This window comes from Ambystoma mexicanum, chromosome 4p, assembly GCF_040938575.1.
Source record: "Ambystoma mexicanum isolate Mex_15411 chromosome 4p, UKY_AmexF1_1, whole genome shotgun sequence".
NCBI classification, from domain to species: Eukaryota; Metazoa; Chordata; class Amphibia; order Caudata; family Ambystomatidae; genus Ambystoma; species Ambystoma mexicanum.
The window spans coordinates 249,932,994-250,077,172 of NC_090927.1; positions in this window are offsets into that span (position 1 = coordinate 249,932,994).

The following is a 144,179-nucleotide window of genomic DNA, read 5'->3' on the forward strand; positions in this document are numbered from 1 at the left end:
AGGAGACGGCCTTGTGAAGACATGAGGAAGGAACCTGCAAATTAGGATGAAGACATGGATGCACAAGCACATATCAATACACCATGAAGTGTACAATACAACAACAATACCCACTAGGGATGTCCACACAGTATTGACTACAGACTGCCCACACAGCTCATGGAAGCCCAATGTCACTGTGTAAGTCACTGTCACTTGGTCACACCCTTTGCAAGCCCATGGAAAAGGGAAGCAGGAGGGGTGTGTTTGTCACAAACCCAAACATCTAACCCAAACTCAGGACAAGCCTGCATGTGCCCAGCCGGAATACAGTGGATGCCCACGAGAGCCACACAAGGCAACACACTGTAAAAAAAAAAAAAGAAAAATCAAAAATGGCCATGTGGGGACAGGGGGGGAGGCCACCCAGGAAGTTCGAGGACAGGGTGCACACCAACACCCACCTGCGTGGATGTTGCGAAAAAAAAAAATACCTCCATGGGCTCATGGCCTGCACGGCTATGCCATTGTGGAAGAACTGCTGTCGCTCTCTTCACCCTCTGCTGCTGCATCAGGAGGTGGTGGCACTATAGGAGGCAGCCCACGCAAAGCCCTGGTATGGTCCTCCATGGCAGCAAGCAGGCAGGTCTGGAAGGTCTGATTCTGGAGGATTAAAGTGCGGAGATCCCCATGCAGCACCTCACGGGTTGCCTGCACTTCTGCACGCATGGCCTCGCGTGATGCCCGGATCTCCTCAGGTGTTGCCTGCAGCTCAGCTGAGAGCGATCGTGTGAGCTGCTCCAGCTGCTGTTCTCCCCTTAAATTTCGGGAAGCCTCAAGTTCAAGCAGACTCTGCCTGAGGTTATGGAGTTCTAACCTCAGGGCTTCCCTGTGGCCCTGTGACTCTATTAATATGGATTCGCGCAGAGTCTCCAGTGCCGCCCGTCGGCCCCTGTTGGATGCCAACATGTCTTCCCTGTGTGATTGGCAAATGGAGTCTGTTGCCTGCTGTTGTTGCTCTATCTGCCTTTCAGGGGGGATAATGGAAGTGGCCACCCTCTCCATTGCCTGAGCCATCATTTCTACTGATGCTGCCTGTTGGGTTGCCAGACCGTACGTGGAGTTTTCCCATACAGTATTGCCTTGTGGCGCACGGCCACCGCGTCGGCGGGCACCACACCTGTTTGGGGCAAGGCGATCTGCACCTTGCTGTGCTGGCACTGCCTGAGGCTGCAGGACTGCATTTCCCCTCTGATCTGCTGGCCCAGGAACAGGATCAGATGGTGTGGAGTGTGACCCTGCATCCGTAACCGCCAAAGGCCGACCTACCAACACTGACATCCCCATAGAGGGTTCTACCCCTGGTGCAGGTGGGTTGGACAGAACAGAATCCCTGCCAGAAGCACTGACCTGCGACAGCACATAAGTCTCATCATCCAACTCAGCACCTGAATAGAGGTCTGGGGAGCTGCACCCAGAGACACCCCTCGACAGTATGGTCTGCAGTACCACATTGTTTTCACCCACCACCTCACCACGTCCCCCACTGGTGCTTGGTCGTGGCTGAGAATCCTCCTGGGTCTGCACCATCACCAGCATCAAGTGCGTCATCACCTGTAAAAACATGAAATACAAAAAATGGGAACAGGCATTAGCACCATAGCACACACATAGGCCTGACAAGCCAGAGATCCAGTACATGATTTACACATGTCCCACATGACTATAACCCTGGCATGCAGGCACTGTCACTGAGTTGGAAGGGGAGGCAAAAAGCAGACACTGATGACACCAAGATGGAAAAGCAACACATTTGCTGCATGCTGGGTAGCACTGGCATCACACATTAGCCTGTGAGTGGCATGTCCAATACACATACCTGACACATGCCAACACAGATGGCATGTAGCATAGCCATGGTACATTTGACAAGTGCAGCCATATGTCAGTGAATTAGTACTGTCAGCCATCCATGTGAGATGGACATGATGAGATGAAAAATGCTACATAGTGTGACAAAATACACATGTGCCACTCACTGAAACACATCCAGTGTACAAGAAAACAGTGATTGTAGGCAGATGTACACATCAATGGTTGGTCACTAAAACATAAACAACTATCAAGTACCACATACAAAAAGGCACCGAAAATCAATGTGAGCAGGCCAATACTCAATCAGCCTGAATGGTCTAATCATTCACATAACAAGGTAACAAATGTGGGCCAATGTGGGGTGTAATCAATGACAGAAGCATGTCACATATGTGACAATAGGGCTGAAAAATGCGTTGCAAAAGTGGGAGAATTGAAGCAATCAGCCTGAATGAACGCTGAAAAATTCTGAACAATGTTGTTGCAAGATGACAGTTCAAGGGCAACTTCAGTAATGTGGCGCTAAATGGCTACTGTGGGCAGAAGGGATACTGTCATACCCAAAACCAAGGCCAGTGAATGGTTTGGAGGAAGCACATGGGTGACCCATACCACTCAGGTGCACACACCCTCACCTGGCACTCAATCAGAACCCATCACCCACACAACATACACATGGATTAAACACACATGCATGGGCACTCACCGGACAATGCGTCATAATCTGGTAGGTCTCCCATGCCTTGGATCTGTTCCTCTGTGACAAAGGTTCAAGCAACAGACTCATGTTCAGTGAGTTGGTTGTCCTCTTGTGGAGACCCACCACCGGTCACCAGAGTAGAAGCATGATTTGAGGCCAGCTTGTTCTTTGCTCTGCATTTCAGGTCATTCCAGCGCTTGTAGCAATCATCAGCTGAGCGCTGGTGGACTGGGTACTAGGAGTGTGCGAATGCACCATGACCATAGGTCTTGGTGCAGGCATTGGCTGCAGGGTGATATTGGCAGGGGCAATGTCGGTTTGATGGACCGGGACCGACACTGTCCTGGCTGGGAGACTCAGAGCTGGGGTGGAATGAGCTGCAGCTGCCACTGCAGCCTCCCCACCCTGCCTACTTGGGGCAGCAGATGACATAGCTGCCCCAGATCCACGTGGCTTGGTGACACCAACTTGCACCGCCACACGTGGCGCAGACTTGGTTACCTGGAAGACAGCCTGGGAGTCATTCTGTGGCGGTTCAGGTGCCACAATGGACTGGTCCAACAAGGGCTGAGCTGGGATGGTGTCAGCTACGTTTCCCACAACCATGGGGGGGCATGGGCTTCCCTGATTGTTCCTCCACACATGGGGGTCTAGGGGCACCCTGCAAATCATGGCCACATCACCTACTGCGCCCACCACGCACACCTTTTGGAGGTCGGCCACCTTTGCCTCCCTTACCGCTTGGTCGCCTCCCAACCATGGCACTGATGTTGTTGTGCGTATGGGAGTAGCAGAAAACGATTGTCCTGGGCAATTGGGGATGAAAGGGGTAGAGTACTAGATGGAATTCATACCCTAGTGCTCTAACAAGGCTGTCTGTGACCCCTGGGGGAAGATGACGTGTCACGCAACGCACAGGCACCCCGAAAACAAAAAATAACGTGCACGCAACCCCTCGTAGACCACGTGCGTTGAAAAATGAACCCGCACTACGCTGTGGCACCCAGAAACACAAAAATAAGCATACGCGTGTTTCATGCAGCCTACAATGACCTCTGAAGGGGTATGCGACACACGGGGCAAGCACAGTTGGTAAATACGTGCGCGACTCACCATCTGCCTGGAAAAAGAACGTGAAAAAGACACGCACACCCCCGCCAAAAGAAGAATTGTACGCTGTCTAAGGAGACAGGACAAAAGAAGAAGTGAACACTGTTTGAGGGAACAGGCCCAACACAAAAAATGAACGCTGTCAAAGGTAACAGTGAGTACGAACTTGAAACGCTGTGAAGTAATCGCGGCTAAACCGACAAGAAGTACAGAATTCACTCACTCGCTCTCCACGAAAAGCACGTACAAGGAAATGGGATCCTACACGTACCTTTTTAACCGGCCCACATGTACAACATCACTTACGCATGTACGCGCTAAGGCACTTTCCGCCAATTACACGAGCTGACACTCGGACGTGCAGTTTTTGGACGTATATGATGAACATGCACACGTGCTGAGGGAAACGCCCAAGCATGCACGTCACAGACGTGTAGGCCCTTTCCTCAGATTACACGGGGGGTAGGGGTGCTGGGGGACATTAGTTGGACATGAGTGGGGGCCTGCTGGTAGGTGTCCATCACTGCTGGGAGGTGGGAGTGCTGGGGGACATGAGTGGGACATGAGTGGGGGCCTGCTGGCAGGTGCTCATCACTGCCTGGGGGTGGGTGTGCTGGGGGCCATGAGTGGGGGCTTGCTGGCAGGTGCCCATCACTGCTGGGGGTGGGGTGCAGGGGGTCATGAGTGGGGGCCTGCTGGCAGGTGCCCATCACTGCTGGGGGGTGGGGGTGCTGGGGGACATGAGTGGGACATGAGTGGGGGCCTGCTGGCAGGTACCCCTCACTCCTGGCAGGTACCCCTCACTCCTGGGGGGTGTGGGTGCAGGGAACATGAGTGGGACATGAGTGGGGGCCTGCTGGCAGGTGCCCCTCACTGCTGGGGGGTGGGGGTGCTGGGGGACATGAGCTGGTGATCACTAGTGCAAGGTGACATGTGGCCTGATTGGGGGCATGCCAATGGTGGATGGACTGCCTGCAGGACATGACCAGGGGTGCTGGGTAGTTCCCTGTGGTGTGGTTTTCCTGCAGGGTCCGTGGAGGGGGTAAAGGGCACACCTGTGAGAACCCACACTGCCAATTGACGTGTGGGATACACTACCCCGCTCTGACAGCGAAAGCACGTGTGGAACTTCCCCCGTACCGCGTTATACACGTTCCCCGCTCGCACAGGCCCAATCGCATGTGGAACTTCCCGCACACCCCCCAATTGCACGTACCCCGCATGCACAGGGCCAATCGCTTGTGAAGCTTCCTGCGCACCCCAGTAATCCACGTAACCGGCACGCAAAGGGCGAATCGCGTGTGAAATTTCCCACGCACCCCAGTAATCCACGTTGCATGCACGCACAGGGCTGCCTCGTGTGAAACTTCTGCGCACCCCCCAAATCCCCGTACCCTGCACGCACAGGCCCAATCAAGTGTGAAACTTCCTGCTCACCCCAGTAATCCACGTACCCCGCTCGCACAGGTCCAATCGCGTGTGAGAGTACCCACGTAGCGGGTACATCTATTCGGAGGGGTGCGCAGGGAGTTTTACAGGTGTTTTCGTGGTTGTGAGAGTGTGCGCCATGTACGGGATTTGTGCCCTGTACATGGCGCACAGGGAGGGTTTGGGGGCGTAATTGGCGCTGCTGCAGGGTCCCTGCACCACTCTGCGCCACAGCTGGTTTTGGATGTTAAACTCCATGAATACGCTGTGCGTGGAAATGGATTTTAGCGCACGCGGCTGGCGCAGAAAGTCGCACACGCACACTGTGCGCCAGCCGCGTGCGCCCCTTGTGCACTTAATTCTATGAATTACTTCTTGAAGAAAACATAGTATTTTTCTCTGCTCTGAGCAAAGGGGTTGATACATTATCATTAACATAACGAGAATAGGATGTTATAGTTTCCTAGTGTGAGTAATATCCTGCTTTCACAGTACCACAGCTGAGGGAGTTTACATTTAACAAAAAAGCTGTCCCCATGCTGCGTGAAACAGGGAGTACTTCCCAAAGCCGTAAGTGCAGCATTTTGTAAGTGATAGCTAAAATAAACTGAATGCTACAGTTTTCACAGGTATAGTAAAACACTGTAGTCTGTGAATTGGCCGCAACGCTTCATAGCCTCAATAGAGAATTAATAATCCCACACCTAAGAAAGCCATAGATATTCAAATAGTCAGATTGGAAGATGCATTTCCAAATAAACAATAATTTGCAGTCATAGGAGCCACATTTTATAAATAGCAAGGCTCCAGCAAGCAGGACCTGCTCATTTTCGAAGTGTGCCATTCTGAAACAGTGTCCGTGAGACAGTGTTTAACACATACTCTGTCTCAGCCTGGCACACTTGGGAAACGAGCAGGGCCTGCTCGCTGGTGCCCTGCCGTTAATAAATGTGGCTAGTGGTGCAACACCATTGTGAAGATCAGGCTCTATCACCCCTACCCCCCTGAAATGTTGGACTATGGTGACACGACCTGGATGACCTACTGAACCTTGGCCTTACAGAACAGAACATTAAATGGGGAAAATATTTAATTGTTAGCAGCTGCATGTGTTTGCATATATTTTTAGGCAATTGAAATCGTGATGCTGGATTAGTACTTGCATGCCAAGGGCATAGGTGCTGAGAGCATGGGGGCAAAGGGGGCATTGACCCTGTGCTGATTGAACCACTGGGGCAGGAGTGTCATCAATCATAACAACAAGCCAGATGTTTGTGACAATCACTATACATATCTGACTGTATTACAAAACTTCTTTCCATGTGCGTGGGTGTTTCTTTAAATCGTGAAGATGCAAGGGGATGATTCAGGCTTGCATGATTCTGCATTCTGGGACTAACAGGCTTTCCTTTCAGGCTGTACAAAATAAAGCTGCAATGATTTTCAATTAGCTTCACCTGTTTCTATAAGGGATTGCATGTCAGGTTGCTGCAATTTCTATATTTGGTCAGTAAACTCTACAATACCGTATTATTATAGGCCTTCAATTGCAAAATGTATAATTTGCAGTAAAGTTGGTTACAATCCCTGCATCACTTTTCAATTATTGTTCCCCTTCCACTATGAGATTAGTTTCAATCCATTAGTTTGACAATGGGACTTTTAAGGTGAGTCAACAAAGTAGGCTTGGTCCTTCCTTATCCTTGGCTGAATTCTGACTCAGTCTAGGTTCACGCCAAAATATTACTATTTGCAGCAATTGACGATGTGCTAAAAAGGCACTGTTTTTTATTTTTTACAAAGTTGACCTTTGTGTATGCTGAATTCCTTTTAAAACCATAATAACACATATCCTCTGATTACTTATGCACCTGGAGTTCCAAAATTAACGTACAAACTACACTTGTTGAAATCATGGATGCAGAAGTAGGTGGGTCATGTGACAAATGACAAAAGACATACTATTTTCATCAAAAGTGGGCGACCGATTTTTTTTGTTACAAGCGTAAAATGGAGTGTGTTTGTGTTTAATCAGCAGTGCCAAAGTTGCTGTTGAACAAAGTGTAATGTCGAGAGCAGTTTTGAAACAATGCAGTCACATTATGAAATTAATTTTCATAAACAAAGTCATCTGCCTTCCAAAAAGTAGCTGGACTAAAAGCTGGCCTGCAGATGCAACAATCTTTTTGGACCCAACAAAGAAAGCAAATGCTGCAACAGAGGCATCCTTCAATGTTTCAAAAAAGATAGCAAGCGCTCCTCTCCAGAAAGAACATGGCATGATAACCTGTTATGAGATGAGAGTTTGCAGCAAACGCTTTTTGCTCACTGTACCTTTCACAGATGGGAAATATCCATTTGCATATCAGTCTTTGCCCCAACACCATGGGCAGTCCAGCACCGAAATGCTATGGCAATTCCTCTCTGAGCAAGAGTACCAACAGCAACCCCATACACGTGGTTCAGCCTTGTTGGGCCTCATCAGTGAGGTGAAGCTGTGCCTCTGTGAGCACAGTGAGCAGGGAGTCCACCTCTGGTTGCTCCCAGGTAATTTAGGGGGACCAACCCCAAGTCCCTTGCAAATATTTCAAAAAAGGTAGCTGGCGCTCCTCTCCGGAAAGAACATGGCATGATAACCTGTTGCACATTGTCTGATGAAAAACAACATATTTGTTTATATTGTTTATGCTGCATTATATATCTTTACAATGTTACATCCAAGATAAAAGAGATCAGAAAATAAAGATAAATTCATCATTAAAGAGAGAAAAAAAACAAATAACATTGAAGAAAAGAATTAACCTCCAAGTAATACCCGACATCCCTGGGATTCATCACACAAAGATATTCAAAAACCATCTCCACTTATTTGGATATTATTCAGAAATTTTAAAATGTCCATTATCTGAGTGACCACACAATAAGAAAGACCATAAACCCTCACAACCTATAAAATCAGGATTATAAATATAATGGGCCTCATTACACGGAAGGCGGTAATCCAGGGTGCTATTAGCACCCTGGACCATGCCGGTAAATTACCGGCACCGCCTTGGCGGAAAGGGGATTTACCGCCCCATTCCAAGGTTGGAGGGGCGGTAAATCCCCTTTCCGCCATTGCCCTTCCCCATTCCCATTTCTGCCCCATAGGGCTCTATGGGAATGGGGAAGGCGCTAATTACGGCACCGCAATTTTGCGGTGCCGTAATTAGCTCCGAGGTCCCTTAGCGGGTTGGTACTTAACGCCTGCAAGAAGCAGGCGTTAATTCCTCCAACCCGCAAAGGGACCTCGTAGTACGGCGGTAAGGGTTAACGGTCACCGTTGCCATTAACGGTGACCGTTAACCCTTACCGCCGTCCGTGTAATGAGGCCCAATGTCTAAAATCTAACAGCCATTTAAAATTAAGCTTCGGACAGTACACCACAAGATACTTTAGTATTTCCACACTATTACATTCATTACAGAACATGTGTTTTAACAATTAATTTGATAATATGTTCCTTCTAACTAAGACACGCCTTGTTAAAATTATATTTAGTCAAACCTTAGAAATACGTCTCTCCCTTTTTTTCTTGGGGAACAGACTTAGATCTTTCAGCAGAATTCCCACCTTTTTGTTTACATATCTAAGTTTAGGGAGGATTAGTTATGTACAGGGTTCTTTTTTTAAATCAACATCAATTTAGTTGGGATGTTTTCCTATAAATAGCCCAATTTCTCAACCATATTAGTGCTTAGATTTCAGAATTGGATCATAGTTCTATTATAGCTTATTCTCAACAGAGAGCCCATGTAGTCATATAAAGAATGTTTTATCGGATCCAACAATGTCCACATTAATGTCATATATTTAAAGTCTAATCTTGCTCGGAGAGACATTAGGCCCAATTCAAAGCTTAAAAAATAGACCTGTACACAGTTTGGAATATTCAAAGCCTTCATCCAAACTATTGCTTCCAGGTGGTCCAAAACACATTATTGCAATTACGTCCACACCATATAGTAATTTAGGGACCACTTTTCCCAGATACAAAAGCACCAAAGATATGACTGAAAATTACTAATATTTCCTGTTAATCCAAAGCATCTGCGAACCAAGGTACTCTGCATTCTTTTTCAGATTGTCCAGGATCCTGCCCTTCAAGGGTTTATTAAAAACTTGGAACACTAGATAAGTAAAATTGTCAGATACTTGTAATTTTTGCTTATTTAAAAACCAAGAGTACTTTACAGGGTTCTTAAAATTAGTAAAATCAATCATTTTCATTTTACCAGCAATGATGGGCAAAGATTTTGTCTTACAATAGACGGCGAATGCAGTGATTAGTTTCTGCAGACCCAATTGGGTGCAGTCAAACAACATGATAGCATCTGCATACCCCATCCCAAACAATCTGACCAGGGGAATTTTTGGTGGGGCAGAAAACCTTAGGCGAGAGCTCTTCCTCTGAATCAGGTACAGGTTAAAAAGACAGGAATCCAAAATCCACCCCTGCCTCAAACCTGTACCTGTCTCAATTTTATTTGAAAGGAGTCCCTCATTATTTAATCCCACCTCAACATTAGTGTCCGACTGTAAAAGAACAATCCATTTAAACAAGCACCCGGCCGAGGATCCCCCAGGACGCTAATGTTTTCCACAACAAACTCCTTTTAACAGACTGAAATGCAGCTGAGAGATCAATAGATGACATAAAAATATGACTATAACTATTACCCCAGGCCATACCTTGTAAAAGCCTAACCATAAAACCATTGACTGAATTCCCTTGACATTAATTGGCATTTTCGAAATTCTACCTGAGGCTTTTTTAAATAACCCATCTTCATTGACCAGGCCTCTAAATGCTGCACGATTATGGATGAAAAAAGTGTTGGATTGCCATCCAGAATCATAATTGCTCGATAATTGATAGGACTATTATGATCCCCCTTTTAGAAAAGTGGAAATACAAATGTTAAGAAATGTACTTTTGCAGATGGTGCAGTTGTGAGTGAAAGATGCAATGGCTATTATGGCTGAGTCAGTTTTAAAAGATTTTTAAAACTGCCCTGAAATTATGTCTGCCATTTCAGATGTGCATTTAGGTGCATACACTATGACTAGGTGGGTATCTGCACTATCGAACAATGTGATGGGGCAGCTAGAACAAGATTGGAGCAAATGCACATTTCTTCCCATTCAATGTGATGAATTGGTTGATGCAACTGATACTGATCAGCTGGCAGTGGTGGTTCAAATGGTGTTTAAAAACCTCACCAATAAAGAGGAATTCTTGACAGTGCTGCCTCTGAAATCCACAATCAGAGGTGTTGATATCTACAACAAGGTTAAGATTGGGTAGCCTTAGAATTAGTGTCTTGAAAGGGTCCTCCTATGGTAGAGATATTCAAGTGACCAATGGGTGCCCAGTCCAGAAAGAAGATTTTAAAGTCAGTGTGCAAAGAGAGTCAAACTTCCACTACAGAGGAAAGATCAGAGGATTGCCCGTGGAAAGCAGTTAAACATTTTGGAAATAAGGGAAAATGAGGGGAGGAAATGAGATGTGCACTGTCAAACACAAAGTGAGGTGCTAGAAAGGGAGATGTCTAGGTATTCTAGGGACGTTAAGGATAGAGAGACGTTAAGGGATGCAATTAGCCCTGTTGGAATGAGGAATATGAGGAGCCCCTTGCGCATAAAGCAGTTTTAGTGAGTTCTAGATGTGCTGCACATTGTCAAACACAGATGTAGGATTTACATAATGAGGCAAGAGTGGATTCCAGTTGTGAGGGAAAATATAAAACTCAGAGGTTAGAGCTACACAATGAATTTAGGAAGAATTCTGTTCATACCACCTTATTGATGAATTCTTCTCAGGGGACAGGACACATACGGAATCAGGGAGTCGGTATTTACGTTTGGTGCTGGAGTATTTGATCAATAGAGGGGGACGGGGCACCTTGAATAAATCTGGGGTATTGGCCGTTTTCATTGATGTTCCAGCCCTGTGTCTGATTACAACTAGGGACATTGAATATGTGGAGTTAGTTAATCCATTAAGGTTAGGTTGCGTTAAATTACATATTCCATCTAGAATTGTGCACGAGAAATTGTTACAACAATCAATGAATCTTGATAAATAGGGATTTAATCTTCCTCCATATATAGAAGATAAGATGAATGGGACAGGAGGGGGCAAAGGACAAGGAGATGGATGCAGGCTTACTGGATGGAAGGATAACCCTTCATGGGGGTCGTTTAATAAAACAATGTAGAATTGGGGGGAAGAAAGCGAGAGGAGATGGTTGGCAATGGCTTTGCATGAGTCAATCATGCAGTTAAAAGAACATAAACAACAGCTTTAGTGAAGAACAAGATTTTACTTTGCTACCAACCAGGTAGGTGTGGTACATTCAGGGGGGTAGCAATCACTGCACTCCACTAAACTGACCCACACCACCACCCTTTGGCACCTCAGATAATTGTATTGTTTCCCATCACATTTCCTCTGAAATGTCACATTTGCACTGCTGCTGTATCTGTATCTAGGCATAGTCCTGCTTTTTAGGAAATTCGAATCTGGGTGGTTTTTGCATTGCTGCTGTGTTATAAATAGGCCTTTTTCCCTCTTTTTAGGAAAGTTGAATCCTTTGCATTGTGGTTACTGTTGTGCTGTGAACTCCCATTAGGCTCTCTACCACTCTAAAGATCCTCACCTCTGCTGCAGATACTGTTTTACTGTTGTGTGTCTCCTGTCTACTCCTCCTTTGTATTTTTAGTATTTTAGTATTTTTAGTATTTATATAGCACACCAGGCCCAAGGGCATCTGGGCGCATCACTTAGGTTACAAGCATAATACAGAATAGTGAGAGAATACAATCAGTGTGATAAAAAGGACAACTTGGGATAATATACAAGTTATATACATAATAACAAGTTGGCGCTGGTGTTGTGAATCAGGTGACAGTGCGGGTAAAAATCAGGGTCTGTCTTGGGCAGACAGCCAGGCTTTTGCTTTGTGCTTGAAGGCCACGAAGGAAGGTTCACCTCTGAGTGGATTAGGTAGCGAGTTCCATAGTTTCGCTGCCAAGACTGAAAAACTGCTCCCGCCTGAGCTCTGGAGGTTGAAGCGCGGGATGGCGAGACAGTTGATTTGGGCACTTCTGATTGGTCTTGAGGTAGGATGTAAAGAAAATCTGCTGGCCAAATAACTAGGTGCTTGGTTAGTGAAGCTTTTTTGTGTTAGCATTAGCGCTTTAAGTCAGACTCTTTGGGAGACTGAGAGCCAACGGAGACTCCATCTAGAGTCAGAGATGTGAAGGTTCCTAGTGATGTTTAGTGCCGCTCTAAAGCCATTATTTTGGATGACTTGTAGGTTGTTAATATTGCATTGGTTAGTGCCGAGATAGAGGGCATTGCAATAGCCGATCTTAGACAGGACCAAGGTCCTGGCTAATGTGGTGCAATTGGCTGGTGATAGGGATGGTCGACATGCAGTAATGAGCTTGCAGGTATATGATGCAGCAGAGGAAACTGCATTAGTTTGTCTAGATAATGAGAGGGTGGAGTTGTATAGATACCAAGCGTTTTTGTATCCTTGACCACTTTAATGGTATTACCATCAATTGTGAAAGATTTGAAAGATGGGTCTAGTTTACTGAGTCTTTTGTGAGAGCCTAGGATGAGAAGCTCAGTCTTTTCATCATTTAAGCACAATTCATGCTGCGCCATCCAAGCCTGGATGACTTGGTAAATAGAGTTGATGGCTAGAGTATCAGTTTTGTGGTCACCTGTGATAGGGATGAGTATCTGGGTGGCATCAGCGTAATTGGTGTATGTGACACCCAGATAGTCCTGGATGTCGAAGAGTGGTTTTGTAAACACATTGTAAAGTGTCGGGGAAACACATGATCCTTGTGGTATCGCACAGGTGACCGGCGAGGGTTCGGTGGTGGCAGAAGGGGAGAAGACTCTCAAGGATCTATTTTCCAGAAAGGATGTGATCCAAGCCGTGGCTTTGTCCGAGAAGTGGGCGGCGATTTTAAGGTGACGGCAAAGGATTTGGTGATTTACTAAATCAAAGACCGCAGAGAGATCTAAAAGGAGAAATAGGGCCACTTGCCCTTATCTTTTAAGTCTTCAATCTGAGTTTTAAGATCTAAAAGTGCAGTTTCCGTACCGTACGAGGGCAGAAACCTGATTGTTTCAGTCCCAAGAGATTATTAGTTTCCAGATAATCTTGGATCTGTAGGTATGCAGCACGATCAAGAATATTTAAAAGGAAAGGTACCATGGTGATAGGTCTGTAGTTGGTGGGTATGTTAGCATCCAATGTAGGTATTTTAAGGAGTGGAATGACCCAGGCATCCTTGAGGTTGTCAGGGACAGTCCCAGAGCTGAATGAGGAATTTATGAGCGTGGTAATGAATGCTGCTAGATTGTGCGAGGCCTCCTTAATAATGGTGGCAGGACATAGGTCACCATGACAGTTAGAAGGTTTGAGATTGTTGATAATATGCTCAACTTCAATGGTGGATAGGGGTGAGAAGCTGAACGCTTTCAGGGAATCAGATTTAGCATTAGTGCTGACCTGGAGGATTTTATGCTGCAGACTAGTTTGCAGGCTGTTTATTTTTGTAATTGATTTTAGTTTGGAGAGTTGCGATTTTGCCAAGGAGGGCCTCTTGAATGTTAGCACACCAGGTATTGTCTTTGGAGCAGGTGTCACGAGAGGTGGCATGAGACTCCAGTTCTTTTAATATTCTGAATAACTCCTTGGAGTTTGTTTGATTGAGCGAGTTCAATGCGTTTGTTATACGCATCTCTTTTGGCCTGGAGTATGGCCTCTTTGTAGTTTAGAGCAGCTAGAGCAATGCTTGCTTTGTTTGTTTCTGTTGGATTGCTTTTATAACGTGATTCAAGGTTCCTTTTTTCTTTACGAAGGCTTTTAAGCTGTGGCGTAAACCACAAGTTGAGGTGGGCCCGCGGTTTAGGTTTTCTGAGTTTGATAGGTGCAATGAGATCGAGGGCTTTCAGCATGGTCTGATTGTACGTGTCTACCATGACTGTAGGTTCAGAGCATGAGACAGAGAGATCATTGAGAGCGGGGAGGATGAGTGGGAGCAGTTTAGCGCAAGTTATGTTGCGCTTGTTTCTTGTGGCGATGGCAGGTGCGATATCAGGAGTAGAGTGGATGATATTGGTTGGGATGCTGAAGGTGATAAGGTGGTGGTCTGTCCATGCACATGGTTGGTTAGATTCAATGTTAGTGTCATAGTTTAAGTTGGCTATCCAGTCGAGAATCCTACCCTTAGAATGTGTTGGTGTGTTGTCTGTTGTGTGAAGCCTAAATTAAGTAACAAGTTGTTGATGTCATGGGCTGAGGCATCATTAGGGTCTTGGTAACCTAAGTTGAAGTGACCAAGTATGATGATTTGGGACTTAGTCTTGGTGTTATCAGCAAGGATGTGGGAGAAATCTTCAGCAAACGTGGATAATGGACCAGGGGGACTGTAGATAAGGTGGAATGTAATAGTCTGATTAGGGGTGATGGCTAGCTTCACAGTGAGTAGTTCAGCTGAGCTGATTTGGAGAGCAGAGGAGAGACAGAGATTGATGGCATTTTTGTGTATAAAAGCAATTATGCCTCCTTTGGATTGACCAGTGGTACGGTCACTTCTAATAATAGTATAACCTTCAGGGATCGCTAGAGATAGTAGTGGACCTGAAGCTGCATGGAGCCAGGTTTCAGTAACAGCTATGAAGTCAAGGTCATGAGTTGTTATGAGGTCAGCCATATCGACGGCGTGTGCCGTAAGTGATCTGGTGTTGATCAGTTGTGTTCCCTACTGTGTGACCTCCATCCCCTCTCTGCGCTTCCTGTGTTGTGCGGCGCTAGGCTGTGTCTCTCCTTTTCTCCTTCACTCTCTCCTCCTCCACTTTCCTCCTCACACTATCTATGCTACTTTCCCTCTTTCCCATCTTCTCTAACTGCTACTCTATCTCGTATCCTATCCCTCTCACTAAGCCTGGAAGGGTATGTTCAAGAAGGAAGACGGTCAAGAGGAACATCCTAGTCTCCAAACCAGGCCTCCCTGTTACTGATACTTACATCAGTGCTTCCTCCAGACAGACTCTCACCAACATCCTCTTTGTCGTTCCCTTACCAGACTTCTGGACCCCTCATATGGTCTTGGTTCTCTCTTCTATCTCTTCCTCTCTCATTAATGGTGGCATTTGGTGGGAGGTTCTCTTGGCCTCCTACCACTCCTCCAAGACCATCATTAATGTGTATCTAAAGGGCTCCTCCTCTTTGATAGGCATCTCCTGTGTGTTATCAACTGCCTTCCCTCTCGTGCTATTCTTACTGGCACCTCTCTGGCTCCTCTGCCAAATCCTGCCTCTGCCACCTCCCTTGCCCCTCCCTCCTCCTCTATGGCTACTATCCCACCTCCTGCTACCACATGTGCCCACTCTCGGGCTCCTCTACCACTCCCACTGGGCATACGTCAAGCCTGTACCCCACCCAGGAAGACTTTTAAATGCGGCAACCTGCTCCACACCGCTACTCTAAACTCTCGCTCTGCTGTCAAACTCTCCTCTCACGTCTGCCACCTCTATGAAGAACTTGACCTGGATGTCCTGGCTCTCAACGAGACATGGTTCACGGCCAGCTATGTCACAGGTTTTGACACTTTCCTCCCTGATGGCTAGAAGATCTTCTCCGAGCCCAGAACCAACCGACCAGGAGGTGGAGTAGCTCTGATCTTTCTGGAATGGGTCTCTGCTTCTGTCATTCCTACACAGGCTTATTTTTCCTTTGAGTGCCTGCTCTGCAGGCCCTCTATCTCTCCTGGCCTCTCACTTACTGTAGCAACCATCTACAGGCAGTGAGAGGCCAGGTTGCCCTGTTCCTCTCAGAGTGGGCTGACTTCTCCTGTCTCCTTGACTCTTCTTCTCAACACCCACCTGGATGTTACTATTGTAACACTCTTCAGCCAAACTCTTTAAAATCTGCAAGGATCTGGCCAATCCTTCTGCAGTCTCTACCCACACTGTTACCTCACAGGCCCTCTGTACAGCTCTGTCTTCTCACTTCACCTCTAAAACCCAGGACATCCTGTCCTCACTCTCTCTTCCTCTCCCTCTACCTCTCCTGGCCCCCCTCTGGCTGCTTCCCCCTCTCCTCTTCCGTTCTCCTCTTCCTCTCTGAAAACACCAGACAACGCTTCAAGACAAGTCCAATCTATGAAAGTGTTGAGCTAACAAGTGCTCCCCTGCTCCTCCAGAACCTTCCAGGACCACATTGAAACCTTCACACCAGCCTTGGATGATTTCTGAAATCACTCTTTCACCCCTATCTCCTCAAGCACTCCCTTGTGCACCCCCTCCTTAAAAAGCCTTCTGCCGACCATACCTGTCCAGCAAACTATTGCCTGATCTCTATCACTCCTTTTCTGGGCAAACTCCTGGGGAAGCTGGCCATCTCCCAGCTTACTCTCCAAACTGAATCTGTTGGTTCTCTCCATCACCATCAGTCTGGCTTTAGAGCAGCCAGAGGCAGGGAAATGCTCTCCTGAAGACCTGTGAAGATCTGCTCTCTAATCTTGATTACAGCGTTCTTTCTGTCCTCATCCTCCTTGAGCTTTCCTCTGCTTTTGACACGGTCAATCACGCCATCCTGATCAATCAACTCTGGCCATCACAGATCAGGCCCTGGAGTAGTTGACCTCCTTCATCCTGGACCTATCCCCCCTGTGTCCAACTTAGGTCTTTTCTCACCACCACATCTCTCTCCACATGTAGTGTTCCACATGGCTCTATATTCTCACCCTGGCATTTCAATGTCTACCTGGACTCTTTGGCCCACCTGATGCCTATTTTCTTCTCTAGCTTTCAGTGTTATACGAATGACACTCAGCTCTCTTTCAGTTCTCTTTCAGGCTCCCCTTAGCCTCCTCTGCTCTCCTCTCTCGCTCAATCCTGACTGTCTATCTGCAATTCAGGATTGGTGTGCCTCCGAAAATCTCTGACTTAGTGCCAGTAAGATGGCAATCCCTCTCATTTGGACATCTGCTCCCGCTTTGCCCCTCTCACTTTGGCCGCCTTCCTTGGCCCTCTTCCTTTGCCTTTCTATGAGGCAAAAAACGTTGGTGTCATCTTCGATTACACTTTCTCCTTCTCTCCACACATCACTGACCTTGCCAAGAAGGCCCACTACCAGCTGCACCTCCTCAGAGATAATCATCCTTTTCTTACTTTCCCCCAGATGCTCACTGTTTCCAGAGCCTTGGTTCTCTCTAGGCTGGACTACTGCAAAAGCCTCTTTCTCAATCTGCCTTCCTCTACTGTCAGCCCTATGCAAACTAATCCAGAACAGGACTGAAAGACTTATCCTTGAGACAAGGACCAGGGACTGTATCTCCCCAGCCCTGAAATCTCACCACTGGCTCCCGCCAGCTGCAGGGATCAAGTTTAAGACCTTCTGCATAGTCCACAAGTCTTTCTTGGACAGGGGCTCGCACTACATCAAACTCTCTCTTCCAAAATACCTTCATTCTTGAGCACTTCCCTCAGCTACATCCAACTCTGAGGGTCAGAAGCTTCTCCAAGCATAGAGTGGGGGGTAGATATCTCTCCTCTGCAGGTGCCTCCCTCTCATACTTGAGATGGACCACCTGAAGGTCCGATAGCTGCTCAAGACCTTCCTTTTCTCCTCTGCTTTCTCTCTCTCTCTCTCTCTCTCCCCTGCTGACCTATCTGCCTGCTGCGTGGACTGGTTGCTTGGCTACCCCCAGAATCTAACTGGGTACCAGGCTCCTCCGTGATCTTGTTGCACCTAGAAACACTTGTCTACAGGCGCGTTATAAATTACATATCATATATCATATCATGGAACACAAGGGGCCCTGCAGCCTTGATGTTGGACCCTACTATATGTGCCTACCTAAGATCTTTTTTCTATTTTTTAGTTCTACAAGAATTCTGACTAAAGACTGTTCCGATCCTAGATGGATATGTTATATCATGACACGCAGTCTCACAGAGTCAAAAAAGTCACCCTTAGGGTGAGTTCATTGTGGCTGTATGCTGTGGTTCAGGTTTTGAGATGTGTAAACACATTATTGATATAAAGGGGTTGGTAGTAGTGGGTGTAAAGAAGGTTGAGCGAGGTAGTATTACTCATTTGCTTTTGGTGAATACATATTGCTCACCTGAGAAGAGGGATATTTTCTATATGATAGATGCGATACATTCTATTCGGGGGGGCAGGTAATAGTAGCTGGATAATTTAATGCTGCTTGCTGAGAGGACCTATTACAAGAAAGTTTTGATAAACAGTGGAGTCAGGAAGGTTGAATGAATTTTTGGGAAGGAATTGGTATGAGTTTTCATGATGGCAGAGGGGTCCCTGTCACTCTGTAATTGACTATATCTGTGTAAGTGGTTTACTGTTGGCTCAGTGCAAAAAATGTGATGTCATTGGAAACAACACAAGTGATCACAATAAGTTTGTTGCAGAATATGAGATCAATTGCAGGTCATACCGTACAACTGGCATGAGTACTGTGCAGGTGGATGAGAAACGAAATGTAGTTGTTACAACCTAGATTATTTAGATAAATAGTCAGTAGGCGCAATGAATAATTTATCACAGTTGGCCATGAATTCTATCCATGAGAAGGGCCGTACAATATTGTGGGGGGCATCACATAAACATAGGTTTGATGTCCATGTACAAGGTCTTAAAGGGGAAAAACGGAAGGCCATGCGTGATAAAAAACGCTGAGTTGAATATCGATGAAAAGAATTTGAGGCTTAAAAAGAAAACAAAAATCAAAAAATTATATGATAGCTTATCGCCATATGCTGTATCAACAGGATGGGTAGTCTATTTTGGCTTTACTGATGTGGAGAAAGGAGTCACATTTGAATCAGATGAGGGTATTTAAACACATTTCGGAGGACTCATGAGTGCAGTACTTTGGTGAAATTGCGGGTGTGGGAAGCTGAAAGTTGTATGATATGTAAACCAAGTAATAATGTAAATTGGGCCCTAGACTTCTCAGTTGATGATTTTGAGTGAAAACATCAAAATGCTAGTTCTTCTATGGCCGGCGGACCAAATCAGCTTTCAAATTCATTTTTTAAACAAGTCCCAGAGATCTGGGCAAATATTTTATAGATCTTGTATTTTAGAGACTATATGATCTTCATTGAAATCAGCTTTTGTTATTCCTATTTATAAAAAAAGGTGATACAATGTCTCCAAAAAACTATCGGCCGGTGACCTTGTTAGATTCTGATTCTAAAATATTGGCAGCTATATATCCTTCCTAACCGACCACACCTCCAGAGTGTCCATAGGCAAAGAAGCAGCCAACCCCATCCCAGTCCCAATAGGAGTGCCACAAGGCTCTTGTCTCTCGCCTACGCTGTACAACGCGTACACCAAACTCTTGTTCTCAGCACTAGATGATATGGGTGTCATATACACACATTTTGCGGATGACACCCATATCCTCATACCTCTTACAGGCCACTATGACCAGGACACCGTAACAATCAATAAAATATATGTCATCGTACAAAATTGGATGGTACTAAATAGCCTCTGTCTTAATGATGAGAAGACTGAATTCCTCATCGTAGGATCTCCAGCCAAAATAGCCACCCTTCACCCAGAATACTCAACCATCAACATTAATGGCACCGATATCCCTGTGCTGAAGCAAGTCAAAACACTGGGCGTGTACATTGACACCAGCCTGACTATGACTAAATAGATTAACGCGCTCGCCTCCTCCACGGCTTACACCTCCAAACTAATTGCTCTCAGCCGACAATTTCTAACCCCAGCAAACTGCCTCACCTTAGTCAGAGCCCTGGTCCTATCGAAATTGGATTATTGCAATGTATTACTACTAGGCACATCTAATACCGATCTAGGCAAAATGTAACTACTGCAAAACAAAGTCCTGAGGGCAGCTCTAAGTATAAAAAAATCAGACCATATCTCCAAGACTAGGAAGTACGCCCATTGGCTCCCTATCAAAGCCAGAATAATATTTAAAACATTATGTATCACACATAGATACCTGACCAAAAAAGGACCTATCTATCTCAACGATACTCTGCACCTAAAGATGACAGGAGATCACTAAAATCTAACAACAAACTCCTCCTGGCTCCCTCCCGCATCAAAACCACTAGAGTGGGGGTTGCAGCTTCACCACTCTAGCCCCCAAACACTGGAACACATACCCATTAATATCAAAAAAGAATCCTCCTTCATGACTTTAAGAAACTGCTAAAAACCTGGCTATTCAAACAATATTAGCACCTAAAGATAGGTCTCTGCACCGCTGCATTTTTTGTTGTGAGTATTTGTAAACTGTATCTTTGCACCAACTTTCCAATAATGTTGTAATGTAACCAATGTAACAATGTACTGGTATTGTTAATTTCTAAGCTGTCTGGTAACCTCGCCGTGACACCTGAGGGTCTCGGCGTGTAACAAATAAATAAATAAATAAATAAATAAACAAATAAATATATTATTGGAGGATATTGATAAATGGTCTTTAGAGAATGGCATCTTAAGTACATTTCAAATTGGTTTCAAAGGAACAGGTTGTGGGGGCTTATGAATGATTTATATGGAGAATTTGGTTTGGGTAGTCAGTCGATGCATATTTATGCAGTCTCAATGGATTTATCCACCGCTATTTATTTGGTGAATAGAGACCTCCTAAGGGCCAAATTCAATGAATGCGGATTACCAAGGAACGTATTGAATATACTGATGCATATGCATGAGGACACTTCAATTCAAGTGAGACTCAGCAACAATTTTGTCCTGTCCAAATTAATTAAAAACATTATGCCCTTAGACAGGGGTGTATATTGGCCCCCTGTCTTTTTAATTTATATATGACTGATATAGGCCATCACCTTCCGGATGCTTCCTTCGTATCCCCCAAAATAGGAGTTATACACATTGCATGGGTGTCGTACCCAAAATGATTTTATTTTATGTGTTAGAACACCTATAGGCCTTCAAAGACTGATTAATGCATTTGGGGTTTTTATTGAGGCTCATAAATTGTGCATTAATCATACTAAAACCCTGGTTACAAAGATCTGTGGGTAAAATAAGAAAAACATTATTGTACTTGATTTATTATGGATAGAGCTTTGACTGTTAAATCTAGTAATTTGCACTTAGGTTACCCAATTTAAGCTCATCCATTGAAATCTTTTATTAGGATTATTTTTAAACAAAAAGCTTTGTTCCTTGCTATGCAAATGGCAAAGATAGATACCTAATGTGGTAAATTTTCTATGTAGCCCGTATTAGCACTGTATATGGGGAAAGTGGTCCCAAAATGCATATACTGGCTAGAGATCTTCCCATTATGGTTAGTCTCTGAACTGGATTACTATAAGTCAATTATGTGCAAAGGGTTTTTTTATTTTACTGCACAGCCTGTTCCAATAGCAATCCTTCAGCATGAATTAGGCTTACAATCTTTATGCAGCAGAGTCTGCTGGAGGTTAACTCTAGACTGCAAAATGGTCAGTTCCCCTGCACACCTGCTATATGAGGTCTTTATGAAATTAATGAAAAATGGAGGAGGGGAAATTAAAGGGTATGTTGATTACTGTATTAATGTTATATAAACAATTGGAGTGACAGAGGAAATGCTGGTGACCAATCCACTTAAGGTGAAAGTACAAATTTGCAGAATGGACTGGATTGAAACACATGATATGATATGATATAATATGATGATGTATTCATATCGAGCCCATACACAAGTGTTTTAGGGCGTGACGAGGCAATGGAGCGGGTACAAGGGAAGAGAAAACAGCGATCTTACTAGGCCCAATGACAATTAGAAGGAGCAAGTACAGGAGAGAGGAAAGTGGAAAGTGGGAGGGTGAGGGGATGGGTCAAAAGTACAAAATACAGGTTCAAACAACAATGGGTAGTGCGGCCATTGGGTGGCAAGTGCATTACTTAATCACTGATAACGGGTGTCAGATACGTGCAGGTGAGGAGGCTGTAGAGTTGCAGATACAGAGCCTAGTGCAGAGGTTGCCAGAGGCAGTGCAGGTAAGTTGCATGGTGGGCAAGGGATCTGGGCCTGAAGTCAGAGGGTAGTCAGAATGTCAAATGCAGGAACAGACAGAGATCAGCAAGGTAGAGGAAGAGAAAAGGCTGAAGTGACTGATCCTAAGCATGTGTATAAGGATCTGGGGGTCGTAAGGAGACAGTGCGCTTGTTAATAGTGCTAACAGTTAGGTGATGAGGTGGTTAGTGCAAATAGGATCTGCTGCGTTGGCACCCTTCCACGGGTGACCCCTAGCTAGTACCAGGCATTAGAACCAGAGTATAAAGAATCAAAGGTAGATCCAATGCGCAAACCCAAAAAGGTGCTCTACTTAACGTCAGATCCCTTGTTGCCCATCCCACTGAAATTGCTGACATCATCCACTCAGCAGATCTAGACTTCCTTGCCACCACAGAAACATGGCTACATGATGCCACAGGTCCCCATCTAACCCTTGCGGTTCCTGACAACTATTCCATCCTCAGGGCCGACAGACCTAATGCTCGCGGAGGAGGTGTAGCCATCATATTTAAATCATCGCTTGACATTAGATATGTTACCTCCACTCCTCTGAAATCATGTGAGCACCTCACCATTAAAATACAAACCACCCCTAAGAATACTATCACTTTGGAACTAATATACAGACCCTCAGGTCCCATAGGTACCTTCGAGGAAGACATGTCCTCTCTTATAACCGAAAACTCTAACCCTTTCTCACAAAATATCATTCTAGGTCACTTTAACCTTGGGCTCAACGACCCTAACGACATTCCTGTGTCATCCCTTGCTAACGCCCTCTCTGAACATGACAACATTCAACTCAACACCTTACCTACCCATCAAAAAGGTAGAACCATTGACTGGCTCGCTGCCCACAATTGCATGATCACCTGCAAAGCCCCCCAACCTCTCGTATGGACTGACCATCTCCTCATATCATTTGACATTAGCATTAACAACCAGAACCTCAAACAGTGTCCCCCCGCACCAGCCTGCCTGACCAGGAACAAACATAACATTACCGCGGAATCCCTTACACCACTGGTTCTCCCTATCCTAAACACGCTCCCTGCCACCGCAGACCTTAATCTACTACGACGCCATGACCAAAGCCATTGACACTGTTGCCTCTCTAAAACTACGTAAAGGCAAACCTAGAGCTCATCTGAACTCTTGGTATACACCAGAACTCAAATTACTTAATAAAAAGAAAGCCAAGATGGAAACCTTATGGAAAATGACACCATCAGCTGAAAACAAAACTAATCTCACGAATATCTCCTCCCTCTACGAAAAGGAGATAATCCGCACTAAGAAGGAAGCCTACAATGTCAGAATAAACAATGCAGGTTCTAGTGCTAAAGAACTCTTCACCATCCTGAAGGAGTTACAAAACCCTAACCCACCGACGGACACGTCTGTGAAAGACAAACCTTGGTGCACGAGCATCCAAGATGCCCTTGCTAATAAAATTACTGGCCTACAAACTAAAATTGAGGTTAAAAGACTGCAACTTTCCAACAGCAACTCTTCCACCCCTAGCACACCTACTACCACCAATACCACCTCTGGCTTCACATTCAAAAAGGTAACCATACTAGAAGTCCCAAAAATCAAAACATCCCTCAAACCGTCAAAATGCAAAGGAGACAGCTGCCCTGCTCAAATCATCAAGGATGCAGCAAGAGACCTATCCCCTTTCATCTTCAAGCTAATAAACCTTTCATTCTCCACCAACTCAGTACCCAACAATCTGAAACAATCATGGGTTCTCCCTCTTCTAAAAAAACAATCTCTAGACCCGGCCATTCCCACTAATTACAGGCCTATCACCACGGTTCCTTTCCTGCTAAAAATTCTTGATAGAGTTCCCTACCTGCAAATTCAGGACTACTTAGAGACTAACCATCTGCTAGGACTGCGTCAATCTGGCTTTCGACCTCAACATGGAACAGAAACCGCCCTTGTTGACCTCAAAAGTCAGATTGATGACATTAAAGACAAAGGTAATGCTGCCATCCTACTCCTTCTAGACTTCTCAGCAGCTTTCGACCTGGTCGACCATAAAATACTCTGTAGCCACCTCTCTTCCGCTGCCCATTTCTCATCCTCTGCTGTCACGTGGATACAATCCTTCCTGGCCAACAGAACCATGAGGGTCTTTTCTTCCACGGCAGCAGCAGACCCCATCCCCATCACCTGTAGTGTCCCACAAGGTTTCCCCCACTCTATATAACATCTTTACAAAGCCTCTCTTTGACAAACTGGACCGTCTGGGTGTCACCTACACCAATTACGCGGATGACACCCAGATACTCCTCACCACCTCGGGCAACTACAGCGCTGATGTCACCAGGATTAACAAAATATTTTCCATCATTCAGGCATGGATGGCCACACATGGCCTTTGCCTGAATGATGAGAAGACTATAATAATTTACAAAAACTGAGCCCTGACTATTCCAACATCATCATCGACGGTAACACCATCCCTGTTGCTAAAAATGTGAAAACCCTCGGCTTTCACCTCGACACCAACACTAACCTTACCAAACAAGTTAACACAACCGCCTCAGCTACCACCTACACAGGGAAACTAATTAGAGCCTGTAGACCTTTCTTATCTACCAATAGCTGCCTTACGCTGGTTAGGGCTCTCATACAATCTAAGCTAGACTATTGCAATAGCCTCTACTTAGGTGCCAACCACACTATAATTAACAAACTTCAGGTTCTCCAAAACAATGCGCTACATGCAGATCTAAACATTCCTAGACGTGAGCATATATCCGCCATTAGAATATCATGCAATTGGCTATCCATTCAACAAAAAATTGACTTAAAAACGCTTTGCCTCACCTACAAAACCATCAACCACCAAGCCCCTCCCTACCTCACCAACAAATTCACCATGAAACCAGCCACCAGAATTACTAGATCCTCCAACACTCTATGCCTCACCGTGCCCAGATTCACTGCTAAATGGGCTGGCGGCTCAAGTTTCACGGTCCTTGCCTCTCAACTTTGGAACACCCTGCCTTTGAACATTAAATCGACCAAATCTTTCCAATTATTCAGGAAACTTGTCATTGGTTGGTTACTGATCAAAATCCAACCTTAAGCTTGACCCAGCCTACCACAAAATTGTATATATTGTACATGCCTCACCTATGCCTCAACTGTAAATTTTACTACCTCTGTCTGTATATACTGTACATAACTTTACAAATGTTATACTGCAAATGCTATATATATTGTGCCTGTAACCTATCCTAAGCACCCTTTTACTCCAGGGTCTGGAGCCCTATATAAATATAATAAACAAACAAACAAACAAAGGTTAATAAAAAAGAAATATTCATTCAAATCAGTTCATATAGTATAATAAATGTGGTCTTTATGTTGATTGAAACATTAATTATTCAAAACAACAGCCGACACGTGTTTCGACCTTCCAGTTCGTTATCAAGGCTGTGCAGTAACAAAAAATAATAATATTCGTGACATGAAACTATAAACTAATTGCACATGAAGCAAGAGGCCATCATTTGAAACCAGCAAGAAAGTAGATCATTGTCATAATTACAAATTAAGCATTTAGTCATGAACATATCACATCCAAAATTAAAATGAAATAAGAATATCATACCATGAGCTCAGAAGTTGATTTCAAAGGTATGAGAGCAGCATTGGTAAACGAAACTATCCATAGTCAATATATTGGTCAGCAAGAAATGTCTACCTGTTAAATCAGTTGGTTGTCTCAAGTGAAGTGCAGGGGCCGAGTCCCCAGATTCAAACATATAGGTGCGCTGAGTCTGAAACAAGTGTGAATGAGCGGTAGCTTAAAGCAATGCGGATCGCGTTGTTATGTAGCATTAATGTTGCGCGCGTGACGTCATGCACACGTTTTGCGGATGACATCACGCGTGCCACGCCCAAAAAACGGATATGGGAGAAAGAGGATGAAACTATAAACAAGTGGTTTAGCAATGGTCAGAAATTAGAGTAAATGTATTACTCGTAAGGCAGAAAGAAGGTGCAAAATGAGTATATGCATATAGAGGTGTAACTTGTGAAATTGGAGTGACCACACAGTGATGGTCTGTTTATACAAATTATATTCTATTTAGCTCCCATGGCTATACCTTTTGATTGCACCACATTCGTCTCAAATGTCTCAAATATGCCACCCAGGCGGCTCTTACACTTCATCCATACACCAGCCTTTTTTATCGAAATTAATTTCAGGCTCACTGTAAGAATATAATGTTCATGACTCAATGCTTAATTTGCTATTATGACAATGATCTACTTTTTTACTGGTTTCAAATGATGGCCTCTTGTTTTTATATGCAATTTGTTTATATTTTCATGTCACAAATATTATTATTGTTTGTTACTGCGCAGCCTTGATAATGGCTTGGAAAGTCAAAACACGTGTCGGTTGTTGTTTTGAATAATTAATGTTTCAATCAACATAAAGACCACACTTATTATACTATATGAACTGATGTGAATGAATATTTCTTTTTTATTAACCTTTGGATTTGCGCATTGGATCTACCTTCAATTCTTTATACTCTGATCCTAAGAATGTGTTGAGGTGCTTCCGGAACCAGACATGGTTCTCAGGCTGTTCCAGAGGGAGACCCCAGCCAAAGAAAGAGATCTACCACCAACTCGTTGGTTGGAGAAGCGACTGACTCTAAGGGAGTTGGAGGTGGAGGAGCGAAGAGCTCACGTAGGAAGGTATTTGCGAAGAGAGAGTTGGAGGTATTGAGGACCCAGGCCCCAGAGGGACTTGTGGACAATACAGAGGGTCTTGAACTTAATCCTCGCTGCCACTAGGAGCCAAGGCAGAGATTTCAGTGCTGGAGAGATACAGTCCCAGGGCTTGAGACCAAGGATAAGTCTTGCAGTCCTGTTCTGGATGAGTTTCAGAGGGCGGAGGGTAGAAGCAGGCAGATTTAGAACAAGGTTGTGGCAATAGTCCTGCCTAGAGAGAACCAGAGCTCTGGAAACAGTGAGCTTCTGGGGGAAGGAGAAGAAAGGAAGAATACCTCTGAGCAGGCGTAGTTGTTAGTTTGATTTCTTAGAGATGTGAGGGGAAAAGGAGAGTGTGGAGTCAAATATGACTCCAAGATTATTAGCCTCGTAGGTGGGAGCAGGAAGAGGGCCAAGGGAGGCAGGCAAGGGAGTGACAGGAAAGGAGGGTGCAGGTGTGCCAATGAGGAGAATATCCATCTTACTGGCATTAAGGCAGAGACCATTGGCGGCAGAACACTCCTGGATGGCAGTCAGATAGAGAGAAGTGGAAGAGGTGGTAGAGGGGAGCCTGAAAATGAGCTGAGTGTCATCTGCATAGCACTGAAAGTTGGAGCAGAGAGTGGCAATGTGGTGGGTAAGAGGTGCCAGGTATTGGTTGAAAAGCCAGGGAGAGTGGTAAAACCCCTGGGGAACACCACAGGCAGAGAGTGAGATAGAGGAAAGGAAGGACCCAAGTTGGATCTGGGAGGGTCGGTCAGAGTGACAAGAAGTCAGCCAGGCCAGGGACTGATCGGTGATACCCAGGTTATCACGGAGATGATTGAGCAGGATAGCATGGTTAACCGTGTCAAAGGAAGAAGAGGGTTTGATAAGGATGAGGACAGAGGGGAGATTAGAATCGAGGTTAGAGAGCAGGTCTTCACGGATGTTCAGGATAGCAGTTTCTGTGCTTCTGGTTGTTCTGAAGCCAGACTGATGTTCATGGATACAACCAACAGATTCAGTGTGAAGATTGAGTTGGGAGATGGCCATCTTTTCCAGGAGTTCGCCCAGAAAAGGAGTGATGGAGATTGGGTGATAGTTTGCAGGGCAGGTGGGGTCAGCAGATGGTTTCTTGAGAAGAGGGTGGACAAGAGAGTGCTTGAAGGGAGAGGGGAAAGATCCAGTGATGAAGGAGTGGTTGCAGAAGTAAGCCAGGGCAGGAGCTAGGGTGTCAATGTGATTCTTGATGGTTTTGTAAGAACAGGGAAGGACCTGCTTTGACAATATTTTCATAGATCACATTTGTCTAGAAACCTTGTCAGTGGAGAACAGAGACAAGGTGGGGAAAGAGGGGGGATCGGTGGCAACCGGGGTGCTGTGTGTAGAGGGAGGAAGAGGAGAGGAGAAGATGTTGGACAGGATGTTTTGAGTTTTAGAAATGAACTGAAAGGTCATGGCCATGCAGAGTGCCTGGGAGGGGTCAGGAGAGGTAGGATTGGCCAGATCCTTGCAGATTTTAAAGAATTTGGCCGAGTTGTTACATGCCGCAGAGATGCAGGCTTGGATGTGGGATCTCTTCTTGAAGTGGAGGGGGAGCGGATATTGCCCTTGGAGCAGGTGACAGGCCAGTTTGTCAGAGGATGCACAAGAAGCTAGCCATTTCCTCTCAGCCGCCCTGCACTTGCAGTTAATGGTCACAAGATCAGAGTCGAACCAGGAGTTGTTCTTGGCTTTGGGATTCAAGCGGATCCTCAAGAGAGGAGCAAGAACATCAAGAGTGTCAGAGATAGATGAGTAGAATATGGAAAGGGCTGTGTCAGGATGTGAGTCAGCCAGAGGAGGAGGAGGGGGAGGGAAAGATGTGGCAAAAGCCTCAAATGACACACGCTTCATGGGTCGGATGACAGAGAAGGTAGGAGGCAGTGCTGGAGTTAGCTTGGCCTGGGGGTAGAGAGGGAGAAATGGGAGGAAAGGAAAAAGTGATCACTCCAGGAGAGAGGAGTGGTGAGAGTGATAGTGAGGGTGAAGTCTGAGGAGATCAGAACATCCAGAGTGTGCCCTGCAGAGTGAGTCAGGCCGGAGGGAAGAATAGAGAGAGGAAGGGCGTCACAGAGATTGCCAAAGAGTCCATAGGAGGGACAGGAAGCATCCAGGTGGATATTGAGGTCATCAAGGAGGACAAGTTGAGTGGCTGAGGCCAGGAGGGAAGAGGAGAGGTCCGCTAACTCTGGGAGGAAAGAGGTAATCTGACCATGTGGCCGATAGAGGGTCGCAATGGTGAGACAGTGACCAGGAGAGAGGGAGAACCTACAGACAAGGCATTCGAAAGAGGTGTAGGACAGGAATAACATAGGTAGGAATCAATTCAGGGAAGATGGGTGCAGAGAGGATCTTGTAACCATCAGGAAGGAGAGTGTCAAACCTCATGGCAGAGCCGGCCATGAACCATGTCTAGGTGAGACTGAGAACATCGAGGTCAAGTTCTTCCAGGAGGCGACAGATGTCAGAGGAGTGTTTGACAGCTGAGCGGAAGTTGAAAGTGGCAATATGGCGAAGGTTGCCGCCCTTGAAAGACTTCTGGTGAGGGGTACAAATCAGAGCTATGTCCTGTGTAGGTGTAGAGGGAGTCTGAGGGCAGGCAGGGAAAGGAGGAGAGGGCAAGGTAGCCAAGGAGGAGGCAGAGGTGGGGGGCAAGGAAGACAGAAATGAGAGAGGGGGCACAGCAGGAGCAGGAAGGAAGTTGATGAGGCACAAGAAGCATCTATCAAAGAGGAGAAGGTTGGCCTGAGGGCCTTGGACCAGGATGGTCCCATTACGGTAAACAGTAATGATTACCTTAGATGAGTGGAAGGGGTCCAGAGGGCCTCCCACCGGGTGCCCCCATTAATGGGTGATAACGAGAAGGGAGAGAGCACAGATGCCAAGGGGACACCTGCCCAGCTTCAATAATTAAAGAAGCAGTTAGGACCCTACTCTAATGAACTCCTCCTTTGATGCTTGTATGGTCCCAACCAATCTTAAAGACGCCTGGGTACTCCCCCTACTTAATAAACCTAAGGAATTGCAGCAGCTGGCACAAAGCATGGAGTACGCTAGGGAGTGCGCAAACGCCCTCTCACCTAGTGCCCTGATCAGGAGAGGATTAATCTTGACCCTTGCATTCCTACCAATTACAGACCGATAACAACGGTCCCATTTCTCTTAAAAATCCTAGACAAGGCAGTCTACCGTCAGATTCAAACACACCTAGAGGCCAACAACTTGCTAGGACTCTGTCAGTCAGGCTTTAGACTGAGACACGGTACAGAATCTGCTCGACTTGAAGTACCAAATGGATGAATTAAAGGACAAGGGTGAACTGGCCCTCCTCTTCCTATTGGACCTGTCTGCCACTTTTGATTTAGTGGATCATAAAGTGCTTTGTAATCATTTGACCACAGCTGCCCACTTTTCTGCGGAATCTACGGCTTGGATTCAATCCTTTCTGTATAATCAGTCCATGAGAGTATTCTCACCTAATGCATCAGTGGAGCCAGTACCTGTAACGTGTGGAGTACCCCGGGGTTCATGTGTCTCCCCCACGATGTACAACATTTTCACCAAGCCTTTGTTAGATGACCTTGACAATCCGGGTGTCACCTACACCAACTATGCAGATTCTTGCTCCCATCTCAGGTGATTATGACACTGACATGTTCCGGCTGAACAAAATTTAACTCAAAATTAACTGGATGGCCACCCATGGTGTTTGTCTCAATGACGAAAAGACAGAGCTCCTGCTCATTGGCTCGCCTGGCAAACTTAGTAACCAGTTTAAGTCATTCAACATTGACAGTATACATTTCAAAGTTCCCAAAGAAGTAAAAACATTAGGTTTTTACTGGGACTCAGCTCTGAACCAGAACAAACAAGTCAACATGGCTACTTCTGCGACAGGTTACACATGCACATTAATTAATGCATGTAAACCGTTTCTTTCCACTGATAGTTTCATTACCTTAGCAAGAGCTCCAATTCTGTCAAAATTAGACTATTGCAACACACTCTATCTAGGATCCAGCAAACGTAATGTCAACAAACTGCAAACACTACAAAACAATGCCTTAAGAACTGCGTTAAGTATCCCAAGAATGCAGCACATCTCAAATGCCAGACGCACCAGTAAATAGCTCGCAATCAAGGATGGAATCAATTTCAAATCCTTTACCCTTACCCACAAATGTCTCTCCAACCTGGCCCCTAAATACTTAGTGGATAAATTCTCCAAACATACATCTGAACGTCCCACCAGAACCTTGCACTCAAATTGCCTTAAGGTCCAAAGATACAAGCTCAAGAAAGCAATGGGAAGTAGCTTCCCAGTTATGGCAGCACAGCTGTGGAACTCCTTGTCTGTAGCTTTAAGGGCAGACCTGTCCTATCATAATTTTAGGAAAAAGACTAACACGTGGCTTTTTTCCCTCGATGTATACCAATATCCCCCGCCACCATCCCGTTCCTATGCTGAATACCTTGCCTGATTGTACATTTATGTACATTGAATTTTGAAAATATATGCCTGTATATGTATGTAAATAATTCACTGATAAATCATGTACCTATTTGTTCTATAATGTTTTGTAAATAATTCTAATATCTTCTTGATCATGTACCCTGTTTTAAGCAACCATGTAACCTGTAATGCACCCAGATACCTCAGGGTTCGGTGCGCTATATAAATACATAAATAAACAAACAAACAGAGACCATATGAAGAGTCCAAAAGTCTGGCGAAGGAACGACAAAAAGGATGTCAGTGAGGGTCTGTCTGGAGGAAGCACTGGTGTAGCGATAGGGAGACCAGTGTTAGAGACCAAGATATCCTTCTTGAACTTCTTCCTACCAGACGTAGTGAGATGGGTGGGATAGTCAATAGAGAAACAATTTGAGAAGATAGAAGAGACAGAGGGTGCCATAGGTGATGTGGAGAAGGGAGAAGAAGAGAGAGAGAATGGAGGGGATTAGACACGCACAGCAGGACAGGGTAGCACAATGTAGTCACTGTGCACAGACAGAGGCAAAATACAGTACAGGCACAGGGCACAGAATATTAGCACATGGTGAAAAACACAGCTAGATGCAGAATATTAGCACATGTTGAAAAACACAGCTAGAGGCAGAATATTAGCAAATGGTGAACAACACAGCTAGATGCAGGAAGTTAGCAAATGGTGAAAGACACAGCTAGATTCAGAACATTAGCAAATGGTGGAAAACACAGCTAGATGCAGAATATTAGCAAATGGCGAGAACACAGCTGGATTCAGGAAATTAGCAAATGGCAAAAAGCACAGCTAGATGTAGGATATTAGCAAATGTTGAAAATCACAGTCCAGCCACAGGCAATAAGAGTGGGACACCAGGAGAAGTGATAAAGAGGGTGCAAAAATCAGAGGGGTAGGAGTAAGTCAAGGTATAGCCGATTAAGCCATGGGCGATGAAATGAAAGTGTCACGAGAGTTTAAGTTTATACCTCACTGAACGCTGTGGGTGTGCCATCAGCAATGCGCTCATGAGGGGAGCAGGAAGACCTCGGACAACGAACTAGCAGTGGACAGGGAGCAGACAGGGGCCTTAGAAAGTGGGCCTTTAGGAGGGGGCCGGCTAAAGCCTGCCAGTCCCCGATAAGCTACTTTCAGGGAAGAAATAGCCAATAGGTGAACACTCAGGAAGGGCTCACTTTAGAGTACATCTGACAGTCATCTTGAAATTGCGGCAAAATTGCAATGGAGACAAACACCAGGTTGTATAATCTCAGGACCCCAAAGATGTATCAGGGCAGCAAATGGCACTGCAGGCCATGCAGTGAGCACACAACATGTTGAATAGGTGAACGTGAGTCAAATTTTAAGATACATTCTTTGTTGCATTTTCATTTATTATTATTTTTTTTCTTCTCAAAAATGAAAAAAGGTCAGATGTGGTGAATCTGCAGCAGGATTAGCTCCTAACTCTGAGCATCTGTGTTGATGCCAGCAGCACAGCCTCCAGGCATGCGGTCCCGTTGCTGAGGGAGCAGGTGATCATATGCTCCGATAATAGGGAAGACACGGCCGAGAGTGTGGACCCAGGAAGTGGACCTTTGGTGAGGTGGCCGGCTAAAGCCTGCTGGTCTCCGATAGGCTACTTTAAGGCTACTTTAGGGAGAGAAATAAGGAGAGAAATAGCCAACAGGTGATCACTCAGGAAGGGGCTTACTTCGTAGTACAGCTGGCAGGCCGCGCGGTGAAAGCACAACAAGTTGAATAGGTCAATGGGAGTCAAACCCCTAGATTCCTTCTCTGTTGCATCTTCATACCATTACTATTTTTTTTTTTAAATGTATGAAACATTGGTTAATACCACTTTTTACAAGCATTTATGATTAACTCATAAAAAGGTGGTGACCTTAGAGGGACATTTGTATAGGTTTCCTGGTTGATCTTTTTTCAAAATAAATGTGTACATTTTAGATTTAATGTACTTTTAACTAATGATTTCATTTGCATTAGGAATCATCTGCCTGCTGAGATGTCATTTTGTAGATTTTGTGATGACCGTGTTTCAGAAGAAAAACTTACATCACTTGCTGTTACACTGTCCTATGTTGCTCTCTTGGAAAATTGTGTATTTTAAGAAGTGTGTTCATGATTTTGCTAGTGTGGATTCCGATGATTTATTGAAGATTATTCTAAATGTAAATTCAATAGCAATGACATTAGCAGCTGTAAGATTTCTACAATTGTGGTTTTTATAAATAAGAACAAATGTAATATTGTATTGTTCTAAAGTTATTAGATTTTGATTTCTTCATTACCATTCTAGATTGATGAATTTTTATTTGATGTCTTAATGTGTTTTAAAATGGCACATTTTTTAAAAGTGTATTTTAAACCATACACAAAGAAAAAAATAAAATAAAATAAAATATTGCAAAAACAAAAAATGCCTTTGAACAAGTTGGTGGCAACAACAACTGATGGTGCACCGGTTGTCATTCTGGTTTTGGTGCATGTTGTAAAGCAGATCCAGATTTCCCTCCATTGTTGCACTACCACTGCATCATCCATCAACAGGCAATTGGTGCCAACGTGATGGGTTTCAATATGTAATGGCCCCTGTTGTGAACATTATTAATTCAAGTTGTGCAAAGGCCAAGCACCACAGAATTTCCAATATATTCCAGGAAGAACTATCTGCCACACATGTTGATCTATTTCTGCACACAGAAATGTGGTGGCTTAGCAGGGGAAAAAAAGAAGTCAGTTGATTTCTTTCACTTTTGCCAGAAATCAGAACTTTCATGGGGTTGAGAAATGAAGCTATCAGCCAGTTATTCAGCATTTTGTGACTTCTTGATTTGGCATCTGTGACAGATGTTACAGAGAAATTAAACACTGTGAACTGTGAGGCAAAGATAAAACCATAGCTGACATAATAAGCGCAGTAAAGACTTTAAATCCAAACTTAAACTTTCCAGTATTCGCCAAATGCTGACAGAGAATACAGCTTGTGCTCAACTCCTGAACATTGAGAAAAACAGTCTCCTGAGCAGACTTAAGGAAGATTTCAGTGACCAGATCAGCGATTTTGAGAAGCTGGAACCAGGTGTGATGTTCACCTCAAACTCCTTCATAGAAGTCAATGTTTGTGAACTTGAAGAACAAATGAGTGTGCTGTTTAATCTCAAAAGGTTTGCATGGGAAATGGAGATTGCCAGCCTGCAAGGTAACATTCATTTGAAAAGCAGACAATCCCACACCAATGTCTGGACCCTTGTTTATTACAAGGAGCACATTTACATGTGCACTGCAGTATTAAAAGTGACTTCACTTTTTAGTTCCCCTATCTCTGCAAATCTGCTTTTTCAGACTCAAAACATGGAACCTGTCTGACTGATGAACATCTAGTGGCTCCAATCGAGTGGCTGCATCAAGTTACAAACCAGATTATAGAGCACCGGTGGATAGAATGCATTGTCAGCCTTCACACTGAATGTCCTGATCAGTTTTCTACATTCTGATAGTCTTTTTTTTTTATGAGACGGCTACTAATAGAAAATAATGCAATAACAATGTTTTTGAAGTTATTAAACTGCCCCAAAAGACTTTGGAACACATTATGATGCTTATAAACTACCCCACCCTGATATCGCCCGCTAGTAGCTCTCCACTATTGGCTCTCAACTACTAGCATCACTAGCTAGCATAAAGGTTGGAGACCCCTATCCTAAGGCAACCTATTATAGTTTACATTGTTCTTTCATACATATGCTAGAAGCCCACACGCCCAAATTCACACGGGGGAGGGATGACAAATGCGGTTACATAAATGTCATTTTTCTATGCAACTTGTCTCTGATACCAATTCTTGTTTTTGATTCAGATAGAATTTTAAATTCACTATTTAATAATATAAATACAATTTATGTAAATGTTGACTGAAGAGTGTTGGAATATACTGACCGATCAGAAGCAAGGATTTAATACAATTAAGGATGCTTGCTACATTGTATTGTTTAGGATTGAAAATGTTAGAAATATATCAGTTTGATGTATTATGTGACAGGGTTTGTGTGCGGCCTCCAAACAAGTTTGTCACAATTCTAGTTCTGTAAATAAACTATCCAAGTTCATGTATTTTATTGTATCCTATTGTGGTGACTTCCCTAGCATAAAGTAAGGGGACCACCTTTGCTGTTCTTTAAATTACATACATGAGTTTTAACCATACACAGCCTGCCCATTGTCCTGTAATTTTGTGGTGGGATTGAATACCAGGGATCTTTATATCATGAATTCCCACACAGTGAATGTATGACATATCAACAATCATCTCAACAGTGCTTCCTTGACTCCCTTGCCCTGATGCCCTTACAATCCCATGCTTGCCTGGTACCAGAATGAACACAACTGCTGCACTCTTAAATTGTGTTGGGGTCCCTCTTGACTGTTGGAAGAAGGAAAGGCTCCCCAGTTTGCTGTGGTAGACATGTAGGTCACACTTGAACCACTGGCCAACATGTCTATATCGTAAACTGGACCTTTTGTCCTACTGACTGCTGTAGTCCGTGCCCACTAGACATTCTCCTCTTCCTCCTCCTCAGTGTTACTGCTTTCCAATAGAAATGCGTTTTATTTTTCTGTCTTTACACTGGAGTAGAATCTCAGTCTAGATCATCAATGACCTTAACCCCTTTACTCTATGACGAAGTGGATGTTGGCAACGTATATAGTGAACTGGGATTTCAATCTCTTCTCGCTGTTCACGTTTCTCTTCTATTGATCTTTGGTAGACAAGATTTGCACCTCAGCTCCTTCAGACCCTTAGATAGTGGACAGAACATAAATTACAGCCTCCTCTGATAGTCTTGGTGAATTACCCTTACATTTTCTTGTACTAGTACATGTACCCTAGAGTGACTTGTGACAGTGGTATGGAGCGTGAGTTGGTTGATACCTTCAATTGACCATGTGCACATCTGGCCTCCCCAGTGCACATTGCCAATCCAACTGCAAGAGAAAAAAAGCACAATTGTCACATCTCCTGTTGCACCAAATGTGCTCAAATACGTGTCACACCCCTCCCCTGAGGCCTGCTGTTCCCCAGCTTGTCTCTCTCCTCCTCCCAGGCACAGGTTAATTCATAACAAAATAAGTGCCAAGGCCCAGTTTCTAGTGCAGCTCTTGCCACCACCCACAGTCCCTCATCACAGTTTCACCATATTTGGGGTTAAAACTGCAACTTTGAGCAATGCATTGGGGTGCTGAATGTGGTAGTTGTGCAATTTACATATCATAAAATAGCATAACATACTATACTAATTGTGTCATGAAATAAGATAAGTAGGTGCTTCTTTAAACTATCATCATGTTCTCTGATACAATAGTTTGCAAGTGGCATATGATTAACATCTAGCCACAGAAAAAAAAGAGTAAACATGTTATCCTCCTATATTAAACTGATGGCTAAATGCATGAATAATGATCACTGAACTGATGAACAGTTGCTGCTGGCTGGTGAGTGTCATGTTATCAAACCACACTGCCGTAGTAGTGCTGTTGGTTGTTGCAATAGTGTATCTGCATCAGTGTCGTCCAGGCTGACTGGAGCAGTGTGTGTGAATGGTCAGCATGACCACCCATCATTGCCACATACCAACTCATTGATGTCGATGAACATGGATAACTAGCACTTCCCTGCTCTCCTGGGTTATCAGGTTCATAAATAGCAATGAGCTAGCCCAGGGTACAGAGATCTAGGCCTGTGTGCACTGTTGTTGCTGGATGTGTGGTTATGACAGACAGAGTCTGCACCCTACACGGGGATCCGTTGAGTGAGCTCTCTGGTTTACAAAGTTTACCAAGCTGGCAAACACCAGTTCTTGTAGAGACATAGGCCTGGAGCAAGAGACCGTATCCTCCTTAAGTGCGAGGAAGTACACGGCAAACAACGGTTGGTTCAGACGCACTAACTTTCCAATAAGGGACTTAAACATATTTCTTTAGCATTATAATTTAGGGAACAAAAACGGGTTACGGTTCAGTGTTATATAGACCAAAGCCCCCCCTAAATACAAAGGAGACAGCTACACTTGAACCCTATACCAAGACCAGTGTCTTCTTTCGACAAGATGAACTCAAAACCTATAGCCAAGTAGTTTCGACTTCTACTTCCATATCAATTACAATCATGTACACTTGAGATATCTCTGCTGCTGATCAGCAGCACCAACAATTACCCACAATTACCCAACTCACTGAATCAATCATTAGTGGATGTGAGTCTCAGTTTGGAAAAGGAGACTGCTAACCAGAACATACCAGCTATGAACTTCAGTGCTTCACTATGTTTATGTATGTCTTCACAAAAACCAAAGCTCACACAACTCGAGTCTTGTTTTGGGGATGGAGAAGCAGTCTGTGTCTTCTGATGAAAGCAGATACTCAGCTCATATTATACCCTTCAATTTGATGATGACATGTTTGGCTTTCCCTTAGTTACAGCGGTCCTAATACTTGGCTCATCATCACTCTCAGCCTTAAACTTAGTCTTGCAATCTAAAAGAGGAGTTTACTGCAACATAGGCTGCAAAGTGAGGTCTCATGCCACTAACTTATTGAGATTCTCAAAATACGTAAAATCTGGAGAAGTCAGCAAACAATGCAGCCCACAGATGATTAAAAACCATTTGTTCTCACTAGCTTGCACACCTGTAGGTAGAAGGGTTCAAGATAAAGTTTTAACTATAAGACCCTGTCCTCATATCTGCACAAGCTCTGCACACACGGAATGCAGAAACAAGCCTGCTTTTTTTTCACCATTACCTGAAATGATTACTGAAAAGGACAGAGTCCAATTTGGGCACATTTAAAAAACTCCTCGGGCTGCCCAACAAAATTCCAAAAATATAAAGAATGCTTCAAAAATTAAGAGAAAAGGATCCTTTAAATGTCTGCACGTCCTAGCAAACAATTGAATTCTAGCCTTAGTATGAACAGATTCCGATTTTAACCCTAGCAAGGCACTGACTAATAATAACCAAAAAAACCAAAAAAAGAAACAGATATCACAGAAGGACATCAGAACCTGTTTTTTGCCTTACATTTCATAGTAGACACAGAGAGGCCGAAGGAGTAGATGGCTGAAAGTGAGGATCTCAAGGGAATAACCAACATATATGAATCGAAAGATAGTTTGGATCCAAAGTCAGATTCACCAAAGAATTTTGGTTCCCCGTTATATAGTCCATGCTCAGATATACAATGTGTTGTAGCAATTGCACAGGGCAGTGGTGGGAAGCAACAGGGAAACCCAGTAAGCCACCGACAAGATTTAATGGAATTAGAAGAGTATTAATGTAGTGTCAATCTTTAAGGTCAAAGACAAATTACCTTTGAATAGAGCAAGAATAGTATCCATCTTCCAGGGAATTTCATCTTTACATTTAATAATTTCAGTAGACATTTAACTGGTGGAATTGTGCCATGCCCACGCTGTGAACAAGGTAATCTGGTATGGGGAGCACATGATTGTTGGTTCCAGAAGGTTTATGACATTTGTCTGCCGAGTTAAGATGCACTCACGGAGGCCCGGGTGCAGACATTACAAGGAAATGGTAGAACCCCAGGACAGACCATTATATGGACGATAAGATAAAGTATAATGACCAGAAAATCACATGCTTAATGGGCAAAGATGACTGGAGGCATGTTTCTAGGGACTAGGGATGATTCTAGGCAAGTTTCTAGGGACTGCCTCAAAAGACAAACAAGGCTGGACACTATTAAAGCGTAGCCCTGGTTACCCGCAGCTTTGCAGACAGGAATTCAGTCGACCGAGATGTTCATGGCGGGGTGGATTACACTTGTTGAGCTGGAATACAAGTGGATATAACAGCTTTCTAGGCACTAGGGTGCCAGATCAGCTCTCTAATTGTGATGTATTGTTGTTAAAGGAAGTGTGGTTATTTACATCCCCAATAGACTATGGATTTAATGTCTCTTTAAATAAGGCTGTGAAAGGAAAACAGGGGTAGACCATCGAGGGGCTTTTAGTTTCCACTAGTGTTACGTTGGGTGACACTGCTTGAACAATCTGTCAGTTCTAGGTACATTTGTGTTGCTGTTCTTTCTATCCATGAGGAAAGGACCTATAACCAATTATTATATTTTGTGAGCAGTGAGTGAAATTGGATGACCAACTGACATTGAAACTGGTGGATTGATTATAGAAGATCTGCAAATGTAATCTTTATAGGGGATTTTAACTGCACTTGCCCTGATATCACAGCAGATTGGATCACCAATGAATTACCAGCATCTCTTCCCACTTCTCATATCAACTACCACAATATCAAGTCAAAGTCTAGAGGGATGAGCTGGGCTGAGTCTATGGTAAAACTGGAACTTGGCCAAAATAAATGAAAATCTAAAGAGTGACAATCCAGATCACGCGACATGATCGAGGTTGTCATCATATTCCACAATCAACTACATTTGACAAATGTCAATCATTGGTCATAGAAAAAACAACAGTTAGTGACCTGTCAAAACGAGTTCTAAAGTTCGAATTCAACTTTCAGGAAAACAAACTGTGAAACTATAATGTAAGTGTAAGGTTGACATAAAACCCCATTAGTCAAACATCAATCCAGTAAGTCAATAAAAGTCCACGAGTAGCAAGGAAAACAAATGTTTATCACATACAGCCTTGGCCGGGAACAACTCAATAATCATTCAATGTTTTATTATTTAATGGCAGTTTTTATAGGAGTCAGTGACATCACAGCTCTAAAAATGTTGCAATGTATTTGCTGTCTCTTACATAAATCTATACAATACGTATCTCAATTAGCCTATCCTATTCCATGTGACCAATCTAATGACCTCCTTTTGATAATGAACAAACCCTCAGGTTATTCAGCTACTCCATTACTAATTGGTTCATTGAACCAGGTCGGATCCAGACCCGGTATGGGAGGTAGTCATGGCGCAAATAGCGCCATAACTACCTCCATACTCGGAATGAGGCCCCATGTGCCAATCTGGATTGTACATCTACACGTGGACATGTATGTGTGTTCTTTTTAGATGTTAAGAATATAGATGGTTAGGGTGCATTGAGGTCATTCATTTCCCCCACCTTTCCATGATAGTGTACTTTAATCCCTGCCTTTTAACAGGTATCCTTGTTCCTCTATTTGACAAAGTACCCTTGTTGTTTATTACTTGCAGCTTCAGTAGAAGTGCCCATTTTCCAACAGTGGGCAGTGCGCTCCTTCTGCCTAATTAACTTTGACTGGTGCACCTGTCAACATTGTTTGTTATATTTTTCACTCGTTAACGGCTTGGAAATCTGCTGCACCCTCTGCTTCTACTGAATCCCTGTGCAGCTTTTCACGTCTTCCCTCCAGTGTTCTGACCTTGGCCCTCATTAGGAACTTGGCGGAGGACCATGGTGCAATTAGCACCATGGTCCATGGCGCTAAGGGTGCAATTCCGCCATGGTGGTTGGCGGACTTACCGCCCCATTCCGACCTTGGCGGGGCGGTAAGTCCCCAATCCCCATTTTGCCCTTCCCCATTCCCATTCTTGCCCCATAGGGCATAATGGGAGTGGGGAAGGCGTTAATTACGCCACCGTAAATTACGGTGGCGTAATTAACATCAAGGTCCCTTAGCGCCATGGATTTTACCGCCTGCAAAAAGCAGGCGTAAAAATCACCATGGCGCTAAGGGAACTCGTAGTCAGGCGGAAAGGGTCGGGGACGTTTACGCTGGCGTAAACCCCTTTCCGCCAGGGTCGTAATGAGGGCCCTTGTCTCTTGCAGTGCCTGAGGCAAACAGAAATGACATGTATCTCTGCAACCTCATTTTCTAAATACTGTAAAATACTGCTTTTCGAAATGTGTTTTATTTTATAATGGTAAAACCTTCTGCTGCTTCAAGCTGGCTAGCCAATGTGGATTTCTTATTTTTGACAATTACATCATACTTCGCTTTAATAAAAAACAAGACAAAAAGGGAACATTGTTTACAGTCCTTACTACATGTAGTATTCAATTCATCATTCAGTAAAACATAACAATTTAGAAGGAGCTTATATGGATATAAGATACAGTCATGCTCCATCTTCAATCTTTTGCAATAGATACAACCATACTCAGGCTTCAATCTTTTAAAATAGATAAAAAACATGATTTTTTAAACATTGTCACAATATAATAAAACAGATAGAAATAGGGTAAAGACCACACCAGTTTACATTATTCTTTAGTAAATCCTAGAGTAGTCAACCTTTGAATTACTTCCATCGTTAACGATACTTCATGCCCTGCATTCAGTTTGTGCCACACTATATCATGTGAAATATCCTCTCTAAGGCAAAAAAAACGACCAAGATAAAAAGTTTGACCTTCTCTGAGCATTGGGCAGTGCACTAATATATGTTTTAATGTTTGAATTGCACCTGGATCCTTGCACTATGAGCACAATGCATTAGTTATATCATGATTTCTATCACGTGAATATCGAATTTCACCATTGGGAAGCAAATTCAAACAGAGTCGGAGGGACTGGTCTCGGGTTTTAGTGCAAGGAAACTGGGCTAGATATTTAGGCAATATTCCTAAAGATGCATCTACCATAGACAGAGTGGAGTGATAGTTATAAGAAGGGACCTTACTTATTGTATTTACCCAGTCCATTTATTTTAAAGTTCTCTTTACTCCCAAAGGATTTATGATCAGCTCCGCTTGCAACTTCCCACAGCCTTCCAAGGTCTTAGTAGTAAGTACATCAAAGGTCATTAGAACAGATGATGTCTGTGCCCCCAAGTCCAAAAGTAGACTATTATAGAGAGGCGGTTTTCATGATGCATTATCTGCCCCATCATAGCTAAGACTCTGAATTGAAACTATGCCTCCAAAGATAACAGTCCTAATTCATACTGAACACAGGCCATGTGAATAGAGCTGGGCAGATTTAAGACTCTTTTCCATAAGCGGCCCTGAAGACGTTCCCACGGCAACTCTATTGATAAATGATTGATCTCAAGAGCATACAGTATCTTAGGAATAACCTTTCCTATATAAAAGAACAACAATGGTTTGATCAAAAACTTGCCGTACTTATACCATATGTTCTTTCATTAAAAAAATGAGATGGTCTCTCCTGTTATGGGTAGATTTAATAACGTCCTCCCTCTTAGTAGTTGGCATAAGATTAAAGCCTAAGTACGTTGTATCAGATACTTTTTGAATTTCAAGTCCATCTATAGACCATTTCTGGATCTGATGTTTAAATTTAGGTTTGCCAAAACTGATGTCCTGGGATTGTTTATGATTTTTTCCTCAATGGTTTATTTTGGCATATTCACCCAGTTTGCAATCCTATGCAATTGTAATATAAGAGTGCTATGTTGTCAGCATATGCAAGCCAACTAACGAGCAATCCACCTATTTGAGGGCTTTAGGGCTCACTAATGCTGCAACAGTGATAGTGTCCTTCAAATCAGCTAAATAAAAGATAAAAAGGCAGGGCACAAATATGCAACCCCATCTCAGCCCTCTGGTAATAGGAATAGGTTCTGACAGCAAACCTTGGGCATTCAACCTTATTCTAATTGAATTCTTGGAATGTATATAAATCAATATGCAGAGAACAGTGCAGGGTATACCCCATCTGTTCAGTTTTGCCATAAGAGATTCCAATCTACCATATCAAACGCTTTTGAGAAGTCTATAATACCCACATATAGCACTTCAGTCACAACATTAGACAAGGCAATGAGTTTACCCTTTAGCGCAGATAGAGTTAGGCCATTCAAACACGTAGCTATTACTTTTCAGAATCCTGCTTGAAGATCTGATAGAATACCCATATTTTGTATCCAAAGCTCCAGATGTTCCAATACAAGAGACACAAACATCTTGCTGTCAATGTTTAGCAAAGCTATATGCCTGCAGTTTTGGGGGTCAGAGTGATCACCCTTTTTATAGATCATAACGATTACAGATTCTCTCCATGAGTTTAGCATTGTTTGATACTTTATAATATCCTTAAATACTAAGAATAAAGTATGCGACCACAGGCCTATATTTATCTTTAACATCACATTTGTTAAGTCGCTGGGGCTAGATGCTCTAGGATTTCTATATGTTCCTTACTATATTTTATGAACGTTTTCTATTATAGTTCTATGAGCAACCTTTCAACTATATGCATTGCCATGTGTCTCCTTCCTTTACTTAGGGGTTGTATCCTCTTTCTACTGTATTGGTTCATATTATTCTCCTCTACATTACTCTACATGCTATGCACTCACAATATGTTAAATATTTTAAGTTTCTAATCTGTATTATTTCATTGACCGCTCTCAGAAATTCATCTATCCCTTTGTCAGCTTCACATAAGGACTGCATGTCATGTGAATTGGCTAAATAGCTGGCCTTCTGTGTAGATCATGTCTCGTGCTACAGATATTTCCTTAGCTTGGAACATCTAACATTTAGTGACCTGTCAAAACTAGTGCCAAAGTTCCAATCCAACTTTCAGGAAAACAAAGGGTGTAAGAATAATGCAAGGGACATAGCAGTAAATACAGCAGAAAATATGCTAAAATTGAACCACAAAAAAAAGAGATTTTATCACCAAAAACATTAAGAATATATGGATGTCATGGGAAGATAGAGAGAAAGTGGATCATTGCAATGCACATAACTCCTACAACACCATTTTTGATTGGATTCAAAAGTGAACAAAACATTTGTTTTAAATCATGTTTAGTAAAACATCAGTATCTTTTGATAAATACATTAGAAACAAGAAAAGTGAGATGAGATGGGACCTAAGAACAATGAAAAGAAATTATGGAAGGATCATTGAAGAGGCTATAATATTTAGGAAACAAGTAAAACACAAATACAAACACTGTTTAATCATACACACAATAAGCACAAGGGTTAGGGAAGCCCAAGTAATGTTTCATGTTCTAGTGAAGAGAGATGGAGGTTTTATGGTGTTGTTAAATAATGGCCAAGAACAACAAGCATTCAAATAATTTAACAGTATCCTATAGAGACCAGTAGTACAGTATGAGTGGCTTTTCTTTTAAAGGACCTTACTGAATATGTTATTAATGTTTCTCAAATTGTCCACCCTTCAAATAAGACTTGACAGGGAGGGTTCTCTCTCCGGGTCGGTACCTACCTTCACAGGTCTGAGACAAGGTTTTGCCCTGGCCTCATGCCTATTTAATTTGTATATTGCTGATATTCAAGAAGTCTTTGCAAAGTATAATGTTTTCCCTCCAAAATGAGGCTCCCTACACATAGGATGATTGGCCTCTATGATGAACTTCTTTTATTGAATATAGCAACAATTGTCCTCCAAATGATTGCTCAGGGTTTTTTGAAACTTTGCAATAAAGAATAATTTTAAAATGAATATAGAAAAAAGTAAAATAATTAGTTTCAGAAGAAACATGAAAGTTCAATGCTTTTAACATGCTTCTTGAAGAGGTGAGTGAATTCACATGTTTTGGCTTTCTAATTGCCAATATAGAAAATCTTAATCTGTTCAAAAATAAATTGAGTTTGAAGGCAGGGTCTTACATTGTACAACCGAAAATCATTCTGGTGACACGGGCCAGATACAGCAACATTCCTTACAACCCATAATAGATTTTACACGGCTAAAGTCAACCCTTGCATTTTTAATGGTCTATAAGTATTGGTTATGATAAACTGGAATGGTTAAGAGTCCTAGGGCCTCATCACGACTTTGGCGGTAACCCTTAAATCTGGCGGTCGCGCTATAACCACCGGATTTAAGGGTCCGCCAAATCAGGACTTCGGCAGATTTGGCCCCAGCTCTTGGCTGGGGGGAAATCCGCCGAAAATGTGCGCTTTTGCCGCCGGCGGGAAATCCGCCGGCGGTAAGAGCGCGAATTTTCCCCATTGTGTCCAATGAGGAATGGGGCATTCCCGAATGGGCTCAATGGGGAATGGGGAATTACATTACCGCCGAACTCGCGATCAGGCCCCTAGTAGGCCGACTATGGAGGATGGTGCCTGCATTTCCACCTTCCATCCCTATTGCAACCATTAGATTTGAATTAGGCCCTCAATCTTGGGAGTGCATTGTGAAATTAAACTGAATCTTTATCTCAAAATCTGTTCAACCATAGAAGGGAACTCGCTGAGATCATGCAGACGGTGCAACAATGTAAAACTGAGGTAGTCAACTCTTTAATGGAGCAATGTGAAGAAAACCTACAAGAACTAGAGCTGGATAGGACTATTGCTTGTTGAAAATCCAAAGTTGCTAAAGCGGAAAAACCCAAGCAGATAGATATTATAGAAAAGGAGTCTAAATTAACAAAGTAAGGGTCACAATATGTTAAATATCCCCCTTGAAGGTCCACTCCAATGATGTAATTGAGAACATTCCCTTGGCCTGATCACAGAAAATGGTATTTGAGAATTCAACTTAACCAACTACACATATTAAAAGTGGAGGCCCAAGAAGAAATATAGATTTCACACATTGTAAATGCTGGCTATGTAAATTTTACCATGAGGAAACCTTGAAACGCTCAGCATGGTGCTTTAATTTATTTATTTATTGAACATGTGTATGGCACCTATACAGCAGAAAGTGTTTCCAGGCACCAAAAGACAAAAGAGGGGGATGGGGGTGTAGGAGAAAACAACAATAACGGTCCTACTAGGCCTCGTAACATTTGGTTCATGCAAGTACAGTATCAAGAAGGGCAGGGGGCGGGGAGGGCGAAGGTCAGGAAAAGGGATGTGTTAGGAGGGGAAGAGCTAGAAGGAGGGGCCCATGGGGTTGGGCAACTGCTAGGGGGAACCAGGGGAGGCCAGGGGCAGGGTAAGGTGTGGAAGGCTAATCAGGGAAGGGTGGCCGAGAGCAAGTGCTGGAGGAAGGGGTGCGAGGACAAAACACCTTGTCCTAGTGACTTTCTTAGTCATTAAGGAAAGTTATTTTGCATTTTTTTTCCATTCACCAGCCTCCCTAGTGGAAGATTCCTTTTGGGGTAGATTAATTTAGGATACACAATTATCTTTGACCGTAGCCCTGGTTGCATTTGTAAGGGATATTTTTGTTCTTTGGGGGAAACGATTTTAATCACATTATGAATTTTGCAGAACCCAGGTCTCTGTCTAACATTGCCTAACATTGATGTATGTATTTATTGTAGGCCCTATGCACTTTCCTAATTGGATTAATTGATGGTCCTTTTGTCGCACAGGAGTATTCAATGATTGAGTATTTTATGTGCATGCACTTTCCTGTATGGGATTTGGCGGCCATAATATCATTGAGTAACACCATACAAGTTTTCTTTCTTTTATCTAGTATCTTTTGTGGCTCATGACACAGCAGGGACTATGCTCTTTAGTCTATTATGTATTGATATTGTGGGCCTGATTTGCACACATGTTTTCAATGGGACTTTCCCATGTCAGGCCCTGTGTCTTTGGAATGAATCTTTCGTATGAGTATGTATAAAGGTTAATGTAGAAGATTCATTTTTATCATATGAGATGATATGTTTATTTATATAGTGCTTATACACAATGGGCCTCATTACGACTGAAGCGGAACGGGTTAACGGGCTCTGCTAAAGGAGGCAGACCCGTTAAACCTGTTCCGTCTCCTCATTACAAGCTCCCCTCGCAGGACCCGGTAAGTAACGCCTGGTCAAACCAGGCGTCCTTACCGGGTCCCGCGAGGGGAAGAGGGAGCAAACAACGGGCCGCTCGTAATCGCCCCGTTGTTTGCACCCTCTCCCATTCCCATTGAGCCCTAAGGGTGCTCAGATGGGAATGGGCAAGGCCCGGGCCCGGGTTCCTGGAGGGAGGAATTGCCGGGCCTTCCAAACTCGCAATGGCCCGGTAATTCCCCATTGTGGGAACCCGGACCCGATTTCGGCCAATAGCGGCATGGCTGCCGACAAAGTCGTAATGAGGCCCAATATGTTTCAAAGCGCTTCACAACAAGGGAGGGGACAAGGGAAAAATACAAAACATTCTTACAGGCCATGAACAACAAGAATGTGAAATTAACTATCGTACTCGGCCGGCGACATTTCAGATAGAGCAAGTGCAAAGACACAGATAGGAAGGAAATGGGAACAGACAGGCGACTACCATACTAGGCCTGACAACATTTCTGGTAGAGCCGGAGAATAACACGAGGTGAGGGAGAGGGGAGGAGAAAGGAGGGAGAAGAACAAAACAAGTGACTATTGTACTAGGCCTGACAACATTTCAAATAGTGCTGGAGGGGGAGGGGAAATAACAAGTAAGGGGGGTAGGAGACAAAACATTTGTTACTATCCTACTAGGTCCAGGGACAATTCTGATAGAGTAAGTGCATAGAAAAAAGTAAGGGGGTGAAGGAGAGAGTGAGAAGGGGGAGGAGAAGAGAACAGAGAATACAAACAGTGAAAAGAGCAGAGAAGCAGATGGGAGAGCGAATACAGTTGCAGAGTTGGAAAAAACACAGTTTTTCAAATGTTGCAAGGGAACAGAAAATGTAGGCAAGGATTCACGGTGACGATGGGCACTGCATGATTCAGGGCCAACCTGAGTGTGAGATCCAGGGGAGGTCCAGCATGAGAGTTGATGGGGTGAAGCACCAAGAGTCAGTGTCCAAAAGTCAAATCCAAGTGTTGGCGAAGTAATAGATTGTGAACCCTTCATGAATCAGACAACTCCTGCAATGGAATTATGTCAAATTGTTCTCTGCTGTTTGTAAAGGTTTTTTTCTTTTCTGCTTTTCGTTGACATATAATTGATGTAGAACTGTGATACTTCTAAAAGTTTAAATTATGAAACCAAATCACAATAAAACAACACAGGCATAGACAGTTGTCCATCAAGCTGAGAAGAGCCAGCACACTAAATATAGTGATCCCCAGTACATATGTCTATCAGCACTGTTTGGAGTTCGAAGCAATCGGGAAAATGTATCTTGGCAGACAAGCACTTCGGATCTCTCAAAACAAGTTATTTGACAGGGAGTGCACAACTCTTGACGACAATAATGTCTAATGGAAAAGAAAGTGAAGTTGTGTAAGTAGAGGAGTGAGGTGTGGAAGAGCAATTAATACACTACGCAGCTGGACGTAAAACTAATTTGATATGCGCTAGACATAATGGGTTACCCAATCAGACGTGTCTGTAAGACAGTTCTAAAATCTGAGCCAGATTCTGTATGGAAAGATTGCTTTCAAAAGAATGAGCTTTAACCATAGCAGAGCTGTGTGTTTTGAACTAAAGACGTGCCTCCAAAATAAGACTGGAAGAGTTATCAGCTTATCGGCGGTAACACCATGAGGCAGAAGTACAAAAACGTTGCACCAGTGCAAGTGCAATTAGCACTAGAGGTAAATTACCTTAGTGAATATATAATATACGTTTAATGCATTTTCACACCTAGGCAAAGGAGTAGGACTAGGTCGAACATTGACCTGGTGGCAAAATAGTTAATCGGAGACCAGGCTAAGCCCTACTAAGAGGATGAAGACACCAAGGAAATTCAGTTTTTTGCTGGATTAGATTTTAGACATTTACGGGACAGCTAATCTTTTATTTCGTAAACTATACTATTTAGTAGTTATAATCCTGTAACATATACATATCCACAAGATGGCAGCATTGTGCATGTTATCGCAAAGATCTGCATTTTAATATTTTAACTTTTTGAGAAAAGCTCATGTAAATTTACAAGAGAGCAAATCAGGTGGGTGATTTGATCAGAAGTTTCAAAAAATTGCTCTTAATTGTTTTTGTCACTTAAATCTAAGGCTAATCTATAGCTGGGTGCTGCCGATTTCTACATCTATTCAGTTTCCATGAAATGGAACCTGGGAAAATGCATAGACGTTTTCTTCTTGCCTTACCCATGTACCTAATTTGGCAATAAACTGATTTAGCCACATTCTAAATTGGTGAAGTTTCATGGGCATGTTCGTGTCCGAGAAGAATGTTGAGCAATAGGCGTTGTTTGCATTGCGTTTCCCATTCACCAAAAATAAACCAGCACATCTCACAACTTTGTCTGCATCAAGATTCGAGCTAATGTGCGCCCTTCTAGCCCTTATCTAGAAGTGGCACCGACATCGGAATAAAACAACTACATTTGAGATTTTCCCTTTTTGAAATCCAAATTATGCCTCTACAATTTGGATCTGTTCAGTAGATCTGAACTTCCAAGTAATGTATGCGTTTGTCGATGGTGCAGGTGCATGCAAACCCACTATGACCACCTGCAACAGGACGGGTACACATATATGCTTTAACAATATGCACGGAGTAGAAGTGACCCACAGAGGGTAGGCCCAGGCAGCATGCAAGGAATGTATATGATTGAAATCCAAATTATGCCTCTACAATTTGGATCTGTTCAGTAGGTCTGAACTTCCAAGTAATGTATGCGTTTGTCGATGGTGCAGGTGCATACAAACCCACTATGACCTCCTGCAACAGGACGGGCACACATATATGCTTTAACAATATGCACGGAGTAGAAGTGACCCACAGAGGGTAGGCCCAGGCAGCATGCAAGGAATGTATATGATTGGAATGTAGAATACAATGGAGCACAATTGGCACAAAAAGCTTGCAGGCACAATATGAAACGGCAACACAACGCATGGACAAATGAAACAAAATCACTATGCATGGAATGCCACTGCATACGCAGATTCACACACACACGCACACCACTTGTACATTCCGGACAAGTACATACACGCCACACAAACATACACTATCATACACCTGCACGCTCACACTCCAAAACGGTGCACACCCACATGCAGGCATTGCCTCTCCACACCTACATAATCCCCACACAGGTACCGCTCTGACTGATTCACATGTATCCTTAATCACATGACTCTAGCGTGCAATATTCATGTTAATATGCGCATACACTGGGCCGGATTTACAAAACATGTGTTAACATGGGGAAGTTCCATTGAAACCATGTGTGTAAATCAGGCCAATTATGAATGGATAACATGCTAAACATATACATGTGTACATGCATGCTAGGGACACGCAAAATATTCTTGTAAAACTCATACACAGACAATAAGCATACACATTTAAGTCTAAATGAATATCAACATGATGCAAAAATTCAAAGTATGCAATAAGCACGTCATATGCATTTGCAGATGCAGTGCACATATCCAACACTTTTCTGGATAGCCTAGGCATATATAACATGCCTGGAATGTGCATTGGGAGGCATGTAAGCATGGGTCTGATGCGTAGAATCTGCTCTGAATTTGTTTGACAACATGGTGAATATGCTCGCAATATGCAAACATGCACAAATACCATCACATGTGCACGCACACAAACATGCACATACATACATCACGGTTAAACTTAGGAGAGTAAAAGGAGTGCAGGAAATTGTGCTAAACAATGTGTCATGTGAAAGGGAGAATGCTAACAACTTTGGGAATGGCAACCTTATTATTCAAATGTCAATTGTTAACTAGTTGCCCAATACAAGGAATGTCCAACATACTATAAAAGAAACCTCAACTCACCCTATAACAATGTGGCCACTAAACATGGCAGCAGTTCATACACAGTGGAACATTGGGTGTCTATGAAGTCTATACATTGCCAGTGGCATAAAAAAAGAACATTCCTAAAGCTCTGTGGACAGTGGGTAAAGCTGTGTGCAGTAATACATGGACATAGTGGGCGCTTTGGGTGGCATGGGTAATTTATGATATCCATGCCCCAGGCAAAATGTCTACTGGACAAGGACCCAGAGATGCTCTGAGAGGAAGTTATTATACTCTGGACAGTGTTGTTGCTGGACATTACATTTATCCATGTTCAACGGGCACATGAGGTTACTGGGAGCTGGATGTGGCAAGGCTGAAGTTCATGCCCTAGGGTTAGTATTCACTGGACATGTTTGCAAACATTTATCCATGGGCACTATCCAAGCAAGGTGGCCACTCAGCATGACATTAGACCTTTCTCAGGGAGCATACTGCGTTTCCTGAAGGAGCAAGAGGCAGACTATATTTGCCCATGTTTTTGTTGCATTTATATGAAACATTTTCCTCCAAAAAAAGCTTTAATTGAACATTCTAACTTTAAAAATAGAGAAGTATAGAAAATGATTGTTAAAGTTAAAATGAAATCGATGATGCAAATAAACAAGTAAACCTACCTAAAAATGCACCTTTTTTCGAGTTTAAATAATATATATTTCCTTGGCAAAAACACATATGGCTATCAAGTTCATGGAAGGGTAATTTGGTACATTAAACCCTCCGCTTTTTATTTTGATCTATTTTATTGAGAAACTTTGCATTAACAAGTAACTGCAAGGCATATCTCCAAAAGTACCAAAAAAACTATAAGGCACATAACGTCTCTTTTCCCTGAACAAGATATGCACGAATCATTAATAGCCTCCTCATAGGAGTCAAAAGTAATTACTAGTACCACTCTAGATCATAAAAAATGTACCATGATATGTATTTATTGCATTATAGTTCAAATATAGCCTTTTGCAAAATGAACAATCATATAACACATCAAAAAAGAATTCAGTTCAATTCAGCAATACCAATACAATACATACATATATACAAGCGCCCTCTTACCTCCGGGTCTGGAGCGCTATATAAATAAATAAACAAACAAACAAACAAACATTTACACCATTTTAGTAACTCTTAAGAGTAACTTGCCCATATGGAACGTGAAGCATGACAGCCTGGAGTGATGTGCATTTTCTTCATAAATGGGGGCGTTTGTGAGAAGCTTCTGGAAAGGGGCAGTTGTCCACTGCATATGCAGCCATCTTAATTTACAGAGTGAGTGCCTAGCCCTTTAATCGTTTGCCAAATCCATACATACGCTGAAGGAGATGTTCGAGGGTACACCTAAAGGGCAGCGGCAAAGGAAGCATCCATGCTTGGTACCTCGCTGCAATGTAACGTTTAGATAGGGAGTATTTGCTACGATGGACAAACACAGTGGCCCTGGGATGTTGGTATAAAGTAAAAAAGTATAAAGTAAAAAGGAAGTATAAAGTAAAAAGGAAGGAAATTAATTTCCGGTGTTACCTATGCAACAGTAATGCCTTCAGCATGAATTCCCACTCCCTCCTGTCGAAAGACTTCTCCGCGTAGATTGGCCATCACCCATGGTCTGTCAGTTTTCCCTGCCAGATCTATGATCACACATAGTATTTGCAGAAGGCAATCTGCCCTTGATGAGACCAGTTTGGTCTTCATGGATAACTTCTCTAAGAGTGGTTTGAGTCTCATTCCCAAATTCTTGGCTTATATCTTTGTTTCAGCGCGAAACAGTGAAATTGGTCTGCAGTGTCCCTTCCTGGCTGAGGTGTGACCTGTATCATGCCTCCATTGATCCAATTGTGTAGATTTCATTAGTAGTCCTCTTCAGTTTGAAGCACTTGCCCCCTTAGGTTAATGTTACCTTTGTAAATTGCCTGTTTTCTTATACACATTTTGTTTCTGCTTGTTCTGTTTTTTTCCCTGGGTTATGTTCTATTTTGTTACACCCTCATAAACTGGCTCAGTACTTCTTCTCATCTTTATGGTATTGTTTAGGCACTCTTCGTGGGAATGCTTTTGATGTCTGTAAATATGTTATTTTAAGTTATTACTGATCTACATTGTCACCCAGCATCCTCAAATAAATTCAAATACAACACAAATGGTTTACAAAAAGATGCCCTGTTATTTTTATCATAATTGTAACATGCATATCTGGTTACCAAACTTGGGAGAATCTGAATCAACAAAGGTTTCAAAGAAATCCATAGGACGTCCATCTGTTTCCTCCAGTGCATTTTCCAGGTGTAATATCCTAATGGCCAGTTTAAATTCATCTTGTTTCATCTTGTCCTAGGTGAGAAACCTCTGTTGGGAGATAACATGGCATGAGAGGTGATAAGCATTTTGTAGGTAGGCCTCTATTTGATTACCAGATGTATACAATTTGTGGGCACATAATTATTGATAATATTTGGCAAAGGAGTTCATTGTTTACTATAGAGTTTGTCTCCTCTTTAAGGGTGTCAACTTTATTATTCTGATTCCAAGCTATTAACTAGGAAGCAAGTAGAGCAGTGGAGTGGCCAGCCTTAGAGAATACTAACCTGCAGTCTGTCATTCATTTCTATCAGGGGCAGCTCCATTTGCAAAGTGATTGTGCCTGCCTCTTCAAAAAGGCAGTCAGATAACTGGATCGCTGAAGTGGTCAGCAGTGGTCTACATGCAGTTGGCAGAAATGGGGAAGTAAGAATTTGTTTGATACCCCAGTAATGTCAGATGACCTTCTTTCCTTTATGCACTAGCTGCTGGTGCTTTTTTATATAATTGAAAGCAAGAAAGGGTATTTGCCACCTAAATTAGAGTGTCTAATTACTTTTTTGCACCAATGGTACCGTTGATCATGCCAACAAATTCTAAGGATTACCAGCTGCGTAGCGTCCTTTGTGCAGCCTCCTGAAATTGTGCTTTGGTGGCCAATAAGATGCTCAAGAAAAGCATAAAGTGCAATCCAAAGCAGCTGCAGTTGGAATCGTCCATAGTGTTGTTGTGGTTTATTACGCAGTCACACTCAACTCAGGGAGTTCCTTGCCCCAAATGAATATGGCACACAACAATCACTATTAGTTTGTTATAGTCCACTTTGGTAAGGCCTCCAACCCATCTCACACCCAACCCCAACCAGTACCCGGTGCCCAATGGACTAAGAACCAAGCCGGTGTGTGGGAAGAATATATTTATGAATTAATTTCTTTAAACTAAATTTGACAAACAGACTAACATCAGCCACCAATGCTGTGGCAACACAAGAACAAAAATGACTTCCGCAAAGGCACCAACACAGAGATAATACTGAGATATTCAGTCACAATGTAATTTAAAGTCATCCACCAATACAGAAAAAGAACAATTCAAGACACACCTTGATTGCTGATTTGGTTATGATACTTTTCTCCCAGCAACCCCCACCCTCCGAACATCAATTACACTTGACCCCTCTGAATGGAAGGCCAGTGACAGAGTGGGAACACAATGGGAATTCTGATCACAGATGCAATGGGGGGAAAGGAAAGCGAATGGGAAGATTTGTTTTGCCACAACCAAAAACCAACAGGCAGAGCGTTGTGGTTTTGTCAGAGCACAATGGGAACAAGGGGGCTATTTGGTTTTGCACCATGCACATGCAAAGGCACTACCAGGCTTCACACTTTTGATTTAAAATGAAGGGGATCATTGGGGAATTTCGTTTTTCACCCTGCACACTCACGTGAAACAGGGTGTTGGCATTAATTCTTTAGGCAAATCTTTATGTCTATACCGACTCAAAATGCACTGGGAAGAGCTTGTTGGTTTCAAATGCCTACAAACACACCCCTTGATTTCTATAGGGGGAATAATTGATTTACTTCAGTTAAATATGCTAAGGATCTACACAAACATGATATTTTGTTATGGGGAACAAACTAAAACAATGCTTAAAAAATGCAGGGCCTACACAATCTATGGCTTCGGGGATAGTTCTACATACAGGAGAGGCCTTGGAATGGGCATCAGGGAACAGCAGAGCACCGCTGGGGCAGCACTGGGATCATTCAAGGATCTCCTCTGAGTCCTCAAAGGGGTCCCAGTCTGTTAGGCAGAAACCTGTGCAGTTCCCTCTGGGACCACTGCAAAAGGCTTAAGACTACAGGTGTTGGCAGTAAACCCAATGGGTAGCAGTCTGTACCACCCAGATTTACCTGGTAGCTGTGGCTGAGCAGCCAGACTTCTCTCAAGAAGAGTTAGACAGTATGTAGAGTATACAAGATAGGTACCAAAATACAGTAGCACAAGCAAACATTGACCAGAGCTTTGGTATCAAGTATATAATTATTTATGTAAACACACACTTAGAAACACTCTAGCACTATTGTTATAAGTAAGTTCAAAAACACAATCACTATTATCATAGGTACACCCCTTATTCCTTATTAGACAAGTCTTAGTTAACACCACTTATTTCCAGACAGAGGTGAGTGCTTAAATAAAGATGGCACTCCAATAAGTGAAGCCCTATGGAGTAAAGGACTCCATAGCCCATAAAGCACATACAACGTCAAAGGAACACCTCAAATCATGTCTAAGATTGGGAGAAAAAGAGTCTCACTCTTAGCAGGAGAAAAAAATAAACCCCAAAAAATCCAGCAAAGCTGCTGGGGGACTCACTAGGTTTGGGAAATTAGCCTTAACAGAGAATTCGCCCTAACACAGTCAGATTCTATATCTCCTGGTTCCAATATCCAATGCAAGATTTGGGCCTCTCTGCTGAGATGTTTCTCACCAGATTTCAGCAACAGGTTGCCTTTCGGAATCAGTGGAAAAAGCCCAGTTCTAATGCACACTGGTTTCCTTGTAGGGCAAATGACAACGTGTCATGATTCCCCACACAAGGGATAGGTTGATTTTCTCTACCCACTTCCCACCTGTGTGCTAATAGGACAAGTGGATGGAGAGTGAGTCAGGACAGCTGGGGGAGAGGAAGCTTTGTTAGCCCAATTTGACATTGGGCTCGGCGTGTTTTAAAACTCGCAAAATCTCTCAACATAGCAAGTACCTTACATTTTCAAATCTTTACATGTATGAATATATTTTTGAGAACTACATTTTAAGGCAAATCAGATGAGGCTAGTCTCAAGTCGGCACACCCTTCCTATGCAGAGATACGTTTTTTCTTCATTTACTCAGGATTCGTATCAGATTGTTCATATAATTATTACCTGCAAGCTCACACCAACGTTCAAATCTCTCAGAAAAAAGGGAAGGGCCAAATCTGGAATGACCATTGTGGCATATGTGCTGCCTTTTTTATGCAATAATATGTATTTTCCTATTAATCGAACTGCAGCCTTCACAGGCCTCGCTCACTCTAGCCACAACCCTTGTTCCTCTAAGTTAAATTTCGCCTTACTCCTGTGAATAGCCAGAGCCTAGCTCATGTTTACGTCTGCTTCCCCGTTCAAGGTCTGTGAGGCCCTGATAGCAACTCTTAATGAACACTTTTATGGGAATTGTGACCTCAAGGTCACTTCTGATGTAATACCAGACATGTGCGTATCAGTCATTACCACGGTTTACATCTAGGCAGTGTATCTATTCTATATTTTTAAGTAATGGCCCTCATTGATGATGCGAACCATGGGCATGATTTACTAAGCCTTTCACAATAGGGTTTTCACATTCAAAAGTGTTTTTGTGAGTTTCACTACATTTCACATTATTTAGTATTAGAATTCACAAGTTAACCTTTTCATTTAAAATTGCATCATCACGTGAGTTTACCATGAAAAGAAAGGGAACTCATTTAAAAATGACAGACCTGTTTTCTCTACACAGAGCTTCTGAGTTATTTCCGGGAATGTAGTCATTTTTAAGCTTCAGTGCTATGAAACAAAGGGCCGCTTTGCAAAAACATTGTTGAATCAGAAAACCCCATGTGTAAATCAGATCCTCAGTGTTCTGGGATTCAGGCTCAGTTCCTTTTCTGATAACTACACTCCAGACACGTGGACCTTAGTATTTTTCTACATATGGCAAAAGTTCCAACTTCCATATACATTTTTCTGTGTGTTCTCACATATTGACCAGGCACTAATTGAATAGATACACACATTAAGATGTGTGTCTTTAAAGAATGAACTCAGGCATGTTTGCACCTTTACAAGTAGAAAGTGCCAATTTGGTTTGTGGCATGCCTTGGCATCCAAAAGATGGGATCTAGATTGAATTGAAAGGCCTTAGACATGGCAGGAGTGCATGTTCTAGTGTGTGCACACTGTTATGTGCACCTTCCATTTTATAGTAGCACCCTTTTCACCGTGGCAGCGAGCAATATGCACAATCCATCAGGAAGCATACTTTTGCAAATGCATTTTCTGTTGTCAATTCACTTGAATAAAACTGTCTGCTCTGCATGCTCTCCCACAATGCATCCATCCAACAATCCAATTACAGTGATTTGTCCATCCACCCATCCGTTCTTCTAAACAGACTTATCCATCAATCTATCTATTCATTTATCCATCCATACATTCACCCAATCAGACCAATCAATCCATCCATACATGTAGTTTCCACCATCTATCCTTCTCACTATCAACACAATAAAATGCATACCATTAAACACATTCGTCCCTGATCACACAATGAACCCCATGCATTCATCCAGATAACCATAATGATGCATCAATTCACCCACCCATCTATCATCATACTTCCATCAAATGCATTCATCCAGCCATTCATTCATGCCGACCCATCTACTCAGTAACATACATCAATCATCCAATCAGATCAACATCACATCCACCTGAACCCATCCACTGAAACATCCATAATTCCACTCAACAATGTTTCCATTCAATCAAACCCATTGAATTCAGATGCAGGAATTCACCCACACAATCAAATCCATCCACCCATAAACAATTTGACCTATTAAAATAGTCAGGCCTATGGGCTTTGTCACTGCCTCTTACCCTTTAATGTATAATCTCATATTGGAATTCACTTGGAATTCGTTAACTCCTCAGTGCACGCACATTCCCCGAAAGACTAAGGAAGAAAGTACCACAATTAAACCATATTTATATTCCCACAATGAGTCACAATGAGGACTGGAAAACACTTTGCATAGAAGGGGCAATCAAAGCTTGCGCCTGGGAGAGGTCTGCATGGTTATGGGAAAGATGGTTGTGATACATGTTACTTTCTGCAGACTGAACATACGTGTTGAAACAATGTATACCGGCACCAAAGGGCTTTGCAAAGGACGGCAGCATTTATATCGTGTGTTTTGATGTGCAGCGGGCACGTGCTCTGGGAATGTGCTAATGTGTAAGGCTCATCAGCCATCTGCTGCGGTTTTCTCGCCCAGATCACTGGATTGCTTTGTCTGCTGCCCCCAGACGCCAGGGACCTGCCACCAGTTCATCAAACACTAATGTGCAGGTGTGTGTACTGTGAACGCCTGACCCGAATCCGACCCGCATTCTCTGAAGCAAAGCACGGCTCAATGAGGCGTGCCCCCAAATCACCGCAGCGCAACGCCAATGTATTTGTGAATGTGTTTTAAACTTTCTTTTTTTTATTATGCAATTAGCATATTTACAAAACTTTAAGCACGTGTAAACAAACAATATTGAAAAATGATAATAATAAAAATAAAAAATCGCAGTGTGTCTATTTACATAATATAATTAATGATAAGAAACGAATACACTTCAAATTAATACCACCCAAGTCCTTAATATCCAATAAGTACATCAGTAATAAGGAAGAATTAAAATTCAATTTAAACTATATTTCTGAATACGATATGATAGGTTATTTATAACGCGCTTCATACCCAGAGGTTTCTAATCGCGAACCCGGGGATCGAACCTCCGTTGCTCCGTGTCGTCTTGCTTCCAAGGCGAGCACATTGTCCCGCAGATATCCTCCCTATACAGCTCCTAAAATCATGGTAGAGCTCCCGTGCAGTTCTGTCCAACCACAAAGGCAACTTTCGCACTGTGTGCTCTTGCAGCCCTTTAAAAGACAACACCAGTGGCTTGGTAGGTGGTGTCATACCATGCCAGCTCTAATTCCGGCCATATAGACGTGAAGGGCGTTCAGGCAGTTTGCCAGTTCCTGGCCTCATTCTGAGTTTGGCAGTGCAGTAAATACAGCAGTGATACATTTCTCTCAATAAATGGAGTATTTAACATTGTCAGAATTACAACCTGCAGTAAATGCTCCAAGTCCCCAATGGGACCCCAAAACGCACTTCTACCCTGCCACTCATACTTTGGTGACCTTTCTGCCAAAATGAGAGGTGGTAAAGACAAACATGCATGGCGGTATTTCTTCTCAAAATGCCGCCATACTTTTGACGAGGCAGATTGCATTACATCACTTACTCGAGGTTTGCAATTCTATTACATCATGATAGTGTTGTGAGGGATTCTTCCAGGGCATCTTTGGTCCTTTACTGCACTCCAAGTACAATGTACCATTTGTGGCAATACTACGTTTAAATGCAGTAATACCGCAGGCATATGGAATCAGATTAGAGAGCAACCATTTAGCTTTTAGGAAAGCCCTGAAGACAGCTACCTTTAGATAGCAGTTACAGTTTTCCAGGGGGATCAAATAGCCCCCAGCTGACTCGTGATTCTATTATGTGGTTCCTTGTCCATATGTATGCACCCTGATGCTTGCGGGCTTCAGCGCAACATAAATGCATAACTAAATAAATAAATTAGGCAGAGGTGGACTGGGAACCAGAAGAGGACCTGGAAATAATGTTCAAAGTGGCCCCATGTTACACATATTCAGCAAACCCAAGCCGTTTCCTGTGGGAAAATGTGGAAATATCCTACAAGAGAGGCCCAGGATGCAGATGCCTACCGGGAAATCTCCAGAGTTCCCTATAGGCCAGTCCACCAGTGGCATTAGGTGTATCGCATGTGCTCATGGAACTTTGGCAACAATTTGAGGCAATTGCGCACTTGTGCCAGGTAATTCTTCAACATTTGCAGCGACTGACCAGTGCAAACAAGATATGTGCAGAAACCAATGCTGCACATATCAGTGCAAACTAGCCAGGCATTGGTGTTCATTTTCCAGACAAAAGTGCCAGTAGTGGTGCAATGTATTGCATTCGGACCCTGATGCATTCAATGTGGCCATGGTGACACCTGCACAAGTGGCTTCTACGGGTTTATAAAAGAAGATCCAGTTGATGAAGTTTCTACACCTGCATTAAACTTAGATACTATATCAATATCTGTGATGACTTAGATTAAATGGCCTGAAAATGTCCTCCATCTTCTGCATGAGGTGTCACCCCGATTCAGCATCAGGAACAAGGATCCAGCATCGCCTTCGTGGCGCCGCAGTTTCCTGAACAAGAGATGGATTTCGAGCTACCTCTGAGTAATAGGGGGCTGTGTACCAGGGAGCCCCAGAATTGCACAGCAGTGTGCCCACGTGCCACTTCTTCCTAGCTTGGGCCAGCAGTAGGGAGAATTAGTTAGCATTGCTTAAACTCCTAGAAGAGCATTGTGACAAAATGCCATGTAGTGGGGGTGAAACATGCAAGCTCTTTTGATTTTTATTTCTTATACAATGATGAGGGTAAATCTGTTTCGGAAAAAGAGGACTACAAAACATGCCCCCTTTTGTAAATGCTTCATGCCAACAGTGTAGTGTGATTTTACGACAGCTTCTTTGTAATTGTGGAGCAAATTTGCAGTGGTTATCAAATTAACCTCGAAGAAAAATGGTACATAACGCCTGCCTTAATTGTGGACAATGCAGCTCTATCATCAAAGGACTGTTTATACACAACCCCTTAACCTAGAAAAGGGTACATTCATAAAGCTTTGCAACCTGTGATTGGTATTAGATGCCCTTGTGAGAAGGTCCGTATAGGTAAACTCGAAGAAAAGCCAAAGCGAGGTGGTATAAACATTGCTCATCTATAAGGCTCAAAAAGGTAACATCCCCACTGGCTTTACAACTTCAAGTTTGTATTCTGGAAGTAGTACCTATGCGCAGTAGTGGTGGTAATTGCAAAAAAGATTTCTTTCACAATTCGAAGCATTTTGGATCGGCTTTGCTTCCTAAACTCTAAAATTATGATAATTAATTCCAACAATGTTTATGAATAATATACACTGTTGGGAAGGGAAGGTCTTTCTGAGCCCCCTCGACATTCTCGCAAGAAATGGATCTTGTGCCTACCCAATGGTGAGAGAAGTCCTCATGTTTGTTTGCCTGTATATGTTATTTGGACCTCATATTAACAACAAACAAGATGGTAAACAGAGCCATTTGGTGAGACATACAGGCTCCATGTTTGTGCCACCCTGAATGCCATTTTTTGCTAGGCCACACAATGATCTCTAAATACCATCTCTCCCTCTGTCCAGCGCCACGCACAACGAGCCCAGCTTTCCCCCTCCACTTCCTGGCAGCTCCGCACAGGCCCATTTCTCACATAAACTCAGCCATGTATTGTTGTACATATTCAGTATCCTTCTTCTTCCTATGAGCTCAATGCCCTGTGTGTGACCAGAGCAAACTATGACTTGTGTGCCCATCCATCTCCACAAACCTGCTTGTGCTCCCTCGACCCCCGCCTTTAGATCTTGCAGTTTACAGAGCCCCTGCCCGCATTCCCCACAACTTTGATGCAGATACACATCTAACCCCTTTGTTGTGACCAAACCAGGCGCCCACCACAGTACTAATGCCTTCACACCATATATCCACTGTAGAAACAACACTTATTTACATCATGAGGCTTCAGGCAGTTCAAATAAACTGCAAGATGGGCACCGGGCTAAGGGCACTAAGGTTGATGGGTCCATGGGGGTAAAGGGTAGGTTAACCAGATACTTGTCAAAATGAACTTTGCAGCACCCCAGTAAAATGGCAAATTTTATGGTAGTCATTTGTCTTGTGTCTTCAGTTCCTGTTGTGCTAACATAGATTAGCTAGAGAAATTGCATCCTGTGCACCTGACAATCACCATATTGAAACGAGCCCAGCCGACCCACGTGCTGCCCCCCCCGAACCTCCGACCTAACAGCCAATCCCATGGGAAAAACCTTTAAGCTCCTATAATATATCTATGTATTTCACCAATACTGTTGTACTATTATGCAAATATAAGGAAATATCAATAGTGACGGTTCCAGAACATATAGGGGGTAATTCATGGAATAAATGTGTGCCGAAATTAGCGGCGCAAGCTGGCGCAAGCGTGAAAAAGCCGGCGTATGCGTGCAAATCGCACGTGTGCAATTTATGGAAGGCCCTGCGCATGTTTTTCCCAGGATGTGCGCCAAATCTGCCCGTGGCACACACGGGCGCACACGGGCCACACGTCACTTCCACATCCCGAGCGCCGTGCGCGACACGCACAGCGAAAGTGCACAAAATTAGTGCACACATCAAAAAGGGGACGGAACATGGGGTGGAACACGCGGAATAGGGAACAACACGTGAAAATAAGGGCGTAACTGGGGAAGTACTGCTGAGAATTACACAGAATGTCCACACGCACACGAAATACACGTATTCATGGAATCAAATAGGGAAAACCCGCACACGTCAAAACACATGCACACACACAATTACGTCCGCCACACGAAAGTAGATAAAGCGCCCCTGCGTAGCATAAAAGTGTGTGCAAACAACAAAAAAGCATATACAGCTATGATGAATGTCCCGTTCCTCGCAGCAGTGATCATGGGACACCGCAGGAGGAAGAGAATAGCCAGGCCCTGCATTTTTTTGCGTAGGACCAGCCTTTTTGGGATGCCTGATGACCAGGTCTATGGCATGTATAGGTTTCCACCTCATATCATCCAAGAGCTGGTCAGGGAGTGGGAGGATGAACTCACATCAACCACCCTGTGCTCCCAAGCATTGAGCCCCTTGGAGGAGGTACTCAATGTACTGCATTGTTTGGCCACTGGGTCATTTCAGTGGACAAATGCCATTGTGGGGGGTGTCTCACAGCCCACACAGTCATGCTGCCTACACCAGGTGTTGGCAATCATCACTGCGCGCCCCTCAGTCCGCAGGCACATATACATGCCCAGAACACCTGCAAAAAGGCAGGCCATGGTCCTGGACTTCTACAGGGTGGCACACTTCCCCAAAGTGCATGGTGCCATAAATTGCACCCATGTGGCCCTACGTCCACCTAGGGCCACTGAGCACATCTATCGAAACCGCAAGCACTGGCATTCCATCAACGTGCAGGTGGTATACGATACCAAGGGAATCATCGCCTCTGTCTATGCAAACTATCCTGGGTCCGCCCAAGATAGTTTCATATTCAGAATGTCCACCCTGAGCCGGGCCCTGGAAGCTGGCAAGCATGGCGACACATGGCTCCTAGGTGAGTATAAATGCCTGTGCACATGCATGCATGTTACACACAGACAAATACACAAGCCCGACTAATGACAACCATTATCACCTTACCAGGGGACAGTGCCTACCCTCTGAGCACCTACATGATGACGCCAATCCGGAACCCCACCACACCACCCCAGGTAAGGTACAACGCAGCCCATATTGCAACCAGGGCCATAGTGGAGCGCACATTCGGAGTGCTCAAGTCACGCTTCAGCTCTCTTGACCGCTCTGTTGGACAGCTACCATATGCACCCCCAGTAGTGTGCAGGATCATTGTGGCAGCATGTGTCCTGCACAAGGTTGCAACATGGAATGGCGTACCGGTGGACATGGAGGTGCCCCCACATCCCCAACCACACGCACGGCCGCTGCACATGGGAGGGGAAAGGGCATGTGGCGAGGCAGCCCGTACCCAGCTTGTGGCCACATTTTTCACCTAAACTCCAACCCCTGCAGAGTGCACACAGGCCTGGCACATACCAGGTCACAATCAATGATGAGAAAGGGACAGTTAACTGTCACTACCTTACCACCCTGAGATTGTGTCGTCGGAAGTTCCACATTGTGTGCATCCCTAGCTAATTAAACACAACCAATCCCCTGTGACCAAAGGGAACACATGCAAGGTGCTTTCCCCCTCCCCCTTGCTAAATAGGGCATGAAAGTACTGGTATGCCACCAAAACCCTCCCAACACCCCCTGAACCCCATCTGCCACACCATGCCATGTTATGCAACGGTAAAACATCAAACCATATGCACAGCACATGACACAATAGTTTTGAAGTGCCACGTGATAAATGTAAATAGGCACCAGACAATTACTCCTGATATGGAATAAGAAGAAATGACTGACCAAAACCTCACACCATGAAAACAGTGGTGCAAGCAACAAAAGTCAGAATACCTGTTGCCATGCACATTGGACAATTGAAAATTGGTATTTCAAACACCGCTCACTGGACAGCACAGTGAGTGTGCATTGAATTGGGGAAACCCCTTCAGCATCATTTTAAAAAAGGGCATTCAAACAAATAGTATCCTTTCCTGCATGTACATGATCAATGACTCAGAAGGGAACATGGATTTTCATGACACAGCATGCCTGAGAAGGCAATATGGGTGCACGTGTGTGCTTGGTGTCAATGTAGTTGGGAGGGTATTGCCTAAGTGTATTTGTCAGTAGGGACATGCATCGAATACATGCATGTGAAATGAAGTGAGTCCCAGTGTCCTGTACACAGCACATGTGAACATTGCACTCAAGGACCACCCTGTGTGTTAAACCACCCCTCCCCTGACACCTCCAAATAAAGCACACCATTGCATCAGCCATTGACCAGCAGAACATATCAGGTACAGAGTACCCCACGTCGACAATGGCAGACAGTGACCCATCACTGAATCATAGAAATTCATAATACGACCTACACACAAAGTTCATCAAAGCGCATCAATGAGGGAGGTAGCAAGGGAGAAGGACTGTACATTCATACATGTCCTTCAAACAGTCCACAATGTGAAAATGAACTATCAAATCGAAGTGGATATGACAAATGCATGGAACAATAAGGGAGGGTCTAGAGAAGGAATGTTGGATAACAAAACTAGCATCAACATTGCTATGCCTGACGGCAATAGTTGCAGTGCAGTAGTCACATAAGTAGGTGAGTGAGGGAAGAGGAGGGAAGAGGTGAGGAGAGTAACAAAATAAGTGACAAACTGTGGTAAGTCGCCAATCTAGATAGTGTTGGGGAGGGGGAGAAGAAACACAGAAAGGAATGTGGGAACAGCCGACCTGTAATCAGTGGTGGAGGGACTAATGATAAAAGTAAGTGGCAAAATAATACTAAAAAAGGTGAAGGTGAGGGGCGGAAGGATGGAGGCAGAAGGGCAAATGTCTGCAAAGAACAAGCTCTACTTATCACCATGGCTGATGGCAATTGGGGAAGTGGTGGAAAATGACAGACAGAGGACAAGGAGGAGGGTAAATGGTGGTGTAGAGGGAGAGGGAGGAGAGTAGGGAGGAGGGGGCCAAGGGCAAAATGCATAAAGGGGGAGATGGGGAAAGAAAGCACACACAGGGGGCAGAGGCAAACCAGACGGTACAGAAGTGTAGGGGATGTGGTGATGAAGGGGGGTCAGGGGGGCAATCAAGCAACCCAGAAGGCTGGTGGACAGGGCTAGACAGGGCCTCCATTGTGGGCTTTTGGTAGTGGTGGCAGGCTCCAGCATCCTGGTTGGCCGGATTGTCACAAGGGCCAAGTGCAACCAATGGGAGGGGAGAGCAGGTCCAGGATACAAATATGACAATCAAATCAAGAGCAATGCAGTCATACCTCAAATGTCACATCAAAACACCAGCCAGGGCTGCAAGATGGCCAAAGTGGTGCAAGCAAGAAATGGGTGGTTGTTGAAATGCGTGGTGACATGGGTACCTCAGTGTGCAGCCTTCATGTGGCTGCACACTGAGGTATCAAAATCACTGTGGGGAAAGTGTCCCAATTCAACATTGTCAGCACATGGACCCCTCCCACCATCAGTGTATTGTACACAGCCAAAGGGTGCATGGTACCGCCTACAGCAGGAAGTGCATGAACATAGACAGTCAATACATAACAACTGTCATAAGCAACATGACGAAATGCACAGTCAACATAATACTCACCAAAGTGAAGTGCAGACATGCATTTGAGAAACCATCCGGAATACCCACTAGGGGTGTACACACAAGTAGGACTGCAGGCTGGCCACAGATATGACAGAAGCCCAATGCCCATGTGTGATATGCTGTTACACCGAGCCATCCTTGCGAGCCCATGGAAAGGGGAAGCAGGAGTAGCATATGTGTCAGGACCCCAAGCAAAACACATACACAAGACAAGCCTGAATGGACCCAGCTGGAACACACAGCGGATGCCTTCCAATGCCACAAAGCACCACACTGTCACATGTATGCACAATAGACAAAAGAAAATGCAATAAATAAAAATCTGCAGATAAGAAAAATCTAAATAAATAATAATTTAAAAATAAAAAATTAAATGAATAATTAAAAAAACAAATGAAAAAAAGACATAATTTATAGTAAAAAAAATATTTGGAAAAAAAAGTTTTGCAGAAAAAAAACTGCTGAAAAAAAGAATTGCAGGAAGAAAAAAAATCAAAAATGGCCATATATGACCCAGGGGGTGGTGGGGCACCCAGGAAGGGTGAGGTACAGGGTGTACCTCAACACCCACATGTGTAGATGTTGAGATTAAAAAAAATAGCTCACTGGGCTCAGCGCCTGCACGGCCCGACCTATGTGGGAGATAGGTTGTCATCGTCACCCTCTGGATGGAAATCAGAAGGTGGACGTGGCTCAGTTGACTCACCACACCTAGCCGCGCCTTGCCCCTCCATGGCAGCAAGCATGTAGGTCTGATAAACCAGGTCTGGCTGGCAATGAGACTGAGGTCAGCATGCATTACCTCACATGTCACACGTGCTTCCTCCTGCAAGGACTGACGTGTGGCCTCACATTACAAACGGAGCAACTGCCGGCTTGCTTGGAGTTCAGCTGAGATGGTTCTCACAAGCTGCACATTCTGACTTCTGCCCGCCTACTCTCGTCCATCATGAGCACAGCCAGAGTAGATCTGAGGGATTGGTGTTCCACCCTTAGGGCCTTACAGTGTGCCTCTGCTTGAGCATTAAGTGCTTGATGCAGAGCCACCATTTCAGCTTGGCGCGCCCTGTTAGATGCCGCCATGCCCAGACTGAGTGAGTGGCAAGTGGACTGTGTAGCACGCTGCTGGAGCACCATTTGCCTTACGGAGGGGAGGATGGAATGGGTCACACTTTCTATACCTTGAGCAATCATCTCAACTGCTCCCCCCTGTTGCTGTGCTATGGAAATCATGGAATGCTCCCACTCAATTCACCTTGGTGGCACACGGCCACCGCATTGCTGGACACCACACCTGCTGGGCCCAAGGATCCGTGGTCCTTGCTGGGTTGGTGCCGCCCGCGGCTGCAGGTCTGTATCCCTCTGTCGACCTGATGCCCCAGGAATATGGCCAACTGGTGTTGAGTGTGACCGTGCACTGTAACCACCACAGGCAGACATTCCAACCCTGCCTGGACACCTGCTGCATTTGTCGTGGACAGAAGACCATCCAACTCAGGATCACTTACCGGCGACGACACGTCATGATGCAGATCTGGCTCAACATAGTGGTCAGAGGATACATCAGAGCCTGACTCAGAGTCAGCTCTGGATACGATGGCTGGAGCACCTGTGGGTTCTCGTGGGCTGCCACCCCACGACCACCACTGGTGCTTGGTTGGTCATGTGAACTAACCACCATGTCGGGGATGGCATCTTCATCCTCTGCTGCGAGTGTGTCGTCACCTGCAACATAAAGAAAACAAACACAGACATGCACGTCAGTAGCACACACATACAGTTCACAACATTGACAGCCAAATAATGAAACAGCCATGTCAAAGGCAACTCAAACCCAAACGTGCATCCAGTGGCATTGCAATGCAAGGGTAACCCAAAAGTAGAAAATGATGTGTGCAAAAGGTGAAGGCAACACATGTATTGCATGTTGCACATCGCCTGCATCACACACAACCTCTAGAAGGAACATATCCAATGCCTAAATGAGAGATGGCAACAAAGAGATGGCACCTAGCATAAGCATGTGTGAACACACAAATAGCCACAGCTAGAAATCCAACCAAACACACCATGATACATGTAACATGCATGTTCATGTGCAGCACTCAACTAACATCAACTATGCACAGTATATGTGTCACAGGAGGAACCTACGCTAGTGCTGCACATGGGTACATACATGTCAGGTCAACATCACACAGCAGCATTGTGTTTGCATGTTGAAGGGCTTAACTTGGCACATGAGTGGATGTATGCGGTGCAGTGCATGTGTAGCGCCTCAACTTACAACATCAAAACGTACGTAGTGATGACAATCTCCAAACCTGATGCAGTATAACAGCAGTTGCAGCCATCATGTGCAAATGGCATGCACCATGTGGCATGGTTTCTGTGAAACACCCACCCTCTGGGCAATAGCAGGGAGGCACTGCATGTCAATGATATGTTCCACACATAAGTGTGCATTGCCAGACAGTGTAGGTATGCGTCTATTGCATTTTGTCATTCAAATGTCACTACAGCCGCTATGAAGTGGACATGATGGAGGGCAGATGAGGAACCATCAATAGTACACCCATGCATGTAGAAGACAACACCAGTTGAAAAGAGGCAGTGGACCTGTAACAGGGGGAGCCATGTGCATGATACAGATGTGGTCAGCCTGAAGTCGTGCGTGATGACACACAGACCTACAGTGAGCATGACATGGCTGTCCAAATGGGATGACAACTGGTTCATTCTGGAAACATACTGCAATGAGCAGGTGGTCAAGGACACTTAGGGGCATGCATGGAATGCAAATGGAATATGATTGTGCACACATGTGCATGGGGAGCCACTGCTATCAACACAGAGTGAGACACACTGCACCAAGGACAAAGGATGTAAATGACATGATATGACATCTCATCAAGATTGCACTCGTACACAAGTGGCTCAGAGCGCAAACAATTTAACGGAGTGGGACGGAGGAGAAAAGGAATTCAAAACAACTATCATACTGGGCACAGTGACATTGAGAACATGCAACTGCATGGAGAAGGGATAAAGGGCTAAACACCCTGCAATGCGGAGAAGGGGAAAGTGCCAAACAGAGGAGACCAAAGAAGGAAAATAAAGTACAATTATAGAATAGGCATTCAAAAGGTGGCAGTGCAGCCAGCAAATGGCAAGTTCAAGACAATTTGTATAGGGCAAATTTGATGAGTGGAGAAAAAGAGTGGGGGACTGTATGGGTACACGCACAGGACCCATTGCAATTGGAGGCATGGAGGCAGTGCAGCAGGGAGGCAGGGTAAGCAGGTACCTGGGCCCAAAGGACAGTGTGTGTGCAGGGGCACAGTGTAGACAGAGGAAACTGTTCAGCTGGGGAGAAGATGGGCTAATGCAGGAGCAAATAGGAAGGTCTTGGGTTGCTACCGAAAGAAGAAATGTTTATCCTCAAGTTTCTTCATGCCCACTTGGCTGTTCCAAAGGGAGTACCCAGCCGTACACACAGATCTGCCCCAGCTGATCTATTCAATTAACAAGTGACCTGGAGGGAGTGTGAGGTGGAGGAGCAAAGGACTCAAGAGTGGAGGAATTTGTGTGGGGATTGTTGCAGCAATTTCACACCCAGTCCCAAAAATCATTGTGCTCAATGCAGAGGGTCTGAACTACCATCCTTGCATCCACTGATAGGCAATGAAGGGATTACAGAGCTAGAAAGGTAGGATCCAAAGGCATGAGGCCAAGGACAAGTCTTGCAGCCCTGTACTGGATTAGTGGTAGATGGTGGATTGTGGAGGCAGGTGGAATACGTACATTCACAGTACTCCAACCTTGAGTAAAACCTAGCATAAGAGACATTGAGCATGTAGATGAACGATAGGAAAGGCACTGTACCCCTGAAGATGAGAAGAAGTTAATCAATCTCAAGATATGTTAGAAACGTGTGTGGACTTGGAATGTGTTGAGTCAAAGGTGACCCCGAGGTTGTTGGCCTTGCAGGTGGAGGTAGAGGAGGGCCAAATGCGGCTGGCCAGAGAGTGAGAGGAAAGGATGGTGAAGGTGTACCGATGAGGAGGATGTCAGTCTTGCTGGCATTTAGACAGAGATCGTTTGCAGTACACCAATTGCAAATGGCAATGAGGATGTTAGAAATAAGGGGGGGAGAAGAGTTGCCCAAGAGCAGCCTGGAAATGAGATGGTTGTCATAAGCATAGCACTAGAAATGGTAGCAGAAAATGAAAATGCAGTAGGCGAGAGCTGCCAGGTGCTGTTCGTATAGTCAGGCCGAGAGGTCAGACCCCTGGTGCACACCACAGGTGGAGAGGGAGATTGAAGAAAGGAAGGAGCCAAGTTGTAGCTGGGAAGGACACACATGCCAAACACACATGTCATTGAGTCACATGCATCAATACTCACCAGATGATGCATCATAATCCATCCTCTCTTCCACTCCATGAATTTGTTCTTCCAGGATGAACTCTGAAGCAATCGCCTCATGCTGAGTTAGTTCATCCTCCTCTGGCGGCCCACCACCAGTCACCAGAGACATGGAATAATTGGAGGCATGCTTTTGTTTTGCACTGTGTCGGAGGTCTTTCCCACGCTTGTAGCAGTCCTGAGCTGTGCGCACCTCGAATCCCATGGCTGTCACACCATCTGCAACATGCTGCCAGTGGACCCAACGCTGGTGATGCGTTGTATGGCACTGTGGGCCCACAAGCATATTGTGTTGGTGTTCTGACACGTAGTCCACAAGGAAGTCCAGTTCCTGCTTGCAGAAAGGCTTCGTCCTTGACCTGCCGGAGGCCGGAGCCGTGTCTGGGGTCCCAGCGTCTTGTGCAGGAGCATGCTTCTGCCTTTTGACCGGTGGTACTGACCCTGAGTGGGCAATGTGGACCTGATCAGTGGGGGCAGTGGTGCTGGTGGACCCGACCAAGGCAGTTGGTGTTGGTATGAGGACAGAAGGTCTGGCTTGGGTCTGACTCAGTGCCAGGGTTGTGTTGGCAGCATCTGCACATGCAGTTACCACCACCCAGCTGCTTGAGGCAGCAGATGTCATAACTGGCCCAGATACGTGTGCCACAGTCACAGCTACAGTGGGCATATGTGACCCCAACCTCCGGACAAGATGGAAATCATCCTGCGCTACCAGACCCAGAGCCCGGGTGGAGGAGCCCACAGCTGCACCTGCAGCTACCACCACCAGTTGGCCCATGACAGCAGATGTAAATTGCTGTTGGGTGATATGGGCACCAGGTTGTGATCCAACAGCTGCATCACCAGGAGCCACAGGGGGTGGTGGCATGTCTGCACCAGTACGTGGCTGGACATCCAACCCCAGAGGGGCACCCCTGCCTCTTCCCCCCCTGTAGCACCCTGGCCACCCTGGACTCCCCGTCCTCCCTGGTCTCTGTGCCCATGCGCAGACCACACCCAGCCCTGGGAGGATGCCCAGCTTTTCCACCCTTAGCCTTTGGTGGCCTCCCAACCATGGCACTGGTGGAAAATAGGCTATGGGAGGTTCACTGAACAATTGTCCTGGGCAATTGGATAGAAGGGGGCAGGGTAATTGATGGAATAGGTACCCCAGTGCTCCTGAAAGGCTGTCTGTGACCCTTGGGGAGAAAAATGACAGGTCACGCAACGCTCAGACACTTCCTCAAAAAAATAAAAATAAAATAAAATCCCAAAATTGACAAAATATAAGAACAAGAAATTGAAAATTAAAAAAAATAAATGTGCACGTTTTCCCAGTAGCCCACGTGCGTGGATTTTACCTCCAGCAGTACGGTGTGGCACCCAGGAACACAAAAAACACATACGTGGGGAACACGCAGGCTACTATGACCTCAAAAATGGTACACGATGCACAGGGGGAACGACAGTGGGAAAAATAGCGTACGCAACTCACCACCTGCCTTGCGTGGAAAAAAATATCAAAAACACATGCGCTTGTGCGTGTAGGCAACACCCCACCAAAAGAAGAGGTACAGACTTCAGAGCTGTGAAGTAATCGCATGTGATTCGAGCAGAGAAAACACACATGTCGATCTCCACGAACTGCACATACAGTGGTCTGATGGCCCGCGCTCACCTTTAACCCGTGATGAAGGCAACACCCGCGTGCGTAACATCACTTACGTGCTAAGGCCCTTTCCTCGAATTACACTCTTTCACATGCGGACGTGATTTCTTTGCACGTCGGATGCACCCATGCTGAGGGAAACTCCCTGAGGGAAACTCCTGCGCGTGTTATGCCACATACGTGCCTATGTGCTAAGGATTACACTGTGACGTGTTGTTTTTTCACGTGCCAAATCACTCCGTACCAAGCTGGCCAAGCGACAACACATGGAAGACCACGCTCCTGCCCAGAAGGCCATTTTCCTGCCCCCAGAGACCCGAGCAGACTCCCACGAGCCATATGCTGCTGCCTGCCTGCTGGCCACATGCCCTGCCATTTGATGCCTGCACGTCAGCCATCTGCAGGGATCCAGTTGCTGCTGGAACAGAAGACTCCCGACTGAAGTTCCATTGCTCCACAGCCCAGCACCAGGACCCAGTTGCCCACCCACACCTGCCTCAGGGATTTCCGTGTCGGGGGCAACACCATCAGACACCACTGGCAACCCCCAGCCAGAGAGTCAGAAGGCTGCCAGCTTCACAGCAGGAGAGGTTGGCATCCTGGTCGAGCAATTCCTGGTGCATTATGATGCCCTCTATGGAAGAAGACGCGCCAACAAGGATGGACGGGAGAGGATCTGGCTGGACATCGTGGTTGCCATCAATGCGGAGGGGGTGGAAACCACGACATACAACACGTCCGTAAGCGCTGGTAGGACCTCAGGTCCAGGACCCTCAGGAAAACCCGGCGCCTCTTGGAAGCAGCGGATGCAATGAGGTGCCGGGTCCACCTTACCACCGATGACATGAGGGTCCTGGAACGCATTAACCCAGCGCTTTACCTCCAGGTCCTCGAGATGGAGACAGGTCCGGAGTCGAGCAGTAAGTGTCCAGGTGTACTTACTGGACGCATTGCATGTTGAGGTGTGCCAGGAGTGTGCAGCTTGGACATATGTCTGAAAAGGTCCATGTATGGAGGTGTATGTGCAGGGACATGACCATGCTGCATGTGAGTCCTGTCCTGTGTGATGCACATCAATGGTGTATGTGTTCCAAAGCATGATGCACAACTGCATGTGGAGATGCACACATGTTAGTATTTCTGAGTATGTACTATGGCATGGTTGGAGTGTGACACATGGATGCTGGTTCCATCTTCATGCATGTGCACGGCATACATGTGTGTGTGTGTGTGTTTCACATGTGTGCGACAGTGATACACCATGGATGCATGTGACACAGACATGTAGGAACCCAATTGGCAGATGTGACATAGTTGCCGATGATTGCACTGTGACAGGTGGTGGAGATGTACAGATGCATGTCTGTCTGTTGGCTTGTGTGCAGGTGTTCGGCACTCCCTTGTTGCTTATGACGTCATGCCATTGTATGGATGCTGCTGCCTGCTGCACGATTCCTGTCCTTTTGTGCATCTGTGTGGGTTCAAATGATATGAGTGTTGGGGAGTGTGATGCCATCTGTGAAGTTTGACACTGACACTCATGTGCAACTGTCACGTGTGTATCCGACCATTGTACAGTGCCCTGATGTCTGTATTCTGTCTCTCAATGTCTGCAGCATCGACTGATGAAGTGGGCGAAGACGGTGCTGTGGAGTGCAGAGGCAGGGTTCTCACCGCCAGACAGAGATGCAAGGCCCAGCTCTCCTCCCACGTTGTCATCTCTTCCGGGAGTGAGGAGTCTGCTGCCGCATCCATGGCCGCAGCTGCCGAGGGAAGGTCAAAGAGGCAGAGGTTGGAGGTGGACTCCTCGGCAGCAGTAGGGGCAGCTGAGCCCCCACAGGGGCCTATGGAGGAAGATAGCATGGAGTCATCCAGGTTGGTGGGTGGTTGGTTGAGGAGGAGGCCGTGGAAGGCCCATGCATGGGACATGGAGGGGGGGATTCCACTGGTGCTAGTGGTGCAGTCCAGGGGCAGGGACAGGAGGCAGCACAGGCTGCCGCGGAGGTGCCTGTGTGTAATCCTGTCACTGATCCTGTGACTGCATCATCCCGCACCAGCAGGGATGCCTCCGTCTAGACCCATTTTCAGGGAGGGGATGCACGAACAACAACTGGCCTTCCTCTCCCTGCGGACGTGGCAATCCGTGACCGGATTGAGTCTGTCCTAGCTGGGGTGGCGATGCATCAACGTGGTATTCGGGATGACGTGCAGAGTTCTTGTGTGGACAACACACATCATTTCAAATACCATGTCAGCCTACTAGGACAGGTCACCGGTGCTGGGTTCCTCTGTGTGCTGGATCTTCTAGCGACCCCCTCCTCAACTGAACCCCCTATGCGCCAGTCGTCCTTGGTGCCATCTTCCTGCCCAAGTATCACCTGGGCACCTGGTGGAGCTGCTCTTGACCCAGCGGCCAGGCTAGTGGAGGACACATCCCTGCCACAGTCGGGAGTCGGAGGTCCAGCAGGGGTCCTTGGATTGGGAGTGTCTGCCATGTGGCAGCGGTTGGGCCAGCAAATAGATGGGGAGCGGCAGCTGGCGGAGGAGGCACGGATCACAATGGTCAGGGTGGAGAACTCCATGCGCAGGGCATTGAGGCGTTCTGAGTGCCGCGAGGCAACTCGCAGGGAGTTGGAGGAGACCATGGCTGGATCCCTCCGAGACCTTTGATTCATATTGACATTGGCGATGGACCACTTTTCTTTTTTCATGCCAGGGATTTTTGTATTTTATTGGATTTTCTTTTTTTTTGGTAATAGCTTTCATTATTTATTAATTTGCAAGTTTTATTTTCAATATTTTATTTCATTTTGTTTTCAATACATTTATTTTAACTTCATGATTGGTGTTGTGTACTATCCTTGGTTTTGTGCATGTCTCAATGTACATTGTCTCAGTCATGTGTTGCCACTGTGTGGCTCTGTTGTGCATTTATGCATGCGCATGGTGCTTCTTTTAAGATTGTCATGGCATTGGTAATTTCAGAGTGGGTGCAGTGGATGGTTGCATGCTTGTGCTGGGGGGCCAGGGGGATTTGGGTTGGCATTAGGGCCATGGGTTTGTTTTGTTAGGACATGTTGTTTGGTGGGCCATGTGTCGGGGCCTGCTGGCAGGTGCCCGTCAATAGGGGTGGGTGGGGCGACATGAGTCGGGGGCTGCTGGCAGGCTGCTCCTCAATGGAGGTTAGGGGGATTGTGCACTTGAGTTGGGGCCTGCTGCCAGGTGCCCGTCAATGGGGGGGTGGGCGATGTGGGAGTACATGAGTCTGGGCCTGCTGGCAGGTGCCCATCAATGGGGGGGTCGGGAGTGGGGGCATATGAGTCAGGGCCTGCTGGCAGGTGCCCGTCAATGGGGGGGCATGAGTCAGGGGCCTGCTGGCAGGTGCCTGTCAATGGGGGTGGTTGGGGGGGTGAGGGGGACGTGAGTCGGGGCCTGCTGGCAGATGCCCGTCAACGGGGGTGGTTTGGGTGTGGGGATACATGAGTCAGGTCCTGCTGACAGGTGCCCGTCAATGGGGGTAGGGGGTGGGGGGACATGAGTCGGGGCCTGCTGGCAGGTGCCCTTCAATGGGGGTGGGGAGGAAATGTGTTGGTGCTTCCGAGTACATGGTGCCATGTTCCACGCGCACCCCCAGAATACGTGCAGGCAGCCCATCCACCCTCCCCATGGCCCGCAGGAAGCTCATCACCCTTGGGCATGCCCCACAGGCAGCCCATCACCCCATCAATGGCCCGCAGGCAGACCATCACCCCAGTCCATGGCCCACAGGCAGCCCATCACAACATCCATGTCCCGCAGGCAGCCCATCACCCCTGGGCATGGCCCACAGGCAGCCCATCACCCCAGTTCATGGCCCAAAGGCAGCCCATCACCCCAGTCCATGGCCCACAGCCAGCCCATAACCCCTGGGCATGCCCCGCAGGCAGCCCATCACCCCAGTCCATGGCCCGCAGGCAGCCCATCACTCCAGTCCATGGCCCGCAGGCAGCCCATCACCCCATACCATGGCCCGGAGGTAGTCCATTACTCCTGGGCATATGCCAAAGGCAGCCCATCACCCCAGTCCATGGCCCACAGGTGGCCCATCACCCCTGGGCATGCCCCACAAGCAGGTCACACCACAGGGTGGACTTTTTCCATACATTTTACCTGATGCAGCAGGGTACGTGTGTTCTGAGGGGTGCACATGGACTTTCACACACGATTTCACTGGTGTACATGTATTCCGGGGGTGCGTGGGGAGTTTTACACGTGTTTTCGCTAGCGCGAGTGGGGTACGCATATTCCGGGGGTGCGCATGGACTTTCACACGCATTTTCCCTAGCATGAGCGGGGTATGCGTATTCCAGGAGTGCGCAGAGAGTTTCACACGCGTTTTCACTAGTGCGAGCGGGGTACACGTATTCCGGGGGTGCGCGTGGACTTTCACACGTGATTTCACTGGCACAAGCGGGGTACGCGTATTCTGAGGGGTGCGCGTGGACTTTCACACGTGATTACACTGGCGTACATGTATTCCGGGGGTGCGCTTGGACTTTCACATGCGTTTTCGCTAGCACGAGCGTTGTACACATATTCTGAGGGGTGCACAGGGAGTTTTCCACGCGTTTTGTGGTTGGGGGTTGTATGCTGGTCCACTGGCCTTTGCGCCATACAGGGGATTTGTGCGATGTTTTTGGCGCATGGGGCGGGGTTGGAGGCGTGACTGGCGCTGCTGCAGGGTCGCTGTGCCTCTCTGCGCCACGGCTGGTTATGGATGTAAGTATCCATGAATACGTTGTGCACTGAAATGGGTTTTGGCACACATGGCAGGTGCAGACTAGCGCATGTTCCCTCTGTGTGCCAGCTGCGTGCACCACTCGTGCGCTGATTTCTATGAATTACCCCCATAATGTACTATTCATGTACTGTTTGGCAGAGGGGTCTCAGGGCTGCAGAGTTCTTTGCATGCACAACTTTATCTTATATAAAACTTGGTTCAACTGCAATCCATCTCCTGGTCTCATTCCCTAGCAGGGTGCGTCCTTTATTTGGCTTATTTGGTATTGTGATGGGACCAGGTTGCTTTCAACACTCATTATGTATTTCATGTATTTTTGAGTTGATGTAGTAGACCGATTATGTGGTTTTCATTTTTAAACTTTATGTGTACATGTTTAGAAATAGTTGATAATTCAAACAACTCCATACATATGCTATTATTTCTGTATATGTTCCCTTACATGTGTTTGGCCGTATTCATTAAATGTAACAGCAGATTACTTTGGGTATTTCTGTCATCTAGGAAATCATAAAGTTTGGTAATATATGAGGTTTGAATACAGATGTTCATTTGAAATGTATGTTTACGTAGGTACATCATGGTATCATATATATTTGATGACGTCATTGCGTGTCACATCAAATGGGCAAACGTGGGCCAATTTAAGTGGTCTCTTGATTGTAATGTAATGATTTATTGGGAGACCACACTTAACACAGGGAGTTCCTTCCCCACCCAATCAAGATGACCAAAACACACTGATTATGTAGGTTCAGCTAGTCCTGTCTATGAGTCATACAGAGCCATGTAAATACTTCCCCCTGTCCCAACAATGACCCAAGACCCAGACAGGGGTATCGAGATAATATATATTGCTTTCAATTAAATGTTGAATAAATCTTATACTAAATGGTTATACATGCCACCTTCTCTGTTGCACAAAACAACAAAGCTTCAATGCAAAACATACATTTTCCCTATTTAAAAAAGGCACAGTTTTGGATTTCAATATCACATGCAGTACTGGGTATATTTAATTTCCCTGCACAATTAAAAATTCTAGCAGTTTTGAAATCACACAGACTTTTAAGAATACTTTTGATTCATAGAACGTTTTCAATGCAGAGCAATACACAATCGTCCTTCTGTCAGGGTCACTTTTTCACTATCAGGAAAGAGTGTATATATTTCAATAGAGAAATAGAGAATTACACTTGGTCTCACTTTGCAAAGCACTTCTCTCTCCAGCACCAAAACCCAGTCATCAGTTTTATGTTTAAAGGCCAGATCTAGGGTTGTGGGGACAGTTTAAGAATTCAATGTTGGGGCAAAGGATCCCCTTGGTGTGAAGGCAAGGTCTAGGAAGTGGGGAAAGTTTGGAATTTTGGTTTGGGACAAAAACATCCCTGTTCTTCAGGGAACTCTTTGGCTGACAGGAAAAATAAATGCACCTCAATTACTTTAAGTGACTATAATTTAACTTCCTGCTTCGAAAGAGGGAATAGGTTTTGAACTCCCCCGACATCTCCTCTGTGCCAATCTATTTGAGAGATAATTACATTAATAATCAGTCAAATATGGCAAGGATCTGCACACACCGACTATTAATATTAAGGGAATATATTAAGGAAGGCAGATCCCCCCACACACATTATTTCAGATAACTCAATCTATTTACATTACACCTATTGTTTGGCACTCAGGAAAGATGGCAGGACTCCTCTTTGGACAGTGCAGGGGTTTGGCCAAACACATCAATCAAAGATAGTCACCAGCATCCATCCCTCATTTGGATCTCCTTAATAATAGGGCCCTGTCAGCTTTTAGGTTTTCACAGTTTCTGTCTCCCATGCAGGGTTAAGTCTCCATAGGTTTTGAGACCTCTCCACCCAGGTAAGGACAGGCAAATGTTTCAGGATTCACCCAGATGGATCATAGGGAACTCTCCCCAAGATTTTATTTCCACAAGTTTCCTACCCCATAGAGCAAGGGTGTTTTACCTATGAGCCACACGTCCAAATATTAAAATTTGTAGGTACCAGTTTATTGGTTCTGACTTTTCATTCGAAGTTCATCCCCGCTTCCTCCCCCAAAGGTCCCACTCCCCTCTAACAATAGGCCATTGGAGTTTTATGATGGACAAGATGTGAAGAGGGACACCTACTATCATTTACATTTCTTTTACATATCAGCTTATTCACACATGGCAAAAACTTGTAATGTATCAATAAATGCCATAATATATTTTGTGGGAGTGAGGGGCCAGTAGGCCGCCGCCCATCCTTTCCTTTCGTACAACATGGACCATGTGCCCCCAATGGTGGGGAGTGCACCCGTTGACCTTATGTAATACCAGCATTGGCTGGCATTTGCATAGATGGGGCTGTTGCACAGGACACATAGCATCCATTTTGTGACCCCTTGACTCCATCTTGGTAACTAGGCCTCACTGCGATAATACGAAAAGGTTTCTCTCCCCTTAGCAACGCCACACACACCGCACACATGGCCCCCACCTTTTCTCTTACTGTGTCTGGAAATCTTTGCGGCTCCATTCTCACGCTCGAGCCGAGGTAATTGCAACAAAGAACAAATGTAACATCTCACTCTTCCTCTGAGATCACTGTCCTGCGTGTGTACCGGCTTGAGCCAGGCCCTGTAGCTCATCCATCTCCACAAATCTGCTCATGCCCCCTCACCTTGGAAAATTACTGTGAGTGTAACCCTGTGTCCTTGCAAGGTAGTCTCTTGATGTACAAGATACGCAACCTCGCCATGATGCCCACCTAGCGTGCCCCCAGCTACCATCAGACCTCTGTCGCAGTATATTGTCTCCCACTACTAACAAATTCCAACTTGCCCCAGCCTCTTTTACGAGTCCAGACCTTTGGTGCAATCAATGTTATAATATTAGTGAAGACCATTAACCTAATACCCCATATACCTCTGAATAAGTAATGATGTAAATACATGAATGAAGGTTATGGGTTTATAATGATTTACGTAAAGGACTTTCAATGATTATTATTTAGTGTATGCTTCACTACGATGTATTATATTAGCTTAGTTAGTGACCACCCCGCCTCATAGCGACCTGACCTTCACCTCTCCTGGAAGCTGACAGCCGGACCATGTGATGTTCACCCTCCCGCCAAAGGAGCAACCAATCCGGACAAGACAGTGCCTCCATGAACTTACATCCCTATAATGTCTATCCAATGCTGCACTGATTTAGTACCCTATGTTAGTTGCGTCATCTATGACGATTTTTCACTATATTATGTTGTGTAAATGCAATGTTTGCCAGAGCGCTCTCAGGCAGCAGAGTTCTTTGGATGCCAATTCTATATAAAAGACTTTGAATTCTCGCAACCTGTCCTCTTAGCCTCATTCCCCGTCTGGGGTGTGTCTCATTTATTCTTATTGCACGTGGTACTACGCGGAGGGCTCTTACATTTGGTGACCCCCCGCAAAGGACAAGAACAACTTGTTGAAACTTCTCCCCCCACTTTCGGGCGGGGAAATGGATACACACATTTGAAAAGAACACAGCAGGAGTTCCACTAGCAATAGGGGATGTGAAAAGTTTGTTGGTGTCCGCTGTTGGTGATGAAGCAGGCACAGTGTGGGTGAAGGCGGGGTTCCCGGGGGTGACCATGAGTTGTTACCGCCATGATGGATCGCCATTCAACAACGTTAGAGAACATGTATGGGATGCATTGCGGAGAACGTTTCCAGACATTGCAGATTTACACTCAGTGATGCAGTGCACAATGGGAGAGGAGGAGGAGCCTACGAAATTCATCCTCTGGATGCAAGACTTGTGGAGAAGTGAAACGGGTACGGCGTGGGATCAATTCACCGCCTTGTTCTATTTCATAATTAAAAAAGGGCTCCCGAAGGAGGTACAGAAAGTCTTGGATAAAAGCCAAGGGCTGTCCTGAGATTCAAAGCATAATTGTACACCATTGTAGGTGGATCAAAGAAAGAGAAAAGGAGATAGCACAGAAAAGGTTGGCAGACAAAGCAAAGTTAGTATAGAATAAGTTAGTGAAAGTCGCAGCGCTGAACGCAGCAACATCAACTGATAGGAGCAGTGAAGGGGATGACGGAGCAGGAAATGCACCAGCCAGAATGGACGCAACATGGGCTGCAGGAGGACAAGAACAGTGAGATGGAGAAGAAACATACTGAGGGCCCCAATGGCAAGGCAGACCAACAAGAGGACGAGGTGGGTACAGGTGGCCAAGAGGGGGATACAGAGGAATGGGAAACAAAGGATTTGTTGGGCCTGGGATGAGAGGAGGACCGCAAGGGTCATGTTGGAACTGTGGAAGGTGGGGGCTCTATTCAAGAGACTGTAGAATATGACCTGTGGGTTACTTCCAAGGACAGCCTCCTATGGGAAATGAACAGCAGTACGGACATCCACACTCGGGTAGTCCCTACGGGTTGCCTATGGGAGGGGGTGGACAAAATTAGTAATATTACAATGAACCCAAAATGCCACAAAGACAGGCACCCCAACAGCAGCAGCAGCAACAGAGGGGGGTGCAACAACCCATGGCCAGACAAAATACAGTAGGGAATGCGAACAATAACATTTTTGCGACATCTGCTAATGGTGCACCTGCAACTTTTCGCGGAGCAGCGGTAGTAGGAGGTAATGTTTTCTCAGTGCCAGGTACTGAGACGTACGCTGATTAGGACAGTCCACAGAGCGCTTGCATGTCCAGTCCTATCCACTGCCCTACGTGCAGAAGAGGAACCACTAATGGGAGCAGAGATGGGAAACAAGCAGTTTATCTTCATGGTAGACACAGGAGCGGAAAAATCATGTCTCATGGACGGGCAGTTTCCGCTCTCGGGAAGAAATTTGGAAATGCAGGGGTTCTCTGGGGATATTTTAAAAGTTCCTTACACAAAAGATTTTGACATAACAGTTGGGGGGAAAAACAGTGAGTGCACCCTTACTGTACCACGAAGACGTGCCAATAAACCTGCTGGGAAGGGACCTGTTGAGTAAGTTAACTATGACGATCTCTTTTACCGAACGGGGGATAGTGTGTTCAACCCCAGGAGTCTGCCCCGTATGAGCAATGTTGATGATCAGCACTATGTCAAACGAAGTTGCAGTAAGAGGGGTGCCCATTGACATAAACATGTTCATTTACGGCATCAGAGTGTTAGCTCGAGTGGTGCCAGAAATAACAAGAAAGGAATGGAGGGTACCATCAGACTTTATATTTTGTCCAATTGTAAATACAGACCTTGTGCCAGGGACCATTGTGTCTATTGATCTAGAGGGGGTTCAGGTCTCAAGCAAACGTATTGCGGTGATAGCACTAGGCACACATGGATGCGAATGGAGAACAGTACTATGCAAAGACCCAAACATAATGTTGCGCAATTTAACTGATGAAGAACTGTTCATTGACAGTGAGAGTGATGGGGAAATAATAATGGAAATAAGTATACCATGTGACATCATGATCCAATAACAGGAGATACACAATCCGCTCATGGCTAGTGTCAATGTTCCACCCACAATATTTGAGGAAGACATGGAAAGGGTCCTACCAGAGATTTAGACTTCAGGCCCCCATGATGTAGGGTTATTGCACGAAGTGACACCTATAAAAATAAAATTGAAGCAAGGTGCCATACCCCAAGAGTAAAGCACTATCCACTATCAAAGGAAGCAGAGGAAGGAATTAGAGAGACAATAAACACACTACTAAAACAAGGGCTAATAGTGCCGTCCAACTCTTCATGTAATACGGGAATTTTTCTAATCAAAAAAGCGAAAGGTGGGGCGTGGAGGATGATACAAGATTAACGCCCACTTAATAATAATAATAATAATAATAATTTGGCATTTATATAGCGCTACGAACCCTCAGGTATCTGAGCGCTGCTTATTATTACCCACGGTGTGTGGTGCTCCAGAAATGCTCCAGAAGTGCTTAATGACATCATCCAGAAAGAATTTCCATTAGTGCCTAATCCGGCATCAATATTGCGCAGCATATCAAAGGAAGCCACATGCTTTACAGTAGTGGATCTGAAGAATGCTTTCTTTTCAATCCCACTTGACCCAAGCTCTCAGTACCTCACAGCATTCACGCTAGGAGGGAACAGATACGAACACTGCAGACTACCGCAGGGGTATTGTGAAAGCTCCAGCATTTTTAATAGGATTTTACACAAAGATCTTGGAAACATTGATGTAGAGAGCACAATAATACAGTATGTAGATGATTTGCTCATCTGCAGCAAAAGCAAAGAGCAGTGTAGAATAGATTTTGTAACATTGTTGAATTTGCTAGCCCCAAAAGGATATAAAGTAGACAAAAGAAAATTGCAATACTGCCTAACAAAAGTACTGTACCGAGGGCAACTAATCTCTAAAGATGGCAAAAGAATACTTCCTTACAGAGCAGCTACTATACGCCACATGATAATACCAAAAACAGTAAAAGACATGAAAAAGTTTCTGGGCATCTGTAATTACTGCCGCACATCGATACTTGATTACGAAGCATACACACGCCCACTGCTGCAAGCACTAAAATAGTCCAAAAAGAATAATGAGCCAATAAAATAGACAAATGAGATGATGACACAGTACTTCAAGCTACAAGACCTGTTTGCAAACGCACCAGTTCTTGCAAACCCAGATTATGATAGGGAATTTTACCTATTTTCACATTGCAATGGCACACGAATGACTGCAGTATTGACACAGAAAACGTCACTAGGCCACAAGCCACTGGCCTACTACAGCGGAACGCTGGACGCAGTAATGCAAGGTCACTTCCCATGAGAACAAGCTTGCGCTGCAGCGGCCTCTGCCATTGAAAAAAGTGCCACAATCGTGATGGGATGCTCAGTAACAATGTACGAAGAGCACTCACTATTTGGCATTCTAGAACAGTCCTAATCCACCTTGACAACACAAAGGGCAACAGCCTACTAAATAATAATATCCAGCCCAAATGTCCATGTGGTCAGATGTAAAACAGTAAACCCAGCCACATTCATTACTGAACCTTGCATCATGGAAGACATGCAGGAACATGATTGTGCCACATACGAGGGAGAAGAGGATGATATTCCCAAAGCAAGTGAGAATGCCTTACAGGAAGGAGAAATATACTTCATAGACGGGTCAGCATCCATAGATACTGAAACAGGGGAAAAACGCGTGGGGATGGCAGTAGTAAGAATGGAAGAAGACAATTATGAAACAATTGGCCAAAAACGCCTCCTGTCTCATTACTCCGCACAAGCAGCGGAATTGGTGTCATTAATTGAGGCGCTGCATAAAGCAAAAGGATGCCGCAGCAACTATCTATTCAGATTCAGCATATGCCACAACAATGGTATATTCTGGATTATCATGATGGCGACAAAGAGGATTTAGAAGGGCAGATGGGTCGCCAGCACAACATGCTGCATTACTAAATGAACTAATAGAAGCATTAGCGGAACCATCAGTAGTAGCAGTGGTGAAGTGCCAGGCCCATACTAACAACACGGATGCAATCTCATTGCGGAACGCAGCAGCAGACTTAGCAGCGAAAGAGGCTGCGTATTTCAATGTGCCCCCCACATTTGAATGTATTGTCAAAACGCCCAATGCACCACCATCAGAAAAGGTGTATAGCAATACACCAATAACACAAATAATAGAGTTACAGAGAAGAGCACCAATAGAAGAACAAGAGTTGTGGGCCAAACGAAGATGCAAACAATCACCAACATATCTGATCTGGAGACAGGAATTAACTGGGAAGGTAGTGATGCCAGTGGAACTATTAGAAATAATGTTCCAGCAGCTGCATTTCCCGACCCATGTAGCCAAACAACATATCGCAGCGGACATACAAGAGCATTGGTTCATTCCCAACCTGCAGGAACATCTGTCAAAATTCACCATAGCATGTATGACATGTCAAGCATCCAGTTCAGGGATGACTCTAAGAACATTGCGAGGAACACTGCTGCGTCCAGTGGGGCCCTTCAGAGAGCTCCACATTGATTATGCCGACATGGGGGAGAGATGTAATGGGGCAAGATACTTGATTGTAGTGGTATGCCCCTTCTCCAGGTGGGTGGAAGCAGGACCATGCCCCCACCCAGATGCAAAATGTGCTGCAAAGATTTTGGTACGGGAGGTGTTCTCAAGGTGGGGAATTTGTGACACAATAAGATCAGACAACGGCACATATTTTGTGAATGACCTCTTCAAAGAAGTAACATCGCTCCTAAGGGTTAAGCACAAACTGTGTTCTATTTATCATCCAATGGCTAACGGGTTGGTGGAAAAGATCAATGGCATGCTCAAAAGTAAATTGCCAAAGTTGTGCAACATACTGAAGAAACATTGGGTGTATTGCCTGCCCCTAGCACTGTTCCAACTCAGGACGCAGCCAAACAAGGACCACCATTTAAGTCCCAAGAAATAGTGATGGGCAGGCATATTCATACGTCACTCTCCCAATAAGAAAAGCATCAGATGCGCACCAGGCTGCCAGAGTGCTGGGGGAAGAATTTAATGAGTACCTTATACATTTGACGCGCACAGTATGCATCATAGCGTGACAAAATGCACCACCCTTTAATGAGAACGTTGCAACATACACTACAGTGCCGGACCCAGACAGTCCAGAGGGCCCATTAATGCCATGCAAAAATGTATATGTAAGGAGTTTTGTTTGGAATTCTCCAAGATTTCATGGCCACTTCAAGGCCATTTATTGCACACCTGTAGCTGTAAGGATTAAGGAACTGAAATATTGGGTGCATCTCTCAGACGTGAGGAGAGCACACGATAGAGCACTCCCTCAACATGAACAGACGAACTACACTGAGATTGCCAATGGAATGGAAAAGTAATTGCAAAAAAAACACTATAAAATGACAATGAATATGAATGTGTTCACATAATGCCCTCTATATCTATCTTTCTCTCTCTCTCTCTCTTCCTCTCTCTCTCTCTCTCTCTCTCTCTCTCTCTCTCTCTCTCTCTCTCTCTCTCTCTCTTATTTTCCTTCAATAACGTTCTTCATAGTATCTCTTTCTGCTTTCTCCATCAACTTTAATGAAAAGAAAAATAAATTATGTGTGTACGGAAATAATGTTAGTTGCTCCTTGTAAGTAAAAATGTAGAGCGAGTAGGGAATAGTAATATTAAGATATGTATAGCAACACATATGCAATTAATAAGGATTATATGACACAAGGTAATGAACTAAATAATAAAATGAATTAATGAATGCGTGTCACTTAACCATTTTATATCGCCCCTCTAGGTAACACAATGGCTGAAAGCAGCGTGCTCACCGATAATGGCGTAATGTTAGTTAGCGACAGGGTTGTCAATAGAGTCAATAGATACTATAATATCGAGTGTGGCCTGAAGTATTCTGCTATATTGTTTTCTGTAATGTTATTTTTTATGGCCTGGTATTACACTGTGCTCAGTTTTGTTCAGGATATGAAAACGTGGGAGAGCTGGTCGCAGCTGATACGCAAAGGGTCAGTCCTTATCTGGACAGGGGTAAAAACAATGTGGAAAGATAATTATTCTTCTGATGATTATATTGTCAATACAAACCTCTCTATGGTGTATTTTAATGACACAACATCAGCCCCCTTCCTTCCACTAGCTGCTATAAGCCCAAGTAATGATAATGAAATAAACAAGTATGATGGTGACTATTATTGGGTGAATGAGCATAACCAAATGTATATTAATGGACAGACAACCAGAGATCCTACCTCATTTTATGTTGCTGCTACTCACGAATCACCAGACCTGCAGCTAAACACACTGTGAATAATGTTAATGACAGAGCATGGGCAGGGTATTTCCAATACACGACCGAAAGGTTAGGAGTTACCGAAACGGGGGAAACAGGTGAGGAAAAAGGGGGGCAGGCAGGAAAAGATATGACCTCTACCGCGGCCTGGAGTTAGATGAAATAGAAGACCGCCGCCAGCCTGACCAGTCAAATTAATGGTACTCAGACATGAGTGCCACAGCAAAACAAGCCACGAATGAGAGCTGCTATGTCTGCTCGCTCATACTGCACACATCAGGGAAACCCAAAATACTAGTGCCACAAGAGGTACCCTTGTCAGACGCCCAATGTTTAATTAATCTCGTATTGTGTATAATTTGGAGCACCTTCCAGGCACACACAGTTACAATAGAGCTGCTGCAAAACTAAAGAACATGCACAAGCAGGCGCCAAGGAGTAATTTGTATCAAAGAACCATTCTTGGTCATAAAAGGAACAAGATTCACAGAGAATAAATGGCACGATGAAATGATCGAGTGCAAAGCTGAGGCACTCAGAGGACTCACTGAAGAAAACTTTCAATGGCTAAAAGAAACGTGTGCCCCCACCTTGTCCCAGCACATTGTTAAACTCATGTGAGTCACTGCACTAGAAAAGCCCATCAAGACGCAGAAAGAAATCCAACATGAGCTTTGTTTCCACGAAGAAGAAAAGGTGCCTATGGGTACCAACAAGAAATGCAACAAAACAATTATAATACCAGACATGAAGAAAGGCATGGCGGCACTCATGCATATGTATTGGATCTGTGGTAAACAAGCATACCTGCACCTCCCGGCGTTATGGAAAGGAACATGCGCCCTAGCCACCCTACATTCAGCTCTGATATTAATCCCAGAAAGACATATCCAAGGAGGAAAAGGAGGATCGGCTGACATATCGGCAGCAGGGCAATCGGCTGACACATCGGCAGCACCCCAAGCAGTGGTAACAGAGCCTCCAGCATATGAACTGTTGTCGGAAAATGACTTAAAAGACAGACTCTCTCGCAAAAGGAGACCATCCAATTACATCTCCTCTGAATCATCTGCTCTTCTTGCCGAGATCCCAGTGAAACTCTTTAATTCCGCAGAGACATTCTTTGCTTCCCTCCTAACGCCAGGGCTCCAGGCTTGAATGAACGCCAAATGGTTACATTAGTATGCTGGGAGCTGATCCAACTCACCAACGACACTGAAGAAGGGTTTAATGTGATTAGAGTAGAACTCTGTGCTCTTCGGCTAATGTCTATGCAGAACCGGTACATCCTAGATCTCCTCACAGCAATGGACATCAATGTTTGCTGAAAAATCGGGAGCACATGTTGTACATTCACGCCCTCTGAAGATGCAGATAATGGAACACTTTCCCACGTGATCACAGCAGTACACAGCTTGGGAGAAAGAATGTCGAAAGAAGTGGGAATAGAACCAAGCACTCGGTTTGGCAATATGTTCAGCTGGATACCGTCCTGGTTCAAACTGTGATGAAAATGTACGTTCCTGTCATCGTCTTCATATTGCTATTCTTCTGTGTGTGCCTACTAGGTATCCGATGTTGTGCAAAATCTATGCCTAATTCAGCAATGATGATGGAAATGATGGGCAGACAGGCAACGGTAACAACTATGATAGATGCACAAATACAAACTGGGGAACCTAACGCACCAAAGTATCGCATGACAGAGATGTACCGCCAGAATAGGGACAGGGTTGACAACTTATATCACACCACCATAAAAGAACCAAGGGAGCTACAATGGTACAAGGAAGTGTGGGTGGACCTGGATGGGGATGGAGGGATATGCATGACATGCACCCTTGATGAATATGCAAGGAAAGGGCACAGTCTGAAAAGCGTATGTAGGGCATGGATTCCCATAAAAGGCACACCAGTCTGGGATGAAGCAGTAGCAGAAGCTGAGTATTATCAAAGAGAGAACACAAGAGCTAATAGTTTGTTACTTTAGATGTAAAAAAAGGGGGGAATGTGTGGGTTGAGGGGCCAGTAGGCCGCCGCCCCTCCATTCCTTCCGTACAACATGGACCATGTGCCTCCAATGGTGGGGAGTGCCCCCGTCGCCCTTATGTAATACCAGCATCGGCTGGCATTTGCGTAGATGGGGCTGTTGCGCAGGACACATGGCATCGATTTTGTGCCCCCTTGACTCCATCTTGGTAACTAGGCCTCACTGTGATAATACGAAAAGGCTTCTCTCCCCTTAGCAGCGCCACACACACTGCGCACATGACCCCCACCTTTTCTCTCACTGTGTCTGGAAAACTTTGTGGCTCCATTTTCAGACTCGAGGTGGAGGTAATTGAGATCACTGTCCTGCGTGTGAACTGGCTTGAGCCAGGCCCTGTAGCTCATCCATCACCACAAATCTGCTCATGCTCCCTCACCCTTACTATTGGAAAATGACTGCCAGTGTAACCCTGTGTCCTTGCAAGGTATTCTCTTGATGTACCAAATACGTGACCTCATCATGATTCCCACCTAGCGTGCCCCCAGCTAACATCAGACCTCTGTCGCAGTATATTGTCTCCCACTACTAACAAACGCCAACTTGCCCCAGCCTCTTTTACGAGTTCAGACCCTTGGTGCAATCAATGTTATCATATTGGTCAAGACCCTTAACCTAAAACCCCAAATACATCTTAATAAGTAATGATGTAAATACATGAATGTTATGGGTTTATACTGATTTGCTCAAAGGACTTGCAATGATTATTATTTAGTGCATGCTTCACTAAGATGTATTATGTTAGCTTAGTTAGTGACCCCACCGTGCCTCGCAGTGACCTGACCTTCACCTCTTCTGGACGCTGACAGCTGGACCACATGATGTTCACCCTCCCGCCAAAGGAGCACCCAATCCGGACGAGACAGTGCCTCCATGAACTTATATCCCTATAATGTCTATCCAATCCTGCACTGATTTAGTACCCTATGTTAGTTGTGTCATCTATGACGATTTTTCACTATATAAACTATAAAATATTGTGCAAATGCAATGTTTGCCAGAGCGCTCTCAGGCAGAAGCGTTCTTTGGATGCCAATTCTATATAAAAGATTTTGAACTCTCGCAACCTGTCCTCTTAGCCTCATTCCCCAACTTGGGTGTGTCTCATTTATTCTTATTGCACGTGGTAAGTCAGGGAGGGCTCTAACAATATAGATATTTATATTTTCCTAATTATGACAAATTTATCAAATTTCCTCGCATTTCTGCAGGTTATACCACATGCAAGTTATAGTTTTTCACCCTTTGCGCAAAATTTAACATAGATGGGAATGTGACATGTTCTACCCAGATATCTCATTATATAATTTAATGATCCACCAGCTCCCCAATTTACAGATTCAGGAAATGTTCACAAAAAGCTAGAAATGTCGATTGATTTTAACTTAATTTCTGCAACTCAAATTTGGATGCCTGAAATCAGCATTAAAACGACATATGTCCAAACGCAGTATCATGGTTCAAATGTTACTGGGTAGAAATACATTCCTAATGCATGTCTATGGCCACATAATTAAAACAGATAATTTGTAGTTTAATGTCTTCAATGATAGTTGCAGAGAGGCCAAAACATCTGCCCCAGTCTCTCTGGTCTCTCAATGTTGACTTTGCCTGCAATACATTTATCAATCACTCTTGTGGAGTCAAAAGCTGAGCTAGTTAATGCTGCAGAGATTATATCTATCTGACCAGATGGTCTCTGACATCCAGTGACCCTCTTAATGGCAGGCCATCCCCCAGTCAGGCCAGGGATAGTCAACAAGTCCTTGTATTTTACAAAGTTCAGATTCACTTGATAGCAGCCTTGGATTATACAGTCCACCATAAATTCAAGCCCTCCTGCTCAAACTTCAAAGCAATGCTCTTTCAGAGGGACAGCAGAGTATGTCATGGGGAAGGTGGCTTTGAATCCCTGTGTTGAAGTCGGACCCACTGTCCAAAAGTCTGTACGTCGCATGTCGCAATATCTTTCTATAGACATGAGGTCTTCCTATTATTTTTAACATGTTAGTAGATCACTGTTCATTTTATCAACATAATAGATTAATTCTTAGCAACATGCATCCTTTTTGCAAAAGGCACACAGCTCTGGACATTGAAGTTTCAGTGTTATAAAAACCCTGCCTTTCATTTAGAATCATTTTCTTTACTTTTTCTTTGCCTTATCACTTTTATGCAAGGCCATTTTGAATCTGTGTCTTTCCCTTGCTTTGCACCTGCATTGCACCTGTAGTATTTTTATTCTGGTAGCTGAAACTGACAGGCTACCCTCTCCTTTTGGTATTCACAATGAGCATTTTCCATTTAACAATGTTGTTCGTATTAGAGGCATAACCTGGTTGTTCACTTCATGTCATTGAGGGTCTGTCATTAAACCCCACGGTATAAAACATGTCCCAGGAACAACATCTGTATATTCAGTTCCACTTCATTTACTGATACTTCTCAAGAATCGGAAGTGGTTATCCTACATCATAGATACATGGTGATCTACCTGAGGTCCTTACTACAATCATTGATCTATGATGAATAAAATACTTATATAGATGTTTTAATGTTGTCTTTAGAGATGTTGCTACTCTGATATACAGGGTGATCTGTCAGAAGCACTCTTCAAAATGGTAAATTCTCAATGTAGAATTATATTTCTCTTTGTTGATTTTTCATGTACGTATGGGGATTTGATCCCTCATCTTCTCATTTTCTATAAAGTGTATGTTTTATACAGGTACTCCATTAAATACTGACAGATCATATTGTTCTTAATTTAGAGAGTAGGGTAGAGTCATGCTACATATCAAATTGCATCCTACAAGTAATTAGTTGTGTCATGACCTTCTTTAGCCTCTTATGCTTCTGAAGATGATCTGTTGACAAAAACATGTCAAGGTAGCATACCAATCCGTGAGGCTTTGTGAAATATTTAGTGACCATTTTGCTTATTACCAATTCAAAATTATGGTATTATCGCTGAAGGAGCATATTTTCATTATGTTAGCCTATTTGGACCATTCTTTGTGACTGTTTTGATGGATTAAACATAATTTAGACTGCATAAGTCAAGTCCTTTTTTATTTTGAACGTTGTGAGTTTAACATTGAACGAGGTGAGCATTAGTTGTCCCTTTATAGTGTCTGAGTGTCTTTGTGGTTCTAAAATTATAGTGTACACATGTGACCTTGCTGAGGCTGTCTGTAGGCATCCTCAGCTATCTTCTCTATAAATGGCACGTCGCAGGTTCAAAGGTCACATGTCCATCGCCGACACATGCAGGGACAAAATGTCACTGCATGCAGTGATATCATTTGAACTATCTGAACTATCTGCACCTCTGATCTGTAATTTAATAATTGTCATCCTTTGGTGGCAGGTGAATCTTTAAATATAAGCTATGTCTGGTACTGACATGGTTACTGTTTGGAAAGATTACTATTTATGTGAAGTTTTCCCTCCAGTTGTGTAGCCCCCAACATTTTGCTGCTGTTTAAACACCATAATCTGACTTTACCAGTGGATCACATCCTTCAGCTGTACTCCACTGGGTTTTCACTTACTTTATTATGTGGAAACTGACATGCCCTTAAAGAAAATCAGTACTGGGAGACTTTGTTTCCCTTAGTCCTTTCCAATGTTGCAACTTTTCTGCTACATATTAAAAGTGCACAATGTACTTTACAGTACAGTGCGCTTGTGTCTTCCTTTTGTTTCCAAAGGCCCTATGTTAGGGAGAATTCTCTGTTCAGGCTGAATTTCCTAACCTAGTGAGTCCCCCAGCAGCTTTGCTGGATTTTTAGGGTTTATTTTTTCTCCTGCCAGGAGTGAGACTCTTTTACCCTCACTCCTGGACATGATTTGAGAGTGTTTTCTGTGACTTGTTATGTGCTTATGGGCTAGGGGGTAATTTTCCCCATAGGCCATCATTGGTTTTTGGAATGTGTGTTACACAGCACCCTCAGTGCAGTAACACAGGGGTGTCATAGAGACCCCCAAACATAGACTCCACACCCTGGGACTGACTACTGTCTCCCTGGGTCAGTAAAGTTACCATTAACTTTACTAGTCTAAACTTAGGAACTTAACCAGTACAAACCATCTTACTGTGGAAGTACTGGTAGGGGCAATTAGATTGCCCCTGGGTCTGTTGTCGAGGGGGTACTGTCCCGTCCCCCCTCGCCGAGTTCTGGCTGGTGGCAGTGGATACCACGGAAATATTCCACCGGAATATTTCCCAATGGGATTTCCCATTGTTTTTAATGCACCACTTTTTGGTGCAATGTTAAAGATACCGCCGGGTTATTTAATTAAAATAAATTCACCGGTTGGGATTTTTCGCCAGAACTCGCCACCAAAATGGCGTCTAGGTTCACTTCAGTAACCCTGAACCCGAGTCGAGCCTTTGTTCCACTTTTGGCGGGCTTCTGCACAGAAGCCCTCCAAAGTGGTGCCATTCTGTCTGGGTACCACAGGGGGTGTGGGAGGGGGTTTAGGCACCCTGGACTGAGTTGCCTTGCCAACTCATGTCGCACTCTAGTGTGATTGGCCCAAGTGGTGAGCCACCCCGCTCACCACTTAGCATGTTTGAGTGACAGCTAGGCTGCATGAATGGGGGTTTGCTGCATAAAAGCAGGGTTTTTGGGACTGGTTCATCAGAAGTCGCCACAGGACCTAAGAAGCCGAAGAGGGAGAAGCTGAGCCGACCTGCCAAGACGACACCACCGGTGGAGCCCTGCGGAACCGTCTCACCACTTTTCCCGACGACAGAGGAGATCTCCCGCCGGAGAGTCTTCTTCCCTTAACTGGTGGGGACAACCAGTTGCTGCCTTCTTTTCGCCGGCCCGAAGCATCTCGTGGCCGCCTGGCCTGTGCCAAGCACTCCGGCAATCGGGATACCACTTTTTACCTCAACCGCGAAAGAGGGGTAAAATCCTTTGTGTGCGAAAACTCCACGGCTGGCCTCATCCCTGGTAGTGCAACGACCTTCAGCTTTCCTCCACGTCGAGATCACCTCTTCCTCTGGCCGACGCCGCGACTTGCACCCACTACCAGGAACGACTACCACCGCTGGAGGATCCTTTCCACTTTTAAAGGTACTGTGTTCCGCCTGGCCTCCCTTGCCACCGATTGTACGGGGTAGATTTAGTCCTCGGCTCTCGACCCTGGGTAGGCCTGGGACACCCTAACTAAACTTTTCGGAAACGTAGTAAAACCTTTTCTACTCACCTGTAAAGACTTGAGACAGTGTGTGATCTTGGGCATATTTTCGCCTGGCTCCCTCTAAAGCGGCCCAAACTAAATTTCCTTGTTCCACCATTGTCTGCCTTTGCTAACCTTATGTGAAAAGTGTTTTATCTTACTGCTCTCTCTATTTCTGCCTTTTCCCTCCCTTTGTTAATAACTTGTTGGAGTACCATCTAACGTTAAGCGCTCACCTCTGGTTGGAAATAAGTGGTGTTAACTTAGAACTGTCCAACAAATGATTAGGGATGTACATATGAGTAATAGTAACTGTGTTTTGACCTTCTTACCTTTTCTCTGTGCTAGTGTAATTTATGAGTGTGTCTTTAATAAATAAGTTTATACTTTTACACCTAGCTCTGATCAGTGTTTGTTTGTACTACTGTGCCTCTGTACCTATTGCGTATCCTCTGTATACTGCCTAACTCTTCTTGAGGGAAGTCTGACTGCTCAGCCACAGCTACCACAGTGAATCTGTGTGGTGCAGACTGCTACCAAGTGGGTTTACTGCCAACACCTGTAGTCTTAAATCTTTTGCAGTGGTCCCAGAGGGAACTGCACAGGTTTCTGCCTAACACCCTAGACTCCCTGAAAGGATTTTTCTGGTGAAGTGCAGATGAGCATTGGACAGGGCTGTTGGCAGCTTATCTTTTTGCATATTTTTAATTCTTTCTTGCCATGCAAACCACGTGTACTGCGGTTGGCACACGAAGGTGGCCTGGCTCCAAAATGGCCAGGCCACGAGGTTCTTCGTCCTGTTCTTTGGCCACCTTTCCTCTTTGCCTTCCCCAGGTTGAGCCAACCCTGGTCAGTCCTTATTTTGGCATGCATTCTCCCACAAAATGCCAAGCTTTCGGAGGCTTCTGCATGCCTTTGTATGTGTTCTTCTAGGATGTAGGCTGGACTGTCTAGTTCCAATACACATCCAGGGTGCCAGAGAGAGAGTCTGGTGTGCTGTGAATGACTGTGACCACCATAGTCCGTGATTGGTCCACATCTGGTGTGCCTGTATGTGAGCAGATCTCCCACTGGGTACTCTGTGTTTTGGCGCAAAGGAGATTCTGGATAAGAGAAGCCCCCAAACACTCACACCAGCTTAATCTCTTGAGTGTTCACTGAACCTAGGATAGGATCCAAGTATTCTGAAACTAAGACGCAGAGTCGAGGAACCACTGGTGACCCGCTGGAAGGTTTGGCACTCTGAGCCCGTTGTTGTCCCGGTGGACCCCTCTGCATCTGATCGAACTAGAAGGTCTGTGAAGATGCTTCCACCCATTGGAATAGTGGGACAACTATGTTCAGGACCTTCATCAAATCCTGCAAGTAAGCCTTCTCGGAAGTGACTCTTGACCAACCAGTGGGCTGACCAGCTTGGGGAGGACCTTTGCTCTGACACCGCTGCCGTTTTGATGAGACCCTTGAAATTTGGTACATCACAAGCACTCTATTTACTGCACTCTCACTTCGAATTTTGTACACTTGGCATTCCCAGGTATGGAATAAAGAGAGAGCGCCCAAACCGGAGTTCATGCGGTTACCGTGTTGCCTTGCCATGGTGACAAACTTTGCAGGCACCTTGCTGCTGTGCCCCTCTGTGCCCTGAAGCCTGCTGTATTGAAACTGGCCTGATACATTCACCAGCAGTGGAGAAATCACCACTGTCTCGACAGTGAATCATTGCTGTAACTTCACCACTGAAAGCCGCAGAGACTCACAACTGCCGCATTTTAACTTGCGACCGAAGTGGACTCAACTGTTGAAGCTTGGTCCGGAGTGCGCCGGGGGTCAGTGAGTACCTGCAACCCTAGGCGCATCCATCCACTTTTACTCATAAGTGTTCCCTAAGGGCCACACAACTTTCTACAGGTAGCCTGTGCTACCACCCCATTCCCAACTCCTGGAAACTGTTCTACCCTCTTGGGGGGACCCTCCATGAAACTTCATTGTGTCACCCACCTTCCTGAGTTGCTACAGCTCCTGCAAGAGACCCTGTTTTTGCCCTTCTGCACTATCTCGTGCACCAGCATTTGAAAGTACATTGAGCACTAGGCTTCTCTCTTTGAAGGGTCTTGTCTGCCTCTCAATTAGGTTTAATGTAGGGTTAATGTAATGAAGAACTGCCTAAAGACTACTTGCACTGCTTGCTTCCGTCCCTTTTAGGTTGTGGACTCATTATGTGTGTTTTAACCCTTTAAACCACTTGGTATTGTATATATGTATTATAGTACTGTTGTATTGTTTTTATGTATTACTATTGAATCATTGCTTTGTGTTGAATTTCAAAGGCTTTGAATAAATGTGCATGTATTTTTAATATATATACACCTGACTGAGAGTGATTTGTAGTGTCCTTTACTCTGTGTGCTCATTGAGGTCTTTCAGTGACCCTCACCCCTCCTGAGATCTATTCTTGACCACCGCCAATGTTACCTTAATTGGTCTGGTTTGACCATGAGGTCCTTTGAAAAAGTTGCTTCAGAGGCAGCACTGACATTTCAAAGCCAGCCTCACAACAAGTTTCTGATTATTGGAATGTCTTTAAGGTATTTAATTGTTTTTTTTATAATTTTATAACGCGCTTAATACCTCAGTTTGGTTTCCCTGCTTGGATCCGGGATTCAAACCTATGTTGCTCTGCGTGGTCAGAGAAGGAAGGTAGGCATGAAGAAGGGCCACACCATAATAGTTTTTGTTAGCATTCTCATCTCTTTCCTGACCCCTCCTTTTCCTCCAAGTAACGCGCTCTGGGAGTGATGGCATAAGGCAAAGGGCCCTTATTACAAAAATGTGTGATTAAGTAGGATTGTATGGTTTGCAGTGCCAAGTTCATCTGCAGGTCAAGGAAGATGGCAGTTACTGATGTATCTGTATCATTCCTCTGGAAGCGAGATCAATGTTAAGATATGCTAAGGGGCAACAGCTGTTGGATGACCATGGGCAGGAACTGTTTGAACCGTTTGATCTGTTTGTACTGTGTGAAATCTTTGATGAGCTTTGTTTTGCACCTTGAGCATGCTTGGGACCTAGTGGATCTGAGGAGTGTGTGACGTTATGCAGTATTGTAACCATGCTGGCAGTGGGAACCTCATAATGAAGGATGCGGGCAGGGGCAATCAGAAGGCAGTCAGTGAGGTGGTTCACTGGAGTGGGAGATTGGATGCAGAACAACTGGCTCAAGTTGAATGAGGACAAGACCGAGGTGCTGGTAGTAGGCCAACCGTCTGCTCCTTTATTCTGGACCACTGTTTTCTGGCGTTAGTCTCTTGGTCCCCTCCCGACACCGGTCACTGTGGTTAAAAACCTTGGGGTGAAACTCTCCTTCTCACTCTCTTTGGAGCTCCAGGTCAGTGTTGTTTGACAATGGGGCCACTTTCAGCAGAAACTGCTCCATGGGGTTCTTCCCTTCCTTCCTGTTCACCTTCACGCTGCGGTGGTCTCTGCACTCGTGTCTTCCCCTATTGAATATTGTAACTCACTTTTCCTTGCTCAGCCTGCTTACTTACTGCACCGTCTTCAATTCTCCAGAATTCTGCAACCTGGCTGCCACATATCTCCCATTTTATTGCTACTTCACTGGCTTCCTGTGATCAAACGCATCCATTTAAAATCTTTGTGCCTGTTTCACCACGCCTTTTATGGTCTGGGTGCCGAGTATCTTCAGGCAAAATTTCAGGCTTATTTCCCTGAATGCGCTTTGCGCTCTGCCGATGCTTGCCTTTTGCTTAGCCCGATGGTGAAAGACAGTGGCATTGGTGCCGTTCCTTTTCTGTGCTGGCAGCCAGACTGTGGAATTCTCTCAACATTCCCTTAGATCCACAGTCAATCATCTGGCCTTCTGTAAGGCTTTGAAAACCTTCCCCTTCAAGCTGGTCTTTCTGTTCCTTCCTGCTAGGAAGCGCCAAGATGCCCTCGGACAGATGTTGCGCTCTATAAGTGTCAACAAATCACATCAAATCAAACAGGGGCACTCCTGCCACATACTGCAATTGTCATATACTGCTCAGTTCCCATAGAGTAACACATTAAAGTTAATATGGAGTTACTGCCAGACACTGAACTTCAGTGGTGCTCTGGTGCATGGTAGCCTTTTTAAGTGTAGCTGAGGAGTTGAAGTTAACATTGAATAGGACCACAATTGTCAGGGGTTTGAGCACAGAGACGTGCCCACAAAGCTGAGGGGAGAATAGTGCACAAGAGACATGAGTGTAAGGAGTCCTATAGACAACAAAGGATAGGCAACTACTACGGACAGGCAACACATACATTGAGCAGAAATGGGCATGTAATACAACCAAGAGAAACATGTTAGATTTCCACCTGGTGTGTAAACAGAATGGGGGAATAATCTCTCACAGATCAGAGGAAATCCTAGCCTTCTGAGCTGGTTGTTGTTACATGGTCCACCCCTTTATGCTCATAGAAAGGAGTAGCAGGAGAGGATGTCTATGTCTGGATGCTAATGCATGGACAATGACACAATACTCGCAGGTCTGACGCCTGCATGTGTCCAGCAGAAACAGAAAGTGACTGCCCCCTGAAACAGGAACGAGCACACTATTTACACATATGGGCCAATGGGCAGGACTGACATGTGACAAAGGAAAGGGCCAGAGATTGGCTGTCGAGAAACCCAGCTGTCAAACTCTTTAAAAAGAAACTACACAAACACAAGCAAGGCAACAAAAGTAGCAGAATTATTCTGAGAAAGAAGAGGAAGTCAAGGTGAGTGAGGTTCATAAGAATAAAGGGCATATGCAAGAACATAAGAATTAAAGCACAAGACTACAGGAGACTGAAACTGCAGACTGGAAACTAAGAACCAAAATTAAGAACAGCTGACTGAACTACAGAGCAGGAACAAGAAAACACAGGATTGAAACTCTGAACAATAATAACAAGGGCAGGACTGCAGACAGATAACAAGGAAACCCAGGACTGAAATCTAGGAAGCTGGGCACAGAATAAGAACTGTGGGTAGAAACAACAGAATTGGTCACAGCGAGCAAGAGGCTGCAGACAGGGAAGAGAGGACTGCAAGCTGGAGACAGGGCTGCAGGGCACGAAGCACAGCGGTGCAGGGTAGATGGCAGAGGAGTGCAGGCAGGGCAGCAGGGGTGTGAGCACAGGGCACTAGAAAAGGAGCCGGTTCTGGAAACAGCAGCAACAGGACAGCAGAGATCCAAGGATAAAAGCATGAGTGCTGGCAGTGAAATCAATGAAAGAGCACTGTTCTTCTGTAGGCAGCTTCTTAAATGTCGACCCACCCAGTGATGAGGCAGTCTTGTTAGCAGCACCTGGAAGACCACACCTAAAGGTATTCTAGTGCTAGCTCTCTGTACTCTGTAAAGTGAGAGCAACACTGATTTCTAGGGCTTCTGAGGTTTGTAGTTCTAATGTAGCATACTAATAGCCTGGTAATCATAACTGCCAAATGTTGCATTGTGGAAAATAGGGAATACTAAAGTGCTGCAAAGGTAAAGTAAAGACAGAAAGACAAATAAGTATTGACCAGGGCAGATTCGGTTGATGAATTTCGACACCCCATTATTTCACAATGGGTGCCATTTGGTGTTCCAATGGCCTGGTCGTTCAAACAATAGAGTACATTTTGGAATTGGCCCTGGGTTTAGTCAATGCCTCTAGAAACAAATTGATAAGGGAACAATAAAACATGTATTGCTTTATTAGCAGTGGGAATTCAATATGTATGGAGAGCTGAGGCTTATGTGCAAGTCAACTATCTATAACAAGTGCCATTTTAATTAAAACTGAGCAGCACCTTCTAATGTAGTTGGCTAAGTGTATGTTTATGTTTTGGAACTTATATAGCGCACCAGGTACCCAAAGGCTTAATCAAGGGCGCTCAACATACAAACAGAAGAAACAAAGCGGGCTGCAGATGAAAAGAGATCATGTGACGGAAGCAGGAAGAAGTCTCCATTGGCTGCCCATTCAGGCCAGAGTTTTTTAGGCTGCTTCTCATCACCCACAAATGTGTGCAGGGACAAATGCCTGTGTATTTGAAAGAGGTCATCACTCTAAAGAAAAGCACAAGACCTCTTAGGACAGGTGAATGTAATCTTCTTACTATCCCCCGATGTAAAACTAAGAAGTCCAGGATGCTGCTTTTGCATCGGCGGCTCCACAGGCATGGAACACTTCAATGCCTTCATTGAGAATTATTGCATCTACAGAAGTCTTCAAGAAAAAGTATCGTCCGCGTAATTAACAAATATGATCCCTTCATTTTCCTGAAAAAAGGGGATCATAAAGATATTGTAAAAGCAGGGCGATACACAGACTATCTGTGGAACATCGTACATAAGAGTAATAGGTTTAGCTTCTGCATTATCACTAGCTTCCCTTCAAGAAGGAGGTATTCCACTCAATGCCTGCCTGGGAGAACTTGGGATTATTCTTTAACCTGGTGGACAGAATGGAATGGTCCACCAGGTCAAAAGCTGCTGAGAGATCTAGAATCATAAGGAGGGAGATATGAACCCCGTCCATCCTCTGGAGTAAATGACACTTCAGGGCCAGCAGGGCAGTCTTAGTTCCATGATTCATTCTGAAGCCTGATTGATAGTCATGGAAGATGTGATTCTCCACCAAAAAAACTGAAATTTGATTGTATGCTACCCTGTCCAGAATTTTCAACAGGAAGATGTTGTTGGTGATGGGGCTATAATTCGATGCGTTCTGGGGACAGAGGTTTGGCTTCTTGAGAAGTGGAGTGATCCATGCACCTTTGTTATTATCTGGAACCCTATTGAGTGAAAAGGATGAATTAACAAATGTTGTCAATGCAGGAATAAGAATAGGAGAACATTCCTTTATAATAATGGATGAACAAGGGACCCCTTTGCAACTTGTACTTTTAAGCTGGGTGATAACTTTAGCCAGTTCTTGTTCAGAGATTGGCTGAAAGCTAAAAGTAGAGTGATCCTTAATGTTATTGTCTGGAGTATGTAGGTTAACCTTCAGATCTTGTTTTGGCATAACAAGTTTTTCTCCTCAATTACCTCTCTAATTTCTTCGAATTTATTAGACAGAGCCTGTTGAATTTCCTTACACCACAACTCATTTTTTAGAATAACATCCTGGGTAGGTCTGGGTGTATTTGATTTCTCCTTAAGGATATTAAAGAGTTCCCTGCTGTCGGATTTGGCATTTGTAATTCTTGTATTAAATGACTCTTTTTTTGGCAGTAAATATAGCCAATTTGTACTCTGCTGATGCCTTTTTGTAGGCTGCAAGACTGAGCGGTTCTCTCGATTGTCGCCAGGCATAAAAGAGTTTGATTTTTTTTAGATTTAAGATCCTTAAGGTCCTCATTGAACTAGGGGTTACGCACCGTGGATGATTGAATTTGACTTTTCGCTGGTGCAAACTTCTCTGTGGCTGCGCCTAAAGAGTTGTTCAGTGTTGTCAAGATTTCTTCTAGATTGTCTATGGTTGATATGTTGCTATTAAGGGCAGAAGCCCAATCGGTAAGATTCGCACGATTCGTTTTTTTTATGGTTTCTGGTCTTTACTGCTAGCTTAGGCAGGAGAGCCTTTTTTTTGGAAGTAATCAATTTGTATTTGAAAACATATGCAAGAATGGTCAGACCATGGACATGTTTTGACCTCTATATCAGTAAGGGTCAGGTTAAGAGAAGATACCCAATCTAAGTTATGTCCTTTAATATGAGTCAGTACTTTGATGTGATGAACAAAGCCCAGAGAGTCCAAGGAATTCTCCATAACTTTTTCAATGGCATCTGTGGCACACCCCCGCCAGAGGTTGAAGTCTCCTAATAAAATAAATTTTGTTTTTGGCTTCAAAAGAGATAACAGAAGACTGTTCAGAATAGCTGGGAAGGTTGGATCAGATGAAGGGGCTCTATATAATGAAAGTGTAGTTTCAGCACTGATCCCTAGTTTAACCAGGATTCGTTCTGATGCCTGGAATAATGTTGAGCTTACTTTCCCATGTTTTAAGCTCAGACCTAATAATGAGGGCTAAACCCTGCCCCCCTCTATTTAGCATTCTATCCTGCCGAATCATATTGGGTCTCAATACGAGGTTGGAGGCAGCCATGGAGCTACTAGCTCCATGGCTGCCTCCAAAATCCCTTCTGAATCCGTCCCCTGGTGAATGGAGCAATTATCGGTCCATTCCGAGGTCGGAGGGAGCGGTAATTCCCCATTCACCAGGGCCATTCCCCATTCCCATTTGAGCCCCCATAAAGCTCAATGTGAATGGGAAAGGCACTAATAACGGTACCATAAACTGTGGTACCGTTATTAGCCCTAGAGTCCCTTTGCGGGTCCCGTCCTTAACGCCTGCAAAAACCAGTCGTTAAGGAAGGACCTGCAAAGGAACTTGTGGTAGGGAGGTAAGGGATTACCGTCACCCGAGCCCTTACTGGTGCCAGTAATCCCTTACCTCCCACCTTGTAATGAGGCCCATTGTATCCTTCTGGGATAGCTAATTCAAGTACAGGGTCAGCTTCCTTGTGACCCTATGTCTCCATAAGGGCAAATATGTTCCTCAAAGGACACAGCTGTTTTCTATTTTTTTCTCTAATGCAATGCAAAATCAAGAAAAAGCGGATTTGTTAATAATTTGGAGAGATGAGGTTGAGTATGATCAGGGCCAGTGCAAGACCTGGGCAAACTAGGTGGCTGCCTAGGGTGCTGGCCAGCACCAAAAGCTGGATTTTGCCTCTGCTTTCATGAATTACAAAAGTTATATAAACCAAAGTAGCTTCATTTGTCCCAGAGAAATTAGGGGTGTCCTGCTACAAATCTCAGTGCTCACATTTCAAGGAGTCTCTAACATGTCAATGACAGCAGGGCTGTAACTTTAACAAGTGCTAGTAGAGCAAATGTTTTTCTACGTAAGGAAGATAATTAACATAACATCTCAAAGAATGGACCATTGCCAAATGCCCTCCCATTGTCACAATTACCAGGTTTTAAATGAACATCAGGAATCCTGACATATCAAATCGAGAAAACAGTGATGATTATTAATGTTCTTCAGAATGATCATGACCTATTGAGTCATGAGTGTGTTGAGGGACCCGCTTGGGCTCCTAAACAGGAGTCAAAGGTAATAGGAGTCAAGGTTAAGTTACCCAGAACAATTCTAGTGGAATGCTAAATAAACCTGTAATGTATATATGTAACCTTTAAATATGAAACCTACTCATACATATATAGGCTATCAACTAACATTGGCCTATATTTAAATATTCTTTTCTGCCACTGCAGGCAGGTTCAACCTCCTCAATATTAAAACAATCTGCCACCTTCTTCCTTTTAATACTGCTAAACAGCTAATCTCCTCCGTAGTCCTTTCCAAATATGACTACTGTGCCAGTCTCCTCTAGGGCTTTCCAAACAATGCTTTTTCACTGAACACTTTTCAACATGTCTCTATTTACCTCTACCTCCTCTGTCCATCAGCAGTTTAGCTGGCTATCTATGAAACAAAGGGCTGGGTATAAACTACACACCATCTTCAAAACTATCCATGCGCTCTCTCCAAGCTATGAATGTGCCCATCTCATGCACTACTCTCCTCCTTGCTAGATAAGATCCTCCTCAGACCACATCTTTGCCACCCCTTGACCACCCTGTGCGCCCTCTCATTTCGCTCTCTCCTCGTTCCACTATTCTGGAATGCTCTTGCTCTCACTCTCAGTACTACTCCAACTCCTCGACTATTTAAATCCAATCTCCAAGTTCTCTTTCTTTCAGAAGAACCTGTTTACTAGCTCTCTAAGCTACTGCATCACCCTGTTTTCCTATCTCCCTACCGTGCAGCACTTTTCTGTCACCACTCAATACTTAATTCAGAACTTCATCCACCATCCCGTTACAACGTCTTTCTGTAAAGTCATCATCCCTGGTTTATGTTTTCCCCCTTCCTCTGATCTTCAAGTCATATGTTCTCACCCCATTGTAAATGATTCTGTTATCAGTGGTAAATTAAGTGTTTTTGTGCCGAAAATGCATTGCTTTCCCTGTGATGTTTTATAAATAAATGAGTTAACTGTTGCTATTTCGTTACCTAGAGAACACAGAAGTTGATGGATATCTCCTCCTGATGAATAGTCCACCACACAATGTTATAGTTTCATACATCATGATGCCATCAATGTGACTTCTATGAATGGGTAAATATGCCAATATTTCACAATCCTGACTCTTTTCATATTCAACCAATGTTACCATTTGCTGAACAAATATTCTATTATTGTAAATAAGGTTTCAGTACTCAGCCAATAAAAATGCGACTTTCACTCACACGTGCCTAAACCATTAACCAATGACATTGCACTCTGCGCTTACCCGCCTGCACATGTCTTGTACCGGCATCAATAGAATACCCAATCACATGGCAAGGTTCGTACAAGCGGCTACACTCTATCAGATTGAGCGCACTGTATAACCATTTCAATGACAAGGCCCAATCAGGCACTGTGCTTTCTTAATGCGGGTACATCCTGCCATATGACGAAATTTGCATGTGCGCCATTAGACAACAGGACCACAAATTTCATTGAAGCGGTTATGCATTTTCACACCTCTGCTGTGACCCAATAATATTTCACTCTTTGCTTAAATGCATAACCCATAACTGTGTCAATGACAAGGGCCAGGTGCTGCGGTTTCTTAACGCGTGTAAGTCCACGCTGTACAATAAAATTCATGCGTGCAGCATTGGCCAATAGAACCGTGAGTTCCATTGAAGTGTTTATGCATCTTCGCGCTTCTGCCGGCAGCCAATCCCATTTCGCTCTCCCCTTAAACGCCTACACTTGACCCGTAAACAAATCAAAAACAAGGCCCTATCATGTGTCAAGATCTGTAGGCATGGCTCTGATGGTAATTTGCGTGTGCAGAATTGACCAATCAGCATGCGCCCTGAGCTAGCGTGGTGACACATGACTCATACCCACACGTATACACTGCACCGCCTGATTGGATGAAGGTCGTAACCGCAAATATTCACCACACCCAATGCACAATTTCATAACTTTCCCTAATTGCTTTTTCTTCTGTCTACTAAGCAGATTTTCTGTAAGGTTTCAGAAGGTGATCATTAGCAAATTCCTAATACTTACCCATCCATTTTCCCACCCTTTATCCTTTTACCTCTTTCCTTTGTCCTGTGCTTTGTTCTGTTTGTCTGTTAATTATTTTAGTATTTTGCAGGGATAGTTGCGTTGCTCTACTCTTACCTCTTGATAACTTATATATCTGACTGTCACTTAGAGGGATATCTTAAGTTATCCCCATACCTTAGTTCAAAGACATTATACAATTTGACACCCCTGCATGGTGCCTGCATACCTTGGTTAAATTAATTGGATCGATTGTTCCAGTAATTGTGCATCAAATGAAAGATGTATTATTAGTTCAATTGCCCCTATGCCAACATGTGTGTTGACCACTATTGTTCCCCTTCAAGATAGGGCTTCTTACTAGTGCACCTTAATTAAAATCTGAGCCTTCTTCAAAATGCTCTTATGTTTTGGATAACGATTACCTCCTTCTCCATAGACTGCCCCCAGGTTAGTGAAGGGCTAGTGTCCCAATGGTGTTAAATATTTAAGTTAGTTGTTTTCTTTTTTTTCTTCTTTTTTTGTAGTGGCATATTCATTTTGTAATGACTTTTTTCATTGTATATTTTCCTCCCAGACATGACTGAACACGGCAGCAGAAGTGATGATGGGATTTGGGTGCCAAAATACCCCCCCAACAAACAATGATGTGATATTTTATTTATATTGTGCACATACACAAGTGTTTCAATTATGCAGAATGAAAAAGAAGATCGACAGTTGATGATACTTTATGGTGGAGGAGCACCACTCGCTCAAAGAAAGCGAGAACATACAATGCAAGCTGTGTTGGAAGAAACTACGCCAGGGCATCCAATGTCCCATCTCAGAGTTTGGGGACATCAGTGTTCATACAAGGCCTGGGAAGAGTACATTGGGATGACGTTGACGACAAGTACAGAAAGGTCCATGTGTGACACAAAATACAAGATCATGGCCCCAACTCTGAATGCCAGAATCCTGCTGCTATGTATACACCGGCAACCACCACATCAACCGCAGGACCATCAACCTCCACCACTTTACCAACCACAACCTCCACCGAGCCCCACCTTCCCCCACTGCTGCCGACACCAAATCTTAACAATTGCAAGGTTATATGCAAACAGTGCCACAATTGAATCATGGTTGGAGATGCCACCCGAGATGGCCTGTGACGGGTCGTTTCCGAACACCAGACCCAGTGCCAATAGGATTTTTTTGAAGTGTCAATTTTTATACCCCTTTTTTGAAAATAATTTAAACAAAAAAAAACTCACAAATCATAAAAATACCAAAACAGATAAATGTTACCTTTTTTACCCATTGTTACATGTGTAAACCCTAATATTCTTCCAGTCCCCGTTCCACCATCCTCCTTCCCTCTCGACCAAAATGGCACATTTCAGGGTTATAAAAAGAGAAAAAATAAAAAACGACCTGCAATTAAAGATCACAACATCTTAGGTGATCTAATTTATGCAATGGGTGTTGCTAAAATGTTTGCCCACACATTTTTGTTGATAGATGGGGGTATGGGTTCATTGACTTTTCTTCTAGCAGCACCTATCGGGGACCCATTGGGGCCTGTGTATAGCCGCAAAAACATGTGCCACACTACAATTGGTTATCTCGTAGCTGCAGGTACAATCTCCAGATTAACTGCACCTCAAATATCGGTATATGATTGGCTAGTATGGTAGCCACTGTAGTCGCAGTTTTGGATTAATGTATATTGAGATATGTATATATGTATGTGTTCAGTACTGCTTGTAAATTACATTTTAAAATATACAGAGTGTGTACAGTGTAAGCGATGGTGGCAGTATGGTGCAGTAGCATGAATACATTCTGTGGCAACAGGATGAGTAGATTTCAACATGGCGGAGATAACCTGCATAGAAATATAGAAGATGTAGCTAGAATGGATGAAGAGTGCCTAGACTATAAACAGGCTGAGTGGCTATGGGTAGTCAGTCTGGATTTCATATTAGGTATGGACACTTAATACATATGATGACAAAGGTATAATATCCACTCTTCGGTCTGTAAAAAAGGCAACATTTAGTTGAGAACATACTTTATGAAATACAATTAGATACACGCATTTAATATTTGTTACCCTCATATGTAGTGTATCAAATGCACTATTCTCAATACAACATTGTTCTCTTCACATATAGTAATCATTGGGCCATTGTGAAAAACATATGCTAACAAATCAATATGTTAAATGCATGGGATTATAGTGGGTGGGTTTATGCTGCTCTATGCAGTAGGGTGGGTGAAAGTATTGAAAGTGAATCTAGGGCAGGCTGGCTGAGGTTCAAACAGAGGGGATAGGATGGGTTGGATATAAAGAGTGAGAGTATGGTGCACAGCAGTACAGAGGGTGAGGGTACAATGCATAGGTAAGGATGCGAGCGCGGCTGGCTAGAAAGGGGGTGGGCAGATGAAGAAAACATTGACACACATGCAAAAAATATGCAGAATGAAGAAGAAGGCAGGTAGTTTGAGATATTTCATGGTACAAGAGCACCAGTCTCTTAAAGAAAGAGAAAACGTGCAGTGCAAGATCTGTAACAAGAAACTACAACAGGGGCCATCATATGTCCTTTCTGGGAACCTCCGTCCTGATTCAACACCTAGGGAGGAGAGTACAATGGGATGATGTAGATGAGAACTACAGAAAGGCCCATGAACAATATAAAATACAAGCACCAGTGCCGAACTGTTATTCACTTTGCTTATAAGAACCATTTGGTGGTTGAGAAAAAATAAACCAAGGTGAATTGAAAAAAACAATAAAGTTTGTGAGACAACTCCTTTACTTTTCCTCAGTCCCTTTTCTTCTCACTAATGCCAACAGGTGCCATGGTGTCAAACTCTACACTAGCAAACACCACATCAACCTCTGATGCATACACCTCCAGCAGTGTACCTTTCACAACCTCCACCGGCAAAGTGCAAAGTTGTGTGCTGCAAATGTCATCATTCTTTCAGGGTGGGAGATGCCATTTTCTGCCTCTGATTTTTTAAATTTTTTTTATTTTTAGTGGCATAGATATGTTTGCCTGTCTTTTTCAATTTTGAAATATTTTCCTTCCAAAAGAAAACTGCAGACAGCTGGAAGTATGTCATGGTGACAGTTCAGTAAAAGTTTAGGACAAGCAAATAAACCTCAATGCTCAGAAACCTGATACAAAAAGGGAAATAGTTGCATATACATGCTGGTGATTTAAAATGTATTTTCTAAGCAGGATTCTAGTGAAAGTAAAAACAAAATGCATCAAGAATTGGGAGCCTCACCATGTGTACCTTATTTGCAAGTAAAGCAATAGCGAGACATTTTTACAATACTGTAAAATAGAACTTGGTAAGAGTAGCTGTACTATGCTAGCATCACATGTAATCTGATAACAGGGCTTATAAAATAGTGTAGCTTTATAAATAGAAAAACAATGTTACATTTTGGAGATGCACATTTATAAGAGTATTATAATCTAATAAGAATAATTCATAGGTGTATCAATAGACATGGTTATATTTTATAGCATTTCAGTAAAACGGTGACACAATGCATAGGTGTATGAGCAGCACTAACATGCTTCTAATGCTATAAAGTAAAAACAAATACTTTCATGGTACAATAAACTGCACTTAATCTGAGCAGGTGAAAAATAGTGGAAATATATGCCATCTGATATGCCATCTGATTATTGCTGACACTGCAAATACACCTTTACATCTGTAATTATTTACTAACCCTTGCTTTCACATCAGCCACACATTCATCATGTGTACAGTGTGAGTGCTGCAATCAAAATGAGAAAAGTTGACTAACTGGTAGCTTTTATACTTTTCAAAATCAATACCACCAAAAGAGGACTATGTAATAAGCAAAGTACTAAAATAGGTGACACATTTTCACTGCAACCTATCACAGACAACTACACAAGAACAACAATAACAACAACCAATTACAAACACTGAAACACATTGAAACCTTTTTTTCCCCAACCATCTTTGATAGCCCAGCTATTCAAATGCAGCTATAAACATCGCCTTGTAGCCTCGGCTATCTCGCTGGATGGATTTGGATGACATTTTCCGAACAAAGGGTTTGTAACGCCCCCCCCCCCCATTCTTCCCCCAAGTTGTAATTTTGGAAGAGATTTTTAAAAAAATAAAAAAAGTATTAAGAAATCAAACAAACACTATTTTTGACCTACTCCCACTCCTTTTTCCATAGAGAAAAATTGTTATTTGTCGGTAGCCCTAGTCCAAAAACCACTGGATAGATTTGATCATATTAAGAGGCAATTTGGGCACAAAGCATTGATTTGATTCCCGGTACTTGTTTGGGGTAAAGCTGTTCAGTAGTTTAAAAAATATTCAAAAGGGAAGGGGGTGCCCCATGCTCCCAAAAATTGTCATATCTCCAATGGTGCTTTGCAGCAAAGAGGCTTTCCAGGAATGAAAAGCCGTCATTTTGATTACTGAGGTAATACCTGGGGAAAACAAAAATGAAAAGTGCTTACAAAGATATTTGGAGGTAGAAAAAGGATGCAATCCCATTGGGCTAGAGGTGGGGACAGGGGAAAGAGGCTACTATGTAATGTTGATGAGTTGGGGGTAGTCCGGGGAGCCAGATACAGTTAAAAATATTTTTGCTTAACAGGGAATCTCGCAAGAATACTGTGGCAATGCTGCAAGATGCAATAAGAAAAGCAAGTGCGACACACAAGCCAAAGAAGGATATGGGTAATGGGAGAGGGTTAGGGAATCACAACACAATTCAGGGGAGTGATATGCCAAAGAAAAGAGGAGGCTGCACATGGTGAGTGCCTGTGAGGACAGGGAAAACAGGGGGCATTGGATCTTTGGGTGTTTGAGAAGAAAACATTGGTGTAAACTATTTATTTTATTTTTAATTTTTTTATTTTTTATTTAATTGTATAAAATTTTTTACAAACAACCGTTTGTAAACTCCTGTCTACAAACTTGTATGAAACAGGTCCTTACTTTGACTTTGACTTTATCTATGGTCCTGAGTCCCACTAGAAAGGAAAAAAGCTTCAGTAGTTTCACAGTTGGGGGTTAATGATGCCAGGCCTCCCCGGAGCTGGATCCCTCTGTTATAAGTTCAGCGATTTGAGAAACAAAGTCACTCCTGTAACACATCGCTTGTTATTCCCATTAATCAACAGTGTCCAAAGATTTTCCAAATCTAGGGTAGAGTAGTACTACAGCGGGTCCATAAGAAAGCGATGTCTTTCCGTCACCAGGCCGGGACACTCAAGTATCAAGTGCTTTGTAGTTTCTATGTTTTCCTGTAATTTACAGAAACAACATGTGTTCGTTTGTACTTGATTACGAATTACCAGAATCTCGTTGGTTTTCAGTTGGTTTAATTTAAACCGTAGGAACATTCGACTGAGTCTCTTGTCTGGGAATTTATGGAGGTATCCTCTCACCGCCTTAAGCTTCATCGGAGCACTTGGCAAACTGGCTGTCAAAGAATAGTTATTGGCCACTTCTTGCATGTGGATCCAGTCTGCTTCGAACAGTTTCTTCGCTACTCTGTTAGGATTTTGGATCAATGTTTCCACAGACAGGTCCAATTCTTTCAAGATCCATAAATTGGCTTGTTCCCATTTTGAAAGCATCCAGTTGTCACCGTCTATAATTTCCTTTCGGATGAGATCTAGAACTCTTGCTTCTGGCCTGTTGATAACTTTGCGATATAGCATCAAGGTGGCTCTCATTTTTGTTGCTAAGAGTGATGATAGACAAGGTTCTCTTCTTATTAATGCTATTGGCGTAGATGTCGCCAGTCCTAGGACGTTTCGCCAAAAATAACTTTTGTATTCCTCCCATATGGAGTTCGGAGCCAGAGGCATTGCGTCCATGCCATATATCAAGGCAGGGACCACCTTTTCCTTGAAAAATCTCAGGATAGGTGTGGTCGAGAAGCGACCGTGCTTCCTATCCACAGCCTTTGCTTACGCTGTGAGGTTCTTTAGTTTCGACCAAAGTGATTCTTGCATGGTCTTTTCATCCCTATCATTACTAATTGTAATTCCAAGATATTTAAATGCATGTACTGTTTCCAATTTCTTACCGTCGCAGTGCCAAGAAGGTTTTTGTTTCTTCTTTGCGGGCCGGACCAGGATGAGAACTTTGGTTTTTGTCATTGTTTAGCTGTAGGTTATTCTCTGACATGTATGATACCAGATTATCAAGTTGGTGTTGAAGGCCAATGGGCGTCAAATCCATCAGAATGATGCCGTCGGCATACAATAAATGGTCAATCTTTTCTCCTCCCAATGAGGGTGGAAAGTGCCAGACCGTTTTACTTGACTCCCCATAGTCTGCAATGTAGGAGTTATACAAAGAGGGCGCCAAGGGGCAACCCTGCTTGACTCCTCGTGCTGTCCCGATTTCCTCAGACAGGCGTCCGTCTGCGCTGAGGCCTACTCGTATGGAGGTCCCTTGGTGTAGAGCCTTTATGGGATCTAAGATTGAAACCGGACATCCTTTTGCTTCCAATTTTGCCCAGAGGCATTGTCTATTGACCTGGTCAAAAGCTTGGACCGGGGGGGGGGCGCTGTTGAGCAGCTGACAAAATGGCTGCCTAGCTTTCCAGCTCTGTGTGCTGCCACTTTATATCTGCTTAAAGTTCTGCGGTTTAACATCTTGCCCCATCTTCAAACCCGGCTCCTGCCTCCCAGACACTTGGAGCTACCTACCTGTGAAATTTCAGCCCGAACCGGTCCTTCTGAGCCTGGGTTGGTCCGCCAGCGCTGCCCCCCGTAGTGGGCCGACTGGGCCGGGCTCGCCGCTGCCTGTGGCCCTGCGGCTCACGTTATCCTACTACCCGCCTCCCTCGCTTGGATGCTGGCCTACCGTCGCCTTGGGGCTGGGGCTGATCTGGAGCACGAGGGCCGCCTTCACCGCCCTGCTACGCGTGGGTGGATCCCGCGTCGAACTTCACCGCCTGGGATCTCCCGTGGCCGGCTGCCGCTCTGCGCTCTCGTGGCGCCACTGCCTGGCTCCCTCCCTCCCGCGGGACCTCCGAGGACATCTCCCCGCTGGGCCTGGGGCCGGGGAACTCTGCGGTGCACTGCTGTGCTGCCAGACGCGTGTGACACCCGCGGGTGACGAGTGGAATCGCTGGGGACCCTGTCATCTGGATTGATCGCTGGCTTGAGGTGAGGAGCAGGGGTGGCTGCCATGCGCGGGCGTCCCTGTGAACACTCCGCTCCGCTTGCGGCCCTCGCGCCCTCACCCGTGTTATACACCCCTGGGGCCTTGCGACGCAAGCCCGCTCTCCTGTGACCTATTGAGGCATCTCCCCTGCCACGGCCTCCCCTGATTTCTCCGGATGACTCTGTGAGTTACTGTGACACCATTTAGAAGAGAGTGGGTTCCTCCATTTGGCCTTCACTCTACATAGCCCCAGGTCATAAATCACATAATGTCCAACAGATCCAGGAATACCAGCAAGACTGGGGCTATGGATACATTTGCAAAAGCCACCTCGAGATCTGAATCAGCCCATTCATCATGCGATCAGACCGACACACCGCTCCCTGCGGAGGGGCCTCAGGCGGACCTGACGGTCATGATGGAAACTTTGCTGCATTTCATGAAAAGCTCGACGACATCAATGCGAATGTGGCATCTCTTAGGGCCAAGTTGGATCAACAGGGGACGCGACTCACTGAGGCTGAAAATAGAATTGGTGCCAGCGAAGACACTGTAGCCACACTGCAGAGTACAGTGGCCACCCTTGTCACGGACATGAAGTCAGTGAAGGCTAAGTGTGATGACCTCGAATCCAGATCGAGGAGGATTAATATACGCATTATTGGGGTCCCGGAAAACGCGCTGAAGGGCCGACTCGAACTGGCTGTCGAGAACCTCTTGAAGGATCTATTGGGCAACCCGGTTTTGTCCCCTTTCTTCACGATCGAGGGCACTGGCCCCACGTCCCAGGCCTGGGGACTTTCCAAGACCCATCATTGCGAAGATCCTGAGTTTTAAAGATCGCGACCAGATCCTCCACCTCGCACGTGAGAAGGGTGAGCTCAGAATGGACTCGCAGGTGATCCGCATTTTCCCTGACATCTCGACTGGAGTCCAGCAGGAACGTCGCCAATTCCTTGGAGTTACGAAACTGCTCAGGGAAAGGAACATTCCTTATGCCATACTATTCCCTGTACGTTTGAAATTCACATTCAACAACAAACTTTACTTCTTTACGGTGCCTTCGGAGGCGGTGAAATTCATAGAGGCACACATTCCCCCTCATCCACCCACTGAGGATATGATGCAGAATGACTGAACTCCATCTGAGGCTTGCTCCCTCTGATCGCCCTATGGCCGGGCGTCCTTATGGCTATACAAGTATCCGGTTGTTCTATTTACATTTCCTAAGTAGCCCTGGCTGTACTCACTGCACCTAATCTCTTGAAAACGCACTGTCAGATTACCATAATACTGAACCTCTCATCTTGTCCATGTTGACTTCCTGTTGTTGTTAAGTGTAACGTTCCTCTGTTCCACACGCAGGCCCGGCATAGATGCAGCGACATGCATTTTTATACCGCAAACACTGCTTGTTTTCTCAAGGATCCCACCGGGCTCCAAGCGTGCTAGCGCACGGCAATAGCGCACCCCATTGCGATTGCACTGTTTGTTATACTGTTGTTATGGGTTAGCCCCTGTTGGGCTCCTGCACCAGCTGGCTCAGGTTGGGGTCGATCCGGCGGTGCACAGGGAGGGTGGGTTGGCGCTTACACTACCAAATTTGGGTTAGTGGTGAGGGAGGTGGGTGGGAATGGGGTGTTATCTAAAAAAGGCACACGAGGTTGCATGGTGCGAGCATTAAAGGCCCATGAATGCATGTTCGACTTCAAACGTTGGGGCACACACCACTGCCGGGTCTGGGATGTCCACTAAAAATGTGTGCAGTATGTTAGGATATTTACTACTGCAATGTCTACCGTCATAATGTCCTGGAATGTCCGTGGGCTAAGCAACCACACCAAGGCCCATAAAATCATAGCGTATGCTAACAGACACAACTGCAAGTTACTGCTCCTACAGGAGACGCACTCCAATGGCCTCATACCAGGAACCATGGCCCCTGCATGGGGACCGGCGAGATTCTTCACCTCCTATTCCACTCAAGCCAGGGGTGTTCTAACGATGATTCACAAATCCATTAAGTTTACACTGCACAAAAACTACACCAACCCCGAAGGTCGTTATGTAATACTGCACTGCACTCTGGCTAACAAAGAATATTTACTTGTTAATACCTACTGCCCTAATGTGGATTCCCCCAAATTTTTCGACAATATCACCACCATACTGCTGGGATTTGTGGGCATACCGATCATGTGGGGTGGGGACTTCAATCTTATCCTCAACACGGAGTTGGACAGAACTGGAATTGCTCCACGTTCCTTGTCCGGTGCTGCACGCAGACTGCAAACCCACATTATGACACTTGACATCTGTGACGCTTGGAGAAAGCTACACCCCCAACGGAGAGACTACACCTACTACTCATCAGTGCACGATAGCTCCTCTAAAATAGACCTATCAAAAGGAGTCATGGGTGGGGTGGTGGAAGCCCAGATTTTACCTCGCACACTGTCTGATCATGCCCCAATTACACTCTCGGCGAGGCTGGGGATACCTGTCCCGACGTTCACCACCTGGCGTTTCAAATCCGAGGCCCTTAGGGATGTTGTATTTAGGGCTGACATACTTGCTGACATTCTGTCTTTCTTTGAACACAACTCTCTTTCGGACACCTCGGCTGCAGTCAGGTGGGACGCCTTCAAAGTGTATATTAGGGGTATGTCCATCTCCCGGGAGGTTGGGGTGTTGAAATCGATCAGAGCCGCACTGGATCAATCTGAAACTAAACTGAAGCAATTGGAACTACAATGTGCCACTAGGGCTGACCCTGCCATACTTGCTCAGGTCGCCGATGAACTCCAGGCATACAACAAGCTCGCCGTCAGTGAAACACAATACTTTATCCGCCCGCAGGCAGCCAGGAAATATGGAAAGGGAGACAGGCCTGGGAGAACATTAGCCACGCTATTAAAATGGGAATCTGGCCGGACGCAGATCACCTCTATTAAAGATAAACATGACAACGCACAATGGGACGACCAACAAATCCTATGTACGTTCGCTGAGTTCTACAGGTCCCTCTACTCTCAACCCGCTGAACACACAGAACAACATATGCGTGAACTCCTCGACCAGATCCCCAACACAGAGATCTCCTCCGCTACTCGTGACGAATTGGACTCCCCAATCACACTAGATGAAATTGTAACAGCCATTTCTGACCTGCCCAAAGGCAAGGCCCCGGGACCTGACGGCCTAACCGCTGATTTCTACCAGGAGCACGTTGCCATAATCGCCCCCAGGCTGCTTGAGGTCTGGGACGAATCGCTCCGTGCCTCTATATTCCCCCTCTCCATGTGCAAAGCGGCCATTACAGTGCTGCTCAAGCCTGGCAAACCTGACAATGAATGTGGGTCCTATAGACCCCTCTCCCTTATGAATCTCGACACAAAGATTTTTGCAAAAATTATAGCCAACCGATTCCTACCCATTATGACGTATTTAGTCCATGAAGACCAGGCCGGCTTTGTACCCAGTAGGTCTACCTCCCACAATATCAGGAGACTGTTTAACGTGATGTCCCACATTGATCAAGATGTACAGGCTGTGGCGGTTACGCTTGATGCCCAGAAGGCCTTTGATATGGTCTCCTGGAAATACACATGGCTAGTGCTGGAGACCATGGGCATAGGCCCAAACATGATTAGGTTCATCAAATTACTGTACACTTCTCCTGTGGCGCAGGTTAGGACCATTACACTGACATCTGACCTTTTCACACTCTTCAGGGGCACCCGACAGGGATGCCCCTTCTCTCCTATTCTGTTTGCCCTAGCAATAGAACCGATGGCAGACTTTGTCCGTGCTCATCACGCCCGCAAGGGAATAAGACTGAAAGACAGTCCTGAAATTATATCTTTATATGCGGATGATGTTTTACTATACATCAGAGACCCCGCAACACACCTTGACCCCATACTAAGGGACATCACCCGCATTTGCACCCACTCCGGTTTCACTATTAACTACTCCAAATCAGAGATCTTCCAACTCACTAAGTCCACCCGACAACCCACCACCGAATACCCCCTCCGCTGGTCACCGAATGGTATAAGATATCTGGGTGTGCAAATATCGGTAGACAAATCCACCCTCATCGCCGAAAACTATTCCGCGATATCACAAATAGCTGAGACTAAACTCCTATGGTGGCGTGCCCTCCCACTATCCATTGCTGGACGGCTCTCCCTCATAAAAATGATCCTACTCCCCAAACTGTTATATACGTTTAGCAACGTACCCGTATGGCCCGGGAGGCGATATTTTACTAGACTACACACACTATATGCACAGTTTCTCTGGCACTCTGGCGCAGTACGCAAAAAGTGGACGGACATGGCACTCCCATATAAACAAGGGGGATTCACGGCTCCAGATCTGTCACTTTATTGGTCCGCGGCCCAGGCCCAACATGCCACCCACTGGTACCCTGGCACCCCGGTGCGTCCCCATATCAAACTGGAACGAATGGCAGCTGCTGGTATCAATCTAATGTCCCTCAAACTACATCGGCACTACACACCAGACTCTCCCATTGACCCAATCAGCACAACCCTTCAAGCCTGGGCTTGCTTGCTATTTCAGACACCTGAAGCCTCTCCATACTACAAGTGGCTTCCTGTATGGGCCTTTCCCGGCTTGGAACCCAATCATGATGCGGCACTGGCCCGACACTGGGGGATGCTGGGATACCAAGCACTGACAGACTTCTACCCCGAGGGCAGGTTCATCGCCCCCCAAACTTGGAAACCGGGGCACACCGGGTCCGCCTTGGAGACCCTCCAATACTACAGACTGCGAGCTGCGTTTCGCACCAAATGGCCCACATTCCCTGATGAGCCCCCAGGCAACTCAGCCATTGCATATATTGCCAATTCTGGAGGTGCCTATGGAGTAGTCTCATCACTTTACAAGATCCTACAGGAGGCTACCCCTGCTCCCACTCTCAAGGCACATGATGAATGGGCTGGCGAACTAGATCTAGAAATATCAGATAGGGTTTGGGGGGATATGTGCCTACACACTCGGAAAGTCTCCCTCAATTTCCGTTTTCACACCATGCAGTACAAACTTCTAAATAGACTTTACTACACTCCACACAGGACTTCGAGGTTCGCCCGTGATACGGCGCACCCCTGCCCCCGCTGCGGAGCGACGGCAGCTGACCACTTACACATGTTCTGGTCTTGTGATAAATTGCTGAGGTTCTGGGAAAGCATCCTAGAAATGCTGACGGCTATCACTGACACAGTGATTGACCCTGATCCTTTAGCCGTCCTCTTTGGAGCCTGGAAAACGGATGATACCAGACGTTTGGCCAAGTTTCTTAATATTGGGTGCATGATAGCCAAAAAATGCATACTTCAGAACTGGAAAAGTCCCATCCCCCCGGTCCACCAGAAATGGCTCCATATGCTTACTTGTGCACGGAACTGTGAGGAGGAATTTATATCCATGCTCCCCGTCACTTCTCGACCCAAGAATATCTGAGTGGAATTCAATTCGTACCTTAACAGTCGTAGTGAAGACACACCCGGCTCTGGATCGTCCCCCACCCCTTCAGTGTCCACTGCTACAACATAAACTCGTACTCATATGTATCTTGTATGATTATTGTCTGACATTATTGTGATTTTGTACAACTGCTCATGCACTGCTCCACCTAATGTTTCTTACTTGTGCTTGTTGCCTTGATGTATGTACCACGTAACCTTTGCCGCCAAAAATAAAAGTTTAAAAAAAAAACAGCTTGGACCGGGTCAATATAGACCACGTAGATCGGAAGGCCATGTTGGTAGTTGTTCCTGAGTTTCTGATGAAACCATTCTGGAAGGAGTCCACAGAATGAGTAGCACGAGTCCAGTTTTGAAAAGCGTCCAATACCAAGGACGCAAAAACGTTCCCCATAACGTCTAAGAGGGCGATCGGCCTGTACTGATTGGGATCGTCAGTTGCACCTCTCTTGAATATTGGGACGATAGTTGCTTTTTTCCAGGTAGGTGGAATTTCCTTAATCTGATTGCAGTTTGAAAAAAGCTTGCTCATGATGTTGGCCCACAGCTCAGGATGTTTTTTGAGTTCCAGGTTGCTGATGCCGTCAGGACCGGGAGCCCTTGAGTTGTTCAGTTTCTTGAGTTTGTTAAGGATTGACTCTTTATCATCAGGGATGTTCCGCGTCATATCGTTTTTGTGGCTTTCTCTGATAGGTAGTTGGATGGTGTTCACAGCCGGAATTGGTGCAAATAGTTCAGAGAAGTGGTCAATCCAACGGGCCTCCCCCACATTATTCTGGATGTTATCATTGGTATTGCTTTGTGTGTAATCTCGGACTGCCTTTGACCAATTTGCAAGATTTTCAGATGAAGTTGACTTGTGATACAATTTCTTGAGCCTTCTATGCTCCTGCCTTTTCTCTACCAGATCTTTGTTGTATGAATGTAGATGTCCTTTCTGTGGTTTGGTTGTTTTTGCTGTAGACATCAAGAATCTGGTTAGTAAGGGTGTATAGTCCCGGTATATCCCATTCCTTTTTATGTTTATCTTGATCTTATTTCGGGATCAAGTGTATTGGGCGTCGAGTTCAAGCAATCCTTTTTCGGAGATCTTAACTTGTTTGCCTCTCTCCGATGTCTCAAGTGGCAAAGAACATGTGAGCGTTTGTATTCTGGACGCCCAGCCTTCTATGATAAGAAGGTTATGATCACTGAAGGCTGTCGGTGTGATCTTAAAGGAGTGGATCCCAGGCAGGATGTCTCTTGTGACAAATATATGATCCCTCGTCCCTTGTTGGTTTGTTTTAGAACGGTGCCAATGGAGATTATGCATATCCCTATCAGTCATTATCTTATCGAGAAGTTTCCCTCTTTTCCTTGCTAGGGACTTCTGGTTTGGCAACTTCACACGATTACCGATCCCTTCACATATAGCATTGAAATCACCGTTTATGATAATGCTGTAGTCCGAGATTTTTTCCTGTGCTTCGTCCATTAGATTTTGGAGTTCGTTAGTGAAGTCCTCGTTCGTTGTCGTCTCGAGATTCCAATAAACATTTATTACGAGAGTTGTGCTCTCTTTTAGTTCGCTAGGCGAGGGCTTCCTCGTGAGTATTAATGCCTGGACCCAGTGCTGCGACGGGAGGATTTCAGAAACGTCAACGCCTGATCCGGCTCTGATCGCAGTTATCAGACCGGCTGAGGGACGTCCTGCTGCTCCTTTCTTGGCGCTCGTAAAGATTATTTCAAATCCGTCCAGTTGGGGTTTGGTGGTCAGCCAAGTCTCCTGTAGGCAAAGAATGTCAAAGTTGCCCAAATTGACATCAGTTTCTTTGGTGAGATGAACAAAACCCTGCGTGTTCCAACATCCTAATTTTAATAGCTTCAGTGGGGGTGTTTTTTTATCGGTAGCCTTTTCCCAATTTGGCGGTTGCTGGCTCTTCTTTTCCGGTAGTCGTTGCTAGTGCTTTTGCCGAGAATTGTTGTCAGTTTTAGGCCAAGACCAGAGCTCAGTTTGGTTAGACCCTGGTGTTCCGTGGTTACTTGCTTTTTGGACGCTTCGTGAAGTGTGTTGGAACCTTTTGCTACGATCTGATTTCTGTTCCGGATTGCTTTCTTTGTGGAAGTTTTTTCCAGATGTTCCTCCTTCCGCCTGGTTAGAGCTGTAGGATCTTGAATTTTCCGTTGATTGAGCATTCTGAGACAGGCGAGCGTGAGTCATCCTACTAATGTAGTGGGTACGAGGGCCCCTGGTCGTCATCGATGAGTCCTTTGGGTTACTTGTTTCTCTATCGGCTCTTTTCAATGAGTCCACTTGTTTATTTGAGCGTGTGATTTCCAATTATTCGAATCCCATTGCCAACAAATTTTCGGATTCTTTCAGTAAATGTAATTCGATGGCTTTGGAATTAAGATGTATGTAAGAGTAGTCAGTTCTTCCTGACGTGCTTGGTTCCACCATCCAAAGATCCTTATTTTGGATATGTCTCAGGCTTGGGATTTGAGTTAGAATTTTGATGATGGTAGTTCTGTTCATAATCAGGCCATCCCGCTTTAAGTTGATGTTTTTCAGCCTTAAAATGCAGTCGCTCACAATTTGCTTCGATTCCGTTTTCCGGGCTATTTCTGATTCAGGTCTTCTATCAGTTTTACTCTTCTTCTTCTCTGAAGAGATATGTTGAGAATGTGAGCCTAAGTTCTTTTGGCCTGTTTCCTTGATTGGCTTTGAATTTTTTTGGTCGATTTTATCCCCCTGTTTCCGGGAGTTGGCGGACTCAGATGAGGGTCTTTGTCTGGTCCAGATGTTTGTGCTTGCCCTACGCACAGGATCAGGTCTTTTTTTATCAGGAGCATTCGACTATATTTTTGGAGTATTGTCAAACTCCACTTTTTGAAGTCTTTGGATTATCTCTGGGGTCTTTGACGGTGAAGCAGAGAAATCATAGATTTGCACTTTGTTCGGTGGTTCATTATTGGGGGTTCCTGTGGTCACTTCATTCGCTTTTCTCTTCGATGTTTTCCTTGAGTTGTTTTCAAACCCAGTCTCATCGATTGTAAGAATGCTCCAGTCCGACTGCTCCTCTACGACAAGGACTGGAATTGTTTCCTTCACACAGTTGTTTAGTTTTTCCATGGCGTGGTTCTGATGCGTGTTAGGCACCTCCTTGGATTTGAGCGGGGGGCCTCCCTCCAGGCTACAACCTTGGTCTGCCTCTTCTGGACTTGTGAACCAGGTGTCACTTGTGGCATGTTATGATCCTTCTTAGGATTTCAGTTGACTATCAACTTTTGTTGACTGAATATGCCATATGTAAAGACCTTGGGGTTTGTGTCATGGCCTTTGTCTGGCCTCTTCATACCTTCTACAGTCTTTGTATAGGAGAAGGGGTTGGATTCTTGTTTGCCAATGTCTTCTTTGACCACACTCGGGCTGTCGGACGCTGCAGGCTCTTCTTCCTCCTCTAATATAGCAATAATGGCATCTAAAGGCTCGTCCACTTGCTCGCATGCTGAATTGCCATGGTCTCTGTCTTGTTGAAGTATCAAACTAGCTGCCTCATGTGTGGCAGCAGGCAGCGCTCCCGAGGAGACATTAGTGTGTTGCGTTCGTCGGTTGGTACCTTCTTCGTCAGGTGCATGTGGTTCAGAGAGATGATGTAAGGGGCTGGGCACAGCCGGCCTTGTCCAACAAGCTCTCCTGTCTGCCCCTGATCCCTGGGACCCCGTAATGAAGCCTTCCAGATATTGAAATTTTGACTGCATCAAGGCCAGCATGGAAACCTGATCACGTAGAGTATCATTGATACTCTCATACAACTTGCTGAAGGGTGCCAATGCTATCGTTACTGTGGACATGATGGTCGTTAAGTCAACTTTCTGTTGGGCAGGGTGTTGCGATGATAGATGTTGAGTTCCGCTTAGTCTGCGCATAGGAATTGGAGTGTAGGTCATCGCAGATATTTTTGTCAAATATTCGTCATTACTCTTCTGAGGGATGTTTTGGTCAAACTCGTTTAACCTTGTAGGGTTTCTTATCTTTGGTGGTTGTGCCAAGACCTCCTGCGGCCCAGGTCTCTCTAGGCTGCTCGTTCTTTCATTTCATAGCTCCAAAGCAGGGCAGCGTTGCTTAGGTGAGTTCCCAGGCAAGCTATGGTTTAGCTGTTGATTTGACCATCTAGCTTCTGTGCTTGCAGTTACAGCTCTCGATTTTGCAAGAGATTTTTCTAGGTTGCTCGTCCTCCCGGTCCCAGCCTGATGTTCAACGTTTTCAGCCGTTGTTGTAGGTTTGTTGGAATAATGCCATCTGAGTGGCGGCGTAGCGTCTGCCGGGGTCTTGGGTAAGGTAGTATCCAAAAGCCCCGGGACTGTGATAGGTTCCTCTGTGGGGCCTCTCGAAGCTGTTACATCTGTCTCTGTATAGGAGAGGCTCGCCAAGATTTTGCTATCCGACAGCTCCTGCTGTGGATTTAGTCGCGTCTCAATTTTTTTCCGGAAGAAGTCATTCAAAACTGCCACTGTGAGGGGCTTAGTTGATCCGTTCTTCGGGCTCATTTTCTTATTTGGGGGGACCTTGGGTCTTGAAGACAATCTTCTTCTTGCCTTATTGTGGTTGTATCGGTGAGTTTTCGTAGGCATCACTGGTAGTGATTTATGTTGGTCCTCAGTTTGTGCTCCTCGTTTTTCCTTTTTTTTTTGTTGGTAAAGTTACCATTAGGGGCCTGACGACTTCAGACTTTCCTGGGCCCACACTCAAGATACCTGGTTCTGTGGCAGGTTCAATTCCATCTCTGAGTTTACAGGAAGCAGAGTTGTGTGCAGCTGGATCTAGATAGAAACTTTTCAGTTTCGGTAGGTCTCCAGTATTTCCATTGGAGGTGAGCGGGTTTTGAAAACCTGCCTCTGTAGAGCTCTCCAAATCTTCCAGCGTTGGCATGCTGTGCACTTGAGCAGTACAAGAGATTACTGTTAAGCCCCGCGTTAGATGGATCATTTGATTTTGAGCGTTTTCATTAGAGTTTGTAGGTTAGTGTATTGCACCTTCGCTGGTAATTGTCATCAGGGGGCTCAACATAGTTATAATTTTGTCTGGTTGGTTGATTTCAGACTGCTTCTCAATACTCAGTGCGTGCGAAGCTGCACTCTCACAACTAATCCGCTCGAGTGAAGACTGGAGCCCCTCCTCCAGGAGAGGCGTACGCACAGACTGAGGGTTCAGACCAGCCGCCTCGGGGAGAGCCGCAAGCAGCCTCTGATTGGGGTCGCTCGTTCTGAGTCTCCGATGACGTTCCCGAGTCTGAGACTGTGACAGCGTCAGAGAGGGGCTCACCACGGCTCTGCGAGTTTGTCAACAACTTTGTCGATTTTGGTTGGAGATCCGAGGAGAGTTTGGGCGGGTAGGAAGAAATGGTCCGTTTTGGAACCCGCTTAGGCACCGAGGACTTTTCGCCCCGCCTCTTAATGTTCGATCTTCCCGTTTGGTCTTCCTACAGCGGCCTGAGTGCCCGGCGGGTGGGTTCCACCTCGGAGCATGCATGCAGGCGGCCAGGTATGGCGGGGAGAAGGGAGGGAACGGGTGAGACAGGGGCAAAGAGGGCTGGGATGGGAAAGGTGAGGAAGCGGGTGGGAAAAGGAGTGACTTTCAGCGCCCACAACAGCCGTTAGGGGAGAGGGAAGGGATGCCATACCTGTACCAGCTCCAGGGCTGCTCGATGGAGGTGGTGGCTGAAGGTTGTCCCTTGTTGCCACTTTTCCCGATGAGGAGTCCATCTCGTCGGCGCAGAGCTGTAAATCCATGCAGACAGTTTGGTCCGAGGTGGCAACGGCCACGGTCACCCCACGGTCTGCCAAAGTCTGCAGTTCACTCAGCAGCTCACTCCGCGGCTGGAGTGGCTATTTGAAGATTCAGGTGAGCTGGGAAAACAGTGTTCACTGTAGAAAGACTCAGGGTCTGGGTCTGCCAAAGTCTGCAATTCACTCAGCAGCTCACTCCGCGGCCGCGCCGCGGCTGGAGTGGCTATTTGAAGACTCAGGTGAGCTGGGAAAACAGTGTTCACTGTAGAAAGACTCAGGGTCTGGGTCTGCCAAAGTCTGTAGTTCACTCAGCAGCTCACTCTTGGTGTAAGCTATTGGATGCCATGGCTAGTGTGCCCCAAATAAACCTATTGGGGCAACATTGACATTGGGTGCAATATGTACAGTGGCCACGGCTGAAGGCTATGGCTAGTGGGCCCCAAAGAAATCGATTGGAGAAAAATGTTCAGTGGTCATGGGCAAAAGCATGGCTAGTGGGCGCCAAAGACACCTATTGGTACAAAATGTACCGTGGCCACGGCAAAAGGCCATGGGTACTGGTAATGGAAATAGTATGGTAATGTTTATTTATAAAACACCTATAAACAGGCAGTGTTTGGAACCGCTCAAGTAGGGTGGGAACACAGTTAAAAACAACAGCCGCTCAGAGCCCTGGAATTTATGAGACGATAACAGTCTGAACAGGCCGAGTAAGTTAATATGATACATTCAACAGTTTAGATACAGCAAATAGGCCTGATGGTGATTCTGCATTTTTTTAAGTGCACATTAAGGGGTGAAGACAAGGGAGAACAGACAGACGATCTTCAGGCACAGCTGGATTCAGATTGTGCAAGTGCAGGATGGGCAAGAGAGGGAAGGGGTGCAAGTGCACCCAGTCGGTAGAGACTGTGGTGAGTTTGTTTGTTTGTTTGTTTTATTCATTTTTTGTGCGCACCAGACCCAGAGGTAGCAGGGCGCAGTGACAAGAAAATGCGAGATTTACAAGGTTACATCATAGCACAGTGTACATTAGAAAGTACAGTAGGGTCACAAGGCTGCATCATAGCATAGTGTACATTAAAAATTACAGTAGGGTCACACAAATAATTACAAAATATACAAGTTCAAGTAGGTCAATCAGAATTCCAGCTATATGGAATGAAGGTCTAGTGATAAATATCAGTAGGGTGTAGGTAACACCGGTCAACTGAGGTCAGTCGAGGTAAGGAATTGAATGACTTTTTTCCTGAAACAGAGGTAGGGCAGGTCCGCTCTAAGGTCTTGTGGTAGTGAGTTCCAAGTTTTAGCCGCGTTAACTGGGAAACTATTTCCTCCAATAGTAGTGAGTTTAAAGTTCGGTATTGTCAAGCAATTGGAGTTGCCAGCTCTAGTTGGTCTAAGAGATGTTCACCTGTGGAATTTGTCAGACAGGTAACTAGGGGCAGAGTTATTAAGGGCTTTGTGGGTCAGTGATAGCATCTTAAGTTTTATTTTGTTCTCTGTGGTCAACCAGTTATGATGTCGACTGGTGGAAGAGATATGGGACCTTTTATTAATGCCTAGTGCTGCTCTCAATGCATTATTTTGTAATGTTTGTAGTCTTTGGGTTATTTTTCCATTAGCTCCAGAGTATAGAGCATTACAATAATCAATTCTGGAGAGAATTAAGGCTCTTGCCAAGATTAGGCAGCTCTTATTGGAAAGGAATGGTTTACCGGCTCTTATCAGTTTGCACATGTAGGCCGTAGAGGATGCAAGGGATTTTAGCTGTTTATCAAGTGATAGGGTAGAATCAAGATAGAATCCCAAGGTTTTTACATCCTTGGATACTTGGATGATGTTCCCATCTATGTTGAAAGAGGAGAATTCCTGACCTAGTTTTTTTATATTGGCTTGGGTACCCAGGATAATCAACTCTGTCTTATCATCATTTAGGCAAAGGCCGTGAGTGGCCATCCATGCCTGGATGATAAGGTATACTTTGTTCACAAATTCCGTGTCTTTGGCATGATCCCCAGAAAGCAGGAGGAGGATCTGTGTATCATCTGCATAATTAGTGTAGGTGATACCAAGATGGTCCAGATCATCAAACAAGGGCTTGGTGAAGATATTGTATAGGGTTGGGGATACACAAGAGCCCTGGGGAACACCAGATGAGATAGGGGTGGGATCTGCCGCTGCTGAAGGGGAGAAGACTCTCATCGTTCTCTCGCTCAGGAATGACTTGATCCATCTAATGGCTTCCGAAGAGAAATGGGCGGCGGAGTCCAGGTGACTACAAAGGACTTTGTGATCCACCAAATCAAAGGCAGCTGAGAGGTCCAGGAGTAGTAAGAGTACTGTTCTACCTTTGTCTCTCAGCTCATCAATTTGAGACTTCAAGTCAATGAGGGCAGTTTCAGTTCCGTGCAGGGGACGAAGCCCGATTGTCTTTCTCCTAATAGGTTATATAGTTCTAGGTGCTTTTGAATTTGGTTATATGCAGCATTGTCCAGAATCTTAAGAAGAAACGGTACTGTAGTAATAGGGCGGTAATTAGTAGGGATGAGGGGATCTAGTGTCTGCTTTTTAAGGAGGGGGAGTACCCAGGACTGTTTAAGGTTGGCAGGGATAGTGCCTGAGGCAAAGGAGGCGTTGATCAATTTAGCGATAAAGGGAGATCATTCTCTGGCAGCGTCTTTTATTAACTGTGCTGGGCAAATGTCACCTTTACAATTTGATGGTTTAAGCGACAGGATAACTTTTTCTACTTCCAAGGCGGTCATTTTGGAGAAGTGGAAGGTATTACTGTGCGCCAGTAGGATATTGGTGTGAGGCATTTTAGTCGAATCCTGAATTTTGAGTACTTCTTTTTTTTGCTGGATTTTATTTTGGAGGGTGATAATTTTATTTGCTAAGGCTTGCTGGATATCCGTGCACCAAGGTTTGTCCTTGGTACAGGTGTCCTGAATGGCGATGGGAGACTCGAGTTCCTTTAGAATGGCAAAAAGCTCTTTCATGCTAGTTAGATTTAGCTATACGGTCATCATATGAGTTACGTTTTGCCTGGCAAACTTCTTTTTTGTAAAGTGAGGAGAGAGTGGATAATTTAGCTTTGTTATTGACTGATGGGCAGGGCCTCCAGGTGGTTTCACTATTTCTTTTCAGATTGCGTACATCTCTTAGCTGTGGAGTAAACCATTTATTTAGATGAGCTTTTGGTTTACTTGGTCTAAGTTTGAGAGGAGACACTTTATCAAGGGTAGTGAGCATGATGATATTAAATTCTTGCACTAGGATACTAGGGTTTAGATTAGCTGATAGAGCGTTAAGGGTCGGTAATATCGCTGGGATCACTTTCTCTACAGTGATACATTTTTTTTATTTCTGGTTAAGCAAGGTGGCGCTAGTGGAAGGGCTGTTGGGTAAGGTCTGGCGGTAGCTAGGTTAAAGGACACCAGGGAATGGTCTGTCCAAGGTAGGGGCATTATAGATGAGATAGTGGCTGTACAGTTGCAGTCAGCTATCCAGTCTAATGTTCTTCCCTTCAGGTGCGTAGGCTTATCAACTCTTTGAGTTAGGCCAAGTGCGTGAATAGTGTTGGCTATCAATGTGGCATTGGTATCTGTGGTGTCATGGAGACCTAAATTAAAGTCCCCAAGAAGGATTGATTGAGAACAAGGTTTGAGGTTATTTGTGAGTAGGTTATGGAGATCCTCATCAAAGGTGCCTAGAGGGCCAGGGGATCTGTATAAGAGGTGAATGATAAGTGTTTAATTATTATTTAGTTGGAGTTTGGCAGATAGGGTCTCACAAGATTGAATCGATTGGGTGGGTGCTAATCTGAGTGAAAGGCTTGTTTTAGAGATTATGGCTATGCCGCCACCTCTTGCACCTTCTCGGTCATGTCTGGCTATCGTGTAGCCATCAGGGATAGCTAGCATGAGCGAAGGTCCTGCTGCATTGTGTAGCCAGGTCTCTGTGATAGCGAGAAAGTCGAGGTTGCCTTCTGTAATAATGTCGGCAATGTCTAGGGCATGGGCGTCAAGCAATCTCACATTAAGGAGTGCTCCAACAATAATAGGGGTCTTAATGACCTCTATGGCTTGAGGATGTAGAGTAGTGGACATAATGGGTATTTTTGACTTGTTGTTCTGAGTTGGGCAAGTATAGGAATTAAGTTGTGAAGGTTGTCTAGTATGGTGAGGTTTACAGACCTGCGTGAGGTTTGTTTTAATGTTGGTAGAAGGCAGAGATCTGCGGAGGGGTTCATGCAATTTAGATAGTCTAGCACAGAGTCTGAGGTTTCTGCTAGGTGTATCACATGGGTGAGATATCGCGGTAACTGTCTCAAGGGGTTCATAACTCGGGCGTAAATATTGGTCAGGAGAGTTATCGTTCAGGTGTACTACAGACGTCAATGGTGGCAAGGAGTTAGGTACGTTAAGATCTGGCATGATGAGTAGGTGTAGGATAGTCCTCAGTAGAATTGTGTAACTGGCTGGTAGATACATAATTGTATAGTGGTGGCCTATCTAGAATACCACATTAGTGACTGGTACCTTTGCAGGCAGTCAATGACTCAAAGGCAATTGCTCGAATATGGCCAGCTAGGTAAGTACATGTGCGGGCAATCAATGACTCAGAGGCAATGCTCAAATATGGCCGACTAGGTAGGTACATATGCAGGCAATCAATGATGCAGAGGCAATACTCAAATATGGCTGGCTAGATGGGTACATATGCAGGCAATCAGTGACTCAGAAGCAATGCTCAAATATGGCTGACTAGGTAGTGTGGAGAGAGAGAAGCTCTCTGGGATTTATTACAAGTGCAGTGAGGGGGTGGGGTGCAGGGACCTTAGGCAAGTGCAGAGAGAACTGGCAAAGGTGCCAGGGACCTGTGAGACTCTGAGGTAAACCAGGAGGCCAGTCAGCAAGCTGTATGGAAGAGGAGAAAGCTAGGTTAGCAGGCTATGGGGAGAGAGAGAAGGAGGAGGAGAAGAGAAAGGTATTGAGGAGTTTCCAGAACTTAAGAAGATCAGGCTCAAGACGTAGGGTGGCCAGGAGGCTATTCCAGATGGAGGCACCTGCTGAGGACAAGGATTTCCCTACAAATCTCTGCTTGGAGAACCGGCTCACGGACAGAAGGTTGGAGGTAGATGAGCAGAGGGCTCGAGAGGGACAGTATTTAGGTAGGCAATGTTGCAGGTAAATAGGTGCCAGACCTCAGAAAGCCTTGTGGACAATGCAGAGGGTCTTGAATTTGATCATTGCAGCCATGGGGAGCCAGTGAAGGGATTTCAGCGCAGGAGAGATGTGGTCCCTGGAATTGAGGCCAAAGATAACTCTTGCGGTTCTGTTCTGGATGAGTTTCAGATGGCTCAGGGCAGACGCAGGGAGGGTGAGGAAGAGGTTCTTGCAGTAGTCCTGCCTAGAGAGAACCAGGGCCCTGGAGACAGTGAGACGCTGGGGGAAAGTGAGAAAATGTAGAGTTCCTCTAAGAAGGTGTAGTTGATAGACTTTTTTGAGATGTCAGAAACGTGATAGGAGAAGGAGAGAGTGGAGTCGAAGATGACCCCAAGGTTTTTGGCCTCACAGGTGGGGGTGAGTGTGGGGCCAATGGAGGCCGGCTAGAGTGAGAGTGGGAAAGTGGGAGCAGGGATCCCAATGTGAGCAATCTCAGTTTTACTGGCATTGAGGCAGAGGTTGTTTGCTGCACACTATGACTGAATGGCAGACAGACAGTCAAGCATGAGTGAGGAGGAGGAAGCGACTGAGGGTAGCCTAAAGGATAGTTCTGTGTAATCCTCATAACACTGGAAACTAGAGGTGAGAGTGGCAATCACAGGTGCCAAGGTAGCCATTTAGACGTTGAAGAACCAGGGGGATAGGTTAGATCCCTGGCTAACGCCACAGGCTGAGAGAGTGATAGTCAAGAGAAAGGCTCCAAGTTCAACCTGGGATGGGCCATCAGAGAGAAAAGGGGTTAACCATGCCAGAGTCTGACCTGTGATTCCCAGGGTGTCACAAAGCCGTGTGATCAGGATGTTGTGGTTGACCGTGTCAAAGACGGAGGAGGGATCAAGGAGAATGAGGACAGAGGGAGAGTTAGTGTCAAGATTTGAGAGGAATTCTTCACGGGTATTCAGAAGAACAGTTTCTGTGTCTCTTGATGCTCTAAAGCCAGACTGATGGTCGTGGAAACAACTGATTGATTCAGTATGGAGGTTCAGCTGAGAGACAGCCAACTTCTCAAGTAAGGTTTTCCCAAGAAAGGAGTGATAGAGATCAGGCGGTAGTTTGATGGAGTGGAGGGGTCAGCAGAGGGCTTCTTGAGAAGAGGTTGCACAAGGGAGTGCTTGAGAGCAGTTGGGAAAACTCCAGTAGAAAAGGAGAGATTGCAAAGGTCAGCCAAGGCTGGGGCGAAGGGACTCAATGTTGTTATTTATGGTTTTGGATGGGCAAGGGTCCACTTGTTTTGATGAGGCCTTCATAGACCTGACTTGTCCGGCGACCTCATCATATGTGACGTGTGAGAGAGAGGAGAGTGGAAGTGGAAGTGGAGGTGGGACCAAGGGGGCCACCGGTGTTGGTGTGTGTTGTGATGTGGGGGGAAGGAGGGAGAGGATGTCTTGTGTTTTTGTGGTGAAGTGTGCTACCAGGGCCAAGCAGAGGTACTGGTGGGTGTAACAGAGGAAGAGGCTGCTACAGGATTGGCCAGTTCCTTGCAAACTTTGAAAGTTTGACTGTGTTTTTTGATGAGGGAGTGGGGCCTGGAGAACCTTTAGTATATAAATACCCTTGACATCCACTGAAAAAAGATGGTTAAAGAGACATTAGGGTGAACATTTAATGCAAAAAAGCCACCTCAACTATATCCCTCCTCGTTTGCAGTGCATTACCACAATAATGACATCAGAGATGACAGGCATCAGTAATTACATCATATATGACATCATTGATAACATAACTGATTGCATCACAAACAATATAAGACATGACATCACTCATTATGAACAGTCAAATATGTGCGTGTCACTCTTGGTATTTTAAATTAAGAATAATATGGGTACACATGTATGACATGAGTACTCATGGAACATTCATTTGGAAATAACGTTAATCTAATATAATGGCAATCACTTAAAATAGTCCATCACATAGCCTGCATCATATGGTGATAAATATAGTTAAGGTATTTGTAAGATGATATAATATTTATATATACTAGTAAACACATGAAAATAGAAATAGATCAAAATAGAAATATGTTTATTCCTAATTGTTAGGAAAATACTAAATGTACACATTTACATTTTCTATTACTGATTATAAAAAAGGTATGTAAACCTTTTGTTTACCAAATGGGTACTGTTAAAAGGGAGGAAAACAAAGCACATGCCCATATGCATTGTGATAGAGTGGAATAGAAGATTATGAAGTATGGGAGGTAAAAATAATTAAAACAGGCGATATTACATCATTAATGTGAGGAACTTGAGGATGTCCTTGCTGCATTCTCCTCAACATTTTCTACTCAGGTAGCCAGGGAAGGGCCATCACTTTTGGATTCCGATACTGGGGGTGAAGATCTGAGGGAGGATCGCCTGGGTAGGGGAGACAAGAGGAGGGGCAGGGTGATGCCCTTAGGTGAGATATAGTATCCCCCATTTCCATTCTGCAATGAACCCTTGATCCCAGATGCATTAATGGGATATTGTTACCCCTTTCCCTCTGGCCAGGGCAACACCAGAAGATATTATCACACCAGAAGATATTATCAGTCTAGAAACACAGGGAAGAGAGTGAAGAGGAGGAGTTTCAAGGGTGAGACCAACCTTAACCTCCCCTTTACTTTATAGACTGTTGTAAACCCTCTCCCCTCACCTTTCCTCATTCAGACCAGTATTGTACTGGAACCAGGAAGAGGAAACTAAGAGTAGTGAAAACTAACATGTCTTTTCACCACTCTGGTACTGAGACGAGGATGAGACGACTAAGAATAATGAACACTAACAGGTCATTTCACCATTCTAGTACCGAGATGAGGAGGATGTCTGAGGACTGCTGTAATGGTCAGGCATGTCCCAATAACTATGGGCAGGCCAGTAAAACTAAGTGTTCACACCTGCAACCTGTTGATTGGTTGTAGGTGTATAAAAAGAGTCAGAAGCAGCAGAGACCAGAACCATTTGTGCCGGAGAGCGCAGAGATCCTAGATTGAGCGGGCAGAGTCTGGGCTGGTGAAAAGGATGCCGACAGCAGAGAAGCCAGGAAGATGCTGAGGGCATTGCAGACCATGGGAAGGTCTGGAGCTGTGAGAAGCCTGCTGCCTTGTGTTCCAGGCTGGGAGTGGGGAACACAGAGAAGCCTTCAACCGCTGCAGGAAGAACTGGTGGTGGACGAGTGCTGCTCGCCAGAGCTCCTCAGGAGTGCTAGAGGAGCAAGCGGGAACCCAGCAGTGAGATCAGAGCACCCAGAGGAGCGGCGGCACACAAGTGAGTGACAGGGAAGGATCACTCAGACTGAGGCATGGTGTGGGTTGTGGCTAAATCTTAAAAAGCACAAATATACGGCAAAGGGGTCTGGAGATCGAAAAGTGAATTATTGAATACTGAACGAATTGCCAAGGAAGTAATGAGTTTAAATACTGCTGTATGGGTCAGATGAGCAAATATGAACTATTAAACACTGAAAAAGTTGAAAAGCAATGAATAGGTTTTGAATGCTGAATTAAGGAAACAAATATGAGGATATCGCACAAATGAAACTGACAACGAAGCGCTTTTTTGTGAATTAGAGGAATTTAAAGAAACAGCATTTGCAAGCACAGTGAAAAGAGTGAAAACCAAAACACTATTGGCACAGTGAAAGCAAGATGGTAACCAAGTGAAGTACCACAAAAGCAAGTGTGTGAGAGTCACATGTTGGTAAAGGCAATAAGCCAGTAAAGTGAACCAGAAATATAAGTGGACTTATAGCACTGATGCAGAAAGGAAACCTGTGTTGTCAAGGAAGTCCTATGAAAAAGAATGGACTGTTGTAAACTGCCAAGGGTTTTCGGTTGCATGACCCATGATGGATAGACTGTGTGGTCCGACTACTGTGAATAGACCTAGGAACCCATTGTTCAAGTAATGGAAAGAAAAGGCAAACTAAACAAGTTGATGAGGCTGTAAATTTGAAGAACTGTGTTTATCCTGGGGAAGGAATCCCTGGGACCTCTTGTGGAACTGTGGTAAACTTGGGGAAGGGAACCCCCAAGACCTTTTGTGGAACTGTGTTGAATTTGGGGAAGGGAACCCCAAGACCATTTTGTGGAACTGTCTTGAAATTGGAGAAGGGAACCTCAAGACCATTTTGTTGGAACTGTCTTGAACTTGGGGCAGGGAGCGAAGAGTAAGCCTGAAGCTGCAAGCAACTCAGAACATTCATCTGATCGCTGTTACTTTGGTTGCTGACATCCCTGCACATTGTTTAGCTTTAGTTTAGAGGGCAAGGTTTTGAACGCAGAGAGACTTTTGAGTTGAACCTACTGACTCAGACTATCCTTAGTTTATTTAGGTAGGGAACTCCCACATTAGTTAGGCCTTCCACCTTCCACCATCCTAACATTTAAGTTAATAAAGACTATTAATTTGAAATTTGCTTTGCTTCATGATGCTTTCACATTACATATAAACAAAATAAACAAAGCTTAGAAATGGTAGAGATAATTTTTGACATGTAATTGAATTTGTATTATTATTTTCTGTTATTTCTTTTGTACAATATTGATGACTTTTTATTTCAATCTAAGAGATGATCGTTCATAGGACATGCATAGTTTACATACTATACAATGTTTTTGTTGTACTCATTTTTGTATATACTTCAAATGGTGGAATGCACACTAGATTTAAATAAATAAGAGCAAAATAACATGTACTTGGTAAATATGTACATATATATTTTATATCAGTCATATTTCATGTTTTGTTATGTCATTAGTGATGCAATCAGTGATTTCATTGGTGATGTCATCAGTGTTGTAATCTTTGATATCATCATTGTGGTCCTATGCTGTGCAAGAGGGGGCACGTATTTAAGGTGGCTTTTCGAGAAACGGCTGACGAATTTAAATATTTTGCTGCATTAAATTGTAACCTAACGTCTATTTCACCAAGATTTTTGAGTGAATTTATTTAGTTATGTTGCTATAGTTGTATGTTTAATTTTAAATAATTGTATTAATAGTATTTATAATTTGTGTTATTAATATTCTATTATTATTTTTGCTTGTTATTGTTTTTATGTATTTTAATGTTTTCATATTTTTTGTCCAAAGTCTGCTGCACAAAAAATGTCTGAACTTCATCCACATGGCTCCTTACATAGACAGCAGAACATTTGGTTCAAACTTTTCAAAGGTTTGACCTTGGTCCAAACTTTTTTAACAACCAAAAATGTGGGAAATTGAAAACAAATATGTTTGCCCAACACTATTCCTTACATCTAACTTCTTCCAGAGGTCCTATTCGAGTCTGCTCAGTCTGGTTTCAGACCCCTCAGAGGAACGGAATCTTAGGTAGCCTCCCCTAACCCAGTCTGGAACACCAAATCTGATAGAGAGGATTTGGAACTACTTATTTCCAACCCCATCAAATCACAGGCCTGTGGCCCGGATGGGTTAAAGAATAGGGTTCTGAAGAACAATCCTCTCCTCTGTGCTGATATCTTGGGACACCTATTTGGGTAAAAAGCCAAGCATGGCAAGTGTCCTGATTTGTGGTACAGCTCCATCTTGATCCCAATGTATAAAAAAGGAGACAGGACATCCACGGGGAGCTACCACCTGATCTCATTGATCGATACTTCGTCCAAAGTATACACCACTATGGTGCTGTCTGTAGGAGTTGATTTCCTGGTTAGAGACCACCAACTGCCTACACCCGCTCCAAACTGGGTTTAGAAGGGGAGTAGGAACCCTTCAGAGTAGGCTAGTCCTTCATGACTGTCTTTCAGAAGTTAACGGTAAGTGACCAACTAATCTGTATATCGTATCCATAGACTTCTTGGCAGCCTTGGACAACATGGATCTTCCACGCCTGTGGAAGAAGCTGGCTAGTGAGGGTATGGACCCGGGCCTCCTGGCCCTGATACAGATGCTATATTCCCACAATACATGCAAAGTGAGGGTAAATAGCAGAGGAAACCTCTCCAGAGCTACATCCGGTGCAAAAGGAGTACAACAAGGATGCGTGGTAGCACTGACACTCTTTAATATGTACCTAGCAGACCTGTGGGAGGAAGCTAAGACTGGGAGGATTCGCCCCTAAGTGGGGGGACTTATAAGTGGGATGTATCACCTATGCAGACTATGTAGTCCTGATCAACTACATGCCGGCAGGCCTACAGCGCTGTTTGACTGGCCTCATGACATATCTTTCTAAGAACATTTCACCGTAAAACCAGCAAAATCTGCAGTGATGATGTGCAGTAAGAGGAAGAAACAACTCAGCAACAGGTTGAAAATCAATGAGATGCGGATTAAGAAAGTGGAGCATTTCCAATACCTTGGCTTTGTTGTCTCTTATAAACGTAGACAATTAGTGATTGAAGCTAAAATGGAAGAGAAGATGGTGGCCTGCCTGTCTATCACAAAAGCAGTGAAAAATAGACTGTGTTGAACTGGTGGACTCCAGCCCTTTAGGACGAGGTAGCAATACCCTTTTGATAGATGGGGATGCAGAAGTTACTCAAACATCAATAATCAAAACGACTCAAGTAGTTGGCAAAAAGGTAACTGTTTTAATATCAATTATCTAAAACAGGGAGTACAACGGACATCAGTGGACGTCTCAGCATAAGATCTCTCAATGCATCTTCAAAAAATGCATTCTTTTACAGCAAAACATTGTCATTGTTGACGCTAACCTACATATTACTAACGTTATCCTATGTGGCAAACTACAAAAACCTAGTGGCAATTGTGATAGGCTATTAAGGAACCTCTAAGTATATGATCCATAATTGTCTATAAAAGTGAAGAAAAGTGATAGGTTTTTAAAATCAGGTGGGACAACTAAGCCCTCCTCTTAAACAGGTCACTATGAACATCACTAAATACACGACGTCCCATTGGTTGCACAAACTATAGAACCCTTAATCATGGGTCCCCCTACAATTGGTTGGCACTCTAACCTCTGTCAGTACTTTCCCACCTATGTTAGCAGCATGCAGGATGGCCTTCCAGGTGCTGGTGAGCTAGTCTTAACCATAGCTTCCCACCAATTAGCATATTCATCTATCATCACCTTAGTGGTCTGCTGTCAACTAAGGCTTTGAACTTGTCCTTGGGAGTGTTCTTTTGCTCTAGAGAATTCAGAGTAGTGAAGGCAGGCTCTGCCTTAATGCGTCGGTGTAACCATTATGTTCGTCCAACTTCATCCTTCCATGTGACTGAAGATCACAACATCGAGCCCTAATGTATTTAAAATACTATTTTCCAATAGACCTCTGAAATCTTCCTTGTTTTTGTCTTCTGAACAAGAGTTTCGTTCTTTCACACAATTTGTTACCAAAATCTGCTCACCCCACCCCGATAAGACCATGGTTTCTTGGGGCTTTGCATCTGTACACATGTAAAATAACTTAATATCTTCATTGTTTCTACAGCATAACTTTCTTCATCTTGATCGCAAGATGACCCTTATCTTTGATACCTTCTTGATGCCTTATAGAATATCTGAATTCTCTTGTCTCTGCATCTACTCCATGTATGTCATCTTTCTTCATGTGACATCACCATTTATTGGTCCTGCTTCTTCCGGGATTTAATTCAAATGGCCATCATACTGTCTTGTATGCAAGTACGGCTTTCTCAATGGGAACCTTGCTTCCAGTATTCTCTTCGATATCAGTAGTTTCACTGGCACTGCATGTGTCTCCCACTCTGGTTCCCAGGCAATATGGGTGAAGTGGATGAGGTGGGAGTACTTGGCTCCTTCACTACAGTGTCAATCCTCCCTCCTGCCCCTAATTGAGTTCTACCGGGCCAAGACCTCGGCAATCGTCCTGTATGGAGCCGAGTTGACTCAGGGCATGAGTAGGAAGTTCCTGGACATATAGGATGGGAGGATCTTAAAGTGTGTCTTGGGGCTTCCAACCTCAGTTCCAGTGAGTTTAATAAGACTGGAACTGGGACTGGTGTCATGGTTATCACACATGATGAAGCAATGCTGTTCGCTGTTTTTTAAATTGTTAAGAGTGGAACATCCACACATCAACCACTATCTGAATACCACTATGGGGAAGGTATTTAATCCTTTTCTGTGTCAATTTAAGAACAGGTGTGAGGTATTCATGGAGCAGCTGTACTTGAAGGTTCCAGTTTCTGATGACCTTTTAAAATATAGGGTAAAGAAATGGGACAGGATAACAGACCTTCAAGACCTGGGCCACCTAAAGACATATGCTGGGCAGGTAGCCTGGTATTTGGCCCCTAGAGATCATGGATTCTATATACAAAAAATCCCCTCAGCCAAGCTTAGAGACTGGTACTTCAAATTTAGATTGGATTGTCTGCCGAACCTTGAAGTGGTAGGGCCTAAATTGGGGATTCCATTGGAGTTTAGAATCTTAGTGGGGAATTGGAGTCACTGCAACATATGTTGATGTACTGTCCCTGGGTATTGAAGCAGAGGATAGCCATTTTCACCCCCTTCATTAACTCCCCGACAGGTCTCATAGCATTCGACCTATGGCACAGACTCAAAACCACTGCTCACATGGTCCTCACTTTGACACTGGTAAAGTTCTTGATTTCTATCTTCTCCATTCTGGCCATTATTGGGCATGGGGTAGACCCCCATATACTGGGTGCTGGTCCGGGAATGTTACGGGCGAGGGTTGCAGAATGCCCCTTTTAAGACCAGTGAGAACAGCACTAAAGAGCTACACAAAAACAAACATGGGATTATGCGTGTTAGGAGTCAGATCCTAGGGATGTTTGAATAATGATTTAAATGTAAAAGAAAATCTTTTTGTTTTATTATATTAATAATTAATTGTGTTTTTGATGGTATGAATCTCACGTTGAGTATGAGAATATTTTGTAAAAGTACATTGTGTACTGAAAACTTTTGTCTTTTAATAATAAATAAGTAAATAAATACTTATTTTAAAAAAAGATGAAATCCTTCATAATCTAGCCTGCCACAAAGGAACAGAGTGCTGCAAAGCCTGCTCAGATTATATGTAAATGGGGTGAGGCATTCATCTTGATTTCAGCGATGTTACAGATGTGCCTGGGTGGCCCCCACACTAGGGCCTCCACGGTGAGTGAGAGGGAGAGGAGTCTAGGCTTCAGGCATGTTTATACCAGAGGCAAAGTATGTATTTAAATAACAGAGTATGTGACCCTGGACGATAATGTTAGCACTGCAGCCCCCCATACACCACTCTTCTGTTACAATCCACAGCAGCCTATCACGATCCCTGCTTGCCAAAGAAGTAAGCTCCATGTCTTATTAGAATTTGTCCTTGGTTCGATATTGTACAAATGCTTACCCCATGTTCTGGTGAATTTCTTGATCACCAGTGTGTATGTACAAAATGTTTTAATAGCACACTGAATAACACCCGTGGATGTTACTTATATAGTGATTATAGAAATGGTTGTTTGTGCTGCTTACTTTTGGACACACTTGAAAAAAACACACATAAAGATGTAATATTCAGGTATTAGTAATTAGAATACTACAAACTAAGGGGATCATTCAGAGTTGGGAGGATGTTTTATTACAGCTGAGGAATGTTACCAGCACCGACCATGGTACTGCTGGAAAACCGGTCTACTTAAAGTTTACCACCAGCAGAGATGTGTTGCTCAAATACTTCCAGAGCTATTTCAGAAATGGCACCTCCAATGTCTGTAACGTAAAAAGGTGTTTTTAACATTTGTTTCAGCAATTGTCAGCATCAATGTGAAGGGAGGAATTGATTATGTACAACAGTGACTCAAATTGTTGATTTTCTTGATGCACAAAAGTCAATTCTGGCCCTTTTCCGCATCATATGAATAGAGTTGTCAGAGGAGGCAATCCGAGGTGCCCACCATTTTACCATCTCAACATAGCCATTTGTAAAAGCCTTTTTAATTCTATGAAGGGAACCAAATATGCTTCCATTCTGTCCAGTAAAAAGAAAGCCTTAAATAAAGTGGTTCCATTTTGGATTTTTACCTCCACCTCTAAGGTGGAGACAAAAATAGGTGCATTTTCTGCAAAAAGTCTGCCTTAAATATGACTGCCGGTATTCTTATAGAATAACATCCAATGTTATTTGATCAAACCCTGAATTGGCTGTACGGTACAATAAACAGTATTTGCCAAATACTGACAATTTTACTGTTACCACCCAACTCTGAATGGCCCCCTAAGACTGTGATTCTTTTTAATTGTCTTGACCAGAACACTCTTCTCTTATGGGGCCAGTAAAAGACACAGATGCAAATCAACACTAGATTCAGATATATAGATACAATATCAAATGAACACGGATACATCCTTCCAACTAAACGTTACACTGTCACAAATGCACTGCAACACATTAACCCAGTCGGAGAAACTGATACACACATAAACACACACTCCACCTTAGTTGAAAACAAACAAATAAATTAGGCAGCGCTTGCTTCGTCTCCATCACCAGGTCCAAGGCCTATTTCCCTTGCAGTTCTCTCTGCTTCCGTGGGTTGAAATATGCAGCCGACTTCCCAAGAAAGTGCAACTTTGGATCACAAATAAAAGCCACTTCCCATTGCCATCTTTCACTCTACATTATCCAAGTGCTAACCCGATAGCCACAATTACAAGCAACACCCTGACCATGGCTTCTTGTTGTGTCTGGCAGAGGCTGACTTGCAAAGCAAGGTCTAACTGTAAGTCGGGGCAAAGGAAGGTGGTGAGGGGCAAGGAATGGTCTTGGAATGATGGTCAATTAAAAGGTGTGAGTCTCAAGGAATTGGTGACTGAGCATTGTGGACAAGGGAAGGAGTTGTTTGCAAAGTAAGGGGATTGAACTGATAGTTAAAGGATGGAGCAAAATGGGAAGATAGGTCTGAACGTTAATTGTAAGAAACAGGAGGGCACTGAGAATGTCTTGCAAGTGAAGGACACGGAAGGATGAGGGGTGAGCAAATAGGGTAAATGAGACTGAGGTACACATCTGGAATGGTCGGTCAGCATGTTGACTGTCTAGCTGACATCTATGTCTGACCTGCATGCCATTGCTCCTGATTGTGGGACTGGCTTGACCTCCTTTCTTTTTTCTGAGTGATGCATACTTGCTTTAGGAACATATGTTTGAATTACTGCTTGTATTTCTTCTGGTTTCTTTATCATGTGACTTGGTGCTTCGAAAGTATACACAATTATACTAAGATTATTTCCCTATGTGCCAGAAAAGTAAACTTGTCCCCCAGGCCAAATGTTGCCAGTCCTCCCCTGATCTCTGCCATCAGAATGCAGCAATGTCCCATGAATAAATGGACACATAACAAGTCTCTCGTACTTACACACTCTCCTGACCACCTCTCAGCATCCATCCACATGTCTGACCATCATGGCTAACTGACACGCATTTGAATCCTTTCTGACAATATTTCCCATATCTTGGACTCCGGTTCCCCAAGTGCGTTCCCCCCACAAGCGCGTTGCGGCCAAATTAATGGAATAAAGGCTCTATGTAAATGACAAACTACAATTAGTACTAACGCATCTCTCAACCTACTCTAGTCAAAATGAAAGATGAATAAACAAGCAAACTGATTTCCAAATGCGATGTACCATGTACTAAGCCCTACCCAGGGATGCATAGCGCACGACAAATGGAAATGTGTTAAATAAACTGCCGGTAAACATTTCCAAAGTGGTTTACTCAATGATTCGAGAGAACATGGACTGCTCATAGAAGAGTTCTGGGTCCAAATGCAAAGTCCTCCTGTAGCTTCCACAGTATGAAAGCAAGGCAGATGAAAGTCTTTTGGTACTTCCATTCTCGGCATTAAGTATAGTGATAATGCAGTCCTCTATCTGGTCTTTAGGGACGCATTGTTGCATCTTAAATTATTCTTTAAAAAATAATCACATAATTACGGAAATAGGGTATGGGTAAGCGGCACACTTTATTCAGGCAGCACTTTATGCACATGCTATGTCACTGGGCATGTGACATGATATTATTGTGTAGTCATTGGTCTGAACCACCACATTTCAGGTGGGGCCTACTCAAGGCATTCCAGCATCAAAGGTTGAATACACAGGGATTAAGCAGATTCTGATTTTGTTGTGTCAACCAGCGTCATTAAACTTGCTCGGTCAAAGCACATGGCAAAACATGTCTAAAGTGCTTAGTCAAATGCTCACTTGGTTCAAAACAGATTCGTGCACATGGCGATGACAGCTGAGCTGACAAGGCTCACGCTCTTCCTTAATAACAGCGTTTGGAAGCGTGTTGGCATGCTCTAAGCGTCAGGAACATGAGTCACTTGGAACAGAGCATCATTGCATTTGCCTAGTACTATTAAATTTCAAAGCTATAGAAACAACATGAGACATTTTCCCTGCACATTATTATAGCTTCAAACTAGAATACAATGCACAAAACCTAAGCAGCAAAACACAGCAAGCATCACCAATAGCAATTGTTAATATATGCATCATTCCCCTGCGAAAGGAACATCCGTTGCTATTCTCTGTGCAAGAACATTATCCGTGGGAACACAAACAGTCCATGCACATTTGCATTGAGTGGCGTGTTCATGTGGATTCAATTTAAAATAGACCAGGGCACTTCGGAACCCTCACCAACCAGGCAACTGTGCAATGAGGTGTTTCGACTTAAATAAAGCTTGTGACCCTCAGAGGATGGCCCTGCCTAATGGCCAACAGTAGCGCCTGAAAGCGGAGAAGAGCAATGAATGTAACCACTGCTGCCTCGGCAACACTTGAGAGTACCCACACAGACTCCTGAAATGTCCAGTTATGATGGAGATTAATAGTTGTCCCACCCTCGGTATCTGCTCCTTTAAAGAACATATGTTACTACCTGCTTCACGTTTTGCAGCAGAGGGTCATGGCTTTCTCTAGCGGTAACAGTTGCACCTCTTGTGGCATCCCCTCATGTCCATACCTGCCATCCCACCTGCTTATTCCCATCACTCTAATCAGCTTCTCGTTACTGTGCTGCAAGCTTGCCTGTAATGGCCCAAGGATTCCCTTTATTTCGTCTTTCTTTGGGTTATAGTGCCCACTCACTACTCAGCTCACGTTTTATGGTATACAGTGCCCTACTCAATTCCAAAGGGATATTGTGCCCAGCTTCTTTTCTTATGACTATTGTGTCCAGCTTGATTCCAAAGTGATATTGTGCACAGTAGACTGCGGTACAAGACATAGGGTCTCATTATGACCCTCAAGCTCACGTAATGAAGGGTGCCGGTACAGGACAGGCACCCTTCATTACGTGAATGCCGATTACGAGGTTCCCTTTGCAGGACCCGGACCAGACGTCTGGTAAAACTAGATGTATTTTCCGGGTCCAGCGAGGGGAAGAGGGAGGTAATAACGGGCCATTTGTAATGTGCCCATTATTACCTCCCTCCCCATTCCCCTTGAGCCCAATGTTGGAACGACCCGGTTATTCCTCATTGAAAGAACCCAGTAATGGAGCCTGGTTTGGAGGCAGCCATGGTACTAATAGCATCATGGCTACCTCCAAACTCGTAATGAGCCCCATAGTGTCCAGCACACTTGGATAGCCGTTTACAACCCTTTAATCTGTCAGGGCATTAGAGTCCACTCAAAGCAACTCAATCCTGCAGATAGGCCAGCCAGCCATAATAGTTTATTCGGATCGCTTCCTCAAAGAGATGTAGAGGAGCCAAGTACCTCTACCGGAAATTCTGCCCCCATTTTGCCTATATGTGGGGAACCGGAGATTGCGACATGTGCAATACCAGTGAGAATTCCAATACCGTGAGAAGTCTTTGAAACAAGGTATCCATTGAGAAAACCCTATATGTATCCATGAAGAAATGACCTTCTGAAGGAAGTTCCTGAAAAAGTGTGACAATGGATGAAAGAAAGAACTGGTGATGTCACATGAAGTAGAGGTGAGGCACACAGAAGAGATATAAATGATGTAAGAATATAGACCTTATAGAACCTAATAAAGAAGTAATGAAGTATGCAACATTTCGGCAGCAAAATGAAGATTGCAAGTGCAGAGAAGCACCAGAGAAAATGCAAAATCCTTTTACAATTGTACAGACGCAGTAACGCAAGTAGACAAAATAATCATAAGGCTGTCAGTGTAGTGAATAGATTACGGCAATGTGCCAATTTAGATTCATAGGAATATATAGAATCTGGATGTTCCGCAGCGCACTTTAGCAAACTTATACCCCGTGAATGAAAGGGTTGGAAGTGTGGCACAGCAGAATAATAGCTGACGTCGAAGGAAGATTCGAGAAAGTGTTGCCTGGCCCAGTGTCAAGAGTTGGCCCACCGAGAGCCTTGCCATATACTCAAGATGATACAAAAATGTGAGAGGCAAGCTCAGCTCCTGTTTGAGGTGTAATGAAAACCATTGAGGGTGTGTAACGCTCACCTGATTCCCATGGAGGCGCAGGTCTGGCTTCGAGTGCTGATGCTTCTTCAATGGTGAAGCGCAGGACTCTGAAGACGGACAGGAAGGGCCCCTCTCCTCTGGCTTCTCTGGCTCGCAGGAATATTCATCTGTGCGTCAAAAGGGAGTATTACCTACTGACAGAGTTATGCTCAAGCCTCCCACTCTCTTCCAACCCTCCACGATACCCTTTCACGATTCCCCGTGAAGTCTCACCTTAGGGTCTGGAAGGATGAGCTCTCCATCCTGCTTCTGATGCAGGGGCGCGTTGAAACCCAGTTACTTCACTGGATTGAGGATTGATGGGAGTTCAGGTAAGATTGACTATTCAGGTAAGGCGCTGTAAAAGTTCTGTTGCAAGGTTAAAAGTCCAAGCTTAATAATAATGTTCATTGTCTTGTTGCAGCAAGCGCTAATGCTTATGTCTTTTTCCCCTTTGGGGCCGGGGTTCGGAATGCCGGAGATATGGCGCCGACCCGAAGTGAAACGTGCAGTTCCAGTAAATGACAGATAAGTTCTGGATGAGCGCTCGGGTAATGTCTTTGCATTCGCTCATTCAATGTCTTTGTCTTTTTTCCCCATAGGGGCCGGGGTCCGGAAAATGCCTGGAAGCGGCAAGACCCGAAATGAAATGGGAATGACCCAACAGGTAAGTCTTAGAAGGAAACTGAGCTTTTCCTATTCCCTTCCTTCTCTCACCTTGTTCTTGTCTTTTTCTCTCTAGGCTCTGGGAAGTGGCTGTGGATCCGGATGATCGCTGCTGAAGATGGAGGCGTCCAGGATAAGTGA